The sequence below is a fragment of the Mesocricetus auratus genome, unplaced genomic scaffold (genome assembly GCF_017639785.1).
Source record: "Mesocricetus auratus isolate SY011 unplaced genomic scaffold, BCM_Maur_2.0 Super-Scaffold_100028, whole genome shotgun sequence".
In the NCBI taxonomy this organism is placed as follows: Eukaryota; Metazoa; Chordata; class Mammalia; order Rodentia; family Cricetidae; genus Mesocricetus; species Mesocricetus auratus.
The window spans coordinates 24,376,285-24,515,567 of NW_024429209.1; the positions used below are offsets into that span (position 1 = coordinate 24,376,285).

At 52.1% G+C, this 139,283-nt stretch overlaps 5 protein-coding genes across 12 annotated transcripts; 3 read left to right on the forward strand and 2 right to left on the reverse strand.

Moving 5' to 3' along the window:
- The first annotated feature begins 4,320 nt into the window (after nt 1-4,320).
- Birc7 (baculoviral IAP repeat containing 7) lies at nt 4,321-9,110 on the forward strand. The gene is made up of 8 exons (XM_040733079.1): nt 4,321-4,826; nt 6,121-6,220; nt 6,582-6,660; nt 6,743-6,788; nt 7,523-7,636; nt 7,954-8,025; nt 8,203-8,401; nt 8,915-9,110. The coding sequence occupies exons 1-7, from the start codon at nt 4,460-4,462 to the stop codon at nt 8,394-8,396; spliced, it is 972 nt and encodes a 323-aa protein (XP_040589013.1). The 5' UTR covers nt 4,321-4,459; the 3' UTR covers nt 8,397-8,401; nt 8,915-9,110.
- A 660-nt stretch (nt 9,111-9,770) lies between these two features.
- Nucleotides 9,771-30,514, reverse strand: Nkain4 (sodium/potassium transporting ATPase interacting 4). 3 transcript variants are annotated; one of them, XM_040732914.1, is made up of 7 exons: nt 30,291-30,510; nt 21,268-21,405; nt 20,913-20,994; nt 19,831-20,028; nt 12,168-12,357; nt 10,977-11,061; nt 9,771-10,025 (listed from the first exon to the last, which is right to left on the reverse strand). In XM_040732914.1, the coding sequence occupies exons 3-7, from the start codon at nt 20,958-20,960 to the stop codon at nt 10,016-10,018; spliced, it is 531 nt and encodes a 176-aa protein (XP_040588848.1). In that variant the 5' UTR covers nt 20,961-20,994; nt 21,268-21,405; nt 30,291-30,510; the 3' UTR covers nt 9,771-10,015. The 3 variants fall into 3 exon arrangements, with proteins under 3 accessions (XP_040588848.1, XP_040588849.1, XP_040588850.1); XM_040732915.1 differs by lacking the exon at nt 30,291-30,510 and adding an exon at nt 30,158-30,267; XM_040732916.1 differs by lacking the exon at nt 9,771-10,025 and having other exon boundaries at nt 10,973-11,061; nt 12,168-12,228; nt 19,831-20,023; nt 20,909-20,994; nt 30,291-30,514.
- Nucleotides 30,515-39,122: 8,608 nt separating this feature from the next.
- Nucleotides 39,123-54,985, forward strand: Arfgap1 (ADP ribosylation factor GTPase activating protein 1). Of its 5 annotated transcripts, XM_040732654.1 has the most exons (15): nt 39,123-39,272; nt 39,549-39,825; nt 42,955-43,018; nt 43,412-43,521; nt 43,793-43,964; nt 44,469-44,569; nt 45,309-45,395; nt 45,879-45,975; nt 48,751-48,807; nt 49,709-49,741; nt 50,582-50,611; nt 51,576-51,632; nt 52,062-52,121; nt 52,910-52,986; nt 53,526-54,985. In XM_040732654.1, the coding sequence occupies exons 3-15, from the start codon at nt 42,959-42,961 to the stop codon at nt 53,860-53,862; spliced, it is 1,278 nt and encodes a 425-aa protein (XP_040588588.1). In that variant the 5' UTR covers nt 39,123-39,272; nt 39,549-39,825; nt 42,955-42,958; the 3' UTR covers nt 53,863-54,985. The 5 variants fall into 5 exon arrangements, with proteins under 5 accessions (XP_040588588.1, XP_040588590.1, XP_040588589.1 ...); XM_040732656.1 differs by lacking the exon at nt 52,062-52,121 and having other exon boundaries at nt 52,916-52,986; XM_040732655.1 differs by lacking the exon at nt 50,582-50,611.
- Nucleotides 54,986-55,131: 146 nt separating this feature from the next.
- On the forward strand, nt 55,132-92,109 carry Col20a1 (collagen type XX alpha 1 chain). Its single transcript, XM_040732659.1, has 38 exons — nt 55,132-57,983; nt 59,383-59,468; nt 61,944-62,054; nt 66,281-66,424; nt 66,673-66,828; nt 67,085-67,210; nt 68,051-68,209; nt 68,737-68,856; nt 69,333-69,497; nt 70,244-70,396; nt 70,798-70,970; nt 71,366-71,495; nt 72,664-72,809; nt 72,890-73,013; nt 73,202-73,338; nt 73,873-74,002; nt 74,239-74,381; nt 74,577-74,709; nt 75,107-75,255; nt 75,421-75,550; nt 76,613-76,651; nt 77,765-77,903; nt 80,703-80,845; nt 81,139-81,248; nt 81,583-81,741; nt 81,817-81,894; nt 82,544-82,630; nt 83,450-83,503; nt 87,649-87,744; nt 87,823-87,876; nt 87,993-88,046; nt 88,439-88,492; nt 89,404-89,475; nt 90,095-90,130; nt 90,211-90,277; nt 90,352-90,522; nt 90,916-90,993; nt 91,863-92,109. The coding sequence occupies exons 2-37, from the start codon at nt 59,393-59,395 to the stop codon at nt 90,987-90,989; spliced, it is 4,092 nt and encodes a 1,363-aa protein (XP_040588593.1). The 5' UTR covers nt 55,132-57,983; nt 59,383-59,392; the 3' UTR covers nt 90,990-90,993; nt 91,863-92,109.
- A 3,277-nt stretch (nt 92,110-95,386) lies between these two features.
- Chrna4 (cholinergic receptor nicotinic alpha 4 subunit) lies at nt 95,387-114,046 on the reverse strand. Of its 2 annotated transcripts, none has more exons than XM_005074534.4 (6): nt 113,164-114,046; nt 111,595-111,746; nt 108,182-108,226; nt 107,980-108,089; nt 101,383-102,757; nt 95,387-97,886 (listed from the first exon to the last, which is right to left on the reverse strand). In XM_005074534.4, exons 1-6 carry the CDS (start codon nt 113,243-113,245, stop codon nt 97,761-97,763), a joined length of 1,890 nt encoding a protein of 629 aa, XP_005074591.1. In that variant the 5' UTR covers nt 113,246-114,046; the 3' UTR covers nt 95,387-97,760. The 2 variants fall into 2 exon arrangements, with proteins under 2 accessions (XP_005074591.1, XP_040588832.1); XM_040732898.1 differs by lacking the exon at nt 113,164-114,046 and adding an exon at nt 112,525-112,817.
- Nucleotides 114,047-139,283: the final 25,237 nt, after the last annotated feature.

Below are 139,283 nucleotides of genomic sequence, written 5' to 3' on the forward strand. Positions count from 1 at the left end.
GCCTCAGAATAAGATGACCCTGGAGACACACCCATCTCACGGCATTTCTGAAGCGTTTGGTCCATCTGTGAGTAGCTAATTCCAGAACTCTCCAGGACCTGGGTCTCTGACCCTGTGTTGTCAAACCCTTCATGTCCAACAGGGTGCGCTCTTAATCAGGCGTTATGACCTCAGGCTCCCTCACCTCCCAACTCTGGGAAACTGAAGTTCATCCCAATGGCAGTAGGTGAGTGTTGTGACCTTCTGGGCTGTTCTGTCCCACAGCATAATCACTGACCTCATGCAGCCACAAGGGCTGTACTTTACATTTTATTTCATTCTAACAAAATTCAAATGGCTCCACTTAGGGTCCAGAGCCTGGGACACAAACCAAGCCTAAGTATCTGGGAAAAGCTGGGGACCCACTTGTATAGTAGGTTCACGGAAGAGCACGACACTCAGTCCCGTTGAGGCTGGTTACCCACAACCCCTCCAGCAACTCTGATTAAGATGAATTGGAGGAAGTAATGACAAGTTTATCCCTTGCAGGCTGTAGTTCCCATTTCCTTCCCTGCAGCCCTTCCCAGAGAGGCCCAGGAGCTCCCTGATCTAGCCCTTCCTGAAGCCGAACCCAACCTTACCCTAGATTCCTCCTTGGCTAAAGTCTGGGCCCAGATGTCTGAAGCGTTGGCCTGTGGGACATTTCGGTTCCCCTGGACTTTGGGAACAGAAGACTGCTGCCATCTCAGCTGGCCTGTGATGCCTAAGTCTCCTTTATCTGGACACCTCAGGGTCTCCGGGCTCTGAAAACTATACTTGGGAGTGCCCAGGGGAGAGACCTTCATGAGCAAGTCCAGCGTCAACAGCAGAATGTACAACACTGACTCTCACGCTTCAGCCTGTTTGGGGGAATGCTCTGTAGAGCTCAGGGTAGGGAAGAGGATCTACAGAGCCATACAGAAAGAATTCTCTTGGTCTGCAGAGGGGGTGGGGAGGTGGCATTGGCCTTCCTTCGAGTTCCCTTCCTTTTTCTCATCCCTCCCACCACCACATCCAGGAAGCCTCAGGCCTCCCTAGGGGGCTTCGGCCACACAGAGGATGGCCCAACGCAGTCCCCACACTCTCACACGGGGACTCAGCTGCCCCAAACCACATCATGGCTATGCTACGAGCTACAGGGCCTTTTCAACCACAGCTTGTCACCACCTAGGTGCTGCGGCATACATTAGCAAAGGACTCAGCATGCGGTGTGAGCTCGTGGCAGGGGTTTAGACACCCGGCAAGGCGTCGTAGAGACTAGTGCTGTTTCTGTGAAGTCCCAGCATGGCTGCAGCTAGCACAGCCGCGTGGGTGCTTTGTTCCCAGACCCTTCACCACACACCACGTTATTACTGGCCTCCGTCACAGGCCTTGTGCGCCGCTGAGTGTCCCGAGAGCCCCATTCTGCGGTCACAGGTAGAGTATGTCCCTATCTTTCAGAAGGACTCTCAAACTGGGGCCGGCTCGGCTGTTTTCGTCAGGGACGACAGGAATGCTTGTGGTCCTTTGTCACAGATTCCCAGGCCCAGGCAGCAGGTCCAGACTCCAGTGCTCAGGCCCCCAGGGGCCCAGGCCTGGACCTGCACAGAGGAAGAGTTTGGCGAAGCTGCCCCTTTTCTCCTTTATCAGCCCCTTTGGCCTCAATCCCAGGGAACCTGGTCCAGCAAGGAGCCTGGAAAGGCAGGGCTCCCAGTTCAAATGTCAAAGCAGTGATTCTGTCCTTTTGCTTGCAAGTAGAGAGAGAAAGACAAAGGTCGTGAGATCCTGGGGGATTACCCTAGAAGGTTCTATTGCCACAGATGGAAGTATAGGCAGTGGGTCCAGCAGGGAATGAGACAGGTTCCTAAATCCCTGCAGGGCCATATGGGAATACATCTGCTGAGCTGGTGATGGCGGATCCCCCAGGGACTCCTATTGTGCGGTAATCAAGATTCACTAGACTCAGCACAGCTTAAGTAATGTTTATTTGGGGAGATTACACTTACACAAGAGGCGCGTGACCGCCACTGGTTCCAGCTCCAAGGATCCTCCCAGACTGTTCCCTGTGACCCAACCAGCAGCAAGAGAGAGCTCTGGGGTCCATGACCCCAGATCTAGTCCTGTCCTCCATCACATCCTCACCTATGATCACGCCTGTGGTCAGTGCTACATGTCCAGGCAGGGTCGATATCACACTACAGACCCCAGCCCTGTGTGAGCTTGGTCTGGTATGGAACGGAGTTGCCACCATCTCCGAGGCCAGTCTCTCATACTTCAGCTCTCAGTGAACCTGTTTTCCCTTCCTTTGCCTCAGTTTCCACGTCTCTGAAATGGTAAACAAAAAACAAAAACCAAAAATAAAAAACATGACTTTCAGCCGGGCGGTGGTGGCACACGCCTTTAATCCCAGCACTCGGGAGGCAGAGGCAGGCGGATCTCTGTGAGTTCGAGGATGAGCTGGACACGACAGCCTCGAAAACAATACAGAGAAACCCTGTCTTGTAAAAAAACAAAACAAACAAACAAACAAAAAACCCATGACTTTCTCAAAGGGCAACGGGGATTCTATGAAGCGTGGTATTCCCAGTCAAGTAGCACTGGAAAAGCTGCCTGTGGGCTCTGCGTGCCACCGGGGCTCTGTGGTGTAAGTGAGTAGGGGAGAGATGCATTTACAGGGCTGGGACCCAGCTCTCCTTTCCAAGCCAGGTGCCTCCTTCAGCTTCCGCTGGCAGGCCAGGCAGGCCCTGTGAAGCAGAGTCCCAGGATGGCCTCCCCTGCACCTGAGAAGGGAGGCCTTCTCTCACAGGGTCTCACTCTAGTTCAAGCTAGCATAGAACTTGCTATGTAGTCCAGGTTGGCCTTAAATTCACAGCAATCTTCCTGCCTTAGCCCCCCCCCCCCCCCGAATGCTAGGATTGCACGCATGAGTCGCCATGCCGGCCTGGTGATACCTCTCAGGCCCCAACCACTCACCATGTAGCTCAGTATCTACCTCTGACCGAGGGACTATTGACAGTTGACAGTTTCTGGGAGAGGGAAAGTCAGTTTTCTTTATGGTTGGTGGCTCCTGGTAGGCTGGCCATGTTCCAGTGGATGTCGCCACACCCATGAGTATGTGGACAATGCAAACTGGACTCAGTGGGGTTAAACATTTAAAAATAAATAAAAAGAGGAGATGGATTTGGGAGTGGAGAGATGGGGATGGATATGGAAGGAGGCAGAGGTAGAGGTAGGGGTGAGTATGACCAAAATGAACTGTCTGGAGTCTGTCTTTCTTTCTTTGTCCCTCCCTCCCTCCCTTTCCTTCCTTCCTTTCAACCATGTTTCTCTGTGTAGCCTTGGATGTCCTGGAACTCACTCTGTAGATGGGACTAGCCTCCAACTTAGAGATTTGCCTGCCTCTGCCTCCCGAGTGCTCACCACGATAAAAGTTTCGCCAGCAGTGAACAGCTACTTACAGGCGAGGGGTTTGTGCAGTTATCTGGGTACAGTGCCTGCGTGGGCAGAGCTGTCTCCTTGGTCTTCTTCTCTGCCCCTTCCAGTAGTCTTGAGGACTTTTGTTTTACTAACCTGTAGCTATGGTCTCTCTGGGGTTATGACCCCTCCTCTCTGTTCTGTTAGGTTTGTGGCAATGGAGTCCCTCACCTGGGGCTGGTTAGTGGAGACCAGGTGCCTGGAACCAGTCCTGAGGCAGAGCTCACTTAGAGAGGTGGCATTCCCCTTTGACCAGTGCAGATAGAGACCTGCAGTGGCCTGGAGCAAACACGATCTAAACCTTGAGCTCTTCCCAGACCAAGGCCCAGGGCATGCCCCACCCTTGATTTGATTCTAGCCTGTCCAGACAGAAAGAGGGCAACCTGAGACCAGTTAGGATAGGTGGGCTGACTCTGACTCGGGGCTGAGTCAAGCAGGGGTCTTCTATGTGCTAGGGACGGAATAAGCAGGTGGTGTCATCCCTGAACATCAGGACAGGCTTGGTATGGAAGGAATGCGGTTGGGGTTACACACTATCCTGGACAATCTAGCTTTCTACCTTGCAAAGCCCCTGTCTGGATCTGGATCTGTCTATCTTTACCCAGAACTGAACCCTGAATGGCTGGACTCCCCTTCCTCTATATTTTTTGACAGTATCTATGATTTGCTTCCAGAGGCTTAGAGGATGCTGTTGGAGGGGTCCCCAATCTCTGCCCCTCCCCCTGTTTAGAGATGCTTTCTGCACAGTGGAGTACCGCCTTTGTTAGATGCCTGCCAGGAGGCCCCATGACACATTCACTGCAGAGAGCACGTGGCCGCCACTCTGGCCTCTTTCAGAAAGTGGCACGTCCCTGGACACACTACAGCATCTGAGCATCTAGTGGTGTCTGCCCGTAGTTAGGAGCAGGGGTTATACCACAGTTTCTAGAAAGGGCTGCTAGAGTCAGGAGCTGGAGGTAAAGTCACCAGGCACATTCCAGGTTTGGTGATGCTCTCTCCTGCAGACTTGCTCAGAGCTGCTGTTCTCTCCATGGGGCCTGAGGGCAGGGCCAGGGACTTGTTCTGTAGACCAGAACTTAGTCACAGGGAAGACAGCAACGGCCTCACCCAGGAACAGTGCAGATCCCACCACGCACGCAGCCACGTCTCGGGTCAGGACTGCGTAGATGGGCAGATCTTGGGCCAGTTGCGCCCCCTGTCAGAAGAGGAGGAATCCTCTGGAGCTACCTTCCTTGGAGAACCCGCCTTCCCTGAGATGGATTCAGAGGATCTCCGCCTGGCTTCCTTCTTCGACTGGCCATCCACTGCTAGGATTCAGCCTGAGTCATTGGCTGCTGCAGGCTTCTTCCATACAGGTAAGTCTTGGGGGGGTCTTCCTGCTGTGGTCTGGATGCTATTTAGCACTCTTCCAGGCCTAGAGTTCTGTCCATTCCTGCCCTGAGTGAGGAGCTGATGAAAGGTAGGCCTGTCATTTCTGCCTGGCCAGGGTTTGGGGTCTAATGCAGTCAAAGTCACTATGAGATCTTGGGCTTGTGCTGGCCTTGTCCTGAGGGCCCCTCAGCAGGTGGTTTCACCTGGACTAGATGGTTCTGTGGGTCCCCCATACTACTTCAGGGACCCCTCCCCCACTGCCACCTGAGAGCCTTGCAGGCTTGGTTATAGAAGTGACTAATCCCTTTCATTCCAGGACAAATGGAGGGACATGTATCCTATGGATGCAGGGGTCAGCTTAAGCATCCCCTGATTTGTGCCCATCTTGTAGGTAATCCTCCAGGCTTCCCATGTACCAGGCTAGGGCAGAGACCAACTCCAGACAAACTCTTCGAGTACCTGTTCTAGTTACAAACAGATGACTCCTTTAGCTTAGGCTGCTCCTCACTCATGGCAGAGGTCAGGTTCTGGCTTTTTCTCTTTTTGGTTGAGGAAAAAGAGGCAGTGAGACCCACGGAGGGGCTTTGTAAGTATGAACAGGAGCCAGAGAAACTGTCACCAATGGGGCCAGCAGGGGAGGAGTTAGTTATTTTCCTTGCACTGGTCAGGCAAGAGTCCAAACTGATACAGGGCAACTCGACACTGGTCATGAAGGGTTAATGACTGGGACAGGTAGACCCTCGCTGAAAAGAAATGTTCCTGGGGCCAACAGATGTTAATGGGATTTTGTGGATCGTGGGTGTCTGCCGTGGGATATGCCTGTAAGTTCTGTTTATAACTTCTGCAGAAGGTCATGAAGGACACATCTTCTCACGGTTGGAGGAGGGGCAGAGAGGAGGAAGGCCTGAGCCACTAAAACCACGCCTGGTTATAAACCAGTGTGTGTGTGTGTGTGTGGAGGGGGTCACCTCCTTATCCTGTCACGAGGATGCCCCAAAATCTCCCAGGCTACAGATGCTCCAAGCCTTTGGCCCTACCCTACCCCCATGCCCTGAGGACAACATAAATGCTAGCTCAGCCTTTCCAGAATATTCTAGGGCCCTCCTGACACATGCCCCAGGCATTGTCTTTATTTGAGACAAGAGAGATGCCCATGTGCCTTGCTCTCTTCTTGTTAACCTGCTGGCAGATCTCAGTTCTGATGGTCATGGAGGGACACCCTGGGGTTGCCAGTTAGGTGAGGTGGGGTTACCAGCCATGTGTCTCTGCCATGTCCAGGCCAGCAGGACAAGGTGAGATGTTTCTTCTGCTATGGGGGTCTGCAGAGCTGGGAGCATGGGGATGACCCCTGGACAGAGCATGCCCGATGGTTTCCCAGGTAAGGGTCATGTGGACTGATGCAGGTCCCATTAGAGAAAGGGGCCCTAAAGAATTCTGTCCAGCCTCCCCATCTCCCACAGTCCCGGAACATCAGGATCTCTCTAGGGTAGCAGACAACCCCACTCTTCATGGAGCTTTCTCTGGAAGGACCGCTACAATGGTCATTCTTCCGTTGCTATTCTTTTCTAGGTGCTTAGAGTCCATAGTTTTCCCAGCAGGTCTCCCCAGGATATATAGCCCTGACTGCCTGCCACAGGGCATAATGGGTTGCATGGGAACAGAAGTCATAGCTTACGGGGCTTGACTATGATAGTGGGGCTCTAAGAGTCCAGTCCTGCCTCCTAAGATCTCTTCTCCAGGTGTCGGTTCCTGCTACAGACAAAAGGAAGGGACTTTGTGGAAAGAATCCAGGCTTGCACCCCCTTGCTTGGCTCCTGGGTAAGTCCACCTGTCCTCAGGACTCAGGTGGGTTGGCAGTCTCTGCTTTGTCTACTTACGGCATGGATGGCTTTCCAAACAGGACCAATGGGAAGAGCCAGAAGATACAGTCCCTGTCACCCCCTCAGGTAAGATGACACAAAGCCCTTGCTTTTTTCGTTGGCATTTGCAGCCTGTACATGAGCAAGACTGCTGAGCATACACACCTGCCAGTCAGCAGGGAGGGACTGTGCACATGTGCCGTGTGTCCGAGGCACAGGTCAGGCCACTGCATCCCCTCGTTCCCATTGAGCAGGCTACTAAAGGCACCAGCCAAACCCAGGGATGTAGCTGCGTGCTGGGCTGGTTCTGTTGGGCACTGAGCACAGCTTCTGAAAACCAGCTGGGCTGTACCCAGAAGCCTGCTGAACAGAGCCACAGAGGACACAGCTTTCCAAGTTTCTTTCCCGAGCACTATGGGACAGGAGTCTGAGGTTCTTCAGGGACCCCAAGGGGGCTTCTGACTTCAGGGACCACTTGATGTTTGCCAGCTTTGTGGCCACAGACAAGGGACTTTTCTCCCAGAGTCTCATAGCTGTGAGATGTGATGTGACAACCCTAACCCATTTTAATAGCCCAGGAGTCTATGGGACACTCTGGTGCTTGGGGAGGGTTTGGTCTATTGTCCTCCCCAGTGATTCTTTCCAAGCATCCTTGGTCTAAGAAGGTTGAACCCTTCCCAGTGCCTTCTGGGAACACACAAATCCATGTGTAAATAAATGCCACATACCACCAGCCTTTCTCTACAACCCGTAGAACTCCCTCCCTCCCTCCCTCCCTCCCTCCCTCCCTCCCTCCCCCTCTCTCTTCCTCTGCCTTAAAGATACCAGGGGCAACCGGGAAAGGAGCCAGAGCTCAGGTGTGTCCAGCACACCCCCTTCACAACTGATGGCTGACTTGCTCCAGGAGGATGAGGGCCAGACAGCAAGGGCCAGAGGTACCTCTGTCCATTCTAGGCCCTGCCCTCCTTCCTTGTCTCTCTCCTCTGGGCATCCATCACCCTTTGCTTCCTGTCCCTCCCAAAGTGCCAAATACATACAATCTATGACCACCTAGTCTGAGGGCCTGGGCAGGCAGAGTGCCCTGGTGGAAGGCAGGCTCTTTGGTAGCCTCCAGGGAGCCTCTGGCCTCGAGCTCATGAACATCTGGGTGCCATACAAACTCTTCTGTTCTTTAGGACAGAACAGGACCTTGGTAGCTGATATGTCTTCTTTGGGCTAGGCCCCTGAATCCATTCCTCCTAACTGTCTACAGCTCCTGCCCAAGGAGACCCTGAATTGCCGGCATCCAGAAGAGAGACGCAGCCTGAAGATGCCAGTGAGTCAGGTATAGTTGGGATCCACCCGAGATGGATGGGGCCGTCCTCCTTCATGGTGGGGGTGCAAGGGGGGGGGACACCGGGGGCGGGGGATAAGAGGGTGGGTTCATGCAACAAGTTCGTTCCCCTTGAGGAGTCAGTCTCCTGGGGCCCTGAGGGTGCTGGTGGATTCTTGAGCCCCTCAGGAGCTGGGGATGTGCGGGAACAGCTGCGGCGACTGCAGGAGGAGAGAACGTGCAAGGTGTGCCTGGATCGAGCAGTAGATGTGGTCTTCGTGCCCTGTGGCCACTTAGTCTGCACTGAGTGTGCCCCCAACCTGCAGGTGTGCCCTATCTGCAGGGTACCTATCGGTAGCTGTGTACGCACCTTCCTGTCCTAAACCAGGTAAGGTCCGGGGTACCCCCCAGCGTTCTTCCTTCCTGCAGCCTGGGTGTAACCCGAGTGTCTTGCTTCCTCAGGCTAGCAGTGGCCTTCCAGAGACCCGCCAGGCCACACTTCTCACTCCCTCCACCAGGCAGTCCCACTCCCTTTGTAGGTGGAGTAGGAGGGAAAGATGGCTGGGGGATGCCTCTTGTCCAGCTGGTCATCAAGGGCTTCAGATAGTATTGGAGAAGAGCTTCAGAGGCACACGGGCTAGGTTGGGGGGTTGGTGGTCAGGCAGGGGAGGGAACATGAGCTTCAAGTGTTACATGGGTGTGTCACACCCCTGTCCTAGTGAGAGACAGGAGCCATGGCCTTCTTATGCTCTCAGAGGTCAGTGTGTCCCCAAGATGTGTCTGACAATTCTCTGGTAGAACCAAGTGGTAAGTCAAGGGAGTCCCCGAGGCCAATGGCCCCTGGCCCAGACAAACTCGATGAGAACAGAACTCACACACACACTTCCTTTTCTCCCTCCAGGTACCTACACTGCAGGATGGGTACCCTGCCTGCCTCATCCTGTCCCAGACCATACAGTAGGTCTGCTGGGGACGCTCAGTGTCTACCACAAACGTAGCACAGCATAGAGGAAGAGTTCCTGGCTGGTGTGAGGAGTGGTTCTGTTATAGCTTTGGGGATCTGTTTGAAGACCAATAAAGTCTCACCTTAATGCTCAGCCATGCTCTATCCCAGATACCCACTGCCATGTCTCCTAGTCCATGCTGAGCTAGCCTCTGCTGCCTTTCACCAATAGAGTAGTACCTGTCAAGGGGTCCAGCCACCTCTAATCACGTTACAAACTCTTCCCCACTTTGGAAAAAAAAGTAACACTCTTTCTGATCTCAGTGATCTTGTACTGTATTCTACACTTTCAGAACAGACTGGCTTCAGGTGCCACTTGAGACTCCACTTCTAATTACCCACCAGCTTTGTGTATTTCCTAACACGGCCGATGTTCTTGGGATACTTACCTAAGGTCCTTGTTTCTACAAAGAAGAGTCTATGTGGTATCCCCAGGTTCCATGTTTCACCCATAGTTCTCTCCTAGCTTGGGAGTGGCAGAGCTCCTGGCCCAGCTCCAGGGAATTCCACTGGGCTTCAGCGGGGCAAGGGCCTTTGCCTGGATAAGACCTGCAGCTAGGGTACTGAGTATTTATTTATTCAAGGCCCCTATCACTCTTAGATTTTGGTGGCTCATAGGGACTTCCTGATGCGACTGAACCTTCTTATTGTTCTTTGGGACCTTCCCTTGGCAGCGGTATGTGATTTCAGGCCCTGTAACCTAGGACAGAGCACCTAGGGGCCACCTACCCAAGAAGACCAGGGACACAATTTGTTTGTTTCCGTATTCTCTCATGTCTATTCTTAGTTTTTTTTAGAAAAAAAAGAAAAAAGAAAGAAATTACAAACTTACAGTAGCAGCCACCCCGGCCTGCAGTATCCCCCACCCCTCACAAGGGGAATTTGGGGGAAAAATGCTAGGCAGCCTGGGAAGCAGTTCTGTGACTCCAGGCCTGGAGTCTCTTCATTGTTCTGGTGGCTGAAGCTGGGTTTCAGGAGCAGGGTCAGCCTTCCCCTCACTTACGCAGGCCTGTGGAGAAGGCAGAGATCAGAGAAGCCTGGGAGGAGGAGGACAGTGTCCTTTTCCTTGGAGAATTTCAAACGCAAAAGATGCAAAACCAAGAAAGGGATAATTGCTCAGGCTATAGCAAACATATGCCAGGGACTAGGCGTCTCCGTGCCCAGGGCAGATGCTGATCTTACCCTCTGATGACCCTGACCCATTTCTATGGGATTGGAAGTGGAGTGAGGGTTTCACCCTGGGTTCTTTTGTCCAGTCAGACTCCCCTGAAGAGAAATCTCCCCAGGACTGCTGCCCCTATTCATGGAGGTCTGTTGAGCCCAGGCTTGTCTTAGGAGCTGCAGCAACCAGCCTGCAAGAGGCTCCTCTCCTTCTTAGCCCTGTATTTCCTCCTCCATTCATTCTAGGAGCTGAAGTCCTGCTACTCTTCTGATACCCATTATCCACAATAGCCTGGGACACTCTGAGGTCAGGCATTAGGAATCTTTGGGACCAGGTCAGCTGAAGGCAGCTTCACCCAGAGAATCCCTCGATGGCCCCTCTGACCTCAATTCCAGGACTTCCAGGAAGCCCAGGCACAGCCGTGGCATCTGTAGGGCTGTGGCATGAGAAGGAAACATGATCTGCCAAATATAAGAAACAGACGCCCACACCCTCTCCACTTGCTGAAACCCCAAAGCCCCTAGGGAGTGGCCTTTTGGCACCCCTCCCATTCCCCAGGCTCCAGACTGCAGTGTTGACTCGGGTCCTGACTATCAGAGACTCTACCCCTGCTGAGCTTTGAACTCAACACGTGGGGCTGAGGTCTACAGCCCCTCTCCCTGACATCTAACCAGAGCATGGTCTTACAGGGGCAAAAGATGGGTAGATGGATTGACATACAGATGCCTGATAAAGTCTCCAAGGAGAAGAGCCTTGTGCTGTGGGCACCCTAACGCAGGCTGAGCGGGCCATACTTACAAATATGCCTGCTTGGACAAGAGGCTGGACGGCTTTTCATTGACATGGTACAGGGGGAATGGGTCAAATCCACCAATGAAATCAACTGAAAGAAATCAAGCCCAAATAAAATAAAACCCAAATGATGGAAAAAAAATGGCAGGATGGAAACATTCCCAGTGGCAGATTCCCAGCGAGAGGGGCATTGCCAGGGCTTGTGAAGGGGTACCGGCACCATCCCCAGATAAGCCCCCTGTTGTGTCTCAAACCTTGCTGGGATCCCTCTGGGGCATCGTGCAGAGTTTCCTGGCTCTGTGTTCTGAATGGACCTTCCCAGAAAGAGGTCAGGTGGGGAGGCCAGCAAGGGCGCTCCAGCCTGGGTGGGGCTGCACCCCACTTTGCCAGACTCTCCCAGTCATCCCCGTGGTCGTTACGGACATCAAGCACTGGCCCCATGAAGCCACCCACACACTAGGCTTGTTGGGCAAAATGAATACATTTCCGAAGCTCAGGGCTGGCTGCAGTTCTGAATTTGAAGAGCAGGTGGAGCTCCTGCTTCATCCCCAGCAGCTGGCTGAGGTCTCAGTGATCAGACAGCACCAGGGCCTTGATCCCAGGCTCAGGGACCACCCCTCACCAGCCTTCAGAATCAAGCCCAAGTCTCTTGAACACGGGGGCAGCTAACTCCATGGCCTGACTCTCAGGGGCAGATGGCTTTGAATTTCAAGTCTGACTCTGGGGAAGATTCTGTCCACAGGAGCCCTGACTGCCCACCTTCCTTGTCAATCCCTTCTCTACGGGAACTTCCCATGAGACTGTGCCAGGGCTGGAAGTCCCCAAAAGGGACAGCTTGAAGCATTACCGTGTTATGCTGTAAATCCAAGTAAAGTTGAAAGGTGTCTACATGCAGAGAGAAGGGGGTAATCTGTCCAAATGGGTCCTGCCTAGTACTAAATGTCAATCAACGTGTGTGCCTGGCAGGCAGAGTGGCCCACGCTACTGAGGGTTCAGAGCCTCCTGGGGCCACTGTGGGGTCATGAGGATAGGTGTCCTTGGGCCAGAGTAGAACCCCCCCCGTTCTCAGATCTTTGAACTGGCATCTCTATGACCAGGCCTGTGGCCGGAAGTGAAGACTCAAAGGGCATGGGGCATCACTGAGAGACACCTTCAGGTCCTACCCCAGATAGTCACTCGCATTAGCTGTACACTTACAGCTGTCCTCTTCTTCTGTGAGCACGCTGACCACATAGCAGCCATAGACGAAACCCAGGAGCTGAAAGACACCAACCAAGAGGCCAGACATATCAAGCCACCTCACTGCAGCAGCGGCATGGGGATGGTGTGGATGACCCGTGTGCACCTGATGGAAACCCTGCATCTCCTGAGCCTTGAATTTCCTCCCCTGAAAAAAAATGGAGCTGTGACACTACCTACATGGCTTCCCACACTCCCACATTCCGGATATCACACACTCAGTGGGCAACACCTGGGTGAGGGAGTGACCACGCCAGTCTGAAGGGTGCTACTCATTTTCCATTTCAGGGCTTGGAATGCTGGACATGCAGAAACAGAGCTGGACTTTCCCATGATACATGAAACCTGAGAAGCAGCTTGGAGGGGGCAAGGTCATGCCCTGTGTGTTAGTATTTAGTCGTTTGTATTGGCCTGCCTTTGGAGTTTTGACCCTCAGCTGCTGCTGCTAAGAACACCACCTGTGCACATTCACTATGTTCCCTTTTAAAAGGGCCCTGACCAACTCCTCTCTCTCTCTCTCTCTCTCTCTCTCTCTCTCTCTCTCTCTCTCTCTCTCTCTCTCTCTCTCTCTCTCTCTCTCTCCTTTCTCTCCTTTCTCTCCTCTCTCCCCTCTCTCCTGCTGCTGTCCCCCATCCTCCTTCCCCTTTAATAAAAAAATCCTCTGCTTGAATTCTGAATTGTCTTACGGTATTTTCCTCTCTCGAGCTGCTTTTTTAAAATTACAACACTGTATGCTCTGAACCCAGATGATCCGGCCTATGCTCTCCACACAATCATACAATGTCCTGCAAGCCCCTCCTACTCAGTTACAGGAGAGTTTCAAAGTACAGGCTCTACCTTCACAGCTAGCCTCTGTTCCTGGCATGCAAGGCTAGCTATGTAGGCATGATGGTTTTTGACTAGGTTGGCTAATGGAGAACCCAGCAGATCAGAGAGAAGGAAAATAAGGTCCCACAGCCAGTCATTTCCCTGAAAAGCTGCCTCCCTGCCCTGGTGCTGACAACTCACTCTTGGTGTTTTATTTTGGGACCCAAATGCTGCCATGAGTCTCAGGAGAGTGCACTGTCCCCTGTGGGCCCCAACATAACACCTATACTGTGTATATCCACCCCACACACCACCGCCTGCTATCAGCTTTGGTCTGGGGGAACTGTCTCTGTCTTGCTGGGACGGTGGACGATTTGGTGCACACAAATATTGCGAAAGATACCAGCTAAGCAGGAGCTATAGTGGGGTCTTAGAGAACTACAGAGGAGGTATCTCAGGGCACACCACACCACATCTAGGAGGGTCCCGACTAGAGAAAGCACTAGAAGCTACTGAAGAGAAGGCAGAAAGGTATCCAGTGGAAGCAAGATTTTCTGGATATGCAGCAGTTCCCTCTGCAAAGCAACAGGCAGCCTCGAGGGACCCACTTATCCTCTAAGTCATGGTTCCCCACTGATCTGGCCCAGCAGCCTCCCAAGAGGCCACCAAAACGCTCCTGTCAAAGGAGACAGCTCTTACCAGGCAGAAGCTGGAAATGCGTTAGCTCAATGCCCACGAGACCCTACCTAACTCAAGTCTCCCTGGGACTCCAGGGCTCTAGGAATGAGTCCAGAGTTGAGCCTTGGAAGTCATTTTCCTCACCCCTAAGAGGGCCTGAGAGAGCTCTTGCACAGCCTTTTGCGATTCCTTGGGACAGAAGGATGTGGAAGGTCGCGCTCCAGGGTCGGGCCCCCACGGAGAGCTGGCCACGGTGCTGAAATAGACAGGTTCTCCTGGGGAAGAGATTCTGTCTAATATGGCACCTAGCCCGCCTCAGGTCATCCCTGGTGGTTCACAACATCCTACCTGCACACTCTTGACTCCCCCCTACTTCTGCTCTCCTCTCTGCACGTACAGATCGTCCCTGAACATCCATCCACCCTGCCTCTTCTGGAAGCTTTCTCTCTCCTTGGCCTTTCTTCACTGGTGGTCTGGTAAGAGCTAAGCCTGACACTTTCTCTCTTTCGCTATCCAAAGTAGACAGCAGAGGGTGCACTTTTTTTTTTAAACAGGAAAAAAACAAGCATGAGCAGACCAGGTTTGTGAGCTGGCATTCAGTCTGAGAAAGTATGGCAGAAGGCTGTCTCCCCCACTAGCATGCCAAAATCACTCTGTACCCTACAACAAGACCCCTATTTGTCTTTCTAGTTTCCAGCTATTGTCTCCTCAGAGTCTGCAATTTAAGAGATCTTGGCAGTGACCCTTGACTAATCATTTCTTTCCGTTCTGAGAACCATACCCGGACTCCTTCACGTTTGGGGGCAACAGGGGTTCCTCCGCTTGCCTCTGCATGAGTTACAGCGGAAGAGAAACATTAACTTCAGTTTCCCACTGTGTAGGCTGAACTTAAGCAGGATGCCTATGGTAGGAGTGGAGGCATCATGAGGATCACAAAACTACCTGCCCTGCCAGCTGCATGCTTTCTCAAATCCTGGATATCCTCAGAGGTGAAATTCAGTTCCCTGTCATCAGTTTCTGATTGTCCTGTGAACTTGACCTCTACCAAACACTGTGTGCACTGGGAAGGATGGGGGGGGTGGTCCTTGAGATGTGACCAGGCTTCACCATGGATGGTGTGGTACACACACTCCTTTGGGCTGCTGGGGCTGCTGTTCCACACGGTTGCCTAAACCTCTCCTTCCCAGCCCATTGAGCCCATCTGTGAAAATGGCCTCCATTTTAAGAATCGGTAACTAAGAAACAGAGAGGTCAAGTGGTTCACTAAGGCACGCAGGTAGACAGGTGGCACCACTTGGGTCCAGGAGCTGTCTCTCTCCCCCTGCTGTTCTCCACTGATCTGAGCAGGGCTGGAGAGGACAGCAGAATCAATCCTGTGTTCACCAGCTATGACTGTCCTTTAGTTCCATGCAACACTAGCAAATCCATGGTTAGATGGGACATGGTTGACATGGTTGTGAGATGGTGTCCTCACCAGGGTCATGATGAGGTCTTGGAAAAAGCCACCTCTCGCTTTCTGTGATCATCATAGGCTTGGGGACAGTGAAGGAAGCAGGCAGAAGAAGAATGGATGAGACCCACTGGGCCACTTGCCAGGAGGGGACATGCTCCTATTTCATGGTGAACCACCAAGGCCAACGTGGGTCTCTGAGTCAAGACTTTCCTCTTCTCTGCAAGTAGGATGCAGATTTGGAAAGGGATCTGGGGCAGTCCTCTCAGGGAATGGCTTGCCACATCAGTCCTGGGGAAGGCGGGGGCAGAGCCCAGGAAAAGGTCTAGAGGAGTTGTGTTCAGTTGTATGTTGAACCATGTGCCAAACACGTGCCTCAAAGCCCAACTCTGATGCCTTGGAATTTGTTCGTATTTGAAAATAGGATCCGGGGGCTGGAGAGATGGCTCAGAGGTTAAGAGCACTGACTGTTCTTGCAGAGGTCCTGAGTTCAATTCCCAGCAACCACATGGTGGCTCACAACCATCTGTAATAATGCCCTCTTCTGGTCTGCAGGCATACATGCAGACAGAACACTGTATACGTAACAAATAATTAAATAAATCTTAAAAAATAAGATAAAATAGGATCCACAAACAATCAGCATGAGGTTAGAGAGGGTGGAGAGACCTAAACCAAGATCTGGTATTCTTACAGGAGGAAAAAGGAGGCTGAGACAGTCATGTGGGGAAAAGACTGTATGGCAGATAGAGACGCTGGTGTTTCCACAGGCCAGAGAACACTGTGACCCCTTGACTGCAGGGCACCTGGGTCACACTCCTTAGAGCCCCAGAGAGAACAAGCCCCACTAACTCCTTGGCCTTAGAGGCTGATCTTGGAGCTGTGAGGGAGCAAGTTTCTGTTCTAATCCCCCTTGGCTGATTTATTTTATGTTAGTGTATTGCATGCTATTGTGTGGTGTATGCATGGGTGTATGTGTGCACATGTGTGTATATATGTATAGGTGCATGTGTGAATGAGGGTGCATGTACACTTGGAAGCCAAAGAACAACCTTTGAGCCGGGCGTTGGTGGCACACGCCTTTAATCCCAGCACTTGGGAGGCAGAGGCAGGAGGATCTCTGTGAGTTCGAGTCCAGCCTGGTCTACAGAGGGAGTTCCAGGACAGCCTCCAAAGCCACAGAGAAACCCTGTCTCGAAAAACCAAAAAAAAAAAAAAAAAAAAAAAAAAGAACAACCTTTGACATCATTCTTTAGGTATCAATTGACTTTTCGTTTTTTGAAGGACATCTCCCACTGTCCCGATACTCACCAAACAGGCAAGACTGGCTGGCCAGTGAGCCTCACGAATCCTCTTGGTTTCACCTCCAAACACTGGGGTTATAAGTGCACACCACCATTGCTATCCTTCAAACCACTTTGTTGTATTTAATGAATCGGGTGTGGTGGTTCACATCTTTAATCCCATCACTTGGGAAGTAGGGGCAGACATATCTCAATGAGTTTGAAGTGACCCTGACCTACACAGAGTTCCAGGACAGCCAGGGCTACAGTTTATCTTTAAAAATTGTTATGTTTATTTATTTCATGTGTTCATGTATGATGTATGTACACATGTCTGCTCAGGTTTGTGCACCTGTGAGTGCACATGGAGGAGACCAGAAGAGAACGTCGAGTGTCTTGCTCGGGTACTCTTCACTTTATTGCCTTGAGACAGGGTGTTGGGATCTGAACTCAGATTCTTATGTTTGTGTATCAAGAGCTCCTACACACTGAGCCATCTCTCCAGGTGTCCAGCTGGACTGGGGGACTGAACTCAGGTCCCCACGCTTGCAAAGGAAACAACCTAATAATGGATCTGTCATCCCAGCCCTGCTTTAATTTATTTTTCAAAAGGAGTCTCACTACGTACCCAGACTGGCCTTGAATCTTCCTCCCTCGGTTTTTCATGCTGGGATGGCAGGCTTGTGTCACTATGTCTGCTTTCTCCTATCTGCTCAGTTTTTTTAAAATTATAGACTTTCTACAAATATAAATTCAGAATTTAGCCTCTATGAGGGCCCAAATGTGTGGGGCCCTTACTTGATCCACAGAGGTATAGCAGACAATCCTTCCTGGTGGAATCTAGCACAGGTCCAGGTTCAATGAGCTACAAGGCATTTGTAGTAGATTCTCTGGCCCTTACTTTCCTATGCAAGATGTGGTGTGCCTGGATGAGGTCCTGACTGGCATTTGTAAAGGCCCCTTAATGCATCATCTTTTTCCATGGCAGAGTTCATGAGTCAACATCTTCTTGGTCTTTCCAAGACTCCAATCTCTGCACCAATCCAAATCCAGACACATAAAGTATCCATATCTAGACTGGCCCAGAGAACACCAGGACAACATGCTCTACTACGCCAGGCTCTGTCCTGGAATAACAGAACTTGGAACATGGTAAGAGGTCCAGTGACTAGCAGTGAGGCAGCCCACACTGGACACTGGACTCAGAGTGGCCCCTGAAGCTGAGTATTCTGGAAAGAGACACTCCACCTGGACCACCTGACCAGTGTCTAAAAGGCCTTGAGAGCAAAGAGAGGGCTAGAGACTGTGATGGGAGTTTGTATGCCCCTGATGCCCACTGTGGATACAAAGTGTTCTTCAGAAAGGCTCATGCATCTTTAGCTCCGTCCCTGGCAGGTGATACTGTTAATAGGTAGCCTGAGAATTGCATGGTCTCTTTGCCATCTGCTGCTCCCGAGTGGTGGTTTGTCTCAATACTTCCCTTGTATCAATTGCCAAGGAAGAGTCCCTCCTGGATTTAGTCCTTGCATTGGCTGTGGGGTCTCAGAGAAAACATGTGGGCCACATATAACCCATCCCCAAAGATGCCACAACTTCCTGTGCTTGGTAGACCATGCCAAGCCCAGACCCTGAGTCCTGCAGGGAGGCTGAAGCCTGGACCACCTGTGTTGCCATGACAACAAGACAGAGCCACAGGGAGCCAGCCTCAGCACTAGCCACTCAGATCCCCATACTACTTTATTCTACACTCTCCATAGCTCCCTGGCCAGTTGAATGGACTCAGGTCCTGGGGAAAGGATTTTGAGGTTCAAAATCTCAGATCCCCTGGCACCCCATGGCTCTGCCCCCCTAAATTCTGACTTCTGCCCTCCCTCATCAGCTGTAGAGTGCCATTAGGCCTTCTATGATCTTTCTTCTTGTATCAAGTTCCTTGGACACACATGGAAAATAATTGAGTCTCCACGTCTCTGAACTCACAAGACTTGTATCTCCTCTAGGCTATTTGTGGACAACCTGAGCTCAAGGGGATATGACCATTGACAGGATGGTAGTACCTGACACTCGCTAATGATTCACTGCTAAGGAGCAGTTCTGCATGCCTAGCACAGTGGTGAAAAAGTTACCCAGAAGCAGTCAGCCCTACCATCAACACAGGAGCTGCCTGGGCACAGAACTGCTCTGCTACTCACAGAGCAGGACTCCTGGAGATCAGTGGTGTCTCGCAGTGCTAGGGAATTAGCCAGATTTCCAGACACTATACCCCCGTCTCACAGGATCTGCTCTGTGGCAGACTTATCAGGGCTGTGGGCTCACAGCCATCCCAGTCAGCACACTGTGTGCCAGGAAGTATGCACCTTATCCTTCTTTCTCTCCAGGGAGGTGAGAACTTGTGAAATATCCCCCCAACGGCCTTTGAGATTCAGGGAAAGGCACTGAAATGCTACCTTAATGCACCAGAGCTGTGGAGATTGAACAATGACATCAGTGGGCCCCATGCCTTGCAGCCTTATTGGCTAGTCTGGGGCTTCTATCTCCCTTTCGTCGTCCCACTGAGGTCAGATTTGGGGTCTTCACATCCCTGCCTTGCCTGTACTAACCCCCTGTGCTAGGGAGATATAAGAGCATCTTGGTCACTCCAACCTGCACCTTCACCATTGCTGTCTTTGGTTGCCCGGTATTCCACAGCATCGCCAGAGGCTGAAGCTTGATGCTGCTGTTTGTGAGCCTGTCTTACAAGAAGAACAACTCAGCTCTTTGTTGGTTCAAATAAGAATGCCCCCCGCCCTCCAGGCTCATACATTTGAATGCTTAGTCACTGGGAAGTGGCACTATTTGAAAGGGTTGTAAGAACTAAGAGGTGTGACCTTGGAGGAGGCATGGGCTCCAAAAGCCTGACAGGCTCAATCTCTCTCTGTCTGTCTCTGTCTGTCTCTGTCTGTCTCTGTCTCTCTCTGTCTGTCTCTGTCTCTCTGTCTCTCTGTCTCTCTGTCTCTCTCTCTCTCTGCCTCTGTCTCTGTCTCTCTGCCTCTGTCTCTCTGTCTCTCTCTCTCTCTGCCTACGGATCAGGATGTAGCTCCCTTCAGCCCCTTCTCCAGCACCATGCCTTCCTGTCTGCTGCCACGCTCCCCGCCATGATGACAATGAACTAAACCTCTGAAACTGCAAGCAAACTCCCAATTAAATGCTTTCTTTTATAAGAGCTGCATTGGTGGTGGTGTCTCTTCACAGCAATAGAACAGTGACTACGACAGGCTCAAGGGTAGAAGCCCACTTGTGACGCCTCTACTTCTTGCAAGATATGGAGGCAGTCCTGCGTAACAAGGCGCCTCTGTGTAATGGAATGGCCCTGACTCTGCCCCAGGCAGAGCGAGCCCCCAGCCTGGGTGTCTGTCCCCACACTCACCGCCAGCAGGATCTGCAGACCACTGTGCAGGGCTTCCATATAGCTGTAAGCCATGGTACAGCCAGCATCTACCACCAAGGACTGGCCATGCATTGCCCCCAGGCCAACTGTGGCTGCCTCTTTATGAAGACAGCCTGGCCCATGCTCTTCCCACCAGGAGCGATGCCGGGAGAGATTGAAGGTCAAGAGCTCACTGTCCTGGGGACAAAGGAACAGGACAAGTTTGTATCAGGAGGCAGCCAGCCTCTAACAACCACAGCCTGGAGTAGGGAAGGATGAAGGTGGCCACTCTCCCTCTATCCTGTCCTCAGGCTCCAGATGTTGTGGGACAGGAACAAGTGTCCCCAAACTGTTCCTCCATGGGAAAGCCTGATTTTGTTGGCCCTCAGCCCTCATACTGCTTCCTCCAGGAAGATCCCTTGCCTTGGGCAGACCTCAGGACTCACCATTATGGCATTCAAGTATGAAAACCCTCATTCATGTCCCTGGCCAAACTACCACAATGGGCCTTGGGCCCCATGTCGGTGACTGGCATAACCCCAGTCAGGGCTAGCTTAGTCCACCACACCCACGACATGTCACTCCAGAGTAGGAGAGCAAAGCTGCACCAGTCCAGAGCTTCCTCGGGAAAACACATGACAGTTGGCCAGGGCAGAAGACTCCATATAGCCATAAGAGGAAGGTCTCTGCTTTGTGTCCCGATCTCACCACCCCTGAGAAGGACACACCTACACACCTTGGCCAGATGTCTACTTAGTCCCCACTACTCCCTCGCACTGCCCGGTTCTAAGGTCCTCTTCCAGGAAACGTGCCCTGTGTGTTCCGTTTCCCAAGCCTGAGGCTCTGGCCCACTGATACCCACAATGCCTTAATGACAACCCTTCCCACCCACAAACCAGTCTTCCCAGGATTTACGGAGGCACTGACCACAGCACCCCCCCCCCCCCAAAATCTTGGTGCTGGCATCAGCACCGTGCATCAATCCCCCACCGCCATTGAGAAACATGCAGTGAACTGCTTCGAGTATCACATGGTCATCTGGCCAAGACCCAGTGGACGAACCCCTTTCCGTCTTTACTCACCTTGGAGAGGCCCCCCCACTTCCAGGTAGAAGCAGATAATGAAGACATTCCAGGTAACCCAGACAGCTGCCCACACAGCGTACTAGGGAGGCCAGAAAGAACAGGGCAGAAGTTGAACCCAGCAGCTTCAGAGATGAGATATCTGATTCTTTCTCCAGCGCCTTGGAAGAAAGCCCTTGAGCTCATGGCGAAAGCCGGGACTCCCTGAGTCCGGCCTTCCCAGGGGTGAGCTTAGAAAGGGTTACCCAAGCCCACCCTGGGCAGGTGTCAACCTGAGACATTCTGCCCCAGCTGCCACCAAGAGCGGCAGGGTTCCTACTCCTTGCATAGAGGCATCCAAGCACAGCGGACTCACCACCACAATGTAGCGTGGCCGATACTGGAGGGTGCCGAAGAGCCCCAAGATGACCGCGATGATGTGGATAAAGTTGGCCAGGATGGGTGCCCACTGGTAGCCCAGGAAGTCAAACACCTGCCGTTCCAGAGCAGTGACCTAAGGACAGGTGGCCCGTGAGGAGCAGCGGACCCTTAAGGTGCCACCTCCAGGTTTTGCTCCCCTCGTAAGTACCCCTCATGTCTGTTTCAACATCTGTATCAGCTAGGCCACAAACTGCTTCCTGGCCATAACCCTGAGTAGGTACTGGGTGCCTATGGTGTGGCTCTTCCAGCAAAATCATTAAATCTGACGGAGTCCGAATGTCACCACCGGAGTGTTCCTCTCTTCAGCCAGGCTGCCCCCTTGTCCCTGTCCCTCATCTGGAGACCAAAACACTGAGAGGTTTTGTTGTTGTTGTTTTGTTTGGCTTGTCTTTGTTAGTTTGTTTTGAGACAGGGGTCTCTACATATTCCCGGTTATCCTGGAACGTCCTTAGGCTGCTAGTCCTGGACAAAAGGCTGAGGTGCCTATTTAACACATCAAAGCATACCAGGCCACCTGATTTTCCCCTGTCTCTCAGTTCCTGTTATAGGGCCCTCCTGGCTGGCATACCCCCCCCCCCCCACTTAAACTTCTCCAGCCCAGAGTCTGGGCTGCCCTTCCCTATGTAATCCGAACATTTGGTTACCTGGCCCTTTTGTCTATCCCTAACCCTCCAGGCCTCTTGGTCTGGGTCTCCCCTCTCCCCTCCCATCTCCTCTCACGTGTCCGTTTTGAACTCTCCCAGAAGTCCCTGCCTTTCACTACGCCTCCCCTTTTATCTGCAACAAACCTGCTCCTCTAAAATACCTAGGACCAGTCATGTCCTTTCTTTTTTATTTCTTTTTTGTTTTGTTTTGTTTTTTCATTCAGAACTCACTGTGTAGAACAGGCCAAACTTGCACTCACAGAGATCCACCTCTGCCTTTGCCTCCTAAGTAATACATTAAAGGCTCATACCATCATGCCTGGCCCATACCCATGGCTATTCTAATTGGAGGTTAGGAGGGGACATAACCAAGAAGCGCAGATCCTAAAACGCTGTCCAACTGCCCTGGTGGCAGATGAGACCTGAGCTTGCACAGGGTGCCAAACACAGAAGCCCAGAGAACCCACTGTCTCCTGGTAAGTGGTCTTTCCACGGTTGTCCTGGGGACAGTGCAGATAAGATAGCTCTTATCCTGATAGACTGGTCACACTTCTGTTCTAGACACACTAATGAGACACTGTAGCTCTAAACACCCTGCCCTCCATGCACTACCCTCACTGTAGGCGGTCACCCTGGACTGGTGGGCCTGGGAGCTGTAAAAAAAAAAAAAAATATATATATATATATATATATCAGGGTGAACAAGCCAGTAAGCCACAATCCTTCATGGCTTCTGCTCCGGCTTCCAGGTTCCTGCCCTGTTTGAATTATTGCTTTGACTTCCCTCAGTGACGTGGAGTATGGCCTGAGAGTTGTAAGCTGACATAAACTCTCTTTCTCGCCGCACCCCCCCTCCAGTTGTTTATGATCATGGTGTTTTGTCACAGCAATGGGAACCCTACGGTGAGTCTCCACACAGTGGTGAAGGTGCTCTCCCCCAGCCCCTGCCTCGCTCCTGCTCCCGCCCCTGTCCCCGCCCCTGCCCCCGCCCCTGCCCCCGCCCCAAGGCAGGATGAGCCGAGATCTAGCGAAAGGCAATACTGAGACTGCAACTGGGAACACAGGCTGCTTCCATCCTTAGATGACCTCCTGCCGTTGTGTCAAGTTTTAAGTTTAGTAGTTCGGCCGCTTGACTATAGACACTAACTTCAATGAAAGTGCTCAGGTCCCCGTGTCCCCCCCCTTCCCCCTGCCCCTTGGAGTCTGTATCATGCGGCTGTATCAGCATCCCCAATGTCTGCTGACAGAACCCAGCAAACACCTGCAATTGGGCATGCTCCAGCAGCTATGAATGGCCCAGGAGTGGTGGGAATGTCCAAAGAAGTCTTAAAAGAGGACCGTTAGCAAGCACACTCTACAGGAACCTGAGGTTCTCGGAGTGACGCTGGCTTGAGCTGCTAAGTGAACAGGTTAAGGGCAGACTTCGTATGGAAACCAAGAATGGCCCAGAAGAATCTATTAATAAAAGCCACACAGTGCTCACACTCACTACCCCCTGCCCAATCACAGAGTTCCCAAACTTGTCCCCCCTCCCCCCTGTATGGAGAGAATTTGTGCCCTCTGCACTATCTCTCATCATCGTGCTCACCAGTTGTCCCTACTTCCTGTCAGAGTGGGCATACCCCACTGCCTCTTCCTGTCACAGAGCACTGGCACTCAACACCCCTCTTCTGTCAAAGAGTTAACACAAACCATCTTCTCTTCACGTCACAAAACACTCACATCCGCTGGCCCCTAGTGGGTCTGTACCATGTCTCATGATTGCAACTGTTGGTGGTGGAAGCCTCTGCTAGCCAAGTTCCCACCTCCAAAGACCCTGATGCTATTCCTTCATGATGCTTCTCCTCCTGGAGAAGGTGCCTCCCTAAATAGGAGTAAACCTCTTAAAGACGCATATAGAGGTTGGAGCAGTTCCCTATGGGCTGTCAATTCTCACTGATCAGCTCTTACCTCTGGCCTTTCCCAGTGTAGAAAGAAAAGCTGCTCTGCCAAACTCTTGACTCCTGGTCGGGCCTGACGGGCTGTTTACATGGAGGAAGAGGATGGGCAGGCACGGTTGATCTAGCTGATGGCTCCTGCCTCTTCATTCACACGCCTTTCACATGGAAGGCATGCACGGAGGGCTCTGCAAGAGCTTTTGCTTATTTTTACAAGGAATCATCTGTCTGCCTTGGGAACTACATCATCTCTAAGGAATTGGGAGTTGGTATCTCAACCAGGGCACTCTTCTCATTGGAATATGCCAAGAATCCTTCCAGGGTTGGTTAGATGGTTCCTGGTGGCAACAAGCAGGGGGCTAGTTGTTGGAGTGACACAAAGATGACTGGTCTCAGGATCTCTCAGAGCCTCTGGGGACTTTGCCTGGGGTGAGGACTGCTCACCCTGGCTAGTCCTTTCCTGACCATGGATGTAAGCTGGGGATTTCCCACACCCACGGTGGTGCCAGACCTCGCTTGGACTATGCAGTATATACAGCAGGTGCTCATAGGTGCTGGCCCCATATAGACATGTCAGATGCTGTAGTCACCACACTGTCCACAGCAGAAACTGCAGCAGACAATCTTAGAGACTAAAGGACAGCTCAGGGGCAGGGCGCCTTCTCATTAGAGCCCCATTGTAAGTCGTTTGGACAGCGTAAGAGAAACGCACACTGAAGAGTGAAAGAAGGGCTGGAGAGATGGCTCAGAGGTTAAGAGCACTGACTGCTCTTCCTGGGGTCCTGAGTTCAATTCCCAACAACCACATGGTGGCTCACAACCATCTATAATTCAATCTGGTGCCCTCTTCTGGCATGTATATGTAATAAATAAATAAATAAATACATCTTAAAAAAAAGAAAGTTAAAAAAAAAGAGTGAAAGAAACCCAACTGTGTGACTTTCAAGCAATTCAGGAAGACAGCACAGGCAGAGACAGCCAGTGACCTAGGTGTTAGGGATGGATCTGAAAGTCCCCCGCAGGCTCTTGTTATAATGTTTGCTTCCCAGTTGGTGACACTGTTTTAGGAGGCCGTAGAACCTGCAGGAGGTCACCAGAGGCCAGGGCCTTTGAAAGCTGTGCTCAGCCCTGGTTCCCAGGTTGTTTCCTGGTCATAGCCATGTGAACAGCTATGGTGACATGCCAAAGGGAGGCACTCATGAGCCACAACTTACCAGCTACGAGCTGAACTCTGAAGCCACGAATCAAACTAAAACCGTTATTCCCGGAAGCTGTTCGTGTCAAGTACTTTGTCACAGCCACGAGAAAAATAGCTAATACCCCAGGTAAGTCTGGCCTGGCCTGGCCTGGCCTGCTTCTTCATGGTCTTGGCCTCTTAATCAAAAACCATCTGCACCCCTTCTTTAAAACCTCACTAACATGAGGGAGTGGAGTAGCAGGCTGTGGAAAGCACACGGAGCTTCTGTTCCCCCCCAGAGAGCAGGTGAGCGCCACCCTGAAACCCCTCTTTCAAACGTAAACCAACTATGCTTGAGTAGCAGGCCGTAAGACCTGAGGAGGCCACGCTGCCTAGGAAATTGGTACCTCCCCAAGACACGTAGGGCCACCAGAGCCTGTATGCACCCCATGGTCACCAGAGGAACAACAAGGAAGCCAGGTGGGAGGGATGAGGCCCTATCTCCACAGGCTCCCTGGACTCCCAATATATGGCAGACACAGTCCCCCAGGATCCGTTCCAATGGTTCCAGTCCAGGCCATTTCTCCATAGAGGCTCTGTCCCCACAAAGTAACCAGAGAATGCCTGAAATGCAGCAAGTTGGACTACATATGGGTCCCATATCTGTACAAAATACAGAGCCAAGGGGGGGGCATATGTCCACATGCAGGTGTGTGCATACACCTGCTCGTGTGTGTGTGTGTGTGTGTGTGTGTGTGTGTGTGTGTGCGTGCGTGCGCGCGCGCATGCAGTGTATGGTGCAGCGGTGGGCAGGAAGAAGCCAAAAAGACAGATCCAGTCAGTACCGAAGCCCACAGTGCTTCCTGCCCTGCTATTCCCAGACTTGCTGCCCTGTGGGGGCGATTGTATAACTTTTTTTTTTTAGGGAGTTTCTTTCTGTAATCTGCCAAATTCCTTCAGAACCTGCCCCTCCTCCATCTCAGACGCACCCTGGTGGCTCTGGGCCTGGAATGTGGGGTCATCGGGACTCAGTGAGCTTGATCCAGAGTAGGGGGTGGGGTGCTTAGTTATACCAGGACTGTCAGTCACAGCCTGTTCCCTGAGCAGGGAGTGAGGAGGGGTATTCAAGAAGCGAGTTACCCAGCATGCCATTCTCCTGCCCACAGGAGGAGAGTAGGCTCTGGAGAGAGACCCTGTCCAAGGAGTCCACCAAGCCTCCAAGGTAGGGTCTCAGCCCTGCCTCGCCTCCCCCTAGAGTCCTTGCAAGACGTGCTCTTAATGGTAAGGTTGAGTCTAAGACCTCAGAGCCCATGGTTTGGAGCATACCTGTACCTCATGTCTCTGCAACCCTTATGCCCAGAACCCAAGTGTCTCAGCCAGGGTCAACAACCCCTTATCAGTTTCTCCCTCTGTCATCTAAGACTAGCTCTTACTCTCTGAGTTATCACAAGCTGCCCTGGTCCAGTGGGCCCGGCATCCTGCTAGGATGGCCCTGACCATAGCTGCCTTTTTCTCCAAGTCTTCCAACCAGAGATGGCCTGACAGGCAGGGCCCCTTCTCCCTCGTTGACCTGAGAACTCACTCATATCCTCCTCTCTGTCCCTGGCCATCTAGATCCTAGCCAACTCCTTTCTGTTGCATGCCCAGCCTCTGCTCACCCTCCCTACTATGCTCCCTACTAAGCACAGCACATTGAGGCCACAGCCTTCTGAAGAAGCCACCATGCTACCCCTCCCATATGCTCTTTGTCCACAGCCTAGCCGGTGCCTTGAGCCACAAGGGAGTCTACAGAGCTGCTGTGACCCCGGGAAAAAGTGACAGCTCCAGCAACCCTAAAGGTTATCTCTGGCATCTGCCACCCTGGAAACTCCTGCCCTCCCCACTTCCTCTGTCAGAAATCCCAGGAGCTGTTGGGTTCTGGATCTGTGTCCAGAACATGTCCAGGCTTTAAACTTCAGTTTGAGGTTGTGTCAGAATGTTAGAGGGGCCGCCTTGGGACACCCACACGGGTAAGAAGCGGCCTGGGAATTGCAGCTCCTCACTGTGCATCCCCTTTCCACCTTCAGCTTCCTGAAAGGCCACAGGAAGCAGCACACATCCGTGACACAGCTCAGAAGACACTCTCTTAGTGTCGGTGGGGATGGGATGTTTCCAACTCTTCCAAGCTCTGTGCGTGCGTGCGTGTGTGTGTGTGTGTGTGTGTGTGTGTGTGTGTGTGTATTGGAATCAAACACAGGGCCTCACTTATGTTAGGAAAGCCCTCAATCACTGGTCTACACCTCTAGCTCACTGCTGAGTTCCTGGTGTGACTGAACACATAACTGTTGGGAAGGCATTTAGGGTTCTCAGCACCGTCAGATCTGCCATGACAAGCCCTGGCTGGGTCCTTCCTCTACGGCTGTCACTTCACCAGAAGAAACAGGCTCCTAGAGAACTTCTGCTAACAATGAAAATCACCCTTAAGGAGGCACCAAATGGCCATCCATCCAAACTCCGTGAAACAGACGACAACAGCAGAGGCATGTTTGAATGTTCTAGACCGGGACGATTGATGGAGCCCCAGACACAGACCGCTCTTGACACATAGGAAGAGGCTCTATCAGCACCCAGTCTCTGAGACCAAGTCTCTCACTGGGGCGATCATCTATCTTCACCCCTCCTGCCTCCATCCACCAACTCAGACCCTGGTGCATTCTCTCATCTTCTGTGACAGGAATATCCTTCCTTTAAGCAGGACTCAAGGTCCCCATGCCTGCGTGTTCACAGGCAAACTGAGGCTCCTACCCTGGGCCCAGGCAGGCAATGGTGGCTTTTCCCCTCCCCCACAATGCACTTGTCCTAAGGAGTCACGTGGTGGTCTGCATGCGTACTTGTTCCATTCAACTGTTAGAGGCACTAACCAAAGGCACGGTCTTTCTACATACAACATGGAAAGGCATGATCCAGAATGAATCTCAAGCATCAGATCTCAGATGTCCCCATCCTGGCAGACCCCTAGTTCCTGCACATCAAATTACAATTGGGGGGGGGAGGAAAAAAAACAGCTCCAGGGGACAGAGGTCAGCCTCTTCATGAATGATTAGGTCTGATTGGTCTCCGTCCCACCCAGAGAGAAAAAGAAAAGGGATGTGAAGATGGCCCCCTTGGTCTATTAAGAAACCCAAGGCACTGTCCTGTGAGGCCCCAGCTGGAGGCTGGATCAGCGGCACAGGCCTGCCAGAAGCCCTCAGTCTGAAGAGTAGCCCCTGTTTGTCTCAGGAATGGAAACTCTATGACTACATATGAGTCCTCCACTGCACGGAGATCAGTAATTTAGAGTCAGTGGCCCTGCAGAATCTAGTTGCAGACCCCTTCATGGGCCCCCGAATACCCTGTCTTGTCATCGAGGCGAAGCGAGGTCTGGGAACTATCTCGGCATAGTGCTGGCTCAGAGCCAACAATGTCCCTGCTGTTCTTCAGGGAGAGTTGTTTAGGTCCTTTGTCCGGTAACTTGGTAACAAGAAAACTCTCACGCTTGTCAAAAAAAAGGGAAAGCCCTGGGACCCCTATGCTACTCCCAGCTTCCTCTGCTCTCCTCTCTGTGCAGAAACCAGAGCAGTGGGTGGCATCGGGCCTGTTCTTTCCAGAGGCCGAGGAGGGTGGCCCGCCTCCAACTGCCAGACAGGGTAGGACAAAAGACCCTTGACAGCTCCCTGGGGCATTTCAGCTGTGGCCCTGTTGGACAAAGCAACGGTACAGGGCTCAGTACAGCTCCACAAAGTCCTTGTTGCTTGTCTTGGCTGGGACTGGGTCTTGGAGAAGCCCTGGCCAGGGATCTACAACCCAAACACCAAAATGATGCTCCTTTTCTTGCAGCTTAATTTCCAAAGTCTGTCCTAGACCTGCACCTTATCCAAGAGAAGTCAAACCCCCCCCCCGGCCTTATCCTCTTGCATCCCAGGACAACATCCCTGAATTGGAGGTGGGAAGAGCCCCTGCTTCTCTCAGAGAACACTGTCAAACCAAATCCAGTGCAAGGAAAGCAAAGTCACCCTCCTCCCCCAAAGCTGTTGTGTTTTTTTGATTCCCATATTGGGCAGGCTCTAAACTTCAGAGTTAGCCAGCTCATCCTTGTCCTTTACCTGGTCGTTCTGCAGGACTGCCTCCTATCTTCCCAGAAGCCCCCTAAGGGAGACCCTCACAGAAAGACAGCAACTCAACACTGCTCCAAGACTGGAAGCAGCCGTCTCAAGCCTGACATGCCCAGTAGAAACATGCAGACCAGTAAATACTTGGACCATAGACTCCTGTGCAATCCCACAGTGTACAGGGCGCTGCCTGTGCTGCTGGGAGGACAAGACCCCAAACAGCCTTACAGCACCTTTCAAACAACCTCTTCTTCCTCAGGGACCTCCAGCTTCAGCCAGTGAAGGAGGCACCCAGTCCAGCTGGGCCCAGGCCCACACCCAGCCCAGAGACAACAACACTACATTTCCTTTTAAAGACCAGATCTACACAGGGCTCAGTAGCGTCTATGCAAAGAGTTTCCCCAGCGACCTTTGTTTTAGCCCCTTCCTCCATCAGCCACAGAACCCAAATTCCAAGCTCCAAGCTCAGGGAGAGCTGCAAAGTTGCTTGGTGTCCTCCAAGTTCTCTGACAAAGCTCTTCAACAGGAGGGCGAGGGGTCTCAACAACCCTAGGCACCCGGACCTGAGAGTCTCTCTACAGGCCAGGGAGATTGGAAGACTCCCCAAGTAGATAGTGCCCCCGCATAAGCTGGGAGTGCCGGGCGATCACACCCGATTTTAATGTCCACACTCAGGCACTGAACTTTGCTGCGGGCTCCGTCACTGCTGCCGCGGCGGTAACACGCGCACACTTGATTACAGGCGCCTTCGGAACCGGTGGGCATCAAGGGGATCACGGACCAAGCACTCTGGACCTGAGCGCTGCTCCGGGGGCAGCCCCGCCCGAAGGCTTTTGTTCCTAGCAGCTCCGGCCCCCAAGAGCTCCCCAGCACCTGTCCCCGCCAGCCCAGACACCCGCTTCCCGAGCAAACACAGCTTGGCACAGCCGAGATCCCACACCGTGGCAGCTCCCCTCGCAAGCCTGTCCGCCGCCGGGGAAAGTCGGCCGCAGCAGCCTGGTCCAAGCGGTCATCTCAGGAGCCTCCCGAAGTGGGCGCGGGTCCGGAAAGCCACGCGGGACACTAGGACTCACCAGCTGCAGAGTACAGAGCGCAAGAAGCGTGCAGCGGCCCGAGCAAGAGCCCATGGTATTCACGCCTCCCGCGGGCGTCTTTGCTGCCGGAGTGGGCCGAAGCCCTCCGCGTGCGAAAGCTTCTGTCCACCGCGCTCCCGCCCTCCTTGCCTTGAGGACACCGCCTCCTTCCAGATTGCAGATTCTGTCCCAGCTTGCCTCGGGTAAGCCTAGCAGACCCCAGCCTTGTCCGCGCCCCCCCCTTTTAGATCCCGCCCCTGCCCACCCCGCTCTTCAGACCCCGCCCTCCCTCCATCCTCCCCTCTCTGGGTAACAGCTGCTTCGCGTCTGTCTGCACACTTACCTAGTACTTGCAGCCCTTAGGGGCTTCAAGCGGTCCGGAGAAGGGGCGCGGGATCCCTTCTTAAAGGGGCGACGACAGGCTTTCTGGCAGCAAAGAGCAGCGAGCGACTGCACGGCTGCACCGAGGTTACAGAACTAACTCGACCTGCCAAGAAGTCTGTCTTGGGCAGCTCTTAAAAGAAGAATTATCTGCCTCCAATAGCTTTCAGCCTGGCTCCTGTCCCTGCTCCGAGTCCTCTGGTGGGACAGACACCTCTGCACTGTAGCCACCAAACTCCTTTCTTGTGGGGGTCCACGCTCACCCCACCCACGAGGCTTTTTCAGTGTGAAAGTCTCCAAGACTCCTCGGCTTAGAGAAGTCCTGACCTGGTCCAGAGCTCTACCTCTATTCTGAGAGTGAGGACTCTGGGAGCAGGAGGAATGACGGGCTCACCCATCAGTCCTTGACCTGTCTGGAAGATCCAGTCCAGGTCTGCGCTAGGAACTCCAGTGGGTGTCCTGTCCACAACAGTGCGCAGAAAACCCTGCTTCACAGAGGCCTGCCAGTGGGATGAAGCTGGGTTGTCGAGGAGCCTCACATCCAGGCTGGAATGGATGCCATGGTCAGATTGAGGCACTGGACTGTAGTGCAGCTTCTTAGTGAATAATGATTTAAAAAAAAAAAGCCTAGCCGGGTGATGGTGGCCCATACCTTTAATCTCAGCACTTGGGAGAGGCAGATGCAGGTGGATCTCTGTGAGTTCCAGGCCAGCCTGGTCTACAAAGCTACACAGAGAAACCCTGTCTTGAAAATTTTAAAAAAAGCCTGTCCCTAGGACAGGAATCTTGTGCTAGGAAGAAGGTGCCAATTTGGCTCCTGGTAGCTCACTGTGGGAAGATAGAGGAGGTTGAATAGAATAAGCAGTTCACGCCAGGTAGTCTGACCACTGGCTTCAGAGGAAACAGAGTCCAGGTAGTTTTGGCATTGACTTGAGCAGTCTAGGGGACAGAGAGCCCAATCCCAGCTTCACCCAGCCTCATGGGCATGCTCAGAAGAACATCTGTGGACAGTCCTCTGAGTGATAACCATTCCCCACAGAGCACCTTGTCACCCCTGGCTTCCCGCAGAGGAGTGACCTGTGACTTCCTGTGGCTACTTGACTCCTGAGCCATTCATTCTATTTGATGAACAACCCAATTTCCCTTATCTCATCTTGGTGAACAGTCACACATGGCGCTGCAGGGTTGTATCTTGCCGGCCCACTTCATAGAAAGCAAGGTCAAAGCCTGCAGCCTTGGAGAGGAAGCCCATCAAGATCCTTACTACAAGTTTGTGGAACTGCGAGTCTCAGACCCAACAAATAGGAAAGTTCAGAGGAGAGAGAGGCTGTGTGTGTGTGTGTGTGTGTGTGTGTGTGTGTGTGTGTGGCGGGGTTAGGGGTGGGGTCAGGACAACAGACTTCAGGCTATTGAGAGGGAAAAATCAAACCGAGGAGAGGGTGAGACATCCAGTCACCCCCCCCCCACACACACACTCAGAACAGCCTTGGTGGAACTGAACTGGGTTCCAGGAAGGGGGTTCTAAAGCCCCCCCCAGGATAGAGACTCAAGAGCCGTTTCCTGAATGGGGCTGACCTAAGCCTGGGGCAGAGAGAGAGCCCCACAGAAGTCCTGATCATCAGAGCAAGCTGTGAGAAGATGGTAGAACCTCTTGGGCAGGTTTTCATGCAAGGTCACTCAGCAAAAAGAGCAACAGAGTGTTTGACATGTGGGGCTGGATGCTTTCCTGAGATGGAGCCCTCCTAGGCTGGGTAGAATGAACATTAGCGGCACCTTAACTTCTACTGGTATGCACACTGTTTGCTAGCTGTGACAGGTACACATGTCTCCAATGTGGACGAGTGTCCACTCAGTCCCTTCCAGTGTGGGTGTGGGTTTGGTGTCACCTGAAGGGACAGAGCTTGGGTGGAGGGTCTTTTTTAAATGGGGGGAAGGGAGTGGCAGAAGAGGAGAGAGAGGGCGGGAGGGAGAGAGAGAGATTGGCAGAGAAGCAGAGAGAGAGGAAAGGGGGAGATAGGCAGGACCCTTATAAAAGGGAACATAGTGAATGTGCCCAGGTGGTGCTCTCAGTGGCTGCAGCTGAGGGCGTAGCCTGTCAGAACCCCCAAGGACAGGCCAGCACGGATGCCTGAATACTAACAGTGGACTTCTGGTGACTATTCTTAGTTGTCAACTTGATTACATCTAGAATTAACTAAAACGCCAGCGGCTGGTATACCTATGAAAGACTCTGAAATGGGAAGACCCATTTTTAACCTGGATCTTTTGAGGTGAGAAGATCTAACTTTAGTTTGGGCTGTGTCTTTTGCTGGCAACCTATATAAAGGACCCAGAAGAAGGGAACTCACTCACTCTCACTCTCTGTCTCTCTGTCTCTCTCTCCCTTTATCTCTCCCCTCTCCTCTCTCTCTCTCTCTCTCTCTCTCTCTCTCTCTCTCTCTCTGTCTGTCTGTCTCTCTCTGTCTCTGTCTCTGTCTCTGTCTCTGTCTCTGTCTCTGTCTCTGTCTCTGTCTCTCTCTCTCTCTCTCTCTCTCTCTCTCTCTCTCTCTCTCTGTGTCCCTCTCTCCCTCCCTTTCTGCCTGATTATCCTCACTCTCATTTGGAAAGTATATTCCTTCATTGACATTAGAGCCTACTTCTTTGGAATTCCAGTGTATACCGAAGACCAGCTGAGACAGCCTCATGGACTGAGCAACTACTATGGATTCTTGGACTTTCCGTTGGTAAGACAGCCTTTGTTGGACTACCCACTAACTCAAGAATCCCCAGGGCCTCGTCCTGTGAGCCCTCAGTTCAATCCCAGGTCTCACACTAGTCCTGTATTTCCTCTGTAAGCCAGCTCCAGGCTCATGGGTTTGGTATTGGATACCTCAGTCTGGACATAACCAAGTCTGAAGTCGTGGCTCCAACAATCCCATCAAGTGATCTTCCTGGGCCTTCTGGCCTCCAGCAACCTTCCCCTGCCTTCAGCAGAGACCCAACATCCTGTTCCTCTCTCATCTCCTGGACAGGTCAAGGTGCAGCTACCACACATCAGCCATCCCTCCTTCCAGGCAGTAGTCTCTGGGACAGGTGGATTCAGAGGTCCTTGATAGCTTCACACTGAGATTCCTGTACACATGCAGGACAGTCCATATATGTGTATACACTGTTACCATTATCTGGAACTACAAACCTCTAAAAGCTAGAGTCTACCACATTTCCTCCCATGGTTGGTTCTAAAGGAGGATAGCCCAGTCTAAGACACCTGTAGAGAACAGAAAAGACCAACAAAGTCCCACTAATCAGTCATCAGCATTTTCCTCAGGAAGGCTATAGCCTTGCTGGATCTGGGAACAAAAAAGGTAAAAACACACCCACCACTCAGGGAAAGTGTGTTTGACAACCAAGGAGCACACAACTACGCTGGCCTGAAGTCGTGGACTGACTGCTCTCCAATGACCAGTCTTCACCTGGATTAGCACATTTTCTTTGTGTTCTTCATTTAAGATTGGGCATCTGTTTCTAGCAACTAGAATCAAGAAAGACTCTCATCTAAGATAGGAATGGGAGGGGCTAAGTCATAGAGACTATTTAGGTCCTGACCATTACAGACCCGAGATCTGAACCATCAAGACTGCAATCTGAGCCTGTCTGTGGTGGTACACTCCCTTAATCCCAGCATTCATGAGGCAGAGACAGGCAGATGTCTGTGAGTTCGAGGCCAGCCTGGTCTACAGAGCAAATTCCTGGATAGCCTCCAAATGCTACACAGAGAAACGCTGTGTCGGAAAACGGGGGGGGGCGACTGCAATTTGAGGAGCTGGCCAGTCCTGGCATATTCTTAGCTACTGTGACCAAATGTGATTCAACACAGCTGCAAGTTCCTTGGAGGGTTAGGATGGAAGGACAGCCCAAGACAGTTGCCCTTCTGGAAGTCGCATGGCTTCCTGACCTTGCAGTGCTGCCTGCTCCGACATGCCTCTAGTTTCCTCTAATCCAATCCCAGGCCCTCCCAAACACAGCAAGAATGTAGCATGGAGTTGGCAGACTGGATACTACCAGGCTCTTCTCTATCATGGCCAATCCACACTGCCTTATCTGGGTGGACCTGAGCCTGCTCACATTCTTCTCTCCTGATTCAGGAAGGATCTGGAGGGGTAGGCTATTACACACACACACACACACACTCACACACACACACTCACACACACTCACACACACAACACACTCACACTCACACACACTCACACACACTCACACACACACTCACACACACCAACACACACTCACACTCACACACTCACACTCACTCACACTCACACACACACTCACACTCACACACACTCACACTCACACACACAACAACACACACTCACACTCTCACACACTCACACTCACACACTCACACTCACACTCACACACACAACAACACACACACACTCACACTCACACACACACAACACACACACTCACACTCACACACACACTCACACTCACACACACACAACACACACACTCACACTCACACACACACTCACACTCACACACACACTCACAACCAGGAAAGCAAAGGCTTCGGTGGGTATACAAGTGCTAATGCCTGCTGCCTAGCCTCAGCCTCACTTAAAACAAAACAACAAAAACAAACAAACAAAAAACAAAACAAAAAACCCAAACAGTAAAATTACCACCGCTCTGCTCAGCACATAGCAAAGACAGAAGCTTGCTGACACCCAGCAGAGGGAGGCTGCGACAATTAAACACAATTGCACAAGGCACTGGGAGCCATCTGAATTTCAAGGGGATATGATGCAGCAAGTATGTTGTCAGCTAGAGATAAGCCACAGTTGACCCAACCCTGCTCCCCATTGGAGGTGGGGAGGGGAGGTGCTTGTTCTCCCCCCTCTTAGCAGTTGGCTAAGGAATGATATACGTTCTCTGGAGACCAGAGGCCACCTCTATGGAGAAAGGAGCTGTGTGTCGTGGGCACCTAGAAGGCCAATGGTGTGACTATTACAGAGGATGTAGGTATGGTTAGACACTGGGTTTCCAATTCTGCACAGGGGCTGACAGTGACCTACAAAGACCCTGTGCTTACTCTGCCATTTCAGGGTGTTAGCTGCATGGTACACTTGCAATTGGGGATAAATAACAGGTCCAGTAATGAGGATTCAGGATTGCCCGCTATTTTACTCTTTTAAAAATAATTTTAATTTTTTTTATGTGCATTGATGTTTTTCTGCACGTATGTCTGTGTGAGGTTGTCAGATCTCCTGGAACTGGAGTTACAGACAGTTGTGAGCTGCCATGTGGGTGCTGGGGATCGAACCCGGGTCCTCTGGAAGAGCAGCTGGTGGTCTTAACCACTGAGCCATCTCTCCAGCCCCCCACTATTTTACTTTTGTGAACTTTGAATTCCTCAGTAGGCCTGGTATGGGAGGGCTCATCTCTGCCTCTGGCTGAGCCAGTTCAGGCCAACCAGGCTCCTTACTATATGGTCTTTTGTCACCAGGAACTTCTTTGTCAGTTTACTCCAGTTGTTACACAGGGCAAGAGTCTTCCATGTCTGCTTGCACCTGACCAGTCCTCCTTGGATCCACTCTTAGTGTCCTAACCCTGGGTGGCCTGCCAGAACTATCTAGTCCTTCCACGGCAGTATTTTCCTCCACAGACTATCAGGAGACTGGCAAGCGTAAGCTGCTTCTGATGAAGCCCCCAAAAGGGCTGACCTGCCCCCTGGAGGCCAGTCAGGGTTACATGCTTACTGAATGCTGTGGGGAAACATCCCAGGTAAGCGATGAGAATGGGTCCGCTGTGGAGAACGTCTTCAGGGTGACCTTAACACTCAAGGACTCTGACATCTGAGAGGTTTGATACAAGCAGTGGTGCTTCCTGGAGCAGTGTTCTAATTAGGGTTACTATTTTGCTGTGGCAAAAACGACCAAAAACAACTTGGGGAGGAAAAGGTTTATTGGCTTAGCTTCCACATCACTGTTCATCACTGAAGAAAATCAGGACAGGAACTTAAACAGGTCAGGAGTATGGAGGCAGGAGCTGATGCGGAGGCCACAAAGGAAGGCTGTTTACTGGTTTGTTCCTCATAGCTAGCCTCCTCCTCCTCCTTCTTCTTCGGTTTTTTGAGACAGGGTTTCTCTGTATTGTTTTGGAGGCTGCCCTGGAACTCACTCTGTAGACCAGGCTGGGCTCAGACTCACAGAGATCCTTCTGCCTCTGCCTCCCGAGTGCTGGGATTAAAGGCATGCACCACCAACGCCCGGCCAGCCTGCTTCTTATGGCACCCAGGACCACCAGCCCAGGGTAGTACCACTCACAATGGACTTGGCCCTCCCACATCAATCGCTAATTAAGAAAATGTCCTACAGGCTTGCCTAATTGCAGCCTGATCTTCTAGAGCATTGGTTCTCAACCTGCAGGTTGTGACTCCTTTGGGGGTCACACATCAGATGTTTACATTATGATTCATAACAATAGCAAAAGTATAGTTATGAAATAGCTACAAAATGATTTTATGGTTGGGGGGTCACCACAGCATGAGGAACTGTATTAAAGGGGTCGCAGCATTAGGAAGGTTGAAAACCACTGTTCTAGAGGCATTTATTTATTTATTTATTTATTTATTTATTCTAGAGGCATTTTTACCATCGAGGCTCTCTCCTCTCAAATGACTAGTTTGTGACACAAAACTGGCAAACTCAAGCAGGAAGGGATGACTTGATCAGGATGGGTGTAACCTGAGAGCCACACCCTACACTGGCCAAGGTACTTCTGGACCACTTATAGGGTCAGGTCTGCTTGCTTCTGCCTGCCAAACAGCATTTCAGCCAGCCTGACCTGAAGGCCACGGGTGGGCAAAGTCCACACCTACCCTTCTGCCCGTCACAGAACCCCGGCGTGTTAGCCGCACAATATATACATAGCATCGCCTGTTTTACAGAGTGACCCTAAGTAGGCACCCGCCCTCAACACAACCCGTAACTGTACCTGTTGCCTCTATGCAGATAAAGTGTGGTGAACCACAGGCCTAGGAGTCTGGAGGTGAGATCCTAAACACACAGCACTCACACACACACCACACACAAGTAGGGATCACTGACCCACACTCCACATACACACACACACATACAAGCATACATGTACATGTTTATAGCATGTACATACGTGTACAACCTTACATTTGCAAAATGGACTCCAACACACCTCACGAGCCCTGTGTAGCTCTAGATGTTTCCTCAGGTGATCCTGCTACCCTTGCTGGCAGCCACCAGGCCCTCTGGACCACGCTGGCCCACGTCACTGAGGGTCTGCACTCAAGGCCCTACCTACTCCTCTGTTATTTATATTGCAGTGTCATGTGGGCATGACATGATCATCACAGTTATGGAGGAGAACCACCATGGTGGCCTCCAGAAGACTGTGGCCCTCAGCCAGATCAACAAAATAAACAGAGCAGCCCAATGATGGAAGAGAGGAGTCACAAGACCCTTACCCAAGATTCCAGCGGCATTGGTGATATGTGTCTAAGTATACAGGAGGTGGAAGGTTAAGTCATCATATCTAGCTTAATTTCAGTCTTAAGGAGCTTCCTGTCCCCTGTATTTGGCCATTGGATGAGCCTGCAGAGGGTAGGTTATCTGTGAACATCCCGGTCTACGTAGTGAGAGTCTGTCTCAAGAAACCAAAGACACCATTCTATGAGGCCGGGTGAGGTGTCTCAAGCCCGTAATTCCAGAACCCAGGAGGCAGAAGCCTACCTTGTGTTCCAGGCTAAACTGGGCTACAGCGTTGAGAGCCAGTCTAAAAAATCACAAAAATCAGGTTGTGGATAAGTCATCTAAGACCACATTTTTCGTAATTCTATTTATATACAAAGTTCTGAATCTGTGACAGAAACTCCCAACAGTAGAGGTAAGAAGGGACGCATTGTCACTGATGGTGGTACACGGTACCAACCCTATGTTGGTACGATGCAGGTGGGTTTGGTTTGACCTCAATAAAAACATTAACGTTTCGTCAATCTGAAGGGCTAACGCGAGCCGGGCGGGGATGGCGGATGCCTTTAAATCCCAGCGGTCGGATCTCTAGTTCGAGGTCAGGCTGACAGCCAAGGTTACAGAGAAACCCTTATCTCGAAAAATAAAAACATAAAGAAAGCCAAGCACCCGGTGCGGAAGGAATGCGTGGCACAGAGAGGCCCAAAGCAAACGCAAAACAAAACAAACAAACAAAAAAACCACCAGCAATTAACTCCAGTGATTTGACCAGAACAGCTGGCGCCAAGTCTATTTTAAACCCCGGGTCCTCTGCTCGGGTTCAGCCTGGGTCGGCACCGTGGATCCCACCCTCTCCGCGTTGCCAGGCGGCACATCCCGCGCCGGAGCAACCCCGCAAACTCGGCGCGCGGCCCAAGATCTGGACAGACCGGAAGACCGGCGCGCTTCGGGGCTCGCGCGCAGGAGGCGGAAGTAACGCCTCGCAGGCCTCCCAGGAGTCCTTTCGAAGCGCGACGTAGCCGGAAGCTGCTGGCGGCTGGTGAGGGGGACTCGGGACACCCAGTCCAGCTTGGCAACTCTGGCCGACCGGACCCCAGGAGGGCAGCAGGTGAGCTCGTAGCCGGGACACCCCGGGGACCCGCGGACCCTCCGTTCCTTGACCTTCCTGTTCTCACCTTACCCAGTCCCTGGTCCTCTAACCCTCGGTGCTGCGGGCCTAGGCCCTGGTCCCCTAGCACCCCGACTGTCCGACACCCCCAGTCTTCAGCCCTGACTCCACGGCCCCCGCCTCCTCCCCGTCCCTCCCATTCCCTAGCTTCCTGGCCCCGGACTCCCCAGGCTTCCGACCCGTAACGTTCCCGTTCCTCGGACCCCCAAACTCCAGGATCCCAGTGTGCGGCTGCCCTTCTCGGTCCCCAGCGGCGGCCCCATCGCGAGCGGACCTCCTCCTCGCCGCCGCCGCCGCCGCCGCCGCCGTCCAGACCCCTCGGCCCCTGAGCCTGCTGCTCTTCACGGTTTCGCGGAGCTACGTGGCCTCTCTGCACAGCCCAGTTGGCCGGGAAAAGGGCTCATCACTTCAAAAGAAGATTCTGCCCAGAGGTGCCGGGAAGCCAGACTCCCTAGCCTCAGCTGGTTGAGATAGCACCTTCTTGGCCTTTGAAGTGAGTACCCTGCAGAAGGAAGAAGAAGAAAAAAAATAAATAAATAGAAACCTAACCATCAAAAAAATCCCCCAAAGGACCAGGCTTCTAAACCTTTTCTCGGTTTCACTAGAAAGGATGTGCTTATGTTTGTCTTCTTAAGGCACCACAGGTCAGAAATAATCCACCGTTTCAGGCTTCGTATTTCTGCTGCGCTGTGTTTGCAGCATTGGAGCCCTACCTGTGGTCCCGGGCAAGGGAATGCTCCAAAACTACCAGTTCTTCAGAGCGAGGAGGCGTAGCTTAGACATGGGTTCTTTGTGTGCTGTTCTGAGAAAGACAGTACTTCTCCTTGTCACCCACAGTGTATGTAGCCTTAGGGCCAAGCTATGTTCCCAAATGTCCCTCTTGACCTCAGAGATTGATCACGTCCCAGTTTAAGAACCAAATGCTCTGTAGTGTGATGTGGAGCTTAGTAAAGCCTGAAAATACCCTTATTTGCTCAGTATTTACTGGTTATGTCTACTTGAAGGAAGAGGTTCTTTTTTTGTTTTTTGTTTTTGGTCATTTTATGATTTCAGCTGTTAAGACTTCTTAGGGGTGGGTGAGATGGATGCCACCAAGACTGACCACCTGAATTTGATCCTTGGAACTCACGTGGAGGAAATGGCTGACTCTCACCTTCTAGACTTCTAGGCATGTACTGTGGACATGCTATACACACCCAAGTTAGAATTTTGTTTGTTTGTTTGTTTGTTTTTATTTGGTTTTACGAGGCAGGGTTTCTCTGTATTGTTTTGGAGGTTGTCTGTCCAGCCCGGCCTCGAACTCACAGAGATCCACCTGCCTCTGCCTCCCGAGTGCTGGGATTAAAGGCGTGCGCCACCACCGCCTGGCTGTTTGTTTGTTTGTTTGTTTGTTTGTTTTTTTAAAGATTTGGGTCTGTATTTAGGCCCATGAAAGTGAGGAACGTGTTTCCATGTTACTAAACAACATTTAGTTAAGTGATTACTCACCAGTACCCAAAGTTTGCCAGACAGGACAGTCCCTTAAATCCAAGCCAAGCCAGGCATGGTGGCGCACACCTTTAATCCCAGCACTTGGGAAGCAGAGGCGGGTGGGTCTCTGTGAGCTTGAGCCCAACCTAGGCTGCATAGTGAGTTCCAGGACAGCTAGGGGAATATAGAAAGACCCTGTCTCAAAAACAAAGAAAGCCCAAGCCGAATCATCTACTTTCCCCCCAAGCCCCCCATAGCTGTGATTGTCCTTCTGCTCTATTTTACACAGTCAGAACTTCAGCGTAGTCTGGTGAGATGCTGACTTCTTGCCTTTGTTTGCATCCTTTGTGTAGTTCTGGCAGGCTCAGTGCTTTGGATATTGGGGCTGAGTATAGAAACCTGCACTGGTCTTGGTTGGTGATGGCTGTTCATGTAGCTGCCGGAGAAGAATGCAGAGGGATCTGTGGACTCAGATCTTCCGGTGTCTCTCTAAAAGCTCTGAACTGTCTGGGGGTGTGCATGAGTGGATGCCTGGGGTGCTAACTGTTCTGCCTGAATGAGTCATGCCAGGGCCTGCATCCCACATTGCAGGAGTCTGCATTTGTGTGTTCGTGGCTTTAGGATGCCATTCTAACATGTAGTTAACACAGTGGAAAGAAGCCAGAGTGAGCTAGGACTTAGTTTCAAACAGTTACAGAAAACAAGTATTTCGTGACATCGGGCAGAAGGGGATCCTAGTCATGCTGAAAGACAGACATTTCAAGATTCAGGAGAATTGGTGGGTCGGGAGTCAAGATCCTCTTTACCGAACACCATATTTCTTCAGATTTATTCAAAATGAAATATAGTATTTAGAACAGAGGCTTTCTGTTTGGTATTTTTTTGTGTGATCCACATGAGTAGAAAATGGTTGTTTTCAGCCTAACAGTAAGTAAATAGCAAGGTGTAACACCGAAAACCTATAGCTTCTGTCAGAGGACTTACCAGTTTTGTTTGTCTGTTTGTTTTACGTGTGTTGCCCTGTGAATTAGAGGAAACAGCATGACTATTGGGATGGGTGAGTTCTGGAAAGACCACACCTGACTGGTAGGCTAGCAAGGGGGATGGCTAGAGGCCCAGGTTCTGCCTCCAGTATCCTCAGTGCTGGTGTGTGCATTAACACTGGGATTATTTATGTCCAGCCTTGTGGTTGGCACAGTGTTCCTTTTGTATTATTTTCCCAGTCCTGAATTAAATGGACCCCACTAGCTAAAGTTAATCATTGCCGAAACTGGCCAATATGAAGAAAAGAATAGAGGCTAAGGAGACAGTCCAGGGGATAAGAGCACTTTCTATAATATGTGTGAGGATCTGAGTTCAAATCTCCAGTACCTACATAAAAGCCAGGCATGGCTGCACATGTCTATAACCCCAACCTTGGAGGATGGGAACTGGAAGATTGTGGGAGCTTGTTTCCAGTGGAGCTCCAAGTTCAGTACCCAAAGGAACAGGATGGAAATCTGAGGAACACAGCCTGTAACCTGTGGTCTCAATGTGTGTGTACACAGGTATACATGTGGATGGACAGGCACAAACAGACAGAAGAAAGGAAGGGAATATTAAAAAAGGAAATGAGCTTTTTCTCTTCAGCCAAGCCTTACTGCTGTTCCCACCAAAGGCTCTGTGCGGGTGGCCTGGTCGTTAATGTGTCCTGTGGCTGTATTATCTCACAGACTCACACCATTTCGAGGAGTACTTCCTTGCCCTTTGTTGCAGCCTCAGGGCTTCCTGCACCAGCTGGGAGAGCTGGTAGGGAGGTAGGAAGTGAGAAATGCTCTTTTCCACCACTGAGTTGCCCTTCTTAGTAGGGAAACAGATTTAGCAGCCAATCTTCATGTGTTTTGTAAAGTCAACTCCTTGTGAGTTTTATCACCAAATGACAGAACTTTTTTATCAGGCACGTAGTAGCTGAACTCGTACTTCATGGCATTCCCTCCCCCCATGTGAAGTGCCTCCTTGGTAAGTGGCTCCCGGACTGTGCAGGACTACCACTGTCAAACCAGAGCAGCTTTGTGGCAGATCTTACGACGTCATCTCTAGTGCTGTTGCACGACCGAGTCATTTTCTTTCTTGCATAGTAAGCCATTGTAAGGGTTTGCTTTCCTCCTTGCAGAGCCATGGCCAGTCCAAGAACCAGAAAAGTGCTTAAAGAAGTCAGGGCACAGGATGAGAACAATGTGAGTGTGAACCTGTGGGCTGGGCTTGGGTGGGCAGGTGGATGTCTTGGTGTAAGATGCAGCTACTGTTATGTGTCCCTCCTTGGAGGGGCTGATCATGTCACAGGGGAGCTGTCGCTGGTGCTCACTTGTGTGGCTGTAGGGTGTGGGACGTCTGTCATACTGCTCAGGTTGTGCTGAGGGTGCTTGGTCTCCTTCCTGAACATTTTTCTCATGAGAGGTTCTTTATCTTCATGCCACCTCCCCCTTTGTCCTGAACCCACATCCTTTGAGCCACCTGTTGGGCTTATTGGCACTAGCTCTCTTTAGTCCAGTCTTTGCCCATGTGGGGCATTCCTCTTCTGAATATTTTTGGAGCATCTTTGGTGAGTTGCGTGTGGCTCCCCTTTGCAGGTTTGCTTTGAGTGTGGTGCATTCAATCCTCAGTGGGTCAGCGTGACTTACGGCATCTGGATCTGCCTGGAATGCTCTGGGAGACACCGTGGGCTTGGGGTGCACCTCAGGTCAGTGTCTTCCTGCCACTCAGCTCCTGCACATTCTGCTTCCGTCCTACTATCCATGTTGTGGGGCCTGCTGCTCAAACCCCTGTCTGACAGGATGTGAGGGAACAGTCCTCCACCTTGTTAGGTGGTCCTCACTCCACTAACACCAGCTTCTTCTGGCTTCTGCCTCAATACTAGAAGCACCTGTGTCTAGCTCAGGACGTGATCTTGGGTTGGGAAGCTACTTGGGGCCCCTAATACTTGGTGATCAGATCAGACATGTGGTTTCCAGCTTTGTGCGCTCAGTGACAATGGACAAATGGAAGGACATCGAGCTTGAGAAGATGAAGGTTGGTGGGAATGCTAAGTTCCGAGAGTTCCTGGAGGCCCAGGAGGACTTTGAGCCTAACTGGTCCTTGCAGGACAAGTACAGCAGCAGAGCCGCAGCACTCTTTAGGGATAAGGTAAGGACTGAATTGGCTTGCTTCACACACAGAGGCGAGTGCATGGCACACGCTTCCACAGTGGCCAGATGTGGTTTTATTGTCTTATGGAGGCAGGCTTTTTTTGTCACTTTGAACATCTGTGGGGGCCATGCACTGTCCAAGAACAGACAAGGATAAGTGGCCTTTACTAAATCTAGGGAAGGCTCTTCTTGCCCACAGGAAACACAAATGACCTATAATTAAAGGGAGGAAAGGAACAGTGATCATAGTGCCTTAGATTAGCTCATTAGCAGACCCTCTGAAAATTTGGCCTTCCTCAGATTTGGGGCACATGCGGCGGCGGGGGGGGGGGTTCAAATTAATGAGTCCCGGGCATTTAAATTGCAACCATAGTGGCCAGTAACTCGCTGGCACTCTCATCGTCATAAGAGCCTTTGTTCATGGCTTTGTGGTACTAACTTGTAGGGTTGGATGTGCTTGAGTACATGGTATATCTCCTTATATGTTGTGTCATCTTGTCAGGTGGCTACTTTGGCAGAAGGTAGAGAGTGGTCTCTGGAGTCATCGCCTGCCCAGAACTGGACCCCACCTCAGCCCAAGATGCTGCAACCCACTGCCCACCGGTAGCTCCTCTGACCTGCTGGTCAGATCTCGACTTCACCTCACATTAGTGGTAGCTTAGGATTCCCATAGAAACCTCATTTCTTCCACTTGTTAAAAACAGCTCCGATTGTGAGCTATTCCCAGAAGTCAGTGAAAAGTAGCCTTTTAACATTTCTGAAACAGTGCAAACTTGTAATAAAAATTTACCTCAAATAGGAAGTAGCGTCTTGCCCTGTTCTGCAGGAGGGTTGGTTCCTCCCTCTCCTTGCAGGTGTACCATACAACACTATGAACAGTGCCTTTAGGGATGTGGTTGTGTGTTTATGGCATGTGGTCACTCCTCTGTGAGCTGTTGGTCATACCATAGTTTAGGCCCCAAGATGGTACAGATCCCTGTTGTGCACACCAGGTTCCACTGTGAAGAGTGTCCCCCCTGGAGGCTGGTGTAAGACAGGTGAGGCCCAAGAGATGACTGTGTACACTGAATGACGGCACATCTACAGAACTTAATCAGAAGCTCCTAGCGCTGCTGGTGGCTTCAGTCTTATTTCCCAGGTCTCAACCCTGGCAAGTGTAGAATTCACTGTCAGCTGCTGTTAACTGGGCAGAGAACCACTGGACTTTATGCCTGAGCATCCTATGGGTCAGAGCTGGTTGCTGCTTGACCCCATATATGAGATGTAAGGTCCTCATCACAAAGACTGTGTGGTTTCGTCTGGTATTGTCAAGGCCTTACTGGCCTTTAACTGTCTGTTTCAGACCCTCTGGTCAGCCACAGAATGTGACTGCCTCTGGCGACAAGGCTTTTGAAGACTGGCTGAATGATGACCTGGGCTCCTATCAGGGGTAAGGCCTCTTAAGCCAGGAATAGCAAGCAAGCAGCTAAGGGCAGCTTTGACAGGCCACCCTGCAGGGGTTTACGCCATTGGGTTGGGCCTCTTTCTTGTAGGGTAAGCTGGGCCTGCTCCTTCTGTATATGTCCACAGTGTGTGTGATCCAGAGTCCACGTACGGCAAACCCCAAGATGGGCCAGGTCTAATGGAGGTTTTGAATGTGGAGAAAACCCAATATTAAAGATGATGCATTTTCTTCCTGGAATCTGCCTGGCCTGTAAATGGCGCTTTCCAGTAACCCCACTTATTGGGGTTGGGTCTTGCTGGGGACCCTCAGGTCGTGTGACAGAAAGTATCTATATAGCTCCTGTGCCCATTGTCCAGAATGCAGTGTGTCCTCTGAGAGGGATGAGGCACCTCTCCTGGTGGCCAGCATCACTGTTGAGGAGTGGCAGAGTTCATGGTGTGGCTAGTGATGTCTATGTTGATTTTTCAGAGCTCAGGAGAATCGATACGTGGGGTTTGGAAACACAGTGCCACCTCAGAAGAGAGAAGACGACTTCCTCAACAATGCCATGTCGTCCCTGTACTCGGTAAGGAGACCTAGGTTCAGTAGAGTGCCTCCTGTGGCAGGCATAGCCAGAGGGTTGTCCAGTGCCAGGACAAGGAGGACCCTTCGTGGATAGAGTGGGTAGTTCTGGGGCATAGACCCTTTGATCTGATTAAAGGCCCTTTCTTGTTTACCTTCAGTGAATGGTTCTTTATGAAAACGATGGTCTTTTATTAATATCCCAAATGTGTTCAGCCACTTGCTTAATCTGGCCATAGAGATGTATTTCAAATTTACCAGAGTAGATTTCCTCAAAGCACTAAGTTTTCCATGGAGCCTGTGTACTTCTCATCTCCAGGTTGTGTCCTGAGTTCAGCAGAAGACCGACCCAGCCTTCTGGCCTGTGCTGGGTAGGCTGACTCAGGGAGTGAGGCCCCGAGCAGAAGCTGCCCAAGGTTCTGACATTCTGCTGGGGTGTGGTGCTGGGTTGGGGGCAGTTTGTCTGCTTTCAGGGCAGCTTGGAAGCTCCAGGTCAGAACCTCGGGGCATGGCATCTTAGGCTTGCTTTTTCTAGGAAGCTAATATTTTTTTAAACTAATTTATTTTTTATATTCCAATCCCAGTTCCCCTCCCTCCTCTCCTCCTGCTCCCCCAACTTCCTCCACTCCCACCCAACCTCCCATCTGCTCCTCAAGGGAGGGTAAGACCTCCCCTAGGTAGTCTACTAAGTCTGTCCCATTATCTCCTTGAGGCAGGACCAAGGCACCTCCCCATCCCCCACACCCCTGTGTCTAGGCTGAGCAAGGTATCTCTCCATATAGAATGAGCTCCACTAAGTCAGTTTGTGCATTAGAGTTAGGTCTTGGACCCACTGCCAGTGGCCTTACATATTGTCCCAGCCCCACCATTGTCACCTATATTAAGGGAGTCTAGTTTGGTCTTATGGAGGTTCCCCATTTGTCAGACCTGAGTCATTGACCTCTCACTAGCTCGGGTCAGCTGATTCTGTGGGTTTCCCCATCATGGTCTTGACTCCTTTGTTCATATTATCGCTCCTCCAGAAATTAATATTTTTAAAGCTACTTTTGTTCTTTGCGGTGTTGTGTTCTGTAGTAATCATAAATGCAAGCACCCGGAAGGGCCGGCAGGGGCTGCTGCTAAGTGCCAGGTTATACATCCATTCCTGGATGCTGCAAGTGAAAAGAGGAGGGAATAGGTCAGACGTGGTAGGACACACCTTTAATTCCAGCACTGGGGAGGCAGAGGCAGGCAGATCTCCACTATTACTTAGATTGCCTGTTGGTGTCATCCTTGTAGATCTCTGGAAATCTCACTAGTGCCATATCTCTCCTCAAACCTATAGTGGCTCTCTCTATTATGGTATCTCTCATCCTGCTCTCTATTCTTCCCCCAACTAAATCTTCCTGCTCCCCCATGCCCTCCTCTTCCCTCCTCTTTTCCTCCTCTCTTTTTCCAGCTCCCTTTCCCCTCCCTGTAAAGAGAAGACTTTTCCTTGCCAGCCGCATTGGTCCCCCCCCCGCCAGTCGCCTGGGCTCTGCCGCGTTGTAGTCCCCAAATAACACACAAGACGCTGTATTAATTATGAAGCTGTTGGCCTTGCTTGTTTCTTATTGGCTATCTCTGACTTAAGTATTTACCCCTATGGCGGTTACATCTTGACTCCCTGTGTTTCTCCTACCCAAAGTCCTCCTGGACTCCTAGTCCCACCTGTCTTGCTTCGTTGTTGGCCAATAGTGCTTTATTGACATACACACAGGACTTCCCCATCACCTCCCCCCATGTTCCCAATCAGCTCAGGGGATCCTGTCCCATTCCCCTTCTCTGGGTACCATGCATATCTCTCTTAGGATCCTCCCTGTTTCCCTGACTCTGGTGGTGGGATTGTAGGCTGACAATCCCCTGCTCCATGTCTAAAATTCATATATGAGTGAGTACATACCATGTTTATCTTTTTATGACTGGGTTACCTCACTCAGGATGGTTTCTTCTAATGTCATCCATTTGCCTGCGAATTTCAAGATTCCATTGGTTTTTTTCCATCGAGTAGTACTTCATTGTGCAAATGTACCATATTTTCTCTATCCACTCTTCAGCTGAGGGGCATCTAGGTTGTTTCCAGGTTCTGGATATTACATATAATGCTGCTATGAGCATAGTTGAACAGATGTCCTTATTGTATGAATGTGCATCTTTTGGGTATATGCCTAAGTGGAATTGCTGGATCTTGTGGTAGACTGATTCCCGTTTTCCTGACAGACAGGCAGTGCTCTTAACCTCTGAGCCATCTCTCCAGCCCCTGATGACCTTTTCTAAGGAACACCAGTGATTATAGATGTCTCTTAAAGTATATTGGTTCCTCTGCACTATCTTGGGGGGACAAAAGCCAGTTTTGGTCTAAGGGGGGTGTTTTATATTGAAGTAGCTTTAACTTTGAATTTAGAGGAAAGCCTTTGCCCATCACCATCTGTTCCTCTGGAAGGCGGGAAGGAGTAAGGAAAGAAGTGAGCACAGCTCTGCCGACACCCTTTACCTCTGCCCAAGAGCCCTGGTAGCCTTCCTGTGCTGTGGTTGGCGTTTTAGTCCTTCCTCTTGGGAAGGGCAGTACTGAAGTGTGCCGTGTGCAGCAGCTGGCAAGGGGAGTGTGGATACTACAGCACTGGGCTGCCTATGACTGGTCACAAGCTGTAGAAGTGTTTGAAGTGCCTTCTGTGGAGCCCTGCTTTGCCGTTGTGTCAAGAGTGTGGCATGTACAGGGTCTAGAAAAGCCATGCTCCAACATTCTCTGTTGTCTTCTCAGGGCTGGAGCAGTTTTACCACTGGGGCGAGCAAGTTTGCTTCTGCGGCGAAGGAGGGTGTAAGTAACTGGGTGCACGCTGTCTACCACTGGCCCAGAGTCCTGGGAGAAGGGTCCCAGGGTCCTTCCACACACTGGTCTTCACCGTTCCAGCAGACAAGCATGGGCCTTGTCTACTGCAGGATGGCCCAGGAACCCTTACTGTAGCAGAAGGTGTTTGTTTTTGTGTCAATAACAAACTGCTTGCAGAAGTTGACTTGACTTCATGTGGTTGGAGACAGACACGGTCCTTAGTGAATAGCTGACGGGTACCAGTGCCTGAATTTTTGCCTTTGGGTCTTGAGAGTGGTGTTGGGATAGTCTAGTTCCTCCCTTGGTTTTACTTAAAATGAGAGGAGAACTTGAGGGTCCTTGTTGGAATAGACTGTGTTGTATAGGCAGCATGTCTGACTCTGGCGATGAGCTGGCAAACACTGGAAGAAACCAGAAAGTGTAGACTTTCAGCCTAAGATTGGGCTGTGTGGCCATGGTATTGGCCCACTGTATCTGCCCTTCCTGTCCATCTCTAGAAAGACCGGTGCCAGGGAAGGTCTAGTTACCTTCCAGCTTGGGCATCGGTGCACAGGCCTACTTTTTCTCAGATGTCAGCAGTTCTTTATGTCTAGGTAAGTGAGAGACCATGCTGCCCACATGTTGAACAAGTAGGGGCAGGGGTGGCTGCTGGGCCCAAACATGCCTTACCCACAGCAGTTTGTGGGCTTGTTACAGCATCTGCTAAGCCAGGACTCCCTACAGCAACCTGGTCTCTGAGAGCTGTTGCCAGGTTGGTGCTGACAGCCTGGGTACTTGGTAGGAGGGTGTTCTGGAACTAACTCCACCTGGGCCCCATATAGATAAAGCCTTCTGGGTCAGGGTTAAGAAATTTGACTACAAAATGCTGGGTTTTGTTTTTCCCTTTTAGGCTACAAAATTTGGATCCCAAGCAAGTCAGAAGGTAAAAGGGGGGAGCTTTTGTTCTCTGCTTTAAAACCTGTTAGTCTTATATCATATGCAGAGTCTGGAAGCATCCTGGACTGGATGCTCAGAGTCTGAGGGCCTAGTGAAGAAGGCCCTCCTTTGTCCTCATGTGTCACTGTGCTACCTCAGTGCTTCCTGTGTTCAGGGCTTCCTCATCTGCCACAGCCACCAATAGACATGAAACCATGGTGCCATAACTGCCTTGTATGGGAAGGATTGTCTAGGCCCCGGCACTCAACCTTGGGCTGTTTGGCTGGATAGGTGTCACTGCATCCCCACTTGGCAGCTTGGTTTGTGTGGCCAGCAGTGACAGTCAGGGCTTGGCAGTTTACTTTTCTTCCAAGCTGAGAATAAGAATAGTTGCCATGCATAGAGTTCTGGTCGGCTGTCCTGTCCCCCGTGGTGAGGTGGGCGGGATTTTAGGTCCTTGTGGCCTGTAGCACTCTGTTCATATGTACTTCTGCTTCCCAGTCCTGCATCCCTAGTGATCCACCTTAGAGAGCTTTCCTGACTTAGCCTCAGAGTGTGTGAGTTGGTCTCAGGCTCCTCAGGCATATCATGGAGTTTAGACTGTGATAAATATAGAGCAGAGAAATAATGATGCCAAGGTCCAAAGTAGATTGGTGTGGATTAGTGTGGTTCTGATGCAGGTAATAAAAGGGTAATACCGTAAGCCCAGCAACCAGGCGGCTGAGGGTGAAAGGGCTGAATTGTGAGAAAGGTGAGGGGTGTGTTTTCCGAAATTTTGGGGCATTGCTAATGCGACTCCCGCCACCTGCTCTTTCTCTGCAACTGCCTTCGTGCCAACTGGGTCAAGTTTTGGGGTTACAAGCAGCATTCAGAGCCGGTAAAACCCTGTTTCTACTGGTGCATGCTGCCCCATGTCTGCTAAGCATGTGCTTTGCTCCTGGCTCATCTCCCTTTGTGTTTGGGTCACCAGTGTCACCTTCCTGGCCTGCTGGTGCTGGAAGCTCATCTTCCCAAGATCCATAGCCCATAGCCCTGGTGTTCCCTGAGCACAGTTGTCTGGGCCTGGTGGGCTCTGGATAGAAAGGCTTCTGAATTCAGTTTTTATTTCATGGGTTAATTATTCCAAACCAGGTAACATCTGGAATCACACCTTCCTATGTTAATGAATTATCCCCCTTCAAACCTTTTATCTGGTCTTGCTTTGAGGTTAAGGTCCCGGAAAGTCATATTCTTAAGGTGCTCAAAGCTTCATGGCCATTACCGTGGTGGCACCAGGAGAGGCTGTATCTGCTACTTCTCCTACCCTTTTTTCCTCCTTCCATCCAGTCTCGCACATAGGCTTTTCTCCCACGTGAGTCTCAGTGCCTACTTGAGGAAGTGGATGAAGAGGGGCCTGCAGTTAGCACAGCCCTGTCTGTCCGCCTTACTGTGGACTGGTGCCAGTGCTGCCCCCAGCATTGTGAGGGACAGGGCCAGCGCTGCTCCCAGCATTGTGAGGGACAGTGCCAGTGCTGCCCCCAGCATTGTGAGGGACAGGGCCAGCGCTGCCCCCAGCATTGTGAGGGACAGGGCCAGCGCTGCTCCCAGTATTGTGAGGGATAGGGCCAGCTGCCCCCAGCATTGTGAGGGATAGGGCCAGCTGCTCCCAGCATTGTGAGGGAGCTTCCTTCATGCCTTGGCTCTTCTTCCATTCTGGTGTCGCTTCTACGACCCTGCTTCCCCACATGTATCCATAATCCCACTGCCTTCCTTCCTGTTGGCAAAGCTTGTGCTGTCCCCTGCTTACTGTCCAGGAACTGATGTTGCTGCATGTAAAGCTCACATAGTGTCCCTTTCCACAGGCTTCGGAGTTGGGCCACAGCCTGAATGAGAATGTTCTCAAACCTGCACAGGAGAAGGTATGGGTGGCACCAGTGGTTAAGGTGCTTGTGTGTACCACTGAGGCTCTTTATTGGCCGGGGAAATGGGTACATTGGGGATCAGCAAGATCTTACCTATAATTTTCTCTGGCTCCTTAGTCCCCCCAGTTAGCTCCCAAGAGTGTCTCTGAACTTGCTCTTCCTTCCGTTTACCCCAGTGGCCTGGCCACAGGCAGTGACACTTATCTTCAGAAGGGTATTAACCCTGGGAGAAGTCAGTAGTCCCCATCCTCACAACAGGAGTCTGGACAGCAGTTAACTTCTCCAGGAATGCACAGGTTCCTCCTTAGCGATGAGGTCTTGGGAAGCTACCGGATGGGCTCCTGGTAGGAATTGGGGAACTTAATGTGACAGGTCTCTGCACCCTGAAGCTTTAGTCCTCCTAACAGTGCCCTTTAAATTGCACAGGTGAAGGAGGGAAGGATTTTTGATGATGTGTCCAGTGGGGTCTCTCAGTTGGCATCCAAGGTAGGGCTACTCTGCTGACTTGTACAGCCAAAGCCAGTCTCCATATTCTAGACTCTGGAGCCCCACAGGGCCTTGGGCCAGCTGAGGCAGTGGCCACTGCCCTGTGATTTCTGAGGGCTTGAGGAATATGGAAACAGCTTGGTTACTGGGGACTTGCCAGCCACTAACCTGTGTTTCTTTTCTGTCTTGCTGCTGTTGGCCTGTCCCTTGGTAAGTGCTCATGCCATTGTTAGCTGTTGCTGGTCCTGTGACCTCTTCAGAGCATGGTGGAATAAGGGTGGGGTCATCATTTCCCAATGTGGTGGCAATGTAGGACACCTCCTTCATTGCACTGTGGTAAACACCTGTGGTGGCTCAAAACTTTTGAGTACTTCCAAAGTGTTAAGTGTGACTTTAGGAATGCCATGCCTTTGTGTGTGTGTGTGTAGCTCTGGCTGTTCTAGAACTCACTCTGTAGATCAGACTGGCCTTGAACTCACAGAGATCTGCCTCCTGAGCGCTGGGACTAAAGGCATGTGCACTACCACCACCTGGCACAAGGCCATGCTTTTTGCTACTCATGTGGCATTGTCTTGCCCACACAGGAGCTACTTCTGCAGAGAAGGCAGAGAGATGCTCTGAGCATCTAACTAAGCAGCCAACAACTAGTGTTGCTTCAGCACTGCTGCTGTTACTGTGTACATGTGTGTGTCTGTATCTGTCCATGACACTCCTCCAGGCTTTTCCCAGGTCTTCTCAAAAGAGCAGCACATGCCAGAGCCCCAGCTTCTTTTCATGTCTCCTTCTAGGTCCAGGGAGTTGGCAGCAAGGGATGGCGTGATGTCACTACTTTCTTTTCGGGGAAAGCAGAGGACACTTCAGACAGGTAGGCCGTGACCCCGCCCCAGGCCCTGGTGACGTGGCCTAGCATCCCCTGCCCAGTGTTGTATACATAGTCCTTTACTAGAGACAAAGTGACTGCCCTTTGACCCCCACCCCCAGGGCCCCTGGCTCATGGGCAGAAGGCTGCATGCTCTTTCCCAGTGCCCTAGTAGATGTCCTACAGTTCGGGTGATGGTTGGGAATATGTATCGAGGTAGCAGGAGGAACTCAGTCCCTTCTAACAGTTCTGTGCCCTCAGCACCAGGGTGGACCTTACCAAGGCCAAGTCAACTCTCAAAGAAAAGGATCCCTCACTTAGTAGGGTACTCTGACCCTATAAGGGTGGCTAGCAAGCACTTGAAAGGGCAGCAGCCGGTCTAGCCAGAAAGGAAGCATGGAGCTGTTGCAGGCATTAGCCACGCCCTGATCAAATGTAGGCTGGGCTTGTGAAGTGGTGAGTCTTGTTCTAGAGAGCCCCTGAGACCTGAGCAGCTTGGACGGCTTCTGTGATAACTACTGAGCATTTGTTCCTCTCTATAATAGACCCTTAGAGGGCCACAGCTACCAAAACAGCAGTGGAGACAACTCCCAGAACAACACCATAGACCAGAGCTTCTGGGAGTCCTTCGGGAGTTCTGAGCCCCCCAAGGCCAAGTCTCCAAGCAGTGACAGCTGGACCTACGCAGATGCCTCAACAGGGAGGAGGAGCTCGGACAGCTGGGATGTTTGGGGCTCAGGTTCTGCATCCAACAACAAGAACAGCAATAGTGATGGCTGGGAGAGCTGGGAGGGAGCCAGTGGGGAGGGAAGGTCAAAGGCCACCAAGAAGGCTGCCCCATCTACGGCCACTGATGAGGGCTGGGACAACCAGAACTGGTAGGAGCCTTGCTGCACCTTGGCCCCAGCTCTGCTGGGAGACGGCTGTGTTTGCACTTTACCCTTCTTGTTCCTCCTTCATTTGACCTCAGTGTGAAGACAGTGGCTCAGGCAGGACTTGAGTCGGTGCTGCCTGCCTGGTGTGGGGTGGCTTTCTCTTAGGCCTCAGGGGACGTGTCATCCATCTGCCTCTTGGGTCCTCTGAGCAGCCTTTCTAGACTCTGGGTTCTTGAGGCCCAGGCACTATCTCTGCAGCCCTGACACAGCCTGGAACTGCAGTCCTGTGCAGTGTCAGCCAAGCCAGACGTCTGCTTTTGTTGAAGTGTCTTTTAAAACTTGAAAGGTTTGCTCTAGTTCTTTTTTTTTTTTTCCTTGAAGAAAATGCCTGGAATCTTAAGGCTGGAAATGAAATGACAAAAGCAATACTGGAGCTCGCACTGCCACCGACGTCCTCACCCAAGTCCACGTCCTGTGGCCTGTGCTGTGAAACTCACTTTGTGACCCTCTGCCTTTCCTGCATCAGCCTGTCCAGCCCTCAGTTTCATGGGACAAACTCCACAGATGGCCACACACGGCAGCTTGGGCTCCGGCCCCTCTCTGGACACCTGACTTGAACTTGGCCAGCCCTGGACGGCTCAGAAATGAGGAAAGGGGAGCCAAGAGGCTGCGAGTGTTTTCAGCATATCTGTCGCTCCCACCCAGTACAGAGGAGCCTGAACATGGCGGGTGGGCTATGGGGCCAACTGCCACTGTCAGGGTTGGGGCCTCTTGACGGGGAGCCCCCCTCTAGGCAGAGCATCTGTTAGTATTTTGCCATGTATTGTGTCTACGAGTATGACAGCCCAGGCCTTCTCCCTGCCTGTTGAGGGTGCTCAGGGTCAGAGCACACTTGGTCGTGTCTCCTCGGCATGCAGCTGTCCCTCCAGACTGCCCCTCCTCCCACCCTGTGGACCTTGTAGAACACTGCAGTTGAGACCCATGTGCTATCAGTGGTTGTTGTGACAGCCTTTCTCTCCCGGGATTCCATGACTGCTGTGTGCTGTGGCCGGAGAGCCCAGCTGGGTCTCTGTCTCCTTAAACCCACTCCTGTCTTGACCCTCAGTTTGACCAGCAGTGCATGACCTGAAGCTCTGTGTGGTTTGTGTGTGTCATGTTTGCTTCTACCTCCTGGGGTTGAGCTGTCTGGACCCTAAGGCTCCAGTGCTTGGTTCACCTTGAGGATTCATGGTTCTCTGCAGCACTGATAGACCTGAGGTTTGGGGAGCCCTTGTAGGTGCTTTATCCTCAAGTGGGCATGGATACTGCTTGGCAGTTGGGTCACAGAACATCTCTGAGCTAGGAAAGCAAGGGGAGATAGATACCCAGAACTTGTGACTGGCAGAGCAACCACAGGTAGATGAGATCAGAGGTCAGAGACATGGGGCGAGAAGCCATGGGATCTGTGGGAGCACATAGAAAGTTGGTCAAAAGCCATGGAAGTCTGAGCATGGAGGAAAGACCTATACCGAGTGCTGGTACATTCCCAGAGCAGAGACCGTGAGTCCGTGGATATAGGGTGACATAATGGGGATGAAATCTGTTGGTGGGTCTGGGAAGCTGCCTGCTCCAGGTCATTTTAGGAGTGGGAAATGACCCTCGCTATACCTACAGTTTCCTCTGGTACTGTGTTCAGTAAATAGAGGGACTGCAAATCTTGAGGATTGTTCTAACAACCCAGAGCCCTCCATCTAGATCACTTGTACAAGCCTCCTGAAGGAAACGGCAAGTAAGGCCCATGTCAAGGTACTAGAGCCTTTGGCTGGATTTTGGAGCCTGTATATGGGGAACTTGGCAGAGTATATCCTACAAACAAACCCTATAGGACTCTTCCCCCTTGGGTATAGGTACACAAACATGCCAGGTACTTCTGGGCTTCAAGGAGGCAACGGTTTGAGGATAGGCCTGGTTAGACTTACGTTGATAGTCTGGACCTAGGTGACCCGGCTGCCTCTGGTTGTAAGGTAGGAGAGAGAATCAGGCGGTGCTGTCTTGGACTGGTCCTGAGCTTGTGGCTTGGGTAGGTAGCCATTCCTGGGCAGTGTTATCCAGAGACTCCACATTCTTCTTGGGGGCAGGTGGTGGTTTGCCTCTGCCTTCCATCATCCTGGCCTTGGCCAAGAGATGTCTAGTGGGGAAATGTGGAGCCTCCTGTATGAGTAGTGGCCTACAGAGGGTCTTGTCCACTCGTAGCACCAAAGGTCCAGGGGTTTGCTGATACTGATGCATGGTCTCCCATCAAGTGTCCTTAGTGGAGTTGGTGCTTAGCTGAAACTGGTCTTGGCCTCTGGCTAGCTGTGGGGAGTATGGGCTCTGGCGCCAAAGGGGCAACTGTCTCTCAAGTCAGGCTTTGCTCCAGACTTCTTGCCCAAACAGCTGGGCCAGAGGGCACTTTGGGTCAGCCCTGCTGATAATATTCTGAGTGTCCACTAGCCGTTTCCCAGTCAACACACTTGATGGCTTGTGTTGTCACATCTTCTGGTCCCCTGTTATCAAGCCGTGGTCCAGGAAAAAGATGAGCAGACTCCAGGGCACTCTGCTCTGGCTTGGTTTGCATGGGTTATGGCATAGATCCCAGAGCATGGGCGTGGGGTGTACACATGCCATTGCTAGGTACAGGGGAAGCAGGGCCATTGTTCTGGTTTAAGAGCTTCCAGGGCGTCACCAGGCAGTGTGAAGGAGAAGATACAGGGTAGCCCAGCTGAGGACCACAGTGCAGGGAGTGCTGAGGTGTCAGTGCATGTATGACAGTGTTTGTTTCAGGGTGCCTATAAGCTGTAGCCACACATGCACATACCCAGAGATTACCAGAATGAGCTCCTTCATCTGACCTCAGTGAAGGTCTCCAGACACTGAGCCTTCATCTGAGGTTGTGGGATTTGTTTGGGTCCTTAGGAACAGGGCAAGGACCCAGGGTTAGAGCTTTTGGCATAACATTGATAAGGAAGGCTGTGCCCCACTTGCCTGGATTATGTATTGGTCATTGGCCAGGTTTGCTCAAGGCTGTGTGTAACTCAGGTTGTCACCTCGTCACCTGGCAAGGGTGGTATTATGTGAGGGGCTACGATGAATAATTGGCAGCCATAACTAACCTGCAGGTGAGGTGATTCAGCTCAGAGAAGAATACCTATGGAGGAGGTGCCTAGCAATTGCTGTTCCCACAGACATGAATAACCTCTGACCAAGTAGAATATAAGTCATTCAGTTCAAGGAACATATCCCAGGGTGAGTCCCTTATCCATCCCCAGGGCAACTCAGTAGGGAGCCCCACAGGGTCCTGTGAGACAGGAAAGGCTGATGGTTCTGCAGCTTTGGGATCCTGCTGGGCTCTGGGGCTAAGCTAGAGGTCAGGCTGGGTGGATGTAAGAGTTAGGAGGCAGAACTTGGGTCAGGCTAAGATATATGGTGGGTTGGAGCCAATGTGTAGTTGAAAACAAAGTTGAGGCTGCACTAGTCCCATGGGAGGCCTTCACAAGCCATGCCTTCAGGTGGGAGCAGGGGCTCTTTTCTCCTAGGCCTAGTCTGCTGGGCCAGCTTGCCAAGAGCTTTGCTGAGGGCAGAGCTTGCCTAGCCCATTAATTCTGGAGTGGCTCAGGAAGGCAGACAGTGCAAGGGCATCCCAGGTGGTAAGCAGTGTAGGCACGGGCCTGCTCCAGGTAAACACCTGCCTGGTTCTAGGGCAAACAGGAAGGAAGGGAATAGAAATCATGAACCCTAGTGGTGGGTAGAATCTATGTGGATCTTCCCCCAAATAGGCTAGCAGAGACTCCCAAGTGCTATCAACTCAGCACCCAGGGCCACACATGCTGGCCTTTGTTCTCAAGAAGCCTGTGGAACAGGCTTTTGGCTGTTCCCTACTGCCCCTAGTGGGATTCCCATCGTGGCACGAAATGGGGTCCTTTGTGCTGGGACCACCATCTCATTGTTGGAAACACGCCCTAGGCAGTAGCAGATAGAAGGGAGGACTTAAGGGCGGGACGAGTGATGTCAGGGAAGGGGGACGTTCATAAGCCCCAGCCTTGCAGTGGGCACGGCTGGATCGGGAGGGCCGAGAGGCATTGGGGAGAGGGGAGCACTATCTCGGAGCAGGTGAGTAACTCATCTATGGCCCCTGGGCTGGGTGGGTGAGGGGACCACCAGAGAATCCACCCAGGGCTGTACTAGAGGGTGACTTTGACCTTTCAGAAAGATTGGGCTAGGTGCTGAGGCCTCACAATCAGAGGGACCAAGTGCAGCCTGGACACCTGAGCAGGTTCTGGGGACCCTGTGAGGGTCTCAGGCGACACTGCTGGTATCAGCTGTGACCACCCTGGCCATGAGGTAGTAAGGGGTCTGGCTTCAGTATGAGTCAGAAGGTCAGGGACATCTGTGTGGCACCTTGTAGACCAACGGGACAGTGGTTCACAGCACTGAGGCCTTGGTTTAAATTCCCTGCATGGATGCATACCTACTCTAGGATGGTGGTTCTCAACCTTCCCAATGCTGCAACCCCCTAATATAGTTCCTCATGTTTTCTGGTGACCCCTCAACCATAAAATTATTTTCATTGATACTTTGTAACTAACTTGGCTACTGTTATGAATCATAATGTAAATATATGTTTTCCAATGGTCGTAGGTCATCCCTGTGAACTGGCCGTTAAAACCCTCAGGGGTCATGACCCACAGGTTGAAAACTACTACTCTAGGGTATTTATATCAGTCTGCAGTCTCTCTGCAGATCTGGGTCCTGCTCAGGGATAGCGGAAGTCCTTGCAGAAGGTGCCCTTGAGAATACAGGGAAGCTGTGCAGCTGTAGGTCCTTCCTTCAGTGGAGTGGATTCCTCAGGACTCTGGTCACCTCAGGCTCACACATTCCAGACTGGGTCATGTTTGTGCCCCTCCTCCAAAATACCACCCCTGGGCAGTGGTATTGTCTCCCAGGTTTCCCAAAACTTTTGATCCCTACCCAGTGCCCCCTGATGTGACTGCCTGCTTCTGCTCTAATCAGAATTTGGTCTCAAACGTCTCCTTTGCTTGAGGGCAAGCCACCCAATGTGAAGACCTTGATGGTAGGATTCTAACCAAGCCAACCCCAGACACCATGTGGGGCTGCTGGGGCTTCAAGGTATCGCCACTCTTGGCGACACCCCACTGTGTGGGTCTGTTGTGGATGTGAGCACCAGAAGGAGCATGGGCGAGCATGCTGCACTGGGCCCTACCCAAGGAGAACTGGTTGCCAGCAGAGGATACTGTGGAGTACACAAGGAGGCTGTGCAACTAAGGGTCCTTTGTTCAGTGGGACGTCCCAGTATGGCTTCATGCTGGTCTTAGATCCTCACTCAGTGTCTGTCACCATTCCAATAATGACAAGTCGTAGGCCTCTGGGCACCACACACGTAGAGACACCCTGCTGGCCCATGGGAATGGACGGAGAAACTAGCTTTCTGGTCATGGAGAGGACAGACAGATGAACGAGTGGTGAAGGGCTGTGACCTCTCCTCCCGCAGGCTGCTCGCCATGAGCCCCCGAGGCTCCCGCCTCCACTTCTGCCTCTGGATGTTGGGTGCCACTTTGGCACTGGGGCAGGGACAAGGTAAGGAGACAATGCCACTCCATAACAGGCATTTCCTCAGATTAAATGCCTCTCTGTAAGGGATGTTGCAGCAACAGGCAAGGTATCAGAGGGAGGGAGCCCTCATTCTCAGCTTTTGCCTTGACCTTTGGCCTTGTGGTCTTTCAGCCTTTCCTGGGGAGGCTTCTTTGCCTCGGTTTTTTCAAGATTATGGGCATACCCTAATGTAATCCTGTACCAATGCTTTGCTTCGTTGTTCTGTAAACTGTTCAGTGTGGTCTCAGACAACACACACACACACACAGCTTAATAGAAAGCAAGATTCCTGCCTCCTCCTCCCCAAGAAGAAAAGGCCTTCCTGCACTGTTTTAGACAGGTGGTACATCCCTCCTCTCTATACAAGTCTTGGGACAAGAGTTTCCATCTGGTCCCTTCCTACTGGTCCACTCAAGCTGTTCTCCCTGGGAAAGGTTCCCCTGGTTTCTTCCATGACCCCCAAGGGATGTGCACAGGACTTGAGGGAGGGTCCATGTTCCAGACTCCTTTCAGTGGACCTGCTGTCTCAGGTGGGTCCCTGGAAGGCAAGTTCCTGTATCCCTACAGCCTTCACACTCATGGCTACACCTAGCTCCCAGAGGCAATGTGTGTGTTCCTCAAGGCACCTGACAGATTTGAATCTGTTTCTAGGGTTACATCAATGGCTAGCCTCATCCAAGTTAAGAACATCCATCTCTTCCTGTCCTCTATTATCCACTGCACTGTAGGTGGGTCCGACTCAGGTTGGCCTGTAGCCAACAGACTTCATTTCCCAGCATGTCCACCATCCAGGGAGGTGACTGCCATATGGGAAGGTCCCTCAGCTCCCTTTGTTCAGACAGAGGAACCCCAAGGTGGGCTTGCGGACTGGGATTTCAATTAGAAGGAAGCCTTTGCTGTATGACCAGCTTAGAGTGATTCTGCAAGACCCACAAATATGTTGCCCCCCCCACCTCAGGTCTCAGCATGACAAGCTGCCCCCTCAGCCCTTGGCACGGCTGGGGTGGGCTGGGGTCTCAGAGGCCAACCAAAGAGGCAGGGCCCACATGTCCAGCAACCAGCTGGGAGGTGCAGCTGAGGTTAGGGGTTAGGGAGGGGAGGTTAGGGAGTCTGTGCTGTCTCTGAGAGGGAAGTTCTAAAAGCCTGTAACACATTGCAGGGAGAGGGGAGAAACAGAAGGCTCTTCATGAGCAAGAGTGGGGGCCCCTGTCCACAGCTGGCCTGTCAGAGCCCCCACCTTATCCTGACACATTCCTGCCTTTCAGTAGATCACTGCCAGCAGCCAAGTCCATCCGGAAACAGTTCATTCTGAATGGGCCATTGTGTCTGTCCCAGACACCCTCACCCTTTGCCCATCTCTCTGTGCCCCAGCACATGGTGAGGAGACTAGAGGAGGCCTCTGTCCCCATTTCCCAAAAATAGCTGCCTGCACCACAGAGCCCGGAAGCTTTCTGGGGGGGGGGGTCAGCACAGACTCCATTGCTGCCTCCTTCCCAGTGACCACGGGTTCCCCCTCTTCCAGGGCAGGATTATCCTATCTTGGTTTCTTTTCCTGTTGCTGTGACAGGAGAAAGGGTTTATTTAGCTCATGGGTCAAGGTGCAGTTCTTTATGGCGGGGAAGTTAAGGCAGCAGGAGCTAGAAGCAGCTGGTCACATTGCATCCACCATCAGAAAGCAACGAGAAGTTAATGCATGCTAGTGCTCAACTTACTGTCTCAGTGTCATTTAGTCTATAGTTTCCATCTATAATTAAAATGTGTCCTCCCACATTGTTAACATCAGTCTACAAAATAAAGATAAGCCCCCGCAGGCATACTCGTCTGATATCTCAGGTGTTTTTAGATTCTGTCAAGCTGATAATCCTAGCCATCACACCGCCATCACTAGCATGAGGGCTGAGGCTTGGTGTGCATCCTACACACGCCCACATATAGGCACAGGTGCACACAGACACACCGTGTGCATAAAAACAGACAGTCATCACCACATCTCCAGCTGAGGTCCTTTACCCAGTCTGCCACAAGGAATGCATCAACCTAGCACGACTTTGGCAGTTGCAGGGGATAGGGGCCTTCAGCTGCATGGCTGTTTCTACAGTCTTTCTCTAGAATGGAAGACCCAAGGCATCTTCCAAGGCTCTGGTCAGTGGGTCAGCAGCTGCTGTTTTATCTTTGCACTTCTAGTCACCACAGGGTAGACAGTGCTGATCCAAGCCTCCTCTGCAGCAGGAACTTCCCTTGGGTGGAATGAGACTCCCTTCCGCTGAAGGAGGGAGTGCAGCCTTACCATCAAAAATTCTCAAGGATGTAGCAGCTCTCCCCCACAGATTCTTCAGACACCTGGGTGGGGCTGTGTCCCTTCAAACCTCTTAGGGGAGGCCTCCCTCTGGTTGCAGGAGGTGGTCAGTCGGTCACTGGTAAGCCTGTCTTGCATCCAAACCTCCAGTCCTGTTTTTGCAGTAAGTGGCCGTCTGCGGTTGGCAGTACTGCCTGAGGACCAGCTGCAGATGAAGTGGAGGGAAGCAGAGGGAATCGGTCTTGGCTACTTGGTGCAGGTGACACCTATGGCAGGTATGCAGCTCATGTCTCCCTACTAGGCTGCCTCTCCTCTTCCCTCTGTCAGGACTGTTAGAAATGGGTCTAGGATATCAAGAAAATGACCACACAGTCCAAAGTATTTTGGTAAAGCATGAAGTTTTACTTCTGCAGGATGGTGTATAGCCAAGCTTAAGCAGGCAAGCAAGCGAGCATACCCAGTCAGAGACGCCACTGTGCTTTTGTCCATACTGCTCTCTGAGTGGTCAGAGCTGGGTCCCGCAGTCTTACAGACTGGCTAACTTAAAGCAATGTAGTTGATTAACAGAGTACAACTTCCAAGGGTACGATGCAACCTTGAGCACAAACTTGGATCTCAGAGAAATGCTGAAGGGTGCACAGGGAATTATTTTTCCTCCCAGATGCCTTTTTAAAATAAATTTTGTTAAAGACAGGACCTCCTTTGTCTCATTTAAAGCTTTGATGGGAAAAACAGTGCATTTCATTTACGTCTTCAGGAACAAGGCTTCCACCTGAGAAAAGCAATGGGAATGGCACTTGATAGTCAGTATGTGGTCACTGAGCCTACTCCAGCCAGCATCTCTCCACACCATCCAGTGGCTCCCATTCCCTGGCAAGGCCACGTCTGCATTTCCTATGTTCCTTTCCTCTGTCAGCCTCAATCACATGGAGCAGATGCAGCTGGAGAGGCCCCTGTATTCCTCTGTACCCAGCATGAGCACACACCGTTGTTCAGGACATAGGCTTTGAAGAAGTGGTGACTCCCTCGTTAGGATGAGTCCTAGGGCTTTAAGGATGGCCTGGATCCTGCATTCAGTGAGCATGTGGGAGAGAAGTTAACCCTCCAGTTACAGGGACAGTGTCATGATGACACAAGAAAGGCTTAAAACAAGCTGGGTGTGGTGAGGCTGCACCTATATTCTGATTCTTGGGAGGCTGAGGCAAGAAGATCCCCCGTTCAAGGTCAATCTGAGCTACATAGACGATGTCTTTAATTTGTCCCCCCTGGGGCTTAGAGGAAGACTAATAGCTTTAGCTCTGTAAGTTATAAAAGAGAAAATTGTAGGGATGGGCATGTAGATCAGTGGCAGTGCTTGTCCAACTTAGGTGAGGCCTTGGTGTGATTGAGGCCCAGGAAAAAAGAAAAACTAGGAATTTAAGCATCCATATTAAGTTATAATAAACATAAAAGTAAATTCGGGTAGATTAGAAGGAAATGATAGAAAAGAGAATAAAGTATAGAAATAAAAAAGAACATAAAATGAAGTGAATCAACAAAGGCAAGATATCTCATAGAATACTAATAAAATAGATATATGATACTAGTAAAATCAATAACAAAGTAATTGATTTGAGTCTAAATCTACATTCTTACAATTTGTTTTTCTTTGGAGAAGCTTCTAAACCGATAGTGACTCAGAGCATTCTTCTTAGTCAGTGTGATAATCTATCTTTAAAGTGTGTGTGCGTGTGTGTGTGTGTGTGTACGTGTGTACGTAAGTGAGTGCAACATGGATGCTCCTGGGTCTAGAGTTACAGGAATCTGTAAGCTACCCAATTTAGGCTGTGAACTGAACTTCATCCTCTACAAGAGTAGTGCATGCTCTTAATAGTTTGCCATCTTTCCAACCCCAATCTTTATCTTTTAGTTGAAACATTTTATCTATTTTTATTTAACAAAGTAATTAATTTACTTTAAGTCTACACTTTGCAAATTTGTTTTCTTTTTGATATGCTTTTATTACCCTTTTACTCTCTTCTTATTTGGGTCTAAGACTTTATGAAAAAAATTTAAACACCTGGAAGGCAGGCAGCACAGTGTGATGGAGCCTAGTGTTGGGCACTAAGCTCCACAGGCAACATGTGGCCAGTCCATCTTTGTTTCCCTCCTTACCAACCTCCTGAGCTGCAAATCTGAGACATTATATAATTCTGTCTCTATTTGTTCACCCTGAAGAAACAAGGACTCAAACACAGCTCAAGAGCCATTGGTATGACTCCAAATTAAAACCACAACTTGGCAACTCACCCAGTAAATACCTTCTACAATTAAGCAATCTTAATTAGGACTCCAAACTAGGATAAACATCCCCCAGAATTGGGGTCTTTCTGTGTAGCCCACCTTGGCCTTGTGCTCACAATTTCCTTCACTCAGCCTCCTAAGTACTGAGATCACCAAGTGTGCACCACATGCCAGGCTGAGGTATACATTTTACTAGTCCTGTACCTCTCATAATTTTTCCTCTCTCCTTTCCCCTTGGTATTTACTTGTAGGAGAAACCAGATCCCCATGTCCTTGTCTAGCATCTTTGAGATGCTGTGTGACTTGCCACTCTCTCCCCTGTGTCTCCTGCAGATTGGTAGTGGGATCTTGGTCTTTGGTAAGGTTCAAGTTGGCCTGTGTTTGCTAGTGAAGATTGTTGCTAGTGGTATGAGTGTTTCTACTGTACCGCAGATGGCATCCAGTGTCTACTTTTACTGTAAAGTTAAGACTGGCTGGCTGGGCGTTGGTGGCGCATGCCTTTAATCCCAGCACTCGGGAGGCAGAGGCAGGTGGATCTCTGTGAGTTCGAGGCCAGCCTGGTCTACAAAGCGAGTTCCAGGACAGCTTCCTAGACAATACAGAGAAACCCTGTCTCAAAAAACAAAAAAACAAAACCCAAAAAAACAAAAAAAGACTGGCTGGCAGGTATAGGTGAAGAGTTCGTGTCTTTGTGAGCTTGGTAGTTACTCACTTATCCCCTCATCTCCTGGTGACCACCTTAGACACAGCAGCACACATCCTTATAAAACATGTGGCAAGCCTGATAGCTATGTCACCTATTATGCGTGGTGTTGCAGCCACCAAACATCACGTCTCTACCTACCCTGCTTCACGAATCCTAATTCTGTAGCTATATTAAAACCTCATAACATGTTTTCAGTACGGTAGTTGGTCATTAGTCTACATCTGTGAAGGTGGGCTCATGTCCTAGCCTGATTTTCTTTTCTTTTAAATTGAGAATAGTCTCTCACTACATAGTTCAGGTTAGACTTAAACTCACCAATTCTTCTGCCTCAGCCCACTGAATGTTTGGACTTCAGGCCTGTGCCACCACAGCCAGTTGGAATCCATCTTCTGCAGCTAAAACATGTTATTATAAACAACAGAAGCATGTTAGCTTGTGCCTCCCTGCCTGGACATTGCCTACTGTGGGACAGGTCGGGGGACTGCCTGCTTTTCAAAAACAGTGGTGTGTTCCTCCCAGGTGGGAAGTGTTTTTATTCCCTGGTGTTTGAGACCCCGAGGCTCTGTTTTATGGTCACTTCTTCTAGTGCCACACCACCCATCCGTAGATAGGGTCCCTTTGGAATCATATGGTTTTTTTTTTTTTGAGACAAGGTCTTATTGTATAGTCCTGGCCAGCCTGGGATTTTTATGTAGAAAGCATTAGCCTTGAACTCACAGAAATCTGCCTGTTTCTGCCTCTTAAGTGATATAATTAAAGGTGTGCACCATCAGGCCTGGCTATGATTGTTCCTAATACTGGGACCCATCCTATCTTTAGACGACAACATTCCAGAGCAGGAAAAGTGGGTGTTCCCACACAGGCCAGGGTCCACTGCAGTGGTTTGGAAGAAGAAACTTTTTTCCTGACAGAACTTCTTTCCTTTCCCATCCCTCGCTCTCCCATCCAACCCTCATCCTGTTCTTTTCCCTAACTTCAAGAGGGATTGGTTTGGGTGATTTCTTACACTATGTACATAATCCATGTACACACATATGCACATGTAAGGGTATGTGTATGGTGCACATGCATTCAAGACATCCAATGCACACACCCATACACACATATGCATGTACATGTACATATACCTATATGGTACACATGCATGAAGGACATACATGACTCATGTGTACCCACACATGCACATTTGTATACCTATATGCATGCAAAGCACACACACCTAGCCACACATACATGAATACATGAACACCACCTTAGTATACACACACATGCAGCACACACATTCATACACGCCAAATGTACATATGTATGCAAACATGTAAAACATACACATACAAACATCCACTCACATCCACATGTGCACATATGCATGCCACAATAATGCATTTGCAGATGTACACACACAAACATGTCCAGCACACACACATCAATATGTGCACACATCGACCCACATGTGTGCACACATATGTGTAGTAAATTTGGCAGCCTCAACAACTCTCCACCTCCACCTAGGGGACTTGGAGCAGGAGCTGATATTAACCACCAAGACACCCAAGGCCACCGTGGGTGGCCTGAACCCTTCCAAGGGCTACACCTTGCAGATCTTTGAGCTCACTGACTCTGAGCCTGTCCTGCTGGCACGAAGGGAGTTTGTGAGTAAGTCCTCCTGCACACAGACAGGGTGGATGCGGGTGGAAGGCCTCTGGGTTGGGAGCTCATGGCCTGGGCTTGCGACCTGAGGCTTTTTGCCTATGAGGTGCTTGGGTCTTGTTTCCTGTTCCTGACATTGCTGCTCATTTCCCATGAGATGGGAAGGTCTAGGAAGTACATAAAACCCCCAAACCCAAGCCCCTGTTCCCACTCTGGCCTGGTGTCCTAACAGTCGGTCCCTCCTCTCTCTGAAGTTGAGGATCTGAAGAGCCACTCTCTGAGCAGAGGCAGCCGCAGGCTGGTGGGGCCCACCCTGGATCCAACCTCCTTCCCTCCTGGGGCCTCAGACCCTGAGAAGACACCTGATCCCAGTACCGCCTTTACCTCAAGCAGAGACCGGCCTGTTCTTGGTGGGTCAAAGTGGAATGAGAGTAAATCCTGGGGGTGGGGAGAGCCCTCGGAAGCTTCTGGTGCCTCTTTGCCACATGGCCAGAAATTCGTGTTTGTATTTGACTACATAGTCTAGCTTTATTTAGGCTTACCAGTCATATTCCTGGACTCATAATCTCAGGTACAGGGTCCAGGTAATCTTTGCCCCAGAATCCTAGCTTAGGTCTGGGAGGTGCATGGTAGCAGTTGTGACCACACACCCCCCCCCGCCTCCAGGAGTGGCCAGTAAGGATCAGAGGAAACCCAAGCAGAGCCTTGGAGTACAGGACCCCGCTCAGCCAACCACAGACCTGGAGAGGCAGAGCCACACAGCAGACTCTGTGGGAACGCAAGAGAAGCTAGGTAAGGTGACTGCTCTGAACTGTGGGGTCAGATGAAGTTGAGGCTTTCTCCTCACCTGTCCCCCCTCACATCAGGAGGACACTACCTTCTCCACCAGACACAGAGCTGTGGGAGGGTTTCTGTCCTCAGACGTGAGCATTGCTCCCTCATGCCCAGGCCTTGTGTCCTGCTATGTTGCTATGGATCAGGTCTTCTACAGTGTCACCCCACTGTTGAGGGCCTTACAACCATGCCTGGCCCCTTCCCTTTAGACCGAGGATCAGAAGCCACAGAGGAATCACCTACCTGGCTGTGTTATAAATCTCATGAAGCCTGCCAGATGCAGTCTGTGTCAAACTGTAAGGGGACCCAAGGAGAGTTTTATTTACAAAGAACTCTAGGGCGGTGGAAGATCCTGAGGCCACAGAAGTCGTTCTGGTTGCAACTAACCCTGCCTGATCTTTCTGCCAATTTACCCAGCTTGGACTGGTCTGTGGTGCTAAGACCCCCACCCATGACTGGTTGCCACCTACAGGCAGCTGGGCCTGGAAATGTGGGTGCTGGAGCCCGGGGACTAAATTGTCAGGTTCAGACATAGTGCTGCCAGGAGCCTTGGAAGGCAGAGGTGACCCCTAGACTTGAGACTGATATCTTTGAGGGGACTTAGAGGAGCTGGAACCCCAAACTAGGATGCATGAAGGTCTTTCTAAATCTGGTGAGACACAAAGTCCTTGGAAACCCTGGCTCCCCAAATCCTAGGGAAGGGTATGTTGAGGACTCCAGTCAGATCTACAATACTCAGGTGTCCTGGGGAGGCTTATAAACCTCACCCAATACCTCAGCCATCCTTACCTGCTCCAGGTGACCCCCAGTTCCACTGCACACCCCCAACTCCTACTGATATAATCTTCCTGGTGGACGGATCCTGGAGCATCGGCCACAGACACTTCCAGCAGGTCAAAGACTTCCTGGCCAGCATCATCACACCGTTTGAAATAGGACCAGATAAAGTCCAAGTAGGTGGGTACCAACTGCTTTGCCCTGACCTTTGGGGAGATTGGACCTCTTAAATCCTCACCAGTAGAAAGGTGGTAGCTGCCCACATAATAGGACAGGGAATGCTATAGCCTCCCAAAGTCCATCAGCCTGCCAAGAGAGTTGAGAAACTTGACTGATAGAAGTCTACTTGGTCTGGGTTGGGTCATGTGGCTGATTGATTTTTCTCTGTGAACCAGGGCTGCCGTTATGGTCTGTAGGGATGGCTGACTCCCCGTCAGCCCCTCTGATGGTACTCCTGTGAGAGCCTTGGGCCCTGAAAATGTGTCTTTTCCTGGGAGTGGGAGCCCCAAGGGCTGTGCCCAGAGCAGGCAACTCTGTAATATGGTCTTTAAAACAGCCCTGGCATTGAGGATGCAGTACTACAACACTTGCCTAGCATGCTTCCCCCCCAGTGCTGCAAAAAGAAAGAAAGAAAGAAAGAGAGAGAGAGAGAGAAAGAAACCAAAAAAACAAACCCCTTCAACCCAGCAACCAGAACCCACCCCCAGGTCTGACTCAGTACAGTGGAGACCCCCAGACCGAGTGGGACCTGAACTCCTTCAACACCAAGGAGCAGGTGCTGGCAGCAATACACAGCCTCCGCTACAGGGGAGGAAACACATTCACAGGTATGTCCTGGGCCTTGAGGTTTGGCTGTTCTGAAGCCTCTGGCCAACCTCCTTTTATGCTCCTTTCTACCCCTGAATGTTTGTGTGACCGGTGGGTGCTGAGCCCACTTCATACTTTAGAGAGCAAACTCTACCGCCACCACCGGCCCCAACTGTTGGCAAAAGCATGGAAATTCAGGCACCTTGTTGAGAGCAAGTGTCTGCATTGATCATAGGTAGCTTCTGTCTGGGTCCCACTCAGCTCGACTGTTAGCCTTGCTGGTAGCTTCTTAGAAGACGTAGGTGTGGCCTTGCTGGGCCATAGGTACCATTTTCAGGAGGTGCTGTCCCTGATCCCAAATGTCTTCAGCCTGGCAAGACAAGATATGTGAACAGAGAGCCCTGGAATCAAATGCTGGGAGCAGCTGTGGTTTGAGAAGGCACCTGGAGAGGAAGTCCTAGTGGCTGCCTGTCACTTTGTCCCTGATGTTCCTAAGGCCTCGCCCTAACCCATGTACTGGGGCAGAACCTGAAGCCAGCAGCAGGTGCCCGTCCAGAGGCAGCCAAGGTGTTGATTCTAGTGACAGATGGCAAGTCCCAGGATGATGTGCGCACAGCTGCCCGACTTCTTAAGGACCAGGACGTTGATGTCTTTGTTGTGGGTGAGCTTGCACCGTGCCTGGGCCCTGGGTTGGAATGCTCACTGCTGGGGTGGGCTCTGGGTCACAGACACATCTGTATTCTGGCTTCACCATCTCTACGGAAAAATTGGGTGCATGCTTAACTGCTGACCTGCAGCTTCTACACCCATAGAACCCAGAGGGGGAGTCCTACATCACAGAGGTGCATGACTGCACCTTGCGGCAGCATCAACAAAATCTGTCCCTGCCTCCTTCGCTGTGACACTCCCCTAACTCCTGGCCACCCTTCAACTCACATTGCAAGTAGCCTTCAAACTGGTCCCCTGCCTGGCAGCTGTCCCTGTGTGTGACAACTCTTCTACCTCCTCCATCTGCTCCCCCAGCAATAATTATTCCTGGTGCTCTCTGGGGGCATTAACCACACTCACTGCCCTCTGTTTGATGGGAAGGAAACTTCAAGTGTAGGGAATTGTTCTAGGAGCCTCTCTTTCCCCAGAATTCCCCTTTTTTTATGGGCACCTGGCACCAGCATCCACATGGTCTGGCCTATTTCCCAGAGCTCCCAGAGTTAAGCACACTAACCCCCCTGGCTCATTCTCATTCCTATGTTCCATTGAGAGACCACCCCCATGGGTTCTAGGACAAGTGGCTTCAGTTTGCCCCCTCCCATATGTCAGGAACTCTGGCTGGTCTCTCCTCTATGGTCCTGTCTGTAAATAGGATGAGAGTCTCAGAGTGGCCTGTTGGCACGCCCTTCCCCAAAGCAGGTGTGAAGAATGCGGATGAGGCTGAACTGAAGCTCCTGGCATCCCAGCCACTGGACATCACTGTCCACAATGTGCTGGACTTCCCTCAGCTGGCCACCTTAGCTGCTCTGCTCAGCCGCCTCGTTTGCCAAAAGATCCAGGGCAGGGGCCCAGGTAAGGACACAACAGCACAGTGGCCAAGGGGCAGGGAGACTGAAGCTACTACACCTGGCCAATTTTTTGTGACCCATGAGGGTCTGTAGACTAAGCCAGGGTGTTATTATTATTATTATTATTATTATTATTATTATTATTCTTTTGGTTTTTACGAGACAGGGTTTCTCTGTATTGTTTTGGAGGCTGTTCTGGCACTCACTCTGTAGACCAGGCTAGTCTCGAACTCACAGAGATCCACCTGCCTCTGCTGGGATTAAAGGCGTGCACCACCCCTGCCCTGCAGCCAGGGTGTTACTTGTCCTGACATGTTGGGAGGATTTTCTAGCCTCTCCTGTACATGACCACCAGGGGGAGCAAATAGATGCACTCGCTTGCTCCTTAACTACCTTTCCCCACAGTCAAACCAGCAGCCACTACTCTGGCCCTGGACCCCCTCCCCATGATGCCCACCAGACTGAACCTGACCCACGCCACCTCATCCAGTGTCCACCTGTCTTGGACTCCGGCCTTATACCCACCCCTCAAATACCTAATTGTGTGGCAGCCTTCTAGGGGTGGTGCCCCCAAAGAGGTAAGAGGGGGTCCCCTAGTTCAGCCTCTCCTTGGGAGCTGGGGCAGCCGACAGGGGGCTCAGGCGGGTTCTGCTGAGCTAAGGATGAGCGCTGGAATGGAAGCCTACAGATGACTAAGTCCACATGAGAGAGAAGAGCCAAGAAGGGTGGGGTTGGGAGTGGGTAGCTATACACAGATGCACCAATCAGACCAAGTCAGAGTGAGGAGTGTTGGGCAGTGACTGCAGACACCCAGATGCGGCTTTGATGATACATCGGTAGACAATTGGATCGTCTCACTGGCTCGCCTGTCTCCGTGGTGCCTGGTGCTGCTCTGCTCCGTGTGGGGCCCTAATGTCCCAAGATGGTGGTACCATGCCTCTCCAATCCCTGTTGATGGAATTTTCCTGCCCAGGTGGTGGTGGAGGGGCCTGTCTCATCCATGGAGCTTCGAAACCTGACCTCCAACACAGAATACTTGGTCTCTGTGCTTCCTGTCTATGAGAGTGGGTTTGGCAAGAGCCTACAAGGCCGGGCAATCACAGGTAGAGGGGTGACCTTTGTCTAGTCCTGTCCCTTGGGGATTGTACAACCAGGGCATGACAACAGGCAGTCCTGGGTCTGAAGTGCTCCCACAAACCTCCATTCCAAGCCCCCTGGTGTCCTTTTTTTTTTTTTTAAGACAGGGTTTCTCCGTGTGGCTTTGTAGGCCAGGCTGGCCTCAAACTCACAGATAAGCGCCTGCCTCTGCCTCCCGAGTGCTGAGATTAAAGGCGTGCGCCACCAACGCCTGGCTCTGGTATCCTCTTTTGAACACAGTAGTGTCACACGTGGCTCATTATCACTGCTGCTTAAGATGTCCCAAGGCTCCCATCCTGTCTAGCAACATGGCTGAGGCCACTAGATTTCAGCTATTGTTAGACCCACCATGATTCCTAGCTAACAGCTGCACTGAGATAGAACTCATGTCCACACTCACCCACCTACAGGGAACAATGGATGGCTGACATTCAGGACTTTGCCGGGTGTGGCAGCACACACCTTTAATCCCCAGAACTAGAGGGCAAGAGACAGGAGGATCTCTCTTAAGGTCAATGCCAGCCTGGTCTACATAGTGAGATGCCAGGACAGCCAGGGTTACAAAGAGAAACCTTGTCTCAAAACATAAAAATATAAATAAACAAAAAAAGAACAGGCTATTTACACCAAGGCCATCATAAATCATGTTTATCCCTCAAGGAAATTGTACATTTCATGGGCATCCCAGATCCTTCACCCAGCCCTGGAAACCTTGACTCTGATTTCTGACTCCAGATCTGCCTCTTCTGGTCATTTTGGCTTCATGTATTATATGATTTTGTTGTTGTTGTTGTGTGTGTGTTATATATGTCTCTCTCTCTCTTTCTGTGTGTGTGTGTGTGTGTGTGTGTGTGTGTCTTTCCCTCACTGCCTTTATAGTGAATTGCTTTAGGCCAGCAGGATTATCTGGCTCCCCCAGAAGTGTGAGCTGAAAAACCCAGCCCCCTGCCATGCAAGACAGGTGACTTAGAATCCTGTGCTCTGACTGGTGGTTGTCCACCTGACCGTGCCCCATCTGTATAACCCTACCCACCGAAAGTCTCACCATTTGCAAAAAGGGTTCCTCTGTTCATGTTGATGAGTCCTGCATGTGCCACCCTCCCAAGATTTCCCTGATGGCCATCCCCTCCTCAGCACCCCTGCCTCCACCTGGAGCACTGACCCTGGCTTCAGTGACACCTAGAACCCTTCGCTTCACCTGGCAGCCCTCTGCTGGGGCCACTCAGTACTTGGTGCGGTACTTGCTGATTGCCTCCCCGGGAGAGGAGCAGAGGAGAGAGGTGAGGGGTAGAGAAAGGGGGAAGGGTGGTACAGATGGAGGGACTTGGCGCTGAGATACGTGTTGCCGTGTCCCCGCCAGGTACTCGTGGGACAGCCTGAGGTACTGCTGGATGGCCTGGAGCCAGGCCGGGACTATGAGGTTTCAGTGCAGAGCCTTCGGGGACCAGAGGCCAGCGAGGTCCGGATCGTCAATGCCAGGACCGGTGAGTATCTTTCCCAGGCCGCGTGTTTACACAGCAGATGCCTGGCTCTGTTTTTCAGCTCATTCCAGGGTAGGAGACCACAGATGACTCTGGATGCCCCATATGCCCCTCAGTCCCAGGACTTCCTACCCTTTTCCCTGTCCCAAGCGTAGGGATGCCAGCTCCTGAGGCCTTGTTATGCTCTGCAGCTGCCCTGGGGCCCCCAAGACACCTGAGTTTCTCCGATGTGAGCTACAACTCAGCCTGCGTGTCCTGGGAAGCCCAGAGGCCTGTGCGCCTGGTCAAGGTCAGCTATGTCTCTAGTGACGGCAGCCACTCTGGGCAGGTAAGAGCAGGGGCCCAAAAGTCCCAAGGGCCTCCTGGGGGACCCAGTATCCTAGGTAGATTCAGCATTCACACAGGCACTGGGAGCCTAGCATCCTTAGACTCTCACACCTTCAGTCCATTATCTGTTTAGCCCCCTTCTACACAGCCTCTGAGATGGTGCAAGGGACACAGTTCTGATAATACCCCAGCCCTCAAGGGGGCTGTGTCTGGCAGGAATTGGGGGAAGGCCTGAAGCAAAGACACGTACACACACACACACACACACACACACACACACACACACACACACACACACACGCACACACACATGCATAGGGATATCATGTCGAGACCGTGGCCACACCAGGTTTAGAGGCAGAGTGGCTTGTGGGGTTAAAAGGAGAGACAGGAAGAGATGAATCTCCACCCATGGGCCATTCTGGGGATCCATAGCTGATCATATTTTTCTTTGGGAGTCATGGGCTAACTCCGACTATAGGTCCTGAACCTAGGGCTCAGGTGCCTAACTGGTCTGCCTGTATACCTCCCACAGGCTCAGGTTCCTGGGAATGCTACCTCAGCCACCCTGGGCCCCCTTTCCTCCTCTACCAAGTACACTGTCCGAGTCACCAGTTTTTACTTTGGGGGTGGTTCCTCCATGCTGACTGGCCATGTGACCACAAGTGAGTCAGGGAAGTCAAGGCTGGGGTGGAGCTGGGCTGTGTCCTGACATCCTGCTGAAGGGCCTATGTTGGATGTCTGTCCTGGCTGTGCCAGGCCAGGTGGGGACAAGTGTCTTGGGCAGACGTGATAGAAGGTCTGCAGAGAGAGAGACAAAGGGGCCAGGGGCGTTCCTCAGTGTGGCTGATGCTTATCTGAAAGCAACTCTTTGTACTCATCTGTACACCACGTCTTCCAGAGAAAGCTCCCAGCCCTAGCCAGCTGTCTGTGATGGAGCTCCCTGGAGATGCAGTCAAGCTGTCATGGGTGGCGGCTGCCTTGTCTGGTGTACTTGTTTATCAGATCAAGTGGATGCCCTTGGGAGAGGGCAAGGCCCACGAGGTAAGGGGACTGGGGGCAGACGACCTTTCAGAGAAATTCCTATGGCCCCGGGCCCCAAGGCCGAGTGGGGCTTAGACTCTATGTCCATCCAAGTCCTGCGTCTTGGGAATGCCTGTCTGCCCATAGCCTGTGAGCCTGCCTCTTGAGGTGAGGTTCCCTATCACCCAGGTGGACCCCGGACTCTCCTTTCTCTAGATCTCTGTCCCAGGGACCCGTGACACAGCCGTCTTGCCAGGCCTGATGGGTCATGTGGAATACGAGATCACCATCCTTGCCTACTACAGGGACGGCACTCGCAGCGACCCTGTGTCCCTCCGCTATGTCCCCTGTAGGTGGCCTTTCCTCCACGCAGATGGGCTTGGGACAGGAGCAGCACAGAGGGGACCCAGACCTCCCTGGATCCACGTGCTGCCCAGGACCTCATACTCCCACAGCAAGCAGGCTCCGCCCCCCCCCGTCCCTGAGACCCTGGGTTAGCCCAATGGATCCGAGCCCACAAAGAGTACAGGCTCTTGGGATGGCTGAGGCCTAAATTCCCCGGCACGGGTGACACAGTCTCTGTGTAAGACCTCCTAGGGATACTGGCGGAATCAGCAGGGACATTGTTAGGGTTGGGCAGGGCAGAGCACAAGATGATGCCGGCTGGCTGGCTGGCTGGCTTTCTGGCTGTGGGCACCTCCGTTCTGGAGAGTCTTGAATTCCACATTGTCTGTGCCACTGGATAGCTTCAGCAAGCAGGAGCCCCCCGTCCAATCTGGTCTTGTCCTCGGAGACCCCCAACAGCCTGCAGGTCAGCTGGACACCATCAAGTGGCCACGTCCTACATTACCGGGTCAACTATTCACTGGCCTCAGGCTCTGGACCAGAGAAATCCGTGAGTCTATAAAGGATGGTCACCCAGGGATTTAGGTGCTGATTTTTATCTGTCTATGGGGGGGGCAACAGCTTCTGTATGGAGGGAAAGATGGGTAGAAGAGGGAGGACTTAAAGGAAAGGGCAGTCTAGGAGGGAAGGCTCAAAGGTCTCCTGCCCCCTACAGATCTCTGTGCCAGGCACCAGAAGCCACGTCACACTTCCTGACCTGCTGTCTGCCACCAAGTACAGGGTCCTGGTCTCAGCTGTCTATGGAGCCGGGGAGAGTGTAGCAGCGTCTGCCACGTGCCGCACAGGTTAGTAGGCACCAAGACCGCAGTTTCCTCTCAACCCCAGACCCAAGCCAGACTCAAGGTCCAGCTAGACGCTAGATCTAATCAGACCTCAGATCTGGTCAGACCCCAGACTAGGTCAGATACTAGACTCAGTGAGACCTCATAGCCAGTGAGACCCCGGGCTCAACAGACTGTGGAGAGGGCGTGGAGAATAGGGAACCCAAAATAGAGCAGGCTGGGTCAGAGTGACTGGGAAATGGCTGGAGAGCAGGGAGAGTTCTGTCCAGTAGAGACCTGCCCTTGACGCCACAGGGCATAGTCAGGTCTCTGGTATCCTCCAACCCACAAGCCAGGCTCAGCTGTGAGGAGTCACCCGAGAGCCACCGTTGCTAGGGCAGAGGGCCTTCAGAGCCCATGAAGCCCACTGCCTCAGCTGTAGTGCCCTACCTTGGGCACTAGGGACCTTCTGCATATATGTTTCTCTTATTGATTGATGAATAAAACACTGCTTGGCCAATAGAGGCAGGAAGATAGGCGGGACTAGGAGACGAGGGGGATTCTGGGAAAGGTAGGCAGAGAGAGACCACAAGGAGATGCCACGTAGGCCGCCATAGGAGTAACAGAAACCAGTTGCCTATGATGGCTGTTTCCTCACTGCCCAGCGGATGACCGCTGTGCCTGGAGCCCCGACTGTGACTTCATCTGCCCTGTGTCTGGCTGCAGCCTGTATCCCTACCTCCAGTCCTGTGCCGTCCGTTGTATCCAGTCATCTCCCTGGCCCTAACAACTGGTGCCTGGGGCTCACCTTGGGCCCATAACTTTTTTGGGTACAGTCCCCGGTGGAAGCTTGGTTTTGGCTCTGGGTGCACAGGGTAGGCAGGGGTACCTGCTCACTCAGCGAGATCCTGACACGGCAATGAGGAACTGAGACTGCGGGGTGGGGTTTCCAGAGGGAGCAAAGTGAGGCACGTGCAGGTCTACCTGTGCTTACCAGAGGCCCGCAACTGCCCTCCACGAAGTGGCCCTTCTGCTAGTCGGGCTAGCTTCGATGTGACTCACCGGACCCTCCGTGTCCTCTCTCAGCAGCCTGCCCAGCCCTGCACCCGGACAGTCCCCTCTCAGGTAGGTCCTGTATATCTGTGTCTGCTGTGCTGCCGTTTGCCTGCTCTGCTGTTCTTAGTATTGGCATGTGCCGGGCAGAGACAGAGCTGGCTTAGCTCCACTGGGTCCCTGGGTGGCTCCCTGCTGCTAGGCCTCTGGGCTAAGTCATGCAAAGCCTGGAGTCCTCATAAGTACTATGCAGGAGGGTGTGTGTGTGTGGGTGACGCTTAGCATGAGGCACATCAGGGGTTCTATCCTGCGTGGGAAGGCCGTTAGAGTACAGAGTGGACAGATAGGCTCTGTGATAGGAAGGCTGTTTCTCACCTGCATCCCAGTAAGATGCAAGTCTGGGGCTGCCACTGCCCTGAGGCTGGCAGGGATGGTGAGTGGTGGGATCAGGGAATGGTGGGGCCCATGGGATGCAGGGCCAGTGGGCAGACGGGCAGGCGTGGCTGCTTCCTTTAAATAGGCCTCAGAAAGGCTGAGCCTCTGCACCCTTGGACCTGGTGGTGCACAGTTAAAACACTAAATACATGTGTGTTTTCACTCTCTGATTTGTGCCAATCAATGCTGTAAAAGGAGCTGGCACTTGGAGGACCCACCATGACACTGATCATCCCAGTGACTTGTATACCAGTCTCAGCCTGCAGCTGGGATCTCAACCATGCAGAGTCCTCAGGCTGCAAGGAGCAAAAGGAGCTGCTTGAAGCTTCTGTGCTGGCCAGAGGGGAATTCAGCAAGGTCTTCCTCAAAGAGAGCAAACTTGGAGCTGGTTTGGGGCAGAGTGCAGGTGCTGCTTGGTAGGAGTATAAGGCAGGTGGCTGGGTCTGAGTGTCAGGGTGTCTAGTGTGTCCTGTGTATGGCTTTCCAAGCTAGAGCAGCAATGTCCCCAGTGTCAGAGCTGGAATGGAGGAAGAGGAACAGAGTGGCCTGGAATAGATATCCACCTGGCTAGAAAGGGACTAGATTCTCCCCCAGAGGGCAAGGACAAGACCCTGCTCCGGCTTCTCATTGTCCTGGTGACCCCATCCCAAGCCATCATTTTAGGACCTCTCTTCTGTGTCCTGCCACCCCTCTCCAAGTGTCCCTTCCTCTTCCCTGATGGTTTCAAGTCATCACTCCCCGTTCCACCAGGGTTTGACCTGATGGTGGCCTTTGGTCTCGTGGCAAAGGAGTATGCCTCTATTCGAGGTGTGGCTATGGAGCCCTCAGCCTTGGGTGAGGCTCCCACCTTCACGCTCTTCAAGGATGCTCAGCTGATGCGGCGAGCCAGGTGAGCGGGGCCAAGGGAACCGCAAGCACAAGAAGAGGCTGTGCAAAACGGGGTGGTAAGAGTTAATGCAGAAGCCGGGCGGTGATGGCGCACACCTTTAATCCCAGCACTTGGGAGGCAGAGGCAGGCGGATCTCTGTGAGTTAATCAGACCCTGTCACATACTTTGTGGCTCTGCCATGACCCTGGCCCCAAACTGACCAGCCTCTGACACCATGTCAACAGACCATAGATAGACTGGTTGGCTTTGGCCGCATGTACTCCAGAAATTCTCATTTGACAGATTAATGAAGTCTTGCGTGCGGGATTAGGCTCTGTGCCCAGCATGCCTAAGGGTCTTCTCCCTGTGCAGCTCAGGGGGTCATTCACAGTCACACAATTCTGCATATGAGCCACGGCACTGTTCCCTCTAAGTGGCTGCGTGTCTGCTTTGTAGCCTAACGGGCGAGTCTACCATCACCGTAGGTTTGTGAGAAGTGGGTGGCTTCCCAGGAAGCCACGAGAAGCCACGAGGCCCCTGGTATCTGGTAGACACCAATCCCGGCTTACCCCATGCACGGGCCATTAACCTGAACTTGGATTGCACACAGTACGACTGAGCAAAATCACTTCCCACACCCTGAAAGAACTGAGACCCCGGGCATGTAGCAGAAGCCTAAATAAGGCCTCACGGAGGTGTTCACAGAGGTATCCGAGGAGCACTGAAAAGCCCTGACCTCTGCCACATGCCCCCGTGAGCAAGAAAGGAGGCCACGAGGAGACAGAGCACGGCCCCATGGGCTCCCACAGCAGTTTGAGGCCCAGGTGCAGGCAGCAATCTGGGGGTCTTGTCCTTGGTCATGCTCCTCCCTGAGAATGGTCAGAAATTTTGGGTAGGTGCATGCAAAAGCCTCCTGGTCATGAGTTTGGCGATACCCTTCCTGCCCACTCAGCTGAGACCCACACAGAATCACCATCTTTTTCTATATACTCGAATTAGCTAATGATTTGATAAGGGCAAACACAGCGATGTCTTCCAACATTTATTCTTTTGTTACCGTAAAACCATTGCCGGTGACGGTCTGCAGCTGTCCTCTGCATACCCACACTCCAGTTCTTCACGGTCTTCCTTCCCTGGACTTTACCACATCTCAACAGCTTTCCCATCCGTTCGTACCCTGAGGTGTGAACACGCACGCCACTCTCCTCAGAGCCTGGCTTCACCCTCCTCACTCAGAAATTTAATGGGCATGTTGGCTGATTCCATTTCTTGGCTCTGGCGGACAGAGCCGCGGTGACCACGAAGTCTGACCTCATTTCCTTTGTACCCAAAGATGGACACTTGTCAGATCATCTGGTGGTTATTATGTTGTGTTTTGAGGCCCCTCCGTTCTGTTTCCCATATACCATACCATATACTAATTTACGGCCCCAACACCGTTCAAAGGTTCCCCTCGCTCCACCAACACTCAGTAGGTTTTACGTTCCTGACAGCAAGGTGGTTCTTCACTTTTTCTTTTTTAACATTCCCTCAGTGACGGTGATGTTGAGAGCTTTTCTACCTGTGTGATTTATTTTTACATCTCCCTGTGAGAAGTGTCCTTTGAGGCGGGCGTGGCCATTGCCGCATGCACTTTGTGCTTGACCTTCCTGTCAAATGTCCCCTGGTCCTCATTCAGGCTTGGCACATCTGGCTGCCCCTCACCTTAATGACTATCCCTTGGTTTCCTTCACAAGCCTCTTCCTTCCCACCGTTGTCTTTGCTACCTGCTGTCCCTGTCTCTGCTCTTTCCACAAAGCCTGAATTAAAGCTGCCCTCATTCTCAGTAGTGATCTCCCTTACTTGTTCCTCCCCTCAGATGAGTGACTTTTCCTGGAACACACAGTCTCTCTCTCTCTCTCTCTCTCTCTCTCTCTCTCTCTCTCTCTCTCTCTCTCTCTCTCTCTCTCTCTCTCTCCGCCTTTCTGGGGCTCCAAAAGAGTGTGGGACAGATACCTAACTTCTTCAGAGTGCCCACTTAGCTCAAGTTACCCCTACCCCATAGCTGCTAAGAGTAGAGGGACCCTTTCTTGTGGTGGAATGGCGAGGATGCCTGAGGAAGGAACACGTGAGGCCCTGTGATCGTTGTGTTTAGAGGACTGTCGAGTTGTTCTGTGTGTGGTGGTGGCACCTGGAATCCTAGAACCCAGGAGGCTGAGAAAGGATCACCGTGAATCTTATGCCAGCCCAGGCTATGTAGTGAGTTCCTGTCTCAAAGAAGAAAGAACTATAGGATCGTGGTTGAGGTGGTATCTTATTTGGCTTTTTATTTGGTGTTTCTTGGCTTTTATCCTAAGAGCAGATGAAGGTCAAATAGGGAGGCTGTAGACTGATATGAATACTCTTGTTGAGTGACTCAAGACTCCATTCTTTGACCTTATTCTGCCCCTAGATAGCCCGGACCAACACAGGCATGGATTCCCCCGTCGCCTACTCTGATACCTCAGCATATCTACTCAGTGCGAGTAGCTCCTGAGTCCCAGGACTGCTCCAGGGACCTTCCTGCTGGAGTCTCCCTGGTCAGGACCCTCACCTACAGTGCCACTGAGCATAAGGGTCTCAGTCAGCCTTGCACAGTGACCTTCATTGTAGCCTTGGCCTGGCTTTGGGGAGCAGAGGGTCTGCTGGCCCAGGGTCCTCAGCACTTCCTGTTGAACACTGAAAGTTTTGGGCAGAGGGGAGGGATGCTCTGATACACTCCCATGTTCATTATAGAGAAACTGAGGCAGGAAGGCCTGAGCCCAGTCCTCTGAAATCTGTCCAAACCCCTTGTCTCTCCAGTGATATCTACCCGGCAACCCTGCCACCAGAGCACACCATTGTCTTCCTTGTACGCCTGCTCCCCGAGACACCCCGAGAAGCCTTTGCGCTGTGGCAGATGGTGGCCGAGGACTTCCAGCCCATCGTTGGAGTTCTGCTGGATGGTGACTGTGGGCCCCATCATACCACCCTCGGAAGTTGGGAGGGGTGGGAAGGGCCCCTGCTTACCTTCTAAACCTCATGGCACATAAGGATGCCAGCCTTCAGGCTAAGCTGTGGGGTTCCCCCAGGCAACTAGGCATGGAAGCCCATCCTCCGTGGGGAGCAGATACCCTGGGTATCTCCACGTCTTTGCATTATGGAGGCTCTACGTGGGGCTTGGGTAGGGACTTGATTCTGTCACTGCCACCCCCTTCCAGCTTACCACTCTTACCTGTTTCCCTATCCCCCCTGGCAGCTGGCAGGAAGTCTCTGACTTACTTCAACCATGATCCCAGGGCAGCCTTGCAGGAGGTCACCTTCGACCTGCAGGATGCAAAGAAGATTTTCTTCGGAAGCTTCCACAAGGTCCTGGGAACTGTCTGCCTGAGCCCTGCAGGCCCTGACCCTCTGATCTGGCCTTCCCTGAGTGTGGTTGTCTCTCTTGAGAATCAAGCATTGGTCCACCTAGGGCCTTTGACCCTGGTGCCCCTCTCTGTTCTTATGGTCCCTTCTTGATTTGGGTCAGAGAGCAAATTCTCCTCTTAGGGAGACTCCTGCAGTAGCTTTCCCTGGGGGAAGCTGTGGCCCCCCGTAGACCCCAGAGTAGAGTTGGGATCTGACCCCAGACCCTCTGTGCTGGGCCCCCTTTTAATATGTTTTGACCTGGTCTGGGGTGGGAGACTCACTTTGGTCTCTGCAGGTACATGTGGCCGTGGGCCACTCCAAGGTCAGACTTTACGTGGATTGTCGGAAGGTGGCTGAGCGGCCTATTGGGGATGCTGGCAGCCCACCCACAGCTGGGTTCATCACACTAGGGAGGCTAGCCAAGGTCAGGGGGCCGAGGAGCAGCTCAGCCACGGTGAGTTTCGGGGCCCTGCCTCGTAGGATGGATGGGCTCTGCCGATGGGACCTGACATTTCCTCCTGCTTCATAGTTCCAGCTCCAAATGTTGCAAATCGTGTGCAGTGACACCTGGGCAGACAAGGACAGGTGCTGCGAACTTCCTGCATTGGTGGGTAGCAATAAGGTCCCGGACACTGGTCCTGTGAGCATGCCAGTAAGGGTCATAGACGGCCTGTCTAGACCCATGCTGATAGAGATGAAAACAGACTATTTGGATGAAGTGGCCAGGGGCCTCAATCAGAAAGTCCCACAGGCATTTGGGGGAAGGCCAAGAAGCCTCATCTACAGTTACAGCAACTGCCCTGGGCCGGGACATGTGCGGGGCATCCTGTTTCCACCATTAACAGTCATGTGTCACTTAGAAGTCACTGGTCAGCTCTAAGGAGACACTGTCCCCCTTCTCTATAGGCCCAGGGAGACGCCCATGCAGGGAGGCTGGGGACTTGGTATCTATCTTCACTAGTCCCTTGAGAAACCCACACTGAACTTGGCCATGCTAGGAGCCTGGGAGGAAAGCAGGGAAAAGGAGATACGGGGCCCATGTGGTTATCCAGGACAGGGCACACTGAGCCTACTGCATACACAGGACTTGGCTGCCTTTACTCTGACCTGCCCTACCTCTGGTGATGACTAGAGGCCTCCTAGAGTCAGGTGTCCTTCGGCCATGCTGAGTCTTAAGATCTGATGAGATCCAGGGCCAGGGGTGGGGGGGTGGGGTGGAGAGATGTCCATTGAACAAATGATTTATTTTCTTCCAGCGGGATGGAGAGACGTGCCCAGCCTCCCCTTCCCCCTGTGCCTGCTCATCTGAGACCCCTGGGCCACCGGGGCCCCAAGGCCCTCCGGTGAGTCCAGTGTCTTCTTCCCTGGAGGTGACCAGAAACTTCTGCCGCCATTGGTGGAGACAGAGTAGTTGACATAATGCCCCCTCACAGCAGCTCTCAGGAAACTAAACCCACCAGCAGCCCTCCCAAGCCATGTTACACAGAGGACAGGCTTTCTCGGGTTTCTTCTATGTCCATTGGGCCAGCCCCTCTGTACACTGGTTGAGCTTTTATCTCTCATATATGTCCGGTGTCTGTGGGCAGATGCTGGCCTTTCTCTACCAGGAAATCGAGAGTTTCTCCGACGTTCTGGATGGAATGAGTCCAGGACCCACCCCCACTGCTCTCCATGACCGTGCTTGGGGTGGCTGGTGGGCTATGATGTGGCAAACTGTGAGCCATAGTCTTACTGGGTACTGGAAAGGAGTTAGCCTGCACCATAAGCCCTCTACCTTGGGGCAGGCCTTTGGTATCCTCAGAGGATCGTCATACCTCTTCCGGTCCTTTCTCTGCAAGCCCAAGGCTCCTGAGCCACTAGGGATACTTCTGGAGTCAGTGGTCACGGGACACCTGTGAAGATCACTTACTTTGGGCACTTGGTGGTCCACATGTCTCATTGTATATAGGCCCAGAGTGTGTGACCTCAGATCTGCCTTAATCCAGTGGGTGCCTAGCATTGAGGAGGAGGGCAGTAAGGACATCCTTGATCTCGGAGGATCCTTTCCCTCCCAGCAACACAGACAGGAGTCCAGGACTGGAGGAGGCAGCTGGATCTCAGGCAGCTGAGTGGGACTAAGGATTTTGATGGGGCTGGTACTGAGTCCTGTCTGTATCTTACAGGGCCTCCCTGGAAGGAATGGCACTCCAGGACAGCAGGGACACCCGGGGCCCAAGGTAGGTCTTGTGAAGTACAGGAGCAATGTGCCTCATCAGAGCTGCAGTGGGAGGGACCCCACACTCAGAGCATAGCAAGCAAGGCTCCATGGCACCCCGTATCGGGTGGAAGGGCTCCCCACTGTAGAAAAGCGGAGGTCTTATTCTGGGCTCCCCCGCCACCTGCTGGACCCAGTATTTAGTGGATATCTACTCTTCACCTACTCTCATGGGCAGGATCCTCCACATGGCACAGGTGGGGGGAAACTGAGGCTTGGGAGTCCAGTGGGCAGGTCCAGATCGCCTCGCTCTTCAACGGTCTCCTCATTCCCCTCCATAGACACTTGCTAACTCCTCCACCCACAGGACACAGGAGACTGAGTCCCAAAAGGCTTTCAGACATGGTTAGCCTCTGAATTGGTGCCACCTACAGTGTCTATGGGCATGTTGGAGACAGGGTCAGAGTATGGCAGAATACAAATCAATCTTTTGGAGATGTAAAATTTATATGTGTACCGACTGGGGGAATAGCACCGACAGCCCAAAGAATCGCTGAAGTTGATCCTGCTGAGTAAAATAGGTTTATTAAGGATTACGTAGAGACAAATATAAGCAGCATTTGTGCCCTCCATATGAATCTGAGTTCAGAACACTACCTAGCATTATAAAGCAGCAGAGATAACCCCAGGTTCGGACAGCATGCATGCTGTACAGACAAAATCGGGCTGACTCTGGGAAAGTTGTTTGTGTGTGCTCCGTTCTTACCTCTTATCAGGGTATTCTGCCGGTCTTAGCGAACGTAGTCTGACTGTGGGAACGACAGGAGTTTTTGCTGTATCCCGACAGATAAAACAGCTAAATGATAGTCCACTGCAGGGTGATCCTTTTCCTCTGGCTAGGAATGGGAGAACTGGTCTCCTTACGTAGGGGAGGGTCTGGCTCTATAAGGTCTATGGGTGTGTTGGGACAAGGGTCTTGGTCCGACAGTGTGAAGCAGAAGGCAGTGTACTTCAGTAGCAGTCCCACCCACACAGCGGCCTGCAAGGTGTCATTCTTGCTTGATTCTAGACTGGCAGGCCGCGATGCCACACGTACTGAGCACAAGACGCGCAAGGAGTGGCAGCCGTTGGAATATGCTCCTGCCCTGCGTTGACGCCCTCGCGTCTCTCAGCCTTTCGGGGTGTCTGTAAAACCGCACCCCAGGCCTTGTCCTGCTCTGACCCTGGCACAGTGCCTCTTGGGAAGGACTGAGTGAACTCAGACAGAGCTGGCTTGCGGTGTTTGTACTGTGGACACGCAGAGATAGTAGTCAGCCTTCCGGCCGTGGGATATGTGTACGGGTATATTCTGCAGGAGTCCGGGCCTCCTCGGGGATGGATGCCTGTGTCCGTATATGCACAGTGTCAACTGTCCTCCTTGGACCTGCTCTGCCATGGTGGGCCACCTGCTCTCCAGGCCACTCCTGGATAACTAGCTGAAGTTAGGCAGCCTGTAAGAGGTTTTGTCTGTTTGTAAGAGGGATCACTATGTACCCTGGACTAGCCTGGACCTTGTTATGGTAGCTCAGGTGCCTTTCGAAAACTGCCAGGATTTTATTAGAAAGGGGAGTCCTCCAGATCTCCATTGCCCTGTTTGTTATTTGCTCTTGTGTGTGTGTGTGTGTGTGTGTGTGGGTGTGGGTGTGGGTGTGGGTGTGGGTGTGGGTGTGGGTGTGTGTGGGTGTGTGTGGGTGGGTGTTTTATACTGTTTGGAGTCAGCTGCACTACTGAAGTGACTTGTGGCTTATTTGCCCTCTTGTTGTGTGCCCTTTGGCCCTTTAAGGTAATTTTTGTCTAGTCTACATCCCCTGCTCTGTCTCTTCTGGAGTCCGAGTTTCGTAGGCTATTTTAAAAGGCCTTCCAAGGTGGGCAAGGTAGCTCTGCGGCGTGAAGGTGCTTGCCACCAAGCCTGCGTGCCTTTGATTCTCAGGACCCACCCGGTGAAAAGGACAGAACTGATACACGTCGTCCTCTGGCCGCCCCACGTGTCCACAAACACTAAATAAATACGTGCTAAATACAACTAAAATTTAAAAGGCTCCCCCCTCAGTCTGAGAGAAGAAAATGGACTGACTTCTCTGGAACTGCTGGGCATTTCAGACCTACACCCGTTGGAAGATGGGAGGAGCCACATCCAGTCCTCGAAAAGATAGCCTCGAGCCCCCGCCCCCTGAGGATTCATCCCTGACAGTGCCATCTTTACCTAGTCCTACCTACCTCCGAAGCACACTTTACCCTCCTCATCCGTTTGTCTGCCAGTCCACAGCCTCGCCTGGCCAAACCGTTCCTGTCCACCAGACAGATCCAAGTGTCACCAATGACGGTTGGCTTCCATACCACAGCTCCTTCAACAGGGGCAGATTCAACCCACAGCAGGTTGTGTTACTGCTTGTATGGGCAGGCCAGAGGACAACTTTGGGGGTGTGTGTTCTGTTCACCCACCTTTATGTGAGTTCCTGGGATTGAACGCAAGTCACTAGGCTTGAGCAGTACATGCCTTTACCCACTGAACCATCCTTGCCAGCCCAGTTTGGTCCTCTTCAGAGCACTGCTGGTTCTCTTTTATTATTCACCATGGACCGTAGAACTCACTTTGTCCTTAGACTAGGAAATGTAGTTGGTGTTTTCTTTCTTTCTTTCTTTCTTTTTTTAAAGATTTATTTATTTATTATGTATACAGTGTTCTATCTGCATGTCTGTCTACACGACAGAAGAGGGCACCAGATCTCATTACAGATGGTTGTGAGCCAACATGTGGTTGCTGGGAATTGAACTCAGGACCTCTGGAAGAGTAGCCAGTGCTCTTAACCTCTGAGCCATCTCTCCAGCCCCCGTAGTTGATGTTTCCATTGGAACCAACTTCAGGTTCTAGCTGTGCTTAGGAAAAAATGGTACTTTTAGAGGTTGCATGTTATCATCCAGGAGCATGGCTTCCTGTTTGTTGAAGGATTCAGGCTCATGCTTAAATATTGGTCTTTTTGCTGCTCGTGAAGGTGGTGGTCTTTGTTCTCATTGCAGCTTCTCTTGTGGTTTATGGACAGGCTCTTTCCCTGAGGGTTATTTTTGTGTCCAGGTGTCTGGTCTTTTTTTTTTTTTTGTGATGTATCTTATATCCACGTTTTTTCAGATTCACATGAGCTCACCCGCATAGTTATTTTTTCCTTCTCCTGCCCATAGTTTATAACTATGGTTGCTTTTTCTTGCTTAGTCATGTTGGTGAGTAGTTCAGATCTCTGTCAGGTGGTGTCATGTGGTAGTACAGATGTCTTGGCTTAATAGTAATTCATTAAATGCAGCACTGATTCGGACACTGAGACAGATATTCATTTCCATGTGATAACAAAATTCCTTTAATCTTAATTTATTTGAAATTTGAAAAAAAGCAAATCAAACAGACATTAAATAAAATGCATCATTTGTTCAGTGGTTATGGACATGACCAAGCGGTTTTCTTCTTGAAGCTACTCAATGTTAATTTTGCTGTTTCCCTGCGTGCTAAGTACGCTGAATCACTAAGGAGCCAGCGTGGTTATGGTCCTCGTCTCCATGCTGGTGTTTTCTAAGTAAGACTGAGCAGTTCGCTGTATCATGTTTGAAACACTGTTTTGCATAATTAAAACAAAAAAAAAAGACAGTTTGGAAGTGTTTTCCCTAATCTCAGCTTAAATATCTCTGATGTTTCCTGTCCCTTAGAGCTTGGATATCTAGTGAGAACCAAGTCTGGTGTTTGGGTGTCAGAGCTTAAGGAGATACCCATTAAGTTCCTTCTCACCTCTTGGTGATTTCTGTGCAGGTTTCCTCTCTAAGCCCCCTTTGGGACCAGAGCGGAATAGAGGAACTGGGGGGGGGGGGAAGAGATGGCTTCAAACCCTGACTCTGTTTTGGCTTGTATGTGGCTCTGGATAAGTGACCAGGGGCTGAGTGACCAGGGGCTGATAGTGCCCTACAGACAGGGTCCCCATCAGGACCCACTCAGGGTAGGCACAAGGGAACCTTTGTTCTCCAGCGAAGGTGCTTGTGGCCTAGTATGAAAACCAGGGGTGGTAGACGGTGCTAAGGGCCGGTAGTGAATAGGAAGGGGCAGGGGGCAAGCCTTCTCGGTACTCCCAGTGCTTCTTGTACCTCCAGGGAGAACCAGGACCACCTGGACAGACAGGACCTGAAGGGCCTGGAGGTCAGCAGGGGTCACCAGGGACGCAGGGACGCACCGTCCAGGGACCCATGGTAGGTGCTCTCATCTGTACCCAATCTTCTTCTGCTTTGTCTCTCTTCCTTGCCTCTCAGTCCATCTTCCCCTCACAGGGTCCCCCAGGGGTCAAAGGAGAGAAGGGAGACCATGGACTTCCTGGCTTGCAGGTAATGAAGGGGTCAGGGTGATGGCAGGGAAAGGATATGGGTAGGACCCTCCTCCACATATGACGTTGGCCGCTATCTCTGCATATGACGTTGGAACTATCTCTGTTCCCTCCCAGGGCCTCTCTGGCCAGCAAGGCATCCCCGGGAAAACTGGCCTGCAGGGACCAAAGGTACTGAATCCAAGTCCAGGAGGTGATGAGTGGGAGAGAGTGGGCCCAGGTAGAGTCTTGGAGACAGAAGGCTACGGGGAGAGAGGAAGTGGAGAGGTTTCCTCCTCCACCGGAGGCTTCATTTCCCCGTAAGGCCTGGCTGGAAAGAAAGCTATCTCGGCCCACACTAAGGATAAATGGTGTCACCCTGGGGTGGGGCGAAGGGAGGCAGCTCCTCTAATCAGGGTGGGTCACCTTCTTGGGACAGTACTGGCCTGGATCCAAAGGGCATCAAGTTGGTAGGAGAGAAATGCCAGTGAGAAGAATATATCGGGGGCTGCTGGGGTGGGCACCGTAAGAGGCAAGGATTAATATAAGCCCTCATCACAGTTTCCTCCTCTTCTGCCCATCAGGGAATGAGGGGACTGGAGGGACCTGCTGGACTGCCTGGACCACCTGGCCCCAGGGTAGGCTCTGCCCAGAATCCCGAGGCTCCCTGGAGCTGGACAGCTAGTTTGGGAGAAAGGCACTGGACATCCCCAGCCACTGTCCATCCTGCTGCAGCCTTCCACAGGGATCTGTCTGTGTCTGGGAGCACCCCAACTCTACCCCAGAAAAGACCCTTGCCCCTGGAGCAGGTTCCTACGGAAATAAGCCTTGTACAGACCCAACCATACCTATACCCTAACTCCACAGGGCAGGGGTGCCAGGACTCCTGACTGGGCCTGGTAGGGGCAGGTGGCTAGACCCTGCTGTTCCCACTGTCAGACGTCCCAGCAGCGGGGGACCCTGCAGGAAGCTGTAGCTTCCTCACCTTGAGAAGACTTTCCTTCCTCAACCCCAGGGGCTCTTCACTCTGAGCTCTGTACCCAGTGAACCTTTGAGAGGGTGACTCAGGCCAGCAGCCGAGACTTAGAATAGAAGGATATGCTGCAAGGATGCTCTCTGGGGTTGGGGGAAGCCCACTGTGTTTCTGCCAGAGCACCCAGAGTCGATCAGGGGTCATCCCAGTGCTGAATGAACAGTAATGGACAACTGGGTGAGGGACGGGTGGTCTACCCTGGATGCTGAGGGAGGGAGGGGTGGAGTGCCTGTATGAGTTTGTCCTGGGTGTTGGAGGAGGGGTTGGGGGAGGGTTTGTCCTGGGTACTGGAGGAGGGGTTGGGGGAGGGTCTGTCCTGGGTGCTGGATGAAGACTAATGGTCTGTTATAGACACTGGTTTGGGAACAGGACTGGAGCATGCTGGGGAAGAGGGCGAGGCCTGAGAGCAGCCAGGGTTAACCTTGTAGGGGCAATGGGACCCTGATACCAAGCCAGGTCTGGGGAAGGGAATAGACTCCTTGGGGGCTCAAACTCTGATATCTGCATTTTTTGCAGGGTTTCCAGGGTTTGGCAGGGGCCAGAGGCAGCAATGGGGAGCGAGGACCCCCAGGGGCTGTGGGGCCCACGGTAAGTAACCCCTACCTTCCAGCAAGGCAGCCAAGTGACAGAGATGGTGTAAGCATAGGTTCAGGGGCTCCCTGATTGAAGATCTGCCTGTTCAGAGCTTTGCATGGCTTCAGTGGGGGCACAGAGTTGGGAGGAGGCAGCAGTTGATTTTTGGGGATCCAACTCCCTGGGAGGCCACCTTAGCCTTCAGTCAAGAGAAGTAGGGTTCCAGCAGCTCAGGGCCTCCTATGTGGGCTCCATAACGTGGGCATGACATAGGGGAAGAAACGGGATGATGAGCAGCTCTTGGCTCAGGCTTGCCTCTGGGCCAAGGGAGGCTCTGTTCTCTAGACTGTTTGGGACCTCCGCTCATACTCCCCAGCACAAAATGTACAGCTGGGGACAGGTTCTTTGCAGATCACTCCCAGCTCCATTTGGGGCCATTCCTGCTGTGGGTGTCCAGCTTCACTAGCTCACTCTGGGCCGGAGCCGAGGGCCATGCCTTCCTGGACCTTGGTAGCTGGCTTGAGGCCCCGACACCACATCAGCTTGTGTGGAGTCAAGCCTGCCTCGTGCTGCCATGCCTGCATCTCCTTGTCTCTACGTTGACAGGTTTTTTTTCCTTTACCCCCTGCTACAGGGTCTCCCAGGGTCCAAAGGTGAACGAGGAGAGAAGGTGGGTAAGGGCCATAATCTGGAGATTGGGACTCCCTAGTGGCACCTGCCACGAGCCCCAAAGCCATGTCCTCTTCCCAGGGAGAGCCACAGTCCCTTGCCGCCATCTTCCAGCTGGTGAGCCAGGCCTGCGAGTCAGCCATACAGAGTGAGTGAAGCCCACCCTGCCCTGCCTCATCCCTACCGGCGAGGCTGGGCCCCAGCTGATGTCTTCTTCTACAGCACATGTGATGAAGCTAAATTCCTTCCTCCATGAGAATGCCCGGCCCCCAATGCCCTTCATGGTGGAGACGGCAAAGCCAAGCAGACCTGGGTCTATAGAGCCTCCTGGGTCACATAATGAGGCTCTACTTCCTGGAGACGGGGGACACGTCCACCATCCTGAGGACCAAGGTACCAGGATTCCTGCTCTTGGGATTCTAGAAGTAGACAGTGACTGGTTGCCTCTGTGTGTGTGTGTGTGTGTGTGTGTGTGTGTGTGTGTGTTTTCTCCTTGTCATTCCCTTTACCCCAAAGATGTCTTAATGAAACAGAAATAGCTTGGGGGTGCCCACAGGTGACCCCACCTTATTTTGAAGTAAAGTCCTCTGGCCACTGAACCTACACTAAGATACTTGCTTGGGGCTCAAAGACCAGATGGGCTGTTGTCATGAGTGCTGAGTCTTTGGCCAAAGGCCAAACCCCATGGTTATCCTGGAAGGACCCAGCCCTCCTTCTGGACAGACAGGGCAGAGAAGCTGAAGCTGCTCCATCCCCTGGTCCTGCAGCGTCCCCCTTTCCTGTCAGGTGAGCCCGAAGCTATCAGCCACATAAGCAGCCCTGGACTACAGGAGCGCCAGGCCCCAGAGCCCCTGAACTGAACAGGTGAATTTCTGTCATCACGTCAGCCCAGCCATGGAGCAAGAAGGAGGGGCGGCTGGAGAGGAGGGTATCTGCTTGGGGCTGCACAGTGGGAGGGTGGGCAACGGCCATGAGAGTGGGATGGAGCTGGCATTTATGACCCTCGTTGGGCCAGCAAGTGTGGAGGAGTCACAGAGTAGAGCAGAGGTTTGAGCTGCAGGAGTGTGTGGATGCTCGTAGACCTTGGAGGAGCCCCACAATGTCAGGGGGGATTACAGAGACTGGCCCTCAATAGGGCACCCCAGTGAACCCCTGACCAGGTGAGACAGACTACTCCGGGGGTTGTGAGTGTGGGCAATAAGGTTGAGGTTAGGGTGGGGCGGGGCGGGGCAGGGCACAGCACCAGATGACCTCTTCCCTTTCTCTGGATGTCCCGAGCAAACCTCCCATGTGCAAACCTGCCTAAGGAGGTGTTTCCTGGTGCACACACATGTGGTGGGGGTAGAGTGAACACAGGTGGGTGTGTGAGCATGGGGTAAACACAGGTGAGTTCTGTGCACACACACGCAGGCGAGAGCAGGCGGCACAGACAGGTTCCCATGGGTGCAGCAGCGTTGTCTTCAAGTAGACAAGGGCTCAGGGGTGCCGAGGTGCCTGGGTGATGGAGAGTGGGTGGCAGAAGTGGGGAGCCGCCAACGGACAAGCTAGAGAGCGCCGGGTGTGACGGCCCTGTCCTGACTCAGGAGACCAGAGAGAGTAACTCAGGGTTCTGCCCTGCTTCCATGTCACAACAAAAACGAGTGTGTGGAGACCTTTGGGGAAGCCTACACTCCCTTGTGCCAGGAGACTGGCTGCAGACAGTCCAGCTGTGTCTGCCCCTTCTCTCTTACCAGGACCTCCCTTCTGCCACTTCAAATCACCCTGTACCGCCCCAGCACCATCATCCATATTTTTTTTTGTCTCAACACTAAGAACAATGGTGTCCTGGAGGGGCGGAGAGGGAAACCAAAGGAAGACCCCCAAAGCAGCAGGAAGCTGGAAGGGCAAAGGACGGCGTCTCTCAAGCCCCTTCCTTGTGCACTTTCAGATAAACCTCTGCCTGCCCATCCCGAGTTCAAATAAACCTCTGCTTGCTCGTCAGCCTGTGTGAGGTGTCTGGTCACTGTCAGGAGCTGTCTCCCACCGCTCGTGTTACTGCTCACTTAAAACTCACCAGGATTCTTGGGCCTCCTCGAAGCCCACACCGCTTCCTCATCAAGGCCCAGGCTGCATCCTGTGCTGACCCCCTTCTCATTCTCCATCCGTGGTTCATTCACGGCTCGTCTTCACCCCCACTAGGACACAAACCTGCTCACGACTTCCACTTCTTGGGGCTCCTTGTTATTTCAGGGGTAAAAATCCAGACCTCCTGCCCATTGTAAAGCATAGTAGGCTGTCTGCCATGACTGCCCCTGGGCCTTTGCATGTCACATCTGCTTGGTTCTTCCTAGGGTTCCATTCCCGACGGTGTCTCTCCCTCAGAATGGTGCCCTCACTTCAGCCGTGCTGTCTCTTTTGCTTCTGGGTATGAGTAAACCCATCTGCCCTGTCCCACCCTTGTCCCCAGTCCTAGAAGTCCAGATTATCCTCACTTCCCTCAGCCTCTGTGCTTGGCTCCCAGTGTGGTGATGTCACTTTCAGACCTGGTATCCACCGTCTCTTGTCTTCAGAGCCCTGGGTCTCTCACCACCCTCAGAGAGATCATGGAAGCCTTCTATCTTAACCCCACCATGCCAGACTGGGGTCTGGAATAGCATGAATTCATACATTCCCAATCCTGGCCCAGCTGAGTCAGAGACTTCTAGTTCCCTTTTCAAATACTAAGTAATTGGCCCATTGCTCCCATCTGTGTAGCTAAGCTAGAAAAGTCCAGAAATGAAGAGGAAACACGTATTATGGGGAAAAGGGTAAAATTTTTAACAAGGAACAAGAGATGTTTGACACTGACTGAAGGAATAGTCCACCACAACTTAATGTGTCTGGGTACATGTGTGTGCATACGTGGGCACATATGCACCTATGTATATTAATGCCTGCAAACATATCTGTCTCTTGTCTCTGTGTGTGTGCGCATGCTCATCTGTGTATGCACATGTGACCCTAGGCAATATTGCGTGCACACGTTTCCCTGTGCCTGTGGTTGCATATGTAACTACACATGCATGCCTGTCTCTGTGTGTACATGTGTCACTGCACACAAGCATCATGTGTTTGCACATGTGTGCAGCACTGGTCATCAAGAAGCTGTTATAAGACAACCGTTTCCTCCTGGACCTGCATGCACACACATACATCCTAAAACACACATACATGTGTACATACATGTATACTCACACTCCAATCGTGAGCAGCATTGTTTTTTGTTTGTTTGTTTTTTGTTTTTCTTTTTTTGGTTTTTTGAGACAGGGTTTCTCTGTATTGTTTTGGAGCCTGTCCTGGAACTTGCTCTGTAGATCAGGCTGGCCTCAAACTCACAGAGATCCGCCTGGCTCTGTCTCCTGAGTGCTGGGATTAAAGGTGTGCGCCACCAATGCCCGGCGTGAGCAGCATTGTTAAGCAGGTTTGTGGCATGCAAACCAGGAAAAGGAAACAGCTGAGGATAAAAACACTGAGGCAAGTGTACAGTCTGTATCTGTCAGGTAAAGAGGAATTTCTGACTAACCAGAAAATCCAGGGGAAGTGTTTGAAGGGTTTACAGGTAGCCGCCACCAGTTTCAGCTTTTACATGGGCGCGGGAGATCCGAACACAGGCCTTCATGGTTACGTGGCAAACACTTAAGTCATCCACTGAGCAGCCCCCCAGCCCTAAATACGCCTTTTTTTGTTGGTAGTGGTGGTTTATTCGAGACAAAGTCTCACATAGCCCAGATTGACCTCAAACTCAAAATGCAGTTGAGGGTGGCCTCGAACATCTCATCCTCATGCCTCTGCCTCCCAGAGTCAGGTTGAAAAGCAAGCATGCAGACCCTAGGCCCCTCACAGCAATACTTCTTATACAACGACGGACTGGGACAACCCAAACGTCCACTGCAAGGAAAACAGATGAGCAAATGGTGTCGCAGCCACACGGTGAGCCCATGAAAACCGGCTGTTCGTGGTAAAGGGATGAATCCCAAGCAGGCTAAGGAGAGGAAGCCAGTCGCAGGAAGTACGCCCGCAGGATGGATCCCACACAAGCTGGAGTGCTCACTTCTGGGTACTGGTGACACAGGCAATTGCAGTCAGAAAGAAAGCGTACGCAGGCGTGCTGGCTGTGCATTCTATCTGTGCGTCACCCGTGAGGCCAGCAAATAGCAGGAAATGTCAGGCAGGGATTAAAGTAATGAAAACCCCTACCTGCAAACAGCAAGAGTAAACAGCACATCCGAGGGGAAAGCGTTTTTTTTTTTTTTGAATCATCTAAATCCCAGTACAAATCCCAATGCCTGACAATCCCATCCCCTTCCCTTGATACTGTGCCCTGGGTAGTGTGCTTCCAGCTGTGGGTCAGCAAATCAATTTGGGGGAGTTGAAATAGAACAGACTAGAATCAATCGGCAGGAGCCCAGGAGTGTTCTCATGTACCTTTTGTTAAAAAAAAAAAAGCCTGTGTGCACACCGTGGACACATACCAGGAATCCCCAGGTGTGCCTCCCCCCCCCCCGCCACCACCACCAAAGGTCAGGACAATCCCAGGACCAGTTAGTGACTTTGTGCCAATGGATCTCAATTTGCATGGGTGGCAGGAGGCCCAGAGTATAGAGCACTGAATTCTCTGATGTTTCTAGTTGGAAGAGCACCAGGATCCAAGATCTGTGGCAATAGTGGGGGTCACTTCCACTCTGTAGGATGAGTTATCTATATAGGATAAATCCCAAGGCTCTGCACCTACGTCTTAGTTTACCAGGGAAGCAAGGGATTCCCCTAGTCGATGGCACTATGATAAGGGTGTCGGTTGCAATTACCAAGAGAAGATTTGCCAGGCGACTGCTTGGGAATAGGGGGGTCAGGAGGTAGAAGGGATAAGGGAAGGGATGTGGCACCACCCTCACAGGTGTTTCTGACAGAGGAAACAGTCTGTGACAGTCTGGACACTTCCTCAGACTCTGGGATACAAAGGGGTCTCTGGTGGCTGCCTTTGTGGCTGGCTGTGGCGTTAAGTTTCGTGAGGAATAAGTGCTACTGTAGATGGCCCTTCAGCCATGAAGGTGGGTAGGCTCCAAGGAAGCTGAGCAGTAGGAACTGGTCAGCCATGGAAGCAGCAGCCTTGAGTCTGACAGGCCCCTAACGTACGGAGAGCAAGGGAACACGATTAACACAAAAAGAAATGGCGACGCATGCCTGCAGAGACGAACACAGGAGCTCACCAGCACCTCGACTGACACCTGGGAACGAGGGGGAGACACCACGACTGGGTTTATTCAGGCATAAACAGCAACCAAGAGCCAACAAGCACACAACAGCAATGAGTCTAGTGCACACAGCAGATGAGCCTTGAACACACAGGGGAAAAAAGCCAGACATCAGCACAACTGGTCTCCAGGACTCTGATCATAATAGGAGGGCCGGGAGCTTCGGGGAGAGGATGTCCACATGGCAGAGAGACCGGGGCCACGTCTGACTTTTAAAGCTCACTAAGCCCAAAGGCCTCGGGATCAAGCATTCCGCCCTAACTGAACTTCATCTTGACCACAGAGCAGCAATGGAAGCAAGCAGAGAAAGGGACAGCTGAGCGGGCATGGGGACAACACCGTGACTTTATTTTCCTTGTCTGGCTTCTGGGTGCGGGTGGGGACGGCCTGTCAGGAACATCCAGCCAGTGGCTTTTTCTGACCCAGAAGAGAACAGCACAGCAGCCCTGTACAGTTGGCCACTGTGGCTTTGCCCTGACCTCTACTGTTGTCTGCAAATCCCTGGTTGGAACCGTGTATGCATCGTGATGGCAGAACTCACATCAGACAGGTGTATCTGCTGCCTTCCTCACTGAGGCTCCTGTTACCCTTGGCTCCCAAGTTCTAGGACGAATTTCCCCACCGGGGTTATCGTGCAGCATCCTGAGGGCTCCAGGATGGGAGCTAGTGACCCGGTCAGTCAGCGGAGTGAGTGCAGATTCAAACATGGCAGATGGGGTCCTTGATGCCCTGAGGGCTCTAGAGGAGGCCTACAAAATCCATGGTTCAGAACCCAGGCCTCTGCATGCCCTTCCTGTGCACAGGAATGTCCTGGGGCATCCAGGTCAGGGTTCCTTCCCCAGCAGCACCCTGGGATGCCCAGCAGCTCTGTGTTTAAAGGCGGGTTTGCCTGCAGTTACAGGTAAAGACAGCAGCTGGCCCTTTGGCAAACCTCTGCCCTGACATCATTCTGCTGGGATGGGCAAGCTGTGCCATGGAGGTGACAGCTGTATCTACTGGGAGCTTGGTGTGTTCGTTCCAGACTTCATTAAGTCCTTCCTTCGTTCCCCAGAGCTATCCAGAAACAGGGACCACAGCTTCAGGGCCTAGCTCAAGCCGGCTGAGGGTGCAGGGCCCAGCTCTGCCAAACCCACTTGGCTGGTGGGGAGAGCAGAGAGACAACCACGACACAAGAGGATTTCTTGGGTGTCTCCCATGTTCTGCCCTCCGCCCAGTGGAATCTCAAAGAGGTGGGCACAGCAGGTGCTTCTCCCAACCCCATCACTGGGGATTCTTCAGGTTGCCCGGTGCTATCTTGGGAAGAGAGGAGCCCCTCAGGTCTTCCCCACAATCTAAGTAGAAGGCAGACTGCTTGAGGCACCCATAACCCTTGGTCCATAGCCCTCAAGACAAGAAGTCGAAGAGCCTGGCTTGCTTAGAACCCTCTTGGCAGTTCCACAGCATCAAAGGGGCTTCCCATCACTCCTGCTGGCCCAGAGAGTCCCACGTCTCTTGTGCAAGATGCGCTCGATGGAACTGTGGCCTCACCACAGGACTAGGGTGAGAAGTCCTACCTTCAGTCTTAATCCCAGAGAGACAAAAACATACAGGGGTATTAAGAAAGATCCATGAGGGGATCTACAGTCCAGGACCTGAACACGGTCTGACCCCCACACACACACACAAAACCCTGACACTCCCAATGCTCTTGCCCTCCTGGGGTTGCTGGTCCCTAGGAAGAACTCACTAAAGAACCCTTGTGATGCAGGGCTCCTATGGGGCCTCAGTCTTGCTGTGAGGGCCTGTGTTAGTTCTCTTGTTCTGCTCTGCTTCTCACCAATCCACACCCCCCCCAATCTAAACAAAACACAACCTGCCTGGACTCAGCCCTGACACCTGTGAGTCGGAGAGCAGCCCAGTCTGGAGGGTTGAAGGGAGCACTTCATGGGGTAGGGAGAGGATGGGGCTGGCAGAGGCACAGTGGGAGTTTCCTGGGTCTGATGAATTCCCCCCCTCCACCCCCAGGATGAGGGGCTCTGAAGAGGGATGAATTCTTGTGGCCCCACAGGGCAACTGAGATCAACACTGGATCATTCGTGTGCTGTCTGCTGGCCGGGGTGAGGGGGGGTGACTGTCACCTGCTCTGGAGAAATTTCAACAGGGGCTCAGAATGTAACTCTGCCCTGTGCCAGCCCTCAGCTGGCTCCAACCAGGCCCATGGCTGGACCAGAGCCAGTGCCAGCTTCTACCTCCTGAGAAGCAGCATCTCTCTCGTAGGTGCTTCATGGCAGGTTTGGAAGATGGGGGTAACCGACAAGTAGCATGGTCCCTACAGAGAGACCGGAGGGGCTGGGCCAAGCATGCCTTTCTGCCGCTGTGCCCCTAGATCATACCAGCCAGCCAGGGGGGCAGGAAGAGGCCCACAGTGCCCAGTAGGCAGACGATGATGAACATCCAGAGGAAGATTCGGTCAATGACCATGGCCACGTACTTCCAGTCTTCTTTTACCTGCAAACACAGACACGGGTCACACTAGCAGCTCTCAGACCCCAGACGGGCAGCCAGAGAAACCGCTGGAACCTGGAACTGTGAGTCACAGTTCTGCATATTCCGTCAGATACACACCTGCACACACCTCCCCGTGTGGGAGGCGACGGGTGGAGAAGGAGCGTGTCACTATCCAGCTATGGTCAGAGAATCTGCCGGGCAGAGCAGCTGCTGCAGCATAGAGTGGAGGAAGGCACCGTAACGAGTGAGCTAGGCATCTACATAGAGCCCACGTCTAAGGCCACGTGAGTGGGGCTCTTTAAATTTGGACTCACGGGAGCTTTCTGCTGGTCCACACTGCCACAAGAGACTTGGGGTTCAGGCTGTACCTCAGCTGGTCTTACCGCTTAGCAGAATGCCTAAGTTTAAAGGGGGGCTGATTGGGCAGACACAGGGCCCATGGCTTCAGGGTGAAGTTTGTCTTAAGTTTGCTAAAGCTGAGCCGGGCATTGGTGGCGCACGCCTTTAATCCCAGCACTTGGGAGGCAGAGGCAGGGGATCTCTGTGAGTTCGAAGCCAGCCTGGTCTACAGAGCTAGTTCCAGGACAGTCTCCAAAAATACAATACAGAGAAACCCTGTCTCAAAAAAACAAAAACAAAAACAAAAAAGTTTTCTAAATCTGGGTAGCACCATGGAGGTTGAATCTACCTCCCCACAGTGCATACGTCAAAAGTGGATCTCAGGGGCTGGAGGGTTGGCTCAGTGGTTAAGAGCACTGGCTGCTCTTCAAGAGGTCCTGAGTTCAATTCCCAGCATCCATGTGGTAGCTCACAACCATCTACAACTCCAGTTTCAGGGGGATTGACACCTTCCCCTGGTCTCTGCTGGCACCAGGTGTACATATGGTGTACAGACAGACATACATGTAATCAAAACACCAGTACACACAACATAAAATTAATGTAACTTAAAAAGTGGATCCCAGATTGATGCCAGCCATGCGTCCTAGAAGAAGCTAAGGGCTAGGAACATGCTGGGTAATGGATTGGTCACTAAGGCGACCCCACAGTGGCTGAGTGCCCAAAAGGCAAGGGCTAATCCCACACTTGCCCCCTGGCCTGGCCCTGACTATCCGCACACACCTCTTACATGGGCAGGTGTGCACATGCCGGGCAGAGGCAATGGTCAGGGACAGAGCGTGAACAGTGACCACAAACACACATGAAGCACAATGCATCGCATGTCCACCATCTGCGGCCACTCAAACTTCATTGGACCACGCTATGACACATGGTGACGATATGACTACTGGCTCTTTCTACAGTTCTGCTGGACCCCACAATATCAACTCTTTCTGCCAGGGGCTGATGCAAGGTATCCATTTCCTCAAGGTGTTCCCCGAAGCAAAGACTCAGGAGATCGATGATGCCTGGCTCTAACTAGGCCTGGGGATTAGCATTGCATTGAAGACAATTCTGCATGCAGCTCTGGCCTTAACTCCGCCATCCTGCTCCTGACTCTTCACTGTCCTGCGAGCGCGTCACTACTCTAGAAGGGCCTGAAATCACCCCGAGGTTTGATCGGAGCCACACTGGGACACAGTCTGTGTGCATGCGAGCAGCAGGGAGTAAGCCATGGTAAAGCAGACTTCAAGCCAGCTGAGGAACACTTGGCCTGGCAGGCCTGGTCTGGAGAGGAGTACAGCCGCCCCAGTTGCAAGGGCGTCTACCCCGAGTTTTCAAAGCAATCGTGGGTGTCCTGGTGGTTTAAGCCAAAAGCAAGCAGCCATCTTCACTCAGAAAACTTCAGACCAAACAGATGTTTGCTAAATAAAAAACCCCTCAAGGGCTCTTCAGAGTAAATGGCTGCTTGGTGTCCCTCTGCCCCTTCCTAGGCCTGGGACCAAGCCTCGGAAGATGAAGCACCACAGCCATGACCAAAGCCCTACTGTCTTGTCCCTATGAAGTCAGCAAGTTTCCCAGCCCAGAACCATGTCAGGCAGCTGCAGCAGGCCAGGGAGATGGAGGAGGGCATGAGCTCCAGCTACAGGATTGTGCTAGGGATGCAATGGTTTCGGGAGGATTTCAATTAAACTTGCCACATCCATTCTCCCTCAGTGACCTCACTCCACTTCATGCCTGGATCTCTTTCTCCATCCCAGAGCTACAACAAGACAGAGCCCCAGAATGGACATTTCTCTGCAGATAGGTCTCTGAGGTGAGGTCCAGAGGTTGCAGAGACCTCCAGAATGGCTTAATGAGTCCCCAAGACTCGGTGGGGGTGACTCTGGGAGCAGAGACACACTCCTGGGATGTGGGTCACCAGCCCCCCTTTCTTTCCCGGGCTGAGCAGCTCCAGAAGACAATCCACAGCCCCAGGTTGGGTAGGAAGATGAGCAGAAGCCAGAAAAACCACATCCCAGGAGGGACAGTGGCAAATGCCAGCTCAGGGCAAGGTTAATGTAAAGGACAGATGCCACAGATGTTTCCGAGGACACCACAGAGACAAAGGTCAGCCAGGACAGGACTTCCCCTGATGACCTCTTCATCCAACCTCTGTGAGACTCTGATCCTCACAGGCGGAGTTAGATTTGAGAAACAGCTTGCCTAGCACCGGGAGTCCTGCATCTCCGCGTCAGCTGAGCCCAGACCCCGTCCTGGAGACCCTTATGTGCTACAGACAGACAAATGTGGAAGGGAAGATGAACCCACGATGCCCTGTGGCAAGGTCAGACAGAGCTGACACCACTGCCCAGCCCAGCTGTGCTCTGTGGAAAGCGCAGGAACACCCATCTGGGTCAGGAGATCAACACCTACAGAGGGGCAGGACCACTCTCTTTCAGGCCTCTGTAGAGTCAAAGCTTGGAGATGAGGAACACATGGGAGCAGGCTGGCTGAGCACCGGCCTTCTGTGTGTCCAGGTTCCTGAGGGCTCGGTACTGTGGCAGCATTATGTCCTCACAACTGGCAGGGTGGGGGCTGGGTGCAGTTCCTGGCACCCCATTCTCTTCTCTGTGCCCTCTCTACCTTCCTAGGGTTCAGAGGACCACCCTTCACCATGCATAAGCTCAAGAGAGACCTGTTCTTGGAGTTATAGGTCAGCAGTCCCATCAAATTTTGAGGAAGGCCAGTATGGGACCTTGCCTGTCACCCAGTCATAGCTGGGCAGGCGTGCCAAGCAACGCATAACAGTCTGAAGACTTCAAAGGAAGACTTGCGAGTGTTGCGATGGCAGTGCTAGGAACAGCCTCTCAACCCACTACTTGCCAGGGCTCGTAAAGTCCTGGCACCTGAATGAAGCGGCAGCACTTCAATGTACTCCCTGTCAAGCGGGCCTCACTTAAGCCCAGCTTGGCTGAGGGACCTGTGAATGCTGCTAGGCAGAGACTCTGCACCATCAAGTTGTACAGCTTTTGTCTGGAGCTTTGGCTTCTGGGTCACGTGTGGGAAACACCAGACATTTCGTTCTATCTGGGCCAGGGGCACCTCCCATGCACAGCCACTGTTAAGGACTTACCGAGAAATCTGTGTCTTCTGCCTTGAGGTGGTCTGCGATGTACTGGACACCCTCGACTGCCCGTGTCAGGGCTGGTGACAGGGGTAGGTGCTGGGGGGGTGCTTTGGTGCCTCGGGCCTTGAGAACAGTGACTGGAGACACTGGAGATGGTTCCTTGCATGTGCATTTGCACGGAGAGGTCTGGTCTGGCAGCGGAAGCTGGGATGGATGGGCCTTCAGGGAGGCTGGGGAGCCAGTTGGCTGGCTGTCAGCCGGGGAGACAGCTCCATCTCGAGAAACACAGTACTGGATACTCCGAGACCGGCAGCGGACACCACCCTCTGCTGCTTCTTGAGAGCTGGGCACATTCTGGACACTCAGGGACCTGGCTTTGACGAACATCGGGACCCTGGCGCTGTTGGGTGAGTGGCAGGGGCCAGGTGATGGACAGGGGCTGGTCTTCTTAACCTCTGACGTCTGTAAATCTGGGGCCTTGTGGGAGGGTGACTTGCACATAGGCTGGGTCTCAACGGGTGTGTTCAGAGTGTTGCAGAATGACGGGGCAGGGGACAGGCCCTGGTTTCGGATGTCACCCAAGATGCCAGGCTCACCCTCAGGCTCTGGCCAGAAACGAGGGGCGCTGGCCATCTTGTGCATGGACTCAATAAGTCTCCGGCAGTTGTCTTTGACCACAGATGGGCGCTTCATGAAGAGAAGGCGAGGCACGATGTCCAGGAAGACTCTGCGCACCCAGGCAGGCATGGTATGCGTGCGGGGCGAGCGGTGGTGTACATTGAGCACGAAGACGGTGATGACAATGGAGAGGGTGACGAAGATCATGGTGAAGAGCAGGTACTCGCCGATGAGCGGGATGACCAGCGAGGTGGACGGGATGATCTCCGTGATGAGCAGCAGGAAGACGGTGAGTGAGAGCAGCACCGAGATGCACAGCGTGACCTTCTCGCCGCACTCAGAGGGCAGGTAGAAGACCAGCACGGTGAGGCAGGAAATGAGCAGGCAGGGGATGATGAGGTTGATGGTGTAGAACAGCGGCAGCCGGCGGATGATGAAGGCGTAGGTGATGTCAGGGTAGATCTCGGCACAGCATTCGTACTTCCGGGTGTTGTAGGTGCCCACGGCATCCACGATGACCCACTCCCCGCTTTCCCAGAAGTCCAGCTGGTCTACGCGGCTATGCATGCTCACCAAGTCAATCTTGGCCTTGTCATAGGTCCAGGACCCAAACTTCATGGTACAGTTCTGCTGGTCGAAGGGGAAGAAGGTGACGTCAATGCTGCAGGAGCTCTTATAGATGGCTGGGGGTGTCCACTGTACCCGCCCATCATAGAACAGGTGAGCCTTGGTCAGGTGGGTGACTGCAAAGTCCCCGTCCGCGCTGGCAGGAAGAGGGAGGTAGAGAGAGAGAGAGACAGAGAGAGAGAGAAGTGAGGTCTGCCCAGCCCTACACCACACCCATGAATACCCTTGCAGAGAAAGGGTCACAACCTGACCACCAGCCCCACCAAGCACCATGGAGAGCGCAGGACTGTGTGTAGTAGTCATGTCTGGGCCACCAATCTCCTGTGTGCTTCTGTTTGTCACCCTTGAGTCAAGGTAGCATGTGGTCCAGAGAACACAGGACAAATGGCGCCCACACCAGTGGACAGTTAGTGTTACAGCTATTATCCATTACTATTATGAGGGACACAGGGGTAGGACCAAACTCCTGAACACCCTGTGGTGATACATTATCAATGATTTCTTAAAGCTTGCTTGAAGATCAGAAAAAAGCAAAGCAGCTGGTCACTAGCTCTTACTCTACCTCAGAATGAAAAGGAGATCCTGGCTCCACAAAACCTCAGACTGTAACCTCTCCTCAGCGTGACTGGAGAATCCTGAGACTTCAATGTCTTCCTATCCTCAGTGTGGCGGGAGAATGAATGCCTGCTTCTGACTACTGAAGACCCTGCTCCTATCTTTTATACCCCTCTAGTGCTGGGATTAAAGGCGTGTGATCTCAGGTGCTGAGGTCATCTCTGTGCGAGCTGTTTCTCTTTAGGACTGATCAATCTTGTGTGGATCTGGGTGGCCTTGGACTCACAGAGATCCATTTACCTCTTTTTTTTTTTTTTTTTTTTTTTTTTTTTTTTTGGTTTTTTCGAGACAGGGTTTCTCTGTGGCTTTGGAGGCTGTCCTGGAACTCACTTGGTAGTCCAAGCTGGTCTCGAATTCACAGAGATCCGCCTGCCTCTGCCTCCCGAGTGCTGGGATTAAAGGCGTGCGCCACCAACGCCCGGCTCCATTTAACTCTTAATCCTGAGTCCAAGGATTCAAGGTGCGCACCACCACTGCCTGATCTTCATAGCTTGAGTCTGGCTTTGCTTTCTGAATCCCCAGGCAAGCTTTAATACATCATAAATAATATAACACACACAACACCCATTGCCCCACGATTTTGCATTTGTACCTTCTCCATGCAGAGGGGCCTGGGTCACCTCTGTGCCTTTGAGAATTGAAGCACCATGGGAGTTTCTTCCTCTGGCTATCACCTGAGCACCTCATGTACTGAGAGGAGGGGCAGGTGCCTGCCTTCTTCAGTGTAGGAGCTAACAACTGACCCCTGCAGTGTGCTGTGGATATCCCAGAGGTCCCTGCAGGGCCATACCAAGCCCAGTGTGTATGGAGTATGTGTCCACAGGGACAGAGCAAGTGGGCCCAGAGGGCTGATCCAGAAAAATGGGTGCCTGCTGAGCCCAAAAGCCCAGCAGGTGGGACAAGCAAACTTTCATCCTCATCACCCATGAAAAAGGAGGCCTCACACCAAGCATCTTCTCACAGGGCCCTGGTGAATGGATGATCTTTCTGGAGGCCAGTGGATATCTCTGCCCATCTCATCCATATGGAGGGCCCCGGGTGTGAAAATGTCAGTGCAGCTGACCAAGGGGCCTCCCAGGACAAAGATGCCTCTGAATTTCCCCCTGGACTGGGCCCACACTCAGGATGGATCCCCCTTCTGACCTTCTGCCACTGGACACTGAGATGTGTCTTCCCTTCCACGGGCCCCAATAACTTGGAGGCCACCTCTCTACAGGCCATGGCACGCAGACTGGATGAGGACTCCAGCTGCCTCATTCCAGCGTCTGACGGTTGGCTTCTTGTCTGTCTGTCTCCCTCTTTCTCTCTCTCTGGATGTTTGCCAGGTTGGGCAATGGAGTATGGGGCTGCTGTCCTCCAAGCCTCCTCTCTTGATCAGAGTTCCAGCCTTGACCTCTGGGCTTGACAAACAGAGATGCTATGCCTTGGTTTACCCATTATTGGAACTTGGTGACACTGGAGAGCAGACTCCATGAAACCTTTCTCACCCTGCTCACCTCCACAACCCTCCCCAGAACTGCTCACAGTTCATGCTTGCCTGCAGAACCTGTACCCTATTTGCCTGCAGAAATCTGTACCCTATTTGCCTCGTGAAACCCTGTGGTGGTGTGCCACTCTTTAGGCCTAGGCTTCTCTACAGGCCCAGACCATTTGCTCTGGCCCTAGATTAGCATTCACAGACCATCAGAGTCGGCAACAATGTACTAACACTTTTGGGCAAACCCTGCCAGCTTCAGCTCAGAGATACTGATGGGAAGCCTCGATTTATAGCTAAAGAGCTCTCTGAAGCCTGATTAAACGCCTCACTAATGGCACCAGCACGCATCCCTTCGGTCTCACCACTCATAAAACAGTGTAGCCCGGAGCCACAGGCTCCAGAACCTTCTGTTTTCCCAAGTGTCCAGCCCCCTCTGTCCATTCCTTCTCCCACCTCCATTCATAGGCCCAGATCATTGACTTAGGCAGAGAAATCCACGTCCGCTGAATTTCATCAGCCAACTGGCCCTGCTCCCCTGTCTAGCTTCTCAGGTTCTGGCCAGGGCCCATGGTGGTCACCTGGTACCCCCAGTGAACCCTTCCTATGCTAATCAATCACCTGCAGCATCATCCACAAGGTCCAGGAGACCTGAACCTCCCATGACCTCAGTGGGTGCCAATCCTGGGCCCTCCTGCATGTTAGCCCATCCTGGGTCAGTGTCACTGGTTTTCTCCTGCACAGCTGTGCTGCATACAGAAAGAGTTGGAAAACCTGCACCCAATGCACTGCCTGGCTTCTGGAGAAGTCGAGGTTCCCTCCGGTTATACGGGGGTGGATCTCGCAGCACATTTCAGGCCCTGTGGAATCAGGCTTGGGGTTGTCTCCCTTCTCGAAGTCTTGCCTCTCCAAAAATCAAAGCCTCTACACTCCAGGCGCACATTTAAATTCCCCCATAGCAAGCGAGTGGATCCTCTGCTTTGCAAATATTGTGCAGGGCAGGCAGGAGAGGCTGCAACCAGCTGGCAGACAGGGGCCCTCGGGGCTCGCTTGAATTAGTGGCTCCCATCTGTAGCCTAGACTGCTGAGTCTAGGTTTCCCACCCTTCAGAAATACTGGAGATTCAGCAGTCACACACAGCTCAGGCCGTGGCGGCCCCGGCTGCCTCCAACTATACTACTCACCACTCTGTTCTCCCTGCTCTCCCTAGCCTGTCTGGGCCCCACTCGAGTTTTTCTGAGCACCTAAACCTGTGTGGATGGATCCCTCTGAGGTTGTGGCCGTGCTTGTGGTTGCAGACAGGTCTCGCGTGCACTTTCTGAGGAAGGAGGTTTCTGAGGGTGGCAGTGCAGCCCATCTCCATCAAATTCTGGCTCTGCTCCCATGTGACACCCCCGCAAAGCCCCAGCCGTGGAGGTGACAGCAGAGTCCCATAAGGCTCAGCAATCTGTAGTAGTTCTGGCTGCTTTGTTCTTCTCATGGTGCCAAGGGTAAGATAGTCACAATGCCCAAAGGATAATGCTGTCCCAGGGACCACCGGCAGCCCAGCCATGCCCCAGGACAGCAGGCTCCTCAAGTGAGCTGTCTGGCATTTCACTGCTAAGGCTGCCGACGCAGGGTGAAGATGGTGGGTCCTCAGTTTCCAGTTCTGCACCTTAGAGCCCCCAGGAAACCAGAGGAAGTACAAACATTTGGGTCCTACAGCCATCCAATGTGAGTTAGTTACGGATTCAACAAGCTGGTCAGTAGCTAGCGGTGGGTGGGTCCCAGATTTTATCCCTACCAAAGAGGCCCCAACACATGAGGTTGCAATCCAGAGGCAAGTAAGATCATCTGTTTGACCCGACCTGATTGAGAGCTTCTGGGCTTCCAGGAGAGGGAGCCCCAAGTCAACAAAAGAGTAGGGACTCCCCCTGTCCAGCAGTGGGACCAACCATCTGGCTAGCAGTTGCTAATTGCTGCTAGAAATGGCCTTCCTCCCTTGCAGCACAAGAGTCCTTTCAACCTTCACCGGCTCCAAGTCCTGCTCAGACAGACCTCAAGTGCTTATCCCAACCCCCACAGAAAAGGGGGTCTGCCCCTTTTCACATGTATCCTAGCAGGTAGGAGAGAGACAGAGGTGACCTAGGAGGGGTGCCTGTCCTCAGGAACTCGGTCCTGGGCTTTTAAATTGGTTCCCCCACCTATTCCTCCGCCTACCCAATACCACCCAGGGAACACACGCACGTCATGTCCTTTGTTGTCCTGAGTCCAATGGGCTGCCCAGAGTAGATTCAGTACTTGATCCCAGGGTTCAAGGGTAGAACAAGCAGAGTGTGGGCCCCAGAAAGGCCCAGTAGCTAGAAGCCTTCCAGGGCTTCAACTGGACAGCTACAGAAGACTTAATGAGGGAAGAGCAGGGGTCATGAACCTTGACATTCCCTGCCATCTGCTCGTTCTCAAACCAACCCTTTCAATGCAGCCCACCCATAACACATTTCAGAAAACCACCCGCAGCTCCTAAAAGCCAAGGAAGTGGCTAGCACTCCACTCAAGGAAAGAGGAAAGAGAATCTCAGCCATTCTTAATCAAATAGGGGCATTTGTAGGTCAGACGGGCACCGCAGGGCCCGGAGGGGGCTGTGGGCAGATGGCTAGGACTAGGGGGCGGAAGGGCTTCTGTTTGCTTTGTCTGCTAACACCATGGGAGCTGCTACCCACCCTGAGTAGACTCAGCTCGGAAAGCCAGCTGCTCCCAGCTCAGGTCTTCTTTGCAAGGGTCTCCAGGAAAAACAAGTATGAGGATGCCTATCTCCTGCCTTCTCCATGCAGACTTCAGCTTCCAGGAGCTGAGACAGGGTGTGAACTGAGCGTAAGGGCTGGGGTTGCCCACTGGCTCAGCGCCCAGTGTGGGGCATAGCATGAAGGTGGGGCCAAGAAGAGTGGGAGACAAGGATTTTGGGGAGCAGCTACTTCTCTTGCACCTCATCTCCTCCCAAAGTCCCCCGCGTCACTGATCTTCCAGACTGCGACGTGTGCATGGCAGGTGAGACCTGCTTGGGACGGGACCTGTCGTCACTGCCAGAAGAGGAATCCAATCCATTCTTTGCCCCCTGGGAGACCAGAACTAGAAAGCCTCTAGACCTCACAGCAGGTTCACCCAGGTGCTGGGGACTCTACACCCAGCCCGCTGGGCTTCCACTCTGTTTGCCCAGCTCCTCTTTGCTCTCAGCGGCTTCCTTGCTGGGATGGGGCCTGACCACCTCACCTGCCAGGGCCCACGGAGCTTACTTGTTATAGAGGACGATGTCAGGCCTCCAGATGAGCTCAGAGGGGATGCGGATGGAGGTAACGTTCTCATAGTCAACAGGGTCCCAGCGCAGCTTGTAGTCATGCCACTCCTGAGTGGGAGTGGAGAGCCACATGTGAAGGGGTTATGGGGCAGAGAGGGCAGAGGGCAGAGGGCAGAGGCAGGGAAGCCCTCCCCACTCACCTGCTTCACCCACACATTCGTCGTCATCATCTGGTTCTTCTCGTCCTAGGGCGCAAGCAAGAAAGGACCTTGAGGTCCCCGCTCAGTAACAGACACGTTTCTGCCTGGATCGACTGACAGCTATAGCTAGCCATAGGCATGGACAAGCCAGGGCTGAGCTTCAGGAGGGAAGGAATTCTTCAGCCCTGAAGGCAAACCTAGCCTGGGATGGCAGCCTAAGGGGAGATAGGGTTAGGAGACAAAGACCCTGGAACCTTTCCAGAAAGGCATGGGGGATAAGCTCAGCTCCAAATGGACCCTAGGCTTCTTATAGGCTGAGTCTCCTTCCCAGAAATCTGCCAGCCGTGCCCATTCACATTGCTCCTTCCCTGCTCCCTTCTGCAGATGAGATCCATGGCTATTCCTACGGCCATCAAACCACAGGTTAGGGAGACCTTGACTAAAGTATCCCTCTGGTCCAAGGTGGATGTCATAGGGGGAAGATTCTGGTGTTTTTTTTTTTAACCTCAAGGTCACCAGGAAATAAGCAGTCAGGCTGAGAAGACCTAAGGCCATAGACTACTCTGTGAGGTCTCTTACAGCTACTGCCCCGGTCCACCTACCCTCCCTACGCCTTTATTTCCCGCTCTGTGCCCTAGGAATGGGCCCCTCTGTTGCATCCTTGGTGAGAAACATCAGGTTGGAGATCTGTGTTCTGAAGGGTCAGCTCCTAAAGCAGACAGGACCCTTGTACATGAAAAGCAAGCCCTGGGTGCAGAGGCACAGGGGTCTGTGGGGACAGAGGCAGCCATAGCCGCACCTCCTAGCCACTCAGCACCCAGGAGGGACCTGAGACCTCACGCCCATACTCTGGGGAACAGCACTGGGCCTTGTGAGAGGGTACCTGATACTGGGTAGCCTGCATCCCAGACTGGACCAACATTTTCCATCATCAGCCTAAGCGTGACAAACAGCCTCCTCCAGGGACCCAACCAAGGAGATCTCAGGACATCTAGCAAGAAAGCGCCTTGCCCAGAATAGAGCATGTGTGTATATGATTCCCGCCCCCACAAAAGGCTACCAAGTGTGAGGATGTTGCATCTCCTGAATGCCCAGCCCCAGGCCTGGGTCCTCTCCAGTACAGTCATCTAGGAAGGTCACCCAGTGGCCTGCGTGAGTCCTCTCCCTGGAAGGATACCAAAGAAGAAGGTGGGATACAGAGCACAGTCCATAGTCTGCTGCTTCCCCGTGCTGCCTGCAGGAGCTAGTCTGCAGCAACCTCATCCCTGCATGACCTTGACCTGTACCCAGGGAAGCTGGAGATGGAGACGGCTTGCTGCATGCCAAAGGGCCTCCGGGATCATCAGAATAAACTTGACTGTGGCTGGACTGGGTTTTCCTACCCTAGTATCCCTTCCAGCCCCATATGGCCATCATCCTCCAGGGTCCTCGGATCCCACAGATGTCACAGAGCTCTGTGGTTCATTTCACAAGGACTCGGCATCAGGTTAGGGAATTACTGGCGATTCAGTAGCCTTCTCTGCAGTTGGCGTGAACTCAGGCAAGGCACGCGTCTCCCTTACTGGGTGCGGATTCCCAGCGGGGGCATCTGTAGTAGATCTAGCAGCTCACAAAGGGACACAGGCAGGTTGGGCACTAGGATGGGGGCCACCTGGATCCCAGGCCCTAGCGGAAGAAAGAAGAGTAGTCCAGACACAAGGCAGACCATTCTACACAAATGCAGCCGTGAGCCTCCAACATGTAGAGTGTGAGGAGGAGGTTGTATCCCCTGAATGAGCCAGCCTAGAGCCAGCCCTTCCCTTTGTAGCAAAGTCAAGGTAGGTGCCTGGCAGGGTGTGGGGTGAGCCTTTGGGACACCCTCCAAACCAGGCCCAGGAGCTATATGCATGGAAGTATATACATGTTCACATGTGACCTCAGCTAGATCCAGGGCAGGGGTCAGGTCTGGGAGCCAGGCCCCTTAGAGAAATCTTGGTGCTGGGTGTGCTCTGAGCCTCAATGTCTCCTGAGGCAGACAGCACAAGATTGAGATGCACAGGCTTAGGCATGCCTGGAGGTAGCAGGCCCAGAGCCTTGAGCTGCCACCAACGTTGTGTCTGCCAGCCACCACTTTGTAACAGTCTTTGCAAACCTCAGCAAGGTCTAGGGGCCCATACATCATGCACTGTCCTTGATGTCACCCAGCTATGGATACTGTAGGAACCATTTGGGGGCCAAATGCTAGGCCCTCCTGAGGATGAAAGCCTTGGTGGCCAGCTCTGAATAGGGCCAACCTGCAAAGGTCTCTGTGTCCAATCCCACCAGGCCAGATCCCTGGGATGTTACTGGCTCTGTCCCAGCTCGCATCAGGTAAGCACATGGAAAGGTTGGAAATCACACATGTTTAGTGCCAGCCTCGAGCCAACACTTCTCCATGTATCAGAGTGTGGGGAGGGGGCATCTTTGGGACACTGACGCTGGGGTATGAACTCAAGCAAGCCACACAGCGTCCTTTCTGGTCCTCCCTTTTCTCTTCTGTCCCTCCCAGAAGGCTCTGCAGGGACAGCTCTCTCTCTCTCTCTCCTTGGATCCAGGATCTGCCCCTGAACCCAGAGAAACCCAGTATGGAGACCCCAAGCTCACTAAATCAGGTGGCTGTGGCTGCCCCACTGGTAAGGTTATGGCCTCCCCAGCCTCACTCCTCCAGCCAGGACAGAACCCATACCGAGGCCCAGTATGGAGGGCAGAGGCTTGAGTGGTACTGAAACTCAGGTGTACACCACCCCTCTGGCTTGGTTCCCCCAAAGACCGGTCCCACCCCACGAGGAGCAGCTGAACACGGCCAGGAGAGGTTGGGTGCTAGCAGAACATCTCAGCGTCACACGAGGTCAGCCTCTACAGTATACTTCCCTGGCCCCAAGACCTTGTCTCTGGTGCTTCCTCCAGGACTCCTTGGGCTAGGGGTTACTGCCTAGCTCACACATGTCCTCCCAGAAGTCTTCCTGGACCCTCACTAGGAAAATGGACACATCCGGGTTGACAGGATCTGTCTGTGCGATTCACCCGAGCCCTACTCCACACTGTTTGGTTTCCCATGGCCTCCGGGATCAGCCCGAGATCAGTGTGCCCTCCGTGTACCACAGTGCCCACGGGGAGGGTGACACAACCAAAGCTTCCCACAGCCCCAGCTGCTGAAGAGCCAGGCACTGGCCCTCCTATGCCCACAGAAGCCCTTTCTGTTCTTGAGGCCAAAAGGTGCCCTGCTTACTTTAGGAAAAGCAGCCACTAGCTTTTCTACGGAATAGGTCCAGAGTCGCAGAGCTCACCTCCCTTCCCCAGTGCTGAGAACGTGCTGAAGCTCTCAGACTCAGGGCCATACGTCCTACAGGGTGACCACATCGTCCTATATAACACCAGGCCATCCCCACACCTACCACATCAATGAGCTGGGCAATAGACAGGCCGAAACGGACGAGGACCACATCTGAGATGTTGGCTACCGGCCGAGACCACTTGTTGTAGCCAGAGAAGAGTCTCTTCAGGAGCCGCTCCTCCGCATGGGCCCGGGTCTCTATGTGGCTGTTAGCTGTGGGAGAGGCAGGAGGTTTAGGGACAGGTGACCGTAAAGACTGCCCCCTCCAGCCCCATGCCATCACAGTCCTTCTTCCTTCCCTCCCTCCCTCCCTCCTTCCCTCCCTCCCTCCCTCCCTCCCTTCCTTCCTTCCTTCTGGCTCCTCTTACAGTCAGTCACCTTCCTCCTTAGGACCCCTGGGCATGCTGCCTTGATTTCCCCGATGTCCTGCAAGGAAGTCTTTCTAGCGCCCTCAGAATGGGTCAGACCCTCCTGTTCTTCACCAGGAAATCAAGGCAACTGACACGGCGGAACACTGAATTGCGTACAGTTTCCCCTGCAGACAATCGCTTTGGATGGAGGTGCCCTGTCTCCAGTGACCGGCAGAGACAAAGGACACGAAATGACAGCCGGATGGGGATGGGGGCGGATCGTGTATGGGGCAGCGAGGGTGGTGGGGATGAGAACGGGGCACTGCTCCTCATGGCTGCAGGGAGCTTGACCCACTATCTACTGCCTGGGTTTTAGGGTCCACCCTGACAACGAATGCAGACCCTCAGGGCCACTAGCGCCCGGTGTTCAGGGCAGATACAAGATAAGCGCCACGCTGCGTCCTTGAGAGGGTGGTCCCTTATTCCACTACCTAGCAGTTCATCTGTGTCCTCTCCATCGCCCCCCCCAATACACACACGTGGCTAGGGGGCCTCCCTGTCTCCATTTGCCGGGTTGCTGCATCAAAGAGGGGGTTGGGGAGAGGGAAGGGAACCTCTGCTGTCTGCTGGTTCCTGCTTACCTGAGAACCACAGGAAGTCCTCAGGAGGGGCTTCCTAGAGTGCCCCCACAGCCTCCTCCCTCAACCTCATTCTTCCCGGTTCCTTGGACCAGTAAGGCTCAACCCCACTGCTCAGTGGGGAGGCCAGGGATTAAGTAACTGCCGGAAGCCCCTGGATGGGTTAGGGGTGAAAGTGTCCGCTTAGAGGATGGGAAGTGGAAGAATGCGGGGGTAGAAAGGGTAGGATGGGAGCTCCGGGGGGGGGGCAGAGGCAGATCCCTGAAACCACGAGCAGACATGGGGGCGGTCTGCTGAGAGATTTGGCAGAATGGAACCTCCCTCCCAGGTGGACTCCACCTCTATCCTAGTTGGAGGTTCTGGTTCCAGCTGGGAAATGCAGCCAGACCACCCTCCTCCCCCCTCACCCCGCCTCCTCTCAAACCCCCTCTCCTGGCACTTGGCGGCTGATTCCTTCCTCACTGGCTCAGCTAGCACCGCAGGACGTCGGAGCTGTAGTGGGTGGAGGAGTCTCTGGCTATCCCGTTGCGCGCACCCGCGGCTTGGCACCGCAGCCCCGGGCCTCCTCTCCCCTGGCCCCGGAGTCTCAGGTGCCAGAACCCGGGAGACAAGAAAAAAAAAAAAAAAACGTTAGAAACTTACCAGGCAAGAGGCCGACCCCTAACAGCAGCAGCAGCGGCAGTAGCAGCCGCGGTGGCGGCGCCCGGGGGCCCCAGAGCTTCATGGCGCACCGAGCGGGCTCTAGACGCGGGCGGCTCCCGACTGTGCCGCGCCTTCGCTCTGAGACCCGCGCGCGCCCAACTTCATGCCCCGTGCCGCGGCTGCTCGTCCCCAAGCCAGGCTCCGCAGCTCGTCCCGCGGGGCGCGGTGGCGGGGCGGGAGCTCGAGGTTGTGGGCTCCGCTGCGCGGCCCCGCCTGGACCTGCTGCCTCCAGCCGCCGGCGAGAGGGGAGGAGAAGGAGGGACGGGAGGGAGGAGGAAACGGGCGGGAGGAGGGGGCGGACTGGGCCCCGAGGGTAGGTGGAGGCCACACTCGGTCCCGCGTGGGGGTAAAGTTTCCTTGTCCCCCTGGGGCTCGCGACGTGCCGGGTGAGGTTGGCGACCCCCTAGTCATCCCAGCAACTCCAGCGCCTTCAGGACACCAGCCCCCAACCCTGGTCTCCAGCCCTAACCCGGCCGGCCTCCTAAAGACTGCTGGGCACGCACGCATTCAGGGACTGTGTGCGAGAGCTGGGCTCTGGCTAACTCCATCACTCCACCCCGCCTTAGTGTGACTGTTTGCAGTTTGGAAATAGCAAGTCTCTCTCTCGTCTGTGCCCCTAGCCCAGTGTTGAGTAAAGAAGCAACCCTCCATTAGCCTGCCGCCCTCCTGCACCGCAATCCCAAGAGGCATCCAGCAGCGTCCAGGCCCAGCGCTGTCCTAATGAGAAGAATCTGATGCCCCGGACCCTGCATCTCGCAGGACCCACCCGGTATGAGGGTCCACCCTTGTTCTTTCTGGGCGTGCGGGTTCTCTGCCCTAGCCCCCACCCCCGCCGGTCCTGTGGACTGTGCTGGCGCAAAAACAGCTTCCACCCGCCCCCACCCCAACTCTGTAGGCAGCGAGCTATTGGCTAGAGAGGACAGGTGCTTGGAGAAAATCTGGAGATGGTCCTGAGGGATGCCTCTAATAAGGTGCTCCGGTACTGTGCCTCCCAGGGAGGGGGACCCCTCTGAGCAGCAGGTGCTGGGAGGAGGGGCTGTGTGTGGTTTGTGGGCCTGAGTTTCCCAAGAAGGAAGAAGCCCTGTCTTACCCCAAAAGCCAGATGTGGCCCAACCTTGCCTTATCCCAGAGACTCTGCAGCTGACTCTGAGGCCCCAGATGGAGACAGTCCTGAAGTTGAAAGTGAGAAGGTGCTGTCTCTGTCCCCGTTGCACATGCCTCTCTGTCCCCAGGCATGGTGGCTCCGAGGTTGACTGGCCCTCGGACCCTCTGCACCTACCCACAACAGTACAGGGGCAGTTTCCATGGCCCTGCTCCTGCTCCCATGGCTGACCTCCTCTCTTCCATTTCTCCACCCTGCTCCACCTCCCCTGTCTGCCTCTCTAACAGTAATGGACCCAGCTCTCTTGCCCTCTGGCCTACAGTGAATGCATGTCACACATCCCCTCTGGGACCTTCGGACTCCTCCAGGTCGCTGGCATCATCTGCCTATACTTTGTGAGCAGAGCCTTCCAAAATATCCTCCTCCTGAGCAGACCACCTCAGCAGTGACCATTGTTTCCCCCACCGTGCCTTCCTACACGCTGGCCCAAGTATTGAGGACGTGTGGCCATGCCAGAGAAACCCTGTCTCGAAAAAAAAAAAATCACACATTCAGTAGTGGGATTCCAACACAGCTACAGAACCCCAGGGTGGCACCCTGGCCTCGTGTGGAGAATGCTCTCTGGGCACCCACTCCCTTTCTGCCTGGAGTCTTCCCAGGAGCCTAGGGAAGCCTGGCTCTCCCAATAGAACTCCACTCTCACCACTAGAGCTAATTTGTCCTCATCTATCCCAGTCAGATCCTGGCTCCACACTGTGGGCATCTATTAGCCCCATCCCTCCACTAGCTGAGTATTTTTAAGCACACCCGTAATCTTGAGCTAAAACTCATCCGGTGACTGAGCACTACCTGTGGGGAAGAAAGCAAGCCTGTGTAAAGCCTGGCATGGTGGACCCCCCCCCCCGGGGTGGGGGGAGCTGGGGAGAGCAGCAGGGCCAATAGGTCCCATGTGGGAAAACTGCAGCTGGTCCTGGGTCAACAGACATCTTGATTCACTACACCTCCGCTTAGTATCAGCACAGGACAAAGGGATTGCCTTAGGTGGCCATGCAGTCCTCATAACTACATAGAAGTAGTCAAACACGATTCCGGTCCCTTACAGCCTCTCCCAGCTACCCTGGAACTCTGATTTGGAGATGTCATTCTCCAAGGCTTTGTGCCCAGCCTTCCAGGTTTAGCAGTCGAGACAGTCTTTCCTGGGGCAAAAGGCCAGGGCACTGCTGACACAGCCCTGGGGACTCACACACATCTGCCTGGTTGGTTGACTTTCCCTGCGGATTTGCTAATGCAGCAGATTAATCAGTCTCGCTCATTAATTTGTAGGGCCCCTCCTGCTCCACCTGCTGACTAGAAGCACTGCTGGGGGACCCTGGGAACCCTGGCACTGAGTGAGGCTCTTACTGCAGGCACTAGGCAAAAAAGCCCCAGTTTTTACAAGTCTGTAGGCCACTTGATGGTGCAGAAGATTAGGATGACCCCCCACCCCCAGGCCAGTCTGTGTCCCTGAGGGTGGGGGCGGAGAAAGCCCCTGCACACGCCTCCCACCCTAGCTATGCTGAGACTCTCCCAGGATACTGCTGCTGCCCAACTGGACACTAGTCCTGCAGATACAGGCCTCTGAGGGGACTTCCCTCCCCCCTCTCTCTGCCCTCTCTACCCTCCGCCCTGTCCCAAGGACATTTCTATGGTAACCATCTGCCGGTATAAACAGGGATTCACATATAAAGGCTGTGTCCGCTACACTAGGCCTCTATCCCACTGGGATGTGAGTCCAGGAGGGAAGCTCTGGGGCTCACACGCAGGCAGGGCTGTCAGTGTGGATGGGCGTGTGTGTTGAATGCAGATGGAGGGATGGATGCATAACAGAAGGAAGGAGGGGGGAGGAGAAGAGGGGGGAGAAGGGGAGAATCAAAGGGAGGAAGGGAATGTCCGCCTCTAGGGCCCTGCCCTGCCACTTTGAACCCCCACCCCTGGACCAGGCTTAAACAGGCTGAGAGTCTCTTTGGTTAGGGCTGGATTCGGGCTCCCGGGCAGGTGGCTAGAGTGGGCAGCAGGAGACCCAGAGCCAGGTCTCCCAGACATGTTGGGACCTGAAGGGCTCAGCATTGACTCTCACCATGATCTCCACTGCAGTGGGTAACCATGACTCTCACCATCATCTCCACTGCAGTGGGTGACCATGACTCTCACCATGATCTCCACTGCAGTGGGTGACCATGATTACACTGGGCCTAGCTGCATTTCCTGCCCTCCTTTGATTAGACCTCATCCTGACCCCTGGCTGCTCCAGGTGTTCTCACGCCAGGACACTAGCAGTCACCCCAAGTTCTAGTCGTGTGCTGAAGCAAAGCGGGCAAGCTACAGGCAGCTCTAAGCCCGGGGAGGGGGAGGGGGAGGGGGTCCTTGGCACCCTGCAGTCCGGTTCTGGATTAAGAGGACGTGTCATCCAGGGTCAGCAGCTGCCAGGACCATCTGCGGCTGCGGCTGGAGTTTGAAAGCCCGCTTTTCCTTGTCTCAGGAGCTCGAGGACCTTCTGCCTCATCTGACTTCCTGTGGGTGCTCCCTCCCGTTTGCCAAGAGACCATCGATCGTGCGCGGCACAGGCAGCGCTCTGCCCCTCTCCCCCCGCACCCGCACCTCTCTGCCCTCGCACTTAATTGTCTATAAAGGCTGTGAGGAGGGCTCCAACTCCAGGGAGCACTTTGGTGATGAACGAGAGTGATCGCCCCGCTGGCTCCAAGTCTTAACTGCTGGCCCAGAGACAGCACCGTGGCTGGCAGCCAGAGCTGATTTTAAACTGCTCAGCCCCTCTCATGCAGTGACCCCAGGCAAGCCATTCACTTTCCCCGGTCCTGGTTTCCTCGACTGTTGAATGAGGTAGCAATGATCCCGTGTTGCCAGTGCTATGGGGAAGAGGAAGGTGGTACTGGGCTGCCCTTTAACCTCCTGGCGGTTTGGGGCTCTCAGGGAAGAATCCCAGTACCAACATCTATGAGTCTAGGCATGGGGCAGGCTAGGTACGATACAACTCAAAGAGGTGGCCCTGTTACCTGGTTTGAGCATCACCACATACGGGCCCAGATGGGCCCAGGGCTGGGGAGCATTGGCCCATGACCCACATCAGGGGCCACAGCCACACTCGGGCCCCACCCCCCCACCCCCCACCCCCCCAACCCCCCAGGCAGCCAGAGCCTATATCTCTCAACACCTGCTGATCCCCGGTCCTGAGACACAGCTTGGGTCCGGCAACCGATGGATGCTGACGCAGGTGGTGGGTGTCAGGCTCTTTGTGAAGAATTTTGTCCTGACAGGCAGACAAAGAAAAGCCCTTTGTCCCCACCAGCTGGCTGCCTGCAAACAGTTCCAGCCAGAGTCCCTCGGAAGCTGCTGCTTTCTGTGAGGGATGGATGCAGCTCCCACTCTGAGGGGACATGGACAGGAGGACAGGAGGGGCAAGAAGCAGTGGCCACAGCTTCCCTGTAGAGGAGGGTGGGGGGAGGGGCAGCCTCCTGAATCACTCTGGGCTTGGCGCTTGGCAGCTGCAGGGCCAGCCAGAGATTAAGTGACCCTCCAGGGAAAATGCAAGGTCCTTCTGGTAGGTTCTCCTCCTTCACCTCCAGCTCACCTTGTTATCTTATTCCTCCAAGCCTGTCCAGGGTGGATTCCTGGGTCCCCTCATGAAACCGATGCCCTGAGACCCGCGAGGTCACCGTGAACACCGTGTCTGAAGTTGGTCCAACATTTCCCTCACTGCCCATGCGGTGCCAAACCCTGGTGATCTCCTCAGCAGACATGGCTTTCACTTAGACTTCATCATATGGCCTTTGTGACTTCAGAGTCTGTATCTCCGTGATGTCCTCCTACGATCTCTTGTAAGAGACAGTGTGCACATTCTGGGCGTGACATCTGCTGGGCTGTGGAGACTAGACAAAGGACTCTGATAGTCACCTAGCCTCTTTTTTTTAAATATTTATTTAGTTATTATGTATACAGTGTTCTCCATGCATGTATGCCTGAACACCAGAAGAGGGCACCAGATCTCATTACGGATGGTTGTCAGTCACCATGTGATTGCTGGGAATTGAACTAAGGACCTCTGGAAGAGAGGCCAGTGCTCTTAACAACTGAGCCATCTCTCCAGCCCAACCTTGGCAAGTCTTACAATGAAAACATTTAATTGGGATGGCTCACTTACAGTTCCAGAGATTTAATCCATTATCATCATGAAGTCACCTAGCTTCTTTTTTTTTTTTTTTTTTTTTTTTTGGTTTTTCGAGACAGGGTTTCTCTGTATTGTTTTGGAGGCTGTCCTGGACCTAGCTCTGTAGACCAGGCTGGCCTCGAACTCACAAGATCCGCCTGCCTCTGTCTCCCAAGTGCTGGGATTAAAGGCGTGTGCCACCAACACCCGGCTGTCACCTAGCTTCTTTAGGAGTCACAAGTATCAGGGTCTCTCTGGGCAGAAGAGTAAAGCTTTGGCAGCCCCTGGCCTTTCTACCAAAGCCATGTGACACCTGTAGCCCAAAAGCTGACAGAAACACATAAAACACAAGTCAAGTCCCTGTATGCATGTATGGAGTATGTGTGTACATATGAAGTATGCTTACATGTTATGAATATGTGTGGGCATGTGTTTACATAGGATATGTGTGCGTGGAGTTTATGTGTACAAGAGTTTATGTGTGGTGGGGTATGTAGGAATGGAGTATGTGTTTTTACAGGATGTGTGTATATGTTGTTTGTGTGTGTGTGTGTTCACAGACAGTCTACATGTGCATGGGTATTTGTGTGTATGAATGTGTTTGCATGAGGTGTGCATGAATGGGTGTCCATGTATATGCATGGGGTAACTATGAACAGGGTGTGGAATGTACAAGGTATGCATGGATGGGTATGTATGGGGTAGGTATGGGTGTACACAGAGTGTGTGTGGTCTGTGTGTGCATGAGATGTGTATACACTGGGTATATGTTTGCAGAGAGAGTGTGTGTGTGCATATGGCATCTGTGTGCATGATGTATGGATGCTCATAGGGTTGTGCTCATGGAGTTTACATGTACATGGAGTGCACATGGAGTGTATTTGCATGGGATTAGTGTGTGTACAGGGTGTGTATGTATGTGTATATGGTATGTGTATGCATGGAATGTGTGTACAAGGGGCACACATGTACAGAGTATGCTGTGTTGGATGTATTATGTATGTGTGGTGTATGTGGGTACACAGGGTATGTGTTTGTTTACATGGGATATATACATGCATAGGATAGTTGTGCATGGTGTATATGTAGATGGTGAGTGTTTGCAAGAAGTATAAGTGTATGCATAGGGTATGTGTACATAGTACATGTTATAGTCCTTCAGCTATGTTTCTTAACCCTTATGACCAGGTGATCTTGCTTGCCCTGTTATTGACTCTAGGGCCCGGCCCCTGCCTTGTTCACTTTTATCTTTATTTCCTTGGGAGAGTTCTGCAGGAAGGATAGCCCATATGCTTAGTTTCTGTCTCTACAATTTGCTCTCCCTGGATCTGAGTAGGACACTAACACTACACATCCTGGAGACTCAGATCTCTAGGCCCAGAACATCATTACAAGGAAGGCATTTCCCTTGTTAAGCAACTGAATAAAGGGAACCAAGTGGACGGGGGGGGGTGTCTAATTATCCCACAACTCTGCCTTTGGGTGTACTTGGGCATCTCAGTATTGGGGATTGGCAACCAAGATTCCTGAGGCTATTCTGGGCATCCATAGCCTATAGCTCCAGCATCTTCTGCCCCACCAGTAAATTGGGATACTGATAGTGGAGCTCAGCCATACAGGAGGCTTCTGACTACCAGTCTCCAACTCGGTTCTTCTTCATCCAGGGCCTCTCTCCAGCACCCAACACAGGACCCTCTTTCCACCCCTCCCTGTTCTCTGGCGTCCTCTCTTACCTACCTACACACCTTCCTCCCCACTGTCCTGCATCCCTGTGGCATTTAGGGGTGCCCTGAAGAGCCAGGGGCTGTTTCTGCTGAGAGGGCTTCCAAGACCCAGTGTAGGAAACTGACTCATCCTAAGAAGGATGTCCTGGGAGCAGGTACACCTCTCTTGGATGTGGATACCAGCTCTCCCACAGACGGGGAGGGACAGAGTTGTACATGGCCCTCTGAGTGCCTGATGACTGCATCCAGGACCACCTTTAGGGTCCTTATTCAGTTGGGCTGGATGAGGGAGTGGGCCTATCCTAGAAGTAACTCCAGGGATCCAGGCTGAAAAGGAAGCTGAAAGATGGGGAAGCCCCAAGGAATAAGAGGAGGACCCAAGTGACCAAAATACTCCAAACCAGGTCCCAGATCCCCCAGCAGTGGAGCCTACCAACTATGACCCAGCTGGATTCCTCTAGGTAAGCATGGTCTTGAGCCTTCCTAGTGCAACTGGCTGGTGGTGGTGGTGAAACATTGAAATGCCATCCCACCTCTCCTGGGTTTCTGAACCACCTCAATAGAGCTGTAAGAAAGGTGTCATTTACAGGGGGAATGCTTTTCTTTTTCCCTTCAGTTTCTGGCATGTTCTAACATTTGTTTTACCAGATGGATTGTCACAAACATCCGAGGTGACATGATTGTTGTTACTTCTTTGATATCAAAGCCAAGGTCATTGGAGAAGGAAGAGACACCCAGCTCTGAGATCAGGGTCCCCTTCCCCATCCTACATCACAACTTCTGGATACCAGACCCGGGACATGAACATCCTGGCAGCTTCTCAAATGTCATGACGTTACCCTCCACATACCCATACAAGTCTTGTTCTTCTGAGAGTGTCTGCCCAGGGGAGCAGTGCACATGCCCTATTGTCAAAGGCATCTGCAAATAGCTCCTTCCTTGCATCTCCAGTCCAGAAACCCAGAAGTGCTTGGGTCATTTCAAGCATGAGCCCAGAGCCAACTCGGGGTGCCTGCGAGGACCAGCCAGCGGCTACCCAGGCAAGGCTATGTGGCTCATGAATATTCACGACCCAGGGTACATTCACAGCCTTTCTATTTGCCTCCAATTAAGCCAATGGAGCTTTCCCAGCAACTCCAATCACTAACTTTGAGCTCCTCTCTCCAAATGGTTCTCTTCTGGCAGATAGGGCGGGCAGACGTGACTTCCCTTTCTGTGTTCTGGCGCCCGTCTCTGCTCACTGTCTCTGTGAGGCTCATGGTACATTCCTGCCCTGTTCTCAGAGAGCCCTGGACCTTGTCCCAGTCTTGGTGAAGATAATTACCCTGATGTCCGTTTGCAGAGTTTAAATACGATTCCTCGGAATCGGAAGCACGAATCTGGCTGTGGCATGTTGATGGGTTGGCAGGTGTTTCCCTCCCTCTGGCTGGACCCCAGCTCGGGCAGCCATCTCCACTGTTGAAGGCCAGAAGGTTCTTTTTCACTGGGCCACCAACACCAGCCCAGCCATGGCCACCAAACATCAGAGTACAGGAACCTGCCTATCGAGGAAGATCACCACCTACAGAGCACCTAGATGTCCATGCCAGCGAGGACAGCTCTTTCTGTGCTTTCTGTGTAAAGTGAAGGTCTGGGTGCCCGTCCACTTTGAAATTCTGAAACCAGGCTCCATCTTGAGCAGGAGAGAGAAGCAGAAGCTTGGGGGAAGTTAGGACTATGGAGGAGGTAGGACACCAGTAGCCTGGAAGACGGTGCCCAGCCAGGGAAGTCCCTAGGGCAGGTGTTGAGATCTCTTGAGACAACTACGAATGACAGCCATCCCATGGCTCCGTGCTCTTGTTCTCTGGTGAGGATCCGTCCTCCCTGAAGCAGGTCTGCAGTTCAAGGCCCACACTATCCAGTGCAGGGCTGCTGTCCATCCATTCAGCCTGGCAACCATCTGAGCTTCCTGCCAGCCCCACCGGAGATAAGAACAAAATAGTCCTAACCCCATCCCAGAGCTCAGATCACGATAGCCTTTTGGGCTGCATGAGGAGACAAACGGGCTTTCATGATATACTTCTGTCTTTGGTCGAAAGCAGCTCTTTGGTCGAAAGCAGCTCTCTGGACTGTCACCATGATCAAGTACATGGTTAGTTCTCCAACAGTCCAAGCTCCTACCCATTCACCTTCCCCCCGTTTTACAGAGCCTTTAGCACAGCTGGCCTCTTCACAGGGGGGGCCGTTGCTGCATTATCCTTGGTTATTCTGACTCATGCCCTGGCGGCACCTCTGAAAGTAAAGAAGGATGGGGTGGGGGAAGGGGTGGACAGAAGCTTTGGCTACCATGGCGTTCACTGTTAGGTACTGGGGACAACCCCACTTCCCCTGGCCTGATGGAAGAACCAGCTGTGGCTGAGAAGGCTTAAAAGGAGGAACACGGGATTGACTTTTTTTTTTTAATATTGAAAATCCTTCCCTAAGAAATCAATCTGGCATTCCAGAAGGAGGCCCCCAGAGCTGCGTGTGAGCCGCCATCCCCAGGTGCCTGACCCCAATCTTCTCCATGAAGTGGCTCTGAGAGGCTTTGCAGGCCGAGTACTAACTTTGGCTTCATACTGGGTTTCAGCCCTGGTCTGCATCTGGACTGTGCCAAAGCAGCTGTGGGGCTCTGGGACAGTAACTCATCTCCATGCCTCCTGGTACAGCCCAAGGAGCAGAAATTATGCCCTGGGCTCCCCATCTTACAACTACAGTGTTCGCTGTGTGCTAGCAGAGTCCAGGGCAGATCCAGGTTCTAGTGTCATCTCTCTCATATAGGAGGGGGTCACCTTGAGGGCCAGTTAAGCAATTTGGAAGCATGTTGCCACCAGTCCCTTGCTACTGCCAAAATGTACAGTCAAAACTCCCCCCCCGCCCCCCACACACAATGGCCTCTCCCTTCTCTTTGGGAATCCCAGGCCCAGCCCTCAGGAGGAAATAAGTCTCAAGCTGACGTGTGGACAGCTGGTGGGTAGCAGCCAAGGGTCCAGCCCCAACATTCACCAGGCTTGGTGTCTGAGCAGGGCCTTTTACTTCTGCAAGCCTGTTTCTTCATCTGTAAGTAGGACAATCAACCCCCTAGTTTTCGGCTGTGGAATGAAAAGCCAAAGACAGCAGGGCCCTGGCACAGTAAGTCTGTTTCTTAGAACCGTGCTTAGAGCAGTGACTTCTAGGGAGCTGGGGATAGAAGAGATACTTTGCAGAGGGTTTGGCCTGCAGGGTGGACTGAAGGACACTGCAGGATTGGGGTGGGCCTACATGAGAAACGTGGGCCGCCCCAAGGCCTGGAATTGGGAGCTCGCAGAATACTCCCTCCTTGCCTTGGGGCAGACCTTTTAGTTCTAGGAGAACATCGTTACCGGGCTGTTAGGTAGTCATTGTGCAGTGACCATATCAGAGAAGAGCTGAGGATCCCAGGGAATTTGAGGCCTCGGGGTTTCTTTTTCCCAAAGCAAGACACCCACTGTTCGGTCCCTGCCAGGAGCCTCTTTGCCAGCAACCCCTAGACACTGGGACTGATCAACCCTCAGAAACCCACCACCCCATGGTGGAGGGTCTGTGTCTTCAGGAGGAGCGTGGTGTCGGAAGGGAGGTGGGTCTGTGAGCCCAGGCGGGCTCTCAGCTGTGCTACCTGAGGCAGCTGCTTGCTCATCCCCCTTCTCCAACACCTGTTCTCACCCAGACTGAACTTCTGTCGCATAACCCACCTCCATGAAGCTCTGGAGAGGCAGAGACTCCTTACGCTGCTAATTAAGGTTCTTGCCCCTTACCTCCTACTTAATTAGCAGCGACACCCACTCAGCCCTCTCTATCTCCTACAGAGGTTCCTGTAGGCTTCGCACAGAGCTCCTTCATCTCCCACAGCTCCGGATGTATTGGGGAGGGGCGGGGAGTGCTGTGCTTGCCAGCCGGGCGCCTATGACTCTGTGGCAGAGATGTTTCGCTCAGGATGATTTTAATAGGATTCCTGTGCCTGAGGCTATGCTTGCTGGATAGAGGGTAAGCAAGTGGGAGGAGTCCCCAGGGTTTATGGGGACCCCTCTCCCACCTCCCAGATTATCCAGGGTCTCACAGAGACAAGGCATGGAAACACACCAGGCCACAGCTGCCAGAGCCTTTAGGACAGAGCACATCTCCCATTCACTTTTGATCCCATGCACTGGTCTCTGCCTGGGGCCCCTCTCCTTCACCAACTAGCTCCAGGACAGGCAGAGAAGTCACTGTGGGCTGTGGCCCAGGTGGAGGTGGTAACTTTGTTCTGTTCACAGGACTTCAAAAGGAAGCTTGCCTGGCAGTTCTATTTATAAAATAGGAAAGGCAGGGCTGTCCTGACACCAGCTGGGAAGTCTGAAACAGGCCAAACAGCCCCACACCCTCATCCTGCACCAGCCCGGCACTCCCGCCCCCCCCCCACCCCCAGCCCTGCATTAGCTTTGCAACCCCCCCCAGCTCCACACACTACCCTGTACTAGCCCCGTGCCCACCCCAGACCCACTGTATTAACCCACCTGCATGGACTCTGGTGTTTCCCCGGAAGCCAGGGTTCTAGGAAGCAGGCCAGATTCCATCAACTCTGGGATCTGTGACTCAGGAATTTGGATAATTTTCTCAGTAATTGGTGGCAATCCAGGTTTTGTGGACCAGGCACTTCCAGACACTTGATTTTCCTCTTGTATCCATTCATTTAAGTTTCCATCAGTTCCATGGGTCAGACATATATACGTTTTACTTGGAAAAGTTATCAAACAATCCAAGTAAAGAGAGCCATTAATGACTCTCAGTACTGTCTGCATCCCCCCTGCTCTGAAGGTAGCCTGAGAGTAGTCAGCACACCGCAGGCTTCTTTAACACCAAGACGCACATGCTTGTGGTGTGTGTGTGTGTGTACGTGTGTGTGCGTTTGTGTGTATGCATGAGTGCATGTGTGAGTGTGTATGCATGTGTGTTCACGTGTGTGTGCATGCATACATGAGTGCATGTGTGTGTGTGTGTGCTTGTGTACGTGCGGTGTGTGTGCATGCATGAGTGCATGTGTGTGCATGTGTGCGCATGTGCATGCATGACTGCATGTGTGATTGCGTATGTATGCATGTGTGTGTGCATGTGTACATGTGCATGCGTGTGCATGCGTGTATGCATGAGTGCATGTGTGAGTGTATGTGTGCGTGATAGAGACAGAGAGAAAGAAAGAGAAAAACAGAGACAGAGAGACAGACACAGAAGCAGAGAGGTAAATGAGGAACTAGAAAGGAGACGGGGTACAAGGGCTTGGAGGCCTGAGGACTTCTCCAGGATTCACCATTCACATGGAAATACTTCTGGCTTTGTTCGGAGCTCCCAAGCCCTGGTGGATTTCCAAAGCCTGGAACCTCTTGCCAGGATAGGCAGGTGTGAGATAAAGATAACCAGCTCCTGGCCCCGACTGCAGGCCCCACAATATCCAAGAAAGAAGCAGCCAGAAGTGGGCCTGAGTGCCGTGAACATGCATCTGATGGTGCAGATGACAGTACTTTAGGACCATTTGGGGGCTGGATGACCTTTTCACAGTGGTCGCCTAAGACCATCAGAAAACACAGATATTGGCATTACAACTCACAACTGCAGTAAAATTGTAGTTATGAAGTAGCAAAGAAGATAATTTTATGGTTCGGGTCACTACAGTACGAGGAACTGTACTAAAGGGTCACGGCATTAGGAACGTTGAGAACCACTGCTCTAGAAAACGATGCTGAGGATGATAATGACAATGGTGTTGCTGATGGTGATGGTAAAGATGGCGGTGATGGTGTCGGTACTGCTGCTGGTGAGGATGGTGATGATGCTGATGGCTGTGGCAGTGGTAGTCAGAATGTCTGGTCCCTAGCCTGACTTTTCCATGGCCTCACTGGAGCTGCCTCGGTTGCTCCATTCATATCTCTTTGTATAAGGTGCATCAGAATTCTACAAACTGAGAAAGTGTCTCAGTCCCAGAGCCCCCAGCACCATGCCATCACATGAGCCAGCAACTCATGGCCCCGCAGGTTCCGCATGGGCACATTCCAGGAGGAACCAGCTCTTGGGCTTTGGGTTCCCACCTTCTGTTTTGCCCTGATAAGAATCACTGACTGGTGCTGGTGGTTGGTCCATGTGCCCAGTGATTCACTTACCTGATTGATTAATTAATTATGAATGCTAGTAACAGCCATGACTAGTGGCTTGCTCCTTTCCAGGCAGCCGTGCTAAAGACAGACTTCTGAGCCTCAGATGGTTTGCACCTGAGGAAGACAACACTGGAGAGTCTCTTCATCAGACCTTGGGCCTTTCCTACAAAAAGAGCCAGCCAGGACCTTGAACTCAGAGCCAGCCAGACCCTTGAACTGCTAGCCCAGCTCTGACTCCTTCTGGCCAGAGTCTGAGGCCTATTACAACTGGCACTTTTTAAATGTGCATTGGTGTTTTGCCTACACGTATGTCTATGTGATGGTGCCAGATCCCCTGAACTGGAGTTATAGACAGTTCTGAGCTGCCATGTATGTGCTGGGAATTGAACCCAGGTCCTTGGAAGAACAGCCAATGCTCTTAGCCTCTGAGCCATCTCTCCAGCCCATAATGGCACTTTTAATACTATTTGTTTCTAACTGCTCATTGGTGGTAACATGGAAAAACACAGTAGTGTTTATAACCTGCAAGTTTACTCCTTGCTAATCCTAAGAACTTTTTATAGTTTTGCCTGAGATGCTCTGAATGAGAAGAGGAATAATTTTATTTCTCCCTTCATCATCTGTGTGGTTTTTGTCTCTTTTTCTTACCTTATCACACCAGATGGGGCCTGTGATATGACGTTGGAAAAGAGAAATGATGGGGCTGCCCCTGGGGCCCCTCACTGGATCAGGAAATTTCAGCCCATCTTAATTAAGTTCTTCCTTTTATATGGATGCCCCTTACCAGGTCAAAATACTCCCTTTTATTCCTAGTTTGTTGATAGTTTTTTTTTTTATCATGCCTGGATGTTGAATTTTGCTAAATGCTTTTTTTGCTTTATCTATATACTCTTATGCCTTTTCCGTTTGTTAATCATCCTGGGTGAGTTTTCTAGTGTTTATCTATCTATCATCTAATCTATCTATGTGTTTATTTATTTATTTACTTATGTGTTGATGTGAGTGTATGCATGTGTGTGTAAGTGCCCATGGAGACCAGAAGACGCTGGGCCCTGTTGAGCTGAAGTTACAGGCAGTTATGAGCTGCCTGACATGGGTGCTGGGAACCAGATCTGGTCCTCTGAAAGAGAAGACATTCTCTTAGCCACCAAGCCATCTCTACAGCTCTTATTTTCAGATTGTGAACCAGCTACACGTCCTGTCTTCCCAGCCAGTCATGATAACACTGTCCTTTTTATATAGCTTGCGTCGGCACGACAGCAATCTTCTTTGGGCTTTTGCATCTGTGCTACTCGGTCATGATTCTGATGGCTGGAAGGTCCAACAGACAGAACCAGCCTCCAGCAAAGACCCCAGGCTGTATTACAACATGGTGGAGAAGAAGAAAGAGAAGAGGCCACATACAGAAGGGGCTGTGAGTGTGACACAGCCTGCTTTCGCACAACGAGTTCTTATGAGCACTAAGTCATATGTAATCCCTCCTGAGGGACCACAGCCTCATTGCCTCCACTAGAATCATCTCAGTTCCACTGCATAGGAGGCAAGTTTGAACATGATGTGGGCACATTCAAGCAATGGACCCACACACTTGACATCCCACAGAAAACCCTGTCTGAGGCCATATGGTTCCAGCCTGGTGCCCTGAGGCTAAGCCATGCATGAGTCATAGGAGGGCAGCAGATGAGGGAACTCATAACTTCATTCATGTTGTTATGAGCGTTCATCTCCCTCCAAAATAGGTAGCTCCTCCTACCATGGCAAGCAGAAGCATGCATGCCCATCCCATCTGACCAAACTCAGGTCCTACAGCTCTTTTTTTTTAACAGTGTGTTTTGCTTGCTATTGTTTTCTTTTCTTTTTTTTTTTTGAAGATTTATTTATTTATTATGTATACAGTGTTCTGCCTGCAGGCCCGAAGAGGGCACCAGATCTCATTACAGATGGCTGTGAGCCACCATGTGGGTTGCTGGGAATTGAACTCAGGACCTCTGGAAGAGCAGCAAGTGCTCTTAACCTCTGAACCATCTCTCCAGCCCCATGCTATTGTTTTCTTAATAGTTAGTTCCAGCTTTGCTCTGGTCTGTTTGCTCCTCCACACTCCCTCCTTTATATGCAGAGACTTAATCTCAAGTCCGTAGTGTTGCAGGTGGGACCTTTGGGAGGTGGCAAGGGTCTTGACAACAGAACCTCCTGAGGTGATATTGGCGAGCCTTAGCCTATCCCCTACTTAGTGAAGGCATGTAGAAGGTATGCTTATATGACCACACTTCAGCAGTTACCCCACTGTCTGGTGCCTTGATTTGGGGCTCCACATCCTTTGAACTATGTGAAGCAAATTCATTGTTTATAAACTACCTAATCCAAGATGTTCCATCATAGTGTCTATTAGTCAGGTATCTGTACTGGCCTGTCTTTGGGGTCAGGATATGCCCTCAGCTGCAGCCACTAAGAGCAACACCTGGGCATATTCACTATGTTCCCTTTTAAAAGGACACTGCCCTCTCTCTCTCTCTCTCTCTCTCTCTCTCTCTCTCTCTCTCTCTCTCTCTCTCTCTCTCTCTCTCTCTCTCTCTCTCTCTCCATCTCCCTCCCTCTCTCTCTGCTTCTCCTCTTCCTGTCCCTAGAGGCTGGTCTCCCCTGTCCCCTCCCTCCTTCTCCCCCAAATAAAAAAAACCCACCCAAGCTTTGTCTCATGGCAGCTTTCTCTTGTGCGCTGCTCATTTAAATTACAACAGAGCCCTGAATAGACTGATGAGACCCTGTGTCCCCAAGAACCAAAACATGCTTTATTCAGACTCCAAACCAGAGTCTGCCTTACTGGCTCTGTGGTGTCTCTCGGTTTAAGAACGGCACTTCTTTGTGTGGTGGGGACTACCTGAACAAATGCTTGCCATGCCGCTTGACATCCAAGAGCATTAAACAAATGCTAGTTACCGCTCCCAGCTGGGGCTTGTCCTGGAGTACTAGACAGCACATGAAAAGTCATGGGCCTAGCACAAGGGGTCCCCAGGGAGACATGTGTACCAGGCTGATCCCTTCTGTAACCTTGGCTGGGAGGTTTCTGATTGCTGGAATGGACTCTGACCAGAACTCTGGGATTCAGCCCGTCTATGCAGGGGATCGTGGAAATGCATAGGTTTATAGAAACGGGTTAATAACTAAGAGAGATGTAGCCAGCAAGAAGCCTAAGTCATTCAGCCAGTTTAATAATTAACATATCTCAGTGTGCTTTTATTGGAGCTGAAGGGCTACGGGACCTGGATGGAAAGAACGGCAACGCGCTGAGGCCCCAGGAGCGATGCTCCGAGTCTGGCTTTCTGCACCATGGAGGAACACTCAGCCCATGAGGGCAGAAAGCTGGTGTGCTGTGTGAACAGAGTCTGCCGAAGCTCCTAAGTGATTCTGCCCACTGACTGCATGGACTAGGTCTAAGGTCATCCAGGGTTGGAGCTGGCATCAGAGCAAGTCCAAGCCACACATTAGCCATGACAAAGAAAAGACGGGTAGATGACCCAAAGGCTCTGCAGAGGTGGGGTGGGGACACTGCAATATCAGAGGAAGCTGGAGCAGCCTCCAGGCCTAGGTGAGCCCCATTGCACCTGTCCATGCCCTTTATGCGATCTGGGGACCTTTTCCTGGCAGCAGGAACTTCAGCCTTGTGTTGGAGACTTGATTGCCTTCTTTGCCAGGGCCAGAGAGGAGGAAAAGATGACAGAGAGGAAGTATCTCTCGTGCTGGTTTATGTGGATCTTCCCCGTGACTTAGGAGATGGCTTCACAGATCAGGCCTCTGGGACACTCAGTCCCGATGAAGACGGGTCTGAGCTGGTTGGTGGAGCAGGGTCCTGCAGGCTTGCATGGGGGAGTGACACATAAGCCTTGACAAGGCAGGCATGGGTTGAAGATGTGTATGTGGGGGGCTCTTTGCAATGTGGCCTTTATCCGGGACATGAAAGGTGCTGTCAGCAGAGATACCCGCTTAACCTGAAAGAGACCGTGTCCCTTGAAACGGTCCCAATGGCCAGCAAGAGTAGGTCTGTATACATACCCAAGCAGGGCAAGACTCCTGGACCAGAGCCGTAGTCTTTCTGGGGATCTGGGAGAGCAACTGGGATTCTGGGTTCTAGCCCTGAAGCACACCAGTTCATTTGTACTAACAGAAGAGGCAAAATGGGAGGCTTCAAGGCCCCAGTGATGAGGAAATGCCTGGTGCAAGCTCTAGGGCACAGTGAAAGACCATGGGGGAGAAGAACATGAACTAGGATCCCTTGTGATCCAGGTCACTGAACCCCAGCACCCAGGCAAGCCTACCACATGGTGTTGCTTCCTCTCTCCACAGGACATGAACATTATCCCAGTCCTCATGATGAGACCCCAGCACCTTCTCTCTAACACCACGGGGAACCCACCATGATCTTGCTGTGTTTCTGCTCATATCCATGTGATGTGAGCTCTCTGGCCTGGAATGTCCCACCCCAAAGCAACACACGGATGCTATATTAGTTATAAATCTGTTGACTGTTGGCTTGGGTTTCTTATAGGCTAGCTCTCTCTTAATTATTAACCCATAACTACTAATCCATGTATTTCCACCATGGTCTTATCTTGCTGGAGAATGCCTGACTTGCATCTCCTTAGCCTGCTACATGATGACTGCTCAGCATCTCCGCAGAGAAGAGAGCAATTTCCTGTTTGTCCCTGCTTATATCCTGGTTCTGCTCAACTATGTCACTTCCTGTCTGGCCAATCAGTCAGCCAGCGTTTTATTCATTAACCAATAAGAGACACATGTATGCAGAAGAACATTACCCCATCAGATAACCCCCCAGGCCCTGACTATGCAGAAGACAGGAGTTGGGAGAGCTTGTCCCAGAGAAAAGAGAAGCTACACCCTGCAGTATGCACATCTCCGCAGGCCTTTCCCTCAGACCCCTAGGTCTCCTGAAGTCTTGCTGTAACAGCACAGTTGCTGAAAAGGAAGAAGAGTTGAGCACTGATGCCTGCCCTTCAAAGCGGGCGGGGCCAAAGGTGAGGAAGGAGGAGGGGCATAGCATGGCTCTTCTTCTGGGAGCCTGCTAGAAGGCCTCAGACTATTTCTGAGGTTCTAGATCCCTGCGTCTGGCCAAGGAGCACACCGTGGAGGGACACCACTCCCCCACCGAACTGCTTCTACTTTGATGCACTGTGCAGAGCTTTGCCTAGGAAAATACACCGTGATTCAGAGCAAGAGAAATATGCCCACCTTCAGAACTTGGGACCTGGGACCTTTGAGAGGTGGGGACCTGTAGTTCCTCCACACAAGTTGGTACAGATGGAATCACCCTGCTGTGTTCCAGAGCCTGCAGAGCTCAGCCAGACACAGGCTTCGGAGCAGGAGCAGTCACAGATCACGTATCAGTAGCCAGTAGTTCTGTCTCTGCCCACCCAAACGAAGCTGAAAGGAGTGAACGTTTTGTGTCCCCCCCCTCCCAGTCTGATAGTGGCTTTGCTAAGTACACGGGTAGCTCTGTGTGGGTGCACATGGTGGCCTCTGCCTGGGGGTTTCAAGCATCCAGGAGCTTCCTGCTTGCCCAGGATGTGTCCTCCATCTCACCTCCACCTTGCCCTAGTCTGCTCAGAAAAAAAAAAACTCATTTATCTTTCAACACCTCTTCTCGGGACCCTCCGGGACCCATCCCCCCAACAGATAGCCTATGTGTTTCCATGGCAACCTGCACATGCTCCCAGACACAATTTCTTCAGGCAGTGAGCTCTTTGAAGGTACCACCCTGACTTGAATACTTCGCGACGGTTCAAGTGTGTGTGTGGGGGGGGCACCGCGACCTTGAACCAACAACATGGGCAAGCGAGTGCTACGTATGTCACAATACCCTCTTGCCCCCTGTGTCATTCCCCTAAGCACATCCTAAAGCAGGGTTATTAGCATCCTTTAGCAGATAAAGGGTCAGGTAAATTTAATAGAAACAGAGGTCCAGAAAGAGAGAGAGGGAGGGAGAGAGGGAGAGAGGGATATATATATATATATATATATATATATAGAGAGAGAGAGAGAGAGAGAGAGAGAGCTGTCCCATTCAGATAAAAGGAACAAGGCATCATGAAGATCAATGACGACTCTCTACCAGCACAGGACACCCACAACAGTTGATTCTGGTATCTCAGTGAGAGGCTAGGTGTTGGCTCTAGCCGGGAGCTCTCTAGGAAGAGGGGTTCCTCTGGCAGAACAGCTCAGACAACCCCCATTTCAGGTGCTGTGCAGCCCAGGTTGTGCTACAACACCTGACCTTCCTGCCCCAGCCTCCTGGATGCAGAGCCTCTACCCAAAGCCTGTCCATGGGAGCACTAACTGCCACCTCACTGGCTGGAGCCTGGAGGAGGCTGGGGACAGGCAGAGGGAGGGTCTACTTCTGTTAGCAGCAGAACCAACTTTCCCAGTGCACAGCTGGTTTACTGTCTTGTGGGTATTCCGGTCTTTATAGCAAGGCAACTATGCTTTCCAGTATCTACTTTGTCCATATCTAGGGCATCCCGAGTTAGCACTGGGTGAGCAAATGTTGACAAAGGGTCATCCCTCAGACAACCGGCTATAACAGGCCCAGCTGAGGCCCAGCCCTGTGGCCTAAATCATGTCACGAATCCTGAAAGCAGCAACAAGAAGAGGCTCCTTTGTGAGCATCTGGCTGCTTTTTCCTCCGGGGGTGGGGGGCAAGTGGGTAACTCGTATCAATTCACAGATACCAGACTCTAAATTTCAATTTCTGGCAGCAAAACCATTGCTTCTGATGCAAATTTCTCATCCCAAGTAAACTACTGGAACTTACCCATTAGGGAGTAAAAAGTGAAGACCATCTGTGTCTCTGTGTCCCTATAACTGCCCAGGGACTTTTGTTGCTAACTTTACTATCTCAGCCCAGCTAGTTGACACTTGGCAAAGAGTAGTGGAGATCACTGATAGGGAATGTTCTTCTGTATATATGTCTCTAATTGGTTAATGAATAAGACACTGATTGGCTGATTGGCCAGATAGGAAGCAATGTAGCTGGGCAGGAGTTGCTACTAGCTAACCATTGAGGTCTGGGGGGTCTGTACAGATAGGCAGGAAGTGATGTAGCTGGACAGTAACAGGATATAAACAGGGACAAACAGGAAATCGCTCTCTTCTCTGCAGAGACGCCGATCAGTCATCATGCAGCAGGCAAAGGAGTTGCAGGTCCAGCATTTCCCAGTACGATAAGACCACGTGGAAATACTTAGACGAATAGAAAATGGTTAATAATTAAGACAGAGCTACCCAATAAGAAACCCCTAGACAACGGCCAACAGATTTATAATTAGTATAGTGTCTTTGTGTTTATTTGCGATTGAGGTGACTGCGGGACCAAGCCGGGCCAAAGGAAACTGCCATTACAGATCACTGGGGTGCCGCAGGCTCTGCCACACCTTCATGATGAACACTCTGATCTAAGGGTCCTGGTATGGAATGGGAGGCTGGAAGGGCCTGAGACACGGAGCTTCTCATAAGCCTGCTGTTCCCGGGATGGCAAAGGCCATGGGCACAGATGCACACGCCACAGTCACTTCAACTTCCAACCCCCCCCAACTCACACTGTGCTGTAGGCCCTTGTCCCTACCTGTTACCTGTGCTTGTGGCCAGACCTGGGCATACTCTGCACCCCCGCAGAAGTCTGTTTACAGCTGGCGCTCACACAAGAGACTGGATCTGCTATAGTTCTCTGATGCAGGAGAAAGCACTTGCTCGCTTGGTCCAGCTACAGAGTCAAAAGGCCAGCCAGCCACCGTGCCTGAGCCAGTTGGGTGACTCCTCTGCACATTACCCGCTGATGGGGGGCGTCCTCCTGTATACAGACCTTGGCCGGAGGCCCACTTTCCCATCAGCCTGGAAACAGGCGGCTGTAAGACAATGTTTACTAAAAACATGTTTACTAAAAACAATACGGTGCCCAGAGCAATAAGTTTCTGATAAGGGCTCGCCCACAGGGAACACCCTGACCTTGACCTTTTCCAAAGACTAACAGCCTCTTTCTGACCCACCCACCTCCTGGCATCAGGGCATATAACCAGCCAGGGGTAAGAAAGGGGGCTGAAGCTTTTCTTGAGGGAAGCCTTTCTTGGGAAGTTTTCTTGAGCCTTCTTGGAGCCTGCTTAAAGTTTTCTTTGCACCACCGACTGGTCCCTGTGTCATCAATCCCTGCACCCTGCGCACATTCTCGGATACAGGCGGCACAGTGGGCATGGCAGTTGATGAGTAAAACACTGTTGGCCAATAGAGGCAGGAAGATAAGGAGGGACAAGGAGACTAGGAGAATTCTGGGAAAGGTAGGCAGAGGTAGCCCGCCAGAAGAGACGCCATCACGGACGCAGAAGGAGTAACAGGTCCGGACCTTTGTCTGGTAGGATAAGACCACATGGAAATACTTAAATTAATAGGAATGGGTTCATCATTATAACAGAGATAGCCAGTAAGTAGCCCTAACCATCGGCCAACAGTTTTATAATTATAGCGTCCGTGTGTTTATTTGGGGCCGAGAAGGGTGGCGGGACCTGGCAGGACAAGAGAAGCTCCTGTTACACCCCACTGCTTGTTCCGTCCCTGCTCCTAAATGGCAACAGGCAACAGGTAAAACACGGAAGGGGCAGTGATGGGAGGTTTTACGTAGAGGGAGGGGGTCAAAGATGACCAGAGGGGCTGCCGCAGGGGAAGGGTACCCAGGTATGCTGGGCCCAAGATGTTGCCCCTGAGACACCCCAATAGACCTATAGGCAACATCTGCCTGTTCCCGTGGCAACTCTCCCCCCACTTCCCTGCTGGATCTCTATCCTAAATCAAGGAGTGGAGCTGAATGACATCAGCAACTTCCCACAAGTCCTGTACACCCCATTCAAAGTAAGATAAACCAAGGAGACCGGTGGGTGAGAGCTTATGTCCACTAAATGTAAAGATGTAAACCCAAGTCCAATCACCTGACCTCACCCTCTCCTAACAGTCTGTCATCTCAGAGGAGGAGGAATGGGGAAGCCTGTGCCTTCTCTTCCTGAGTGACCTGGGTGATGACTTCTACCAGTCCAATACCCCCCCGTCCCAACTCCTAGGTTATATTGACATCCCCGGCCATATTAAGAAGTAGGGAAAGAGGCCCTAACTGAATTCAGTGGTGCTTGCTTCCTCTGACCTGGAGGCTGCCCCAGGGATACACGGTCTTGATAACTGTGTCGGAGGTTTCTGGGGAAACTGTTTCCCCAGGGGAACTCAGAACCCCGAGACGCGGGATACCCTGTGTAGATCCAGCTCAGATAACACCATTTAATCTGAAGTCAATGCCAACTTCAGAAGGCAGTGGGTTCATTTTGTGAAGTGGATGTTAACACTGGCCTGCCCTCTACAAAGGTGCCCTGGAGGAGAGACCCTGATCCAATCAGGCACAAGACTAATCACGCTTCAAGTTCATCGGAGTCAAGCAAGTGGGTGTGACTGCAGTGCCACCTGCTGGAGATCCTTGGAAATGCTGGGCAGTGGGCCTGTGAACGGATGAAGATGCTGGGGCCATTGGGCTGGTTATCAATTCTAACCCCGCCGTTCAACTTTGGCCACGGTTCTCTCATCTTCACCTTAGGTGGAATAACACATAGCAAATCCATTTGAAGGGAGGACAATAGGCAGTGAGGGACCAGAAGAGATGTCCCCAGGAGGGATAGGGCTCTATGTGGTGTGAGCACCTTCAGGGAAGGGGTGGCTCAGGCCCTGTGGCTCCCCTGGGCTTGGGGTGACCTCTTAGGTTGGAATGGGTTAGAAAGCCTAGACAGGGATTCCTGTCTGTCTCCTCTTGCTCAGGGGAGGTGCTGGCCAGGCTGGCGGTGGACTCAGCAACCCTTTAATTTCCAAAGGCTCCTAAGAAGGTAAATATGCCTTTGTAGCCTCTGTCAGTAGGACCATAGCTGCATTCTGCTGTCATTGGGTCTGGCCCCTCCCTTAAGTAGGTCTCTTCCATTCTCTCTCTCTCTCTCTCTCTCTCTCTCTCTCTCTCTCTCTCTCTCTCTCTCTCTCTTGGTTTTTTGAGACAGGGCTTCTCTGTGGCTTTGGAGGTTGTCCTGGAACTCACTCTTGTAGACCAGACTGGTCTTGAACTCACAGAGATCCGCCTGCCTCTGCCTCCGGAGTGCTGGGACTAAAGGCGTGCGCCACCACCGTCCAGCTGGTCTCTTCCATTCTTGATTCGTTGCCTTCTGTCCCTTAGGGAAGAACCTGGCTTCCTCCTGGTCGAGTCTTATAACCAACCAAAGTCCTCCTCCCACTTCCAGATCTACAGAGAACTGGCTGGTGACAGGAAGAACCCAATCTAGGCTCAGCTAGGCGCCTCCTGCCTGGACCAGACTCTCAGGTTCCCATGTCATTGTCCTGTGAGTCACGGGCCCCATCTGACTTGCTGACTAATTGTCTTCTCAGTTGAACTGTTAAGGCAGAAAGTATTTCACCAGATTGCTTCTTGCTGCTGGAAGAACATAGCATTTAATTTCACATCCTAGGCTGCCGCGTGGACCCTTTAGATCAAGCCTCTGATAGCTTGATGGGAGGGTGTTGATCACAAACCTAGGAGACTGGGCCTTGTGAAGATCCATCCTGCATGGCCAGTTTATCGTTAATCAGTTCTGCCTCGACTGTATTGTTTCATCTCCTTCGTTTCAATGTATATTCTGCTTTGCCGCTTGTCTGATTACAAAACCAACGCGTGACGCTTGTTACACACATGATTAGAATGAGAAGGGCCGCCTTCACGCGTCTCCACGAACTATCGAGACAGCACCATTACTACAGTGGTGTATCCAAGTTGCTTCCTGGTTGCCCGGAACTGTTGAGTAGAGCTGGAAGTCTGCATAAGCAGAAGTGGCTGGAAATGAAGGGGAGAGGGTCCAGAGCCTCAGAGACTGAGTCCCCAGCCTGAGTCCTCCACAGAGATCTGCTCTGCAGCACTGGAGAAAGGGCCATGCAGGGGTCAGGCCGGAACAAGTGTCCGTACAAGGACAGAGAAGGAAAGCCTTGTAACAGACACCAGGCAGAACCCTCAACAGCAGAAGGCAGCTGGAACCAGAATACATGCTGATCCCTTGCGGATGAACAAATCTCAAAGCCGAGATCCAAACCTCTAAGTATTCCAAGCAACATAACATCACCCCCACAACAAGTTCAAAATCACAGGCATGCGAAAATATCCCTACCAAAAGCATCACTGTGGATCAAATTCACGTTGTGTAACATTGAATCAGATTTCTGGCCATTCAAGGAAACAAAGTAAATGAACCAAATTCCACACAATTGGAACTGACCAAAATTTGCATTCATGTTAGATTTGGCAGACAAGAATATTTATGTTATTGTAGCTATATTTAACTTACTCAAAAAAAAGTTAAATAGAGATGGATAAAATGTAGAAAAGATCCAGAAGTTTCTAGAGAATGCAGTAGAAGGCTTGACAATAGAGATGACAAGCAAAAGTTGGACAGCAAAGAAAGGGTTAAAAATGAAACATTTGGGGAAAAATTTAAAGGGGGTAAAATAAACATCAGCGATCTATACAACAACGTAAAAATGATCTAATACGCTTCTACTTATAGTCCCCATAAAGATACAGAAAAGGATACCCGAAGAAATCATGACCAGCTGGGCTGGAGAGATGTCTCAGCAGTTGTGAGCACTGGCTACTCTTTCAGAGGACCCAGGTCCAATTTCCAGTGCCCACAACCGCGAATGACTGCAGTCCTAGGGGATTCAGTACTCTTTTACGGCATCCATGAGCGCTGCATCCATGTAATGCACAGACACAAATGAAGGCAAACACTCATATACATAAAGTAAAAGTTAAAAAAAAATCAATCCGTGCAATGGTGGTGCACGCCTTTAATCCCAGCACTTGGGAGACAGAGGCAAGGGATCTCTGAATTTGAGGCTAGCTTGACCTGCAAAGCAAATTCTAGGACAGCCAGGGCTACACAGAGAAACCTTATCTCAAAAAAAAAAAAAACTTGATCAACAATTTCTCAATATCCCAAATTCAACACACTATGAGCACGGGGCACAAGTGTGACTCGGCCCAGGCAGACCTATCGTAATTAAATTTCTCATGGTCTACGGCAAAGAGAAAATCCAACAGAATTCAACAAAATCAATCAGCAAGGCAGCCAAAGTTTGGGAAAGACAAGTTTAGAAACGAAGAATAGAGAACAAGAGATTTTGGGCTTGGATACACTACTCAGAGGTTGAGAGTATATGGTGCTCTCACAGAAGATCTGGGTGTGGTTCCTAGCCTGCCAGGCAGCTCGCAACCACTTGTAATTCCAGTTCTAGAGGGACCCAAAGCCTCTGTCCTCAACTGACACCTACACACACACACACACACACACACACACACACACACACACACACACAATTAAAATAATAAGAATAAATTTAAAAAAGAATAGCAGGTGGGACTGGAAAGATGACTCAGTTGCTCCCTAGGTTTGGTTCCCAGAACCCACATGGTGTCTTAACCCTCTATAACTCCAGTTTCAGAGGATCCAGCACCCTCTTCTGGCCTCTGCAGGTACTGCATACAGATGGCACACAGACATACACGCAGTCAAAATGCCCACACATAAAAAAAAACAAAAATTCCAAAAAGAATAACAGATTTCCTTTTTTACCTAAAAACATTGTCTTCTTGGAGAATGCAAGGTGTCTTTCCATTTATTTCAGTCTTCAGTTTCTTCTGGCAGTGTTTTGTGCTGTGAAAGTACCACACGTCCTTGGTTGAATTTATTATTAGAGGTTTTCATATGTTGTTTTGTGTTTCTTAAGCAGAGTTTGTGTATGCAGCCCTG

Excerpts from the sequence above, each read along its gene's own strand:
- Nkain4 (XM_040732916.1), bottom strand. The coding sequence starts at position 30,344 with ATGGGCTCTTGCTCGGGCCGCTGCACGCTTCTTGCGCTCTGTACTCTG. Across the intron at positions 20,024-20,908 it reads GGGGGGCCTCTCCAAGGTGA|TGAGCTCTTGACCTTCAATC; the intron begins GTAAAGACGGAA and ends TCCCCAGGACAG. Across the intron at positions 11,062-12,167 it reads CACAGAAGAAGAGGACAGCT|TTGATTTCATTGGTGGATTT; the intron begins GTAAGTGTACAG and ends GATTTCTTTCAG.
- Birc7 (XM_040733079.1), top strand. The coding sequence starts at position 4,460 with ATGCTCTCTCCTGCAGACTTGCTCAGAGCTGCTGTTCTCTCCATGGGG. Across the intron at positions 4,827-6,120 it reads TGCAGGCTTCTTCCATACAG|GCCAGCAGGACAAGGTGAGA; the intron begins GTAAGTCTTGGG and ends TGCCATGTCCAG. Across the intron at positions 7,637-7,953 it reads CCAGACAGCAAGGGCCAGAG|CTCCTGCCCAAGGAGACCCT; the intron begins GTACCTCTGTCC and ends AACTGTCTACAG.
- Arfgap1 (XM_040732654.1), top strand. The coding sequence starts at position 42,959 with ATGGCCAGTCCAAGAACCAGAAAAGTGCTTAAAGAAGTCAGGGCACAG. Across the intron at positions 44,570-45,308 it reads CTGCAACCCACTGCCCACCG|ACCCTCTGGTCAGCCACAGA; the intron begins GTAGCTCCTCTG and ends TGTCTGTTTCAG. Across the intron at positions 52,122-52,909 it reads TCTCTCAGTTGGCATCCAAG|GTCCAGGGAGTTGGCAGCAA; the intron begins GTAGGGCTACTC and ends GTCTCCTTCTAG.
- Chrna4 (XM_005074534.4), bottom strand. The coding sequence starts at position 113,245 with ATGAAGCTCTGGGGCCCCCGGGCGCCGCCACCGCGGCTGCTACTGCCG. Across the intron at positions 111,747-113,163 it reads AGGGGTCGGCCTCTTGCCTG|CTAACAGCCACATAGAGACC; the intron begins GTAAGTTTCTAA and ends CCTCTCCCACAG. Across the intron at positions 97,887-101,382 it reads CAGAAGACACAGATTTCTCG|GTAAAAGAAGACTGGAAGTA; the intron begins GTAAGTCCTTAA and ends CTGTGTTTGCAG.
- Col20a1 (XM_040732659.1), top strand. The coding sequence starts at position 59,393 with ATGAGCCCCCGAGGCTCCCGCCTCCACTTCTGCCTCTGGATGTTGGGT. Across the intron at positions 68,857-69,332 it reads GGGAGGAAACACATTCACAG|GCCTCGCCCTAACCCATGTA; the intron begins GTATGTCCTGGG and ends GATGTTCCTAAG. Across the intron at positions 83,504-87,648 it reads AGGGACACCCGGGGCCCAAG|GGAGAACCAGGACCACCTGG; the intron begins GTAGGTCTTGTG and ends TTGTACCTCCAG.